General features: G+C 32.3%; 11 protein-coding genes and 1 long non-coding RNA gene across 19 annotated transcripts; 5 read left to right on the top strand and 7 right to left on the bottom strand.

The window, feature by feature from the left end:
* Nucleotides 1-20,070: 20,070 nt before the first annotated feature.
* LOC124531271 (probable NADH dehydrogenase [ubiquinone] iron-sulfur protein 6, mitochondrial) lies at nucleotides 20,071-21,196 on the top strand. The gene is made up of 3 exons (XM_047105782.1): nucleotides 20,071-20,347; nucleotides 20,610-20,786; nucleotides 21,050-21,196. Exons 1-3 carry the CDS (start codon nucleotides 20,231-20,233, stop codon nucleotides 21,113-21,115), a joined length of 360 nt encoding a protein of 119 aa, XP_046961738.1. The 5' UTR covers nucleotides 20,071-20,230; the 3' UTR covers nucleotides 21,116-21,196.
* Nucleotides 21,197-21,847: 651 nt separating this feature from the next.
* Nucleotides 21,848-22,322, bottom strand: LOC124531272. The gene is made up of 2 exons (XR_006966507.1): nucleotides 22,058-22,322; nucleotides 21,848-21,926 (listed from the first exon to the last, which is right to left on the bottom strand). It is a non-coding gene; the product is annotated as an uncharacterized LOC124531272 (long non-coding RNA).
* A 1,050-nt stretch (nucleotides 22,323-23,372) lies between these two features.
* Nucleotides 23,373-28,239, top strand: LOC124531068 (ras-related protein Rab-14). Of its 3 annotated transcripts, XM_047105518.1 has the most exons (6): nucleotides 23,374-23,391; nucleotides 23,511-23,650; nucleotides 24,081-24,190; nucleotides 24,501-24,681; nucleotides 25,368-25,550; nucleotides 26,642-28,239. In XM_047105518.1, the coding sequence occupies exons 3-6, from the start codon at nucleotides 24,085-24,087 to the stop codon at nucleotides 26,811-26,813; spliced, it is 642 nt and encodes a 213-aa protein (XP_046961474.1). In that variant the 5' UTR covers nucleotides 23,374-23,391; nucleotides 23,511-23,650; nucleotides 24,081-24,084; the 3' UTR covers nucleotides 26,814-28,239. The 3 variants fall into 3 exon arrangements, with proteins under 3 accessions (XP_046961475.1, XP_046961474.1, XP_046961473.1); XM_047105519.1 differs by lacking the exon at nucleotides 23,511-23,650 and having other exon boundaries at nucleotides 23,373-23,391; XM_047105517.1 differs by lacking the exon at nucleotides 23,374-23,391 and having other exon boundaries at nucleotides 23,493-23,650.
* Nucleotides 28,240-29,361: 1,122 nt separating this feature from the next.
* Nucleotides 29,362-36,571, bottom strand: LOC124531038 (carnitine O-acetyltransferase-like). Of its 2 annotated transcripts, none has more exons than XM_047105452.1 (13): nucleotides 36,309-36,571; nucleotides 35,919-35,948; nucleotides 35,589-35,828; nucleotides 34,969-35,180; nucleotides 34,691-34,841; nucleotides 34,255-34,429; nucleotides 33,874-34,058; nucleotides 33,377-33,477; nucleotides 32,105-32,224; nucleotides 31,406-31,528; nucleotides 31,010-31,208; nucleotides 30,293-30,430; nucleotides 29,362-30,214 (listed from the first exon to the last, which is right to left on the bottom strand). In XM_047105452.1, exons 2-13 carry the CDS (start codon nucleotides 35,937-35,939, stop codon nucleotides 29,999-30,001), a joined length of 1,881 nt encoding a protein of 626 aa, XP_046961408.1. In that variant the 5' UTR covers nucleotides 35,940-35,948; nucleotides 36,309-36,571; the 3' UTR covers nucleotides 29,362-29,998. The 2 variants fall into 2 exon arrangements, with proteins under 2 accessions (XP_046961408.1, XP_046961406.1); XM_047105450.1 differs by having other exon boundaries at nucleotides 36,139-36,555.
* A 1,292-nt stretch (nucleotides 36,572-37,863) lies between these two features.
* Nucleotides 37,864-44,926, bottom strand: LOC124530952 (kinesin-associated protein 3). The gene is made up of 12 exons (XM_047105326.1): nucleotides 44,703-44,926; nucleotides 44,379-44,562; nucleotides 43,723-43,961; nucleotides 43,043-43,607; nucleotides 42,865-42,965; nucleotides 42,102-42,344; nucleotides 41,629-41,803; nucleotides 41,222-41,449; nucleotides 40,694-40,812; nucleotides 40,392-40,536; nucleotides 39,143-39,215; nucleotides 37,864-38,396 (listed from the first exon to the last, which is right to left on the bottom strand). Exons 2-12 carry the CDS (start codon nucleotides 44,533-44,535, stop codon nucleotides 38,285-38,287), a joined length of 2,157 nt encoding a protein of 718 aa, XP_046961282.1. The 5' UTR covers nucleotides 44,536-44,562; nucleotides 44,703-44,926; the 3' UTR covers nucleotides 37,864-38,284.
* Nucleotides 44,927-45,364: 438 nt separating this feature from the next.
* On the top strand, nucleotides 45,365-54,042 carry LOC124530950 (E3 ubiquitin-protein ligase Su(dx)). Of its 3 annotated transcripts, none has more exons than XM_047105323.1 (14): nucleotides 45,365-45,517; nucleotides 45,682-45,763; nucleotides 46,159-46,285; nucleotides 46,583-46,870; nucleotides 46,962-47,203; nucleotides 47,376-47,593; nucleotides 48,099-48,406; nucleotides 48,999-49,210; nucleotides 49,592-49,885; nucleotides 50,121-50,621; nucleotides 51,993-52,088; nucleotides 52,414-52,566; nucleotides 53,357-53,488; nucleotides 53,636-54,042. In XM_047105323.1, exons 3-14 carry the CDS (start codon nucleotides 46,216-46,218, stop codon nucleotides 53,771-53,773), a joined length of 2,652 nt encoding a protein of 883 aa, XP_046961279.1. In that variant the 5' UTR covers nucleotides 45,365-45,517; nucleotides 45,682-45,763; nucleotides 46,159-46,215; the 3' UTR covers nucleotides 53,774-54,042. The 3 variants fall into 3 exon arrangements, with proteins under 3 accessions (XP_046961279.1, XP_046961280.1, XP_046961281.1); XM_047105324.1 differs by having other exon boundaries at nucleotides 45,372-45,488; XM_047105325.1 differs by lacking the exons at nucleotides 45,365-45,517; nucleotides 45,682-45,763 and adding an exon at nucleotides 46,030-46,052.
* A 271-nt stretch (nucleotides 54,043-54,313) lies between these two features.
* On the bottom strand, nucleotides 54,314-58,550 carry LOC124530949 (alanine--tRNA ligase, cytoplasmic). Its single transcript, XM_047105322.1, has 2 exons — nucleotides 58,404-58,550; nucleotides 54,314-57,344 (listed from the first exon to the last, which is right to left on the bottom strand). Exon 2 carries the CDS (start codon nucleotides 57,330-57,332, stop codon nucleotides 54,429-54,431), a length of 2,904 nt encoding a protein of 967 aa, XP_046961278.1. The 5' UTR covers nucleotides 57,333-57,344; nucleotides 58,404-58,550; the 3' UTR covers nucleotides 54,314-54,428.
* Nucleotides 58,551-59,085: 535 nt separating this feature from the next.
* LOC124530945 (transcription termination factor 3, mitochondrial) lies at nucleotides 59,086-60,663 on the top strand. 2 transcript variants are annotated; one of them, XM_047105317.1, is made up of 3 exons: nucleotides 59,086-59,742; nucleotides 59,848-60,071; nucleotides 60,177-60,663. In XM_047105317.1, exons 1-3 carry the CDS (start codon nucleotides 59,216-59,218, stop codon nucleotides 60,452-60,454), a joined length of 1,029 nt encoding a protein of 342 aa, XP_046961273.1. In that variant the 5' UTR covers nucleotides 59,086-59,215; the 3' UTR covers nucleotides 60,455-60,663. The 2 variants fall into 2 exon arrangements, with proteins under 2 accessions (XP_046961273.1, XP_046961274.1); XM_047105318.1 differs by having other exon boundaries at nucleotides 59,089-59,742; nucleotides 59,848-60,062.
* On the bottom strand, nucleotides 60,122-64,776 carry LOC124530944 (endoplasmic reticulum-Golgi intermediate compartment protein 3). The gene is made up of 8 exons (XM_047105315.1): nucleotides 64,430-64,776; nucleotides 64,197-64,355; nucleotides 63,973-64,109; nucleotides 63,830-63,903; nucleotides 63,590-63,755; nucleotides 62,794-62,983; nucleotides 60,682-60,883; nucleotides 60,122-60,605 (listed from the first exon to the last, which is right to left on the bottom strand). The coding sequence occupies exons 1-8, from the start codon at nucleotides 64,521-64,523 to the stop codon at nucleotides 60,470-60,472; spliced, it is 1,158 nt and encodes a 385-aa protein (XP_046961271.1). The 5' UTR covers nucleotides 64,524-64,776; the 3' UTR covers nucleotides 60,122-60,469.
* On the top strand, nucleotides 61,314-61,819 carry LOC124530946 (reactive oxygen species modulator 1). Its single transcript, XM_047105319.1, has 2 exons — nucleotides 61,314-61,539; nucleotides 61,624-61,819. The coding sequence occupies exons 1-2, from the start codon at nucleotides 61,409-61,411 to the stop codon at nucleotides 61,730-61,732; spliced, it is 240 nt and encodes a 79-aa protein (XP_046961275.1). The 5' UTR covers nucleotides 61,314-61,408; the 3' UTR covers nucleotides 61,733-61,819.
* A 10,499-nt stretch (nucleotides 64,777-75,275) lies between the features above and the next one.
* LOC124530862 (chitin deacetylase 1) lies at nucleotides 75,276-81,390 on the bottom strand. 2 transcript variants are annotated; one of them, XM_047105209.1, is made up of 5 exons: nucleotides 81,182-81,390; nucleotides 80,176-80,311; nucleotides 78,612-78,742; nucleotides 76,940-77,089; nucleotides 75,276-76,748 (listed from the first exon to the last, which is right to left on the bottom strand). In XM_047105209.1, the coding sequence occupies exons 1-5, from the start codon at nucleotides 81,231-81,233 to the stop codon at nucleotides 75,589-75,591; spliced, it is 1,629 nt and encodes a 542-aa protein (XP_046961165.1). In that variant the 5' UTR covers nucleotides 81,234-81,390; the 3' UTR covers nucleotides 75,276-75,588. The 2 variants fall into 2 exon arrangements, with proteins under 2 accessions (XP_046961165.1, XP_046961166.1); XM_047105210.1 differs by lacking the exon at nucleotides 78,612-78,742 and adding an exon at nucleotides 78,342-78,454.
* Nucleotides 81,391-88,759: 7,369 nt separating this feature from the next.
* Nucleotides 88,760-97,974, bottom strand: LOC124530954 (chitin deacetylase 1). Its single transcript, XM_047105328.1, has 5 exons — nucleotides 97,837-97,974; nucleotides 92,188-92,348; nucleotides 91,301-91,550; nucleotides 89,988-90,309; nucleotides 88,760-89,899 (listed from the first exon to the last, which is right to left on the bottom strand). The coding sequence occupies exons 1-5, from the start codon at nucleotides 97,889-97,891 to the stop codon at nucleotides 89,071-89,073; spliced, it is 1,617 nt and encodes a 538-aa protein (XP_046961284.1). The 5' UTR covers nucleotides 97,892-97,974; the 3' UTR covers nucleotides 88,760-89,070.
* Between the last annotated feature and the right edge of the window lie 18,867 nt (nucleotides 97,975-116,841).

Genomic DNA, 116,841 nt, shown 5'->3' with positions numbered 1-116,841 from the left:
GTGTGAAGGATCTGTTACTAAGTGAAAGAAGGATAATGGTTACTTCCAAATGTTGATGGGAGGATATTCCAAGATATTTGTAGGATATGGAGGGAGATGATAGGCATAAAACAACAGTGGAACGAGGATTCTGATTTGGGTAAACTCTATGAGTCAGTGAGCTATCGTTGAGAATGCTTAAATGTAGGGTAAGGTTGCTTAAGTCGTACCCCCTAAGGAAATTACACTGTAATATTCACTGCGATTAAAATAAAACAAAATATTTTATATATATTTATAATTTATTTAGTTGCCTTTTATTTAATAACCATCCAAACGTTAATATCTTTAATGTAAATAAGTAATTAACGTTTTTCAAAAACATACCTTCGGTACGATAAATCGCCCAGTTGTTTTAATCGTACCACCTATGGCCTTAGTCGTACTTAGAAAACAAATGTTAGTAAACATATTAAAAACTGTAAAGAAAAACACTCAGAAAACTACAAACAATTAAACAGATTGATATCAATTTTTTTTATTTGTTAGGTGTAAAGTTGAAGCTTAAAGAAAAAAAATATTAAAATCTGTTAAAAACATAGTAATGCTTAATAAGAACATTATTGAACACAGATATCACAAATAATTTTTTATTTTGCTTTCAACGTCAGCACATAGATCAATGTATCCAACCTCTATATTTTGTACATTATCTAGACACGCGGTAGCGTGTCAGCCAAGTTCACGTAACAGAACTGGCGAGTAGCACTGTGTGTAATTTTACACGAACCATTTGGAGCCACTTTTGACCCCTTCATATCTCAAAAACTGTTTGACATAAACGTGTCAAATATATTAAGACTTGTAAGATACATATGTGCTCCAAGTTTCATAAACACATCTCAAGCGGTTATTTAGATATTAATGTCCAAAAATCGCCATTTTTATCACTGACTGACCTATAGATCAAAACTATTTCCCACATCCAGGTCACCTAGAAAGTTCAAATTTGATATACAGGTAGATATTTAGGCGAATATAAAGGGAAAAATCTGAAACTGGTAATTTTTTATCATTTAGTTATAATTTTTCATTTTATTGGCATTCCGTTTTAGCATTTATTTATTCCTTTACTAACTGGGATTTTGTATTGATTTATTGTTTCCATTATTAGCAAACATCAATGGTGTAAAATCATTATACTTATAAAAATTATAATAATAAGCATTTCAGTACATGGCGTGTGACGCGAAGCCGGAGTACCGGGGTAGGAGCGTTGCGATAAAAGGTTGACAAACGTGTCCGAGCATGCAGAGAATTCCAATGCCTTCCAATGAAAGCCTGCCAAAATGTCGAAAACCACGCGTTATTTCGACTTCAAAGTTGACTAAGTTTCCATTCAATTGCATATTCTTAACAAATACGTTTCGTGAGACTGTAGGAGAATATGAATGTCGCAACTGGGATGATTTAAGTATGTACTCTAGCACTCTAAGCGGGATCCTTATTGCTTAGAAGAAGAGTATCGAGCCAGCAGGCTGATCTCAACAAAAGACTTGTGAATGGATTCATTTGAAAAATAGAGAAGGTACATTGGGACATCGACAAAAGCAATAGCGTACTTAAAATTACAAAACAATTTAAACATAAAATCAAAATCAAAAATCAAAATATACTTTATTCAAGTGGTAATTAAGTGAAGCTACCACCGGTTCGGAAAGTAGATTCTACCGAGAAGAACCGGCAAGAAACTCAGTAGTTACTCTTTTTCAACATTTAAAAAAATACAGTCATGTTAGTTAATACAATTATTTAAATTAATATATCCTGCCTGGAAGTCAACAGGTATTAATTCCACGCTTTTTTATCATCTACAAAATCTTCTATCGAATAATACGCCTTTTTCACCAATGTATTTTTTACAAACTATTTGAATTTAGGAAACGGTAAAGTTAAAAATGTTTGCGGAATTTTATTATAGAAATGGATACCTTGCCCCAAGAAAGATTTATTGACTTTGCGGAGTCGGAAACTTGGCGTTATAAGCTTATCCTTGCTTCTAGTGCATATACAATGATTATCACTGATTTTATCAAAGTGATCAATGTTACTGTGAATATACATGATATTGTTGTAAATATATTGCGACGCAACAATGAGTATTCCTACTCTGTTAAAAACATCCCGAAGAGAGTCTCTAGCCCAAATATTATAAAAAAAACCGGATTGCTCTCTTTTGTAAAATAAAGACAGATTCAATGTCTGTAGCGTTACACCAAAGTAATATGCCATATGACATAATTCTGTGAAAATAACCAAAATAAACTAAACGAGCGGTATCAATATCAGTTAGTTGTCTAACTTTTCTAACAGCGTATGCTGCGGAGCTGAGTCTCCCTGTTAGGGATGGCAAATGGGGACTCCACTGAAGTCTGGAATCCAATTCTATTCCCAAGAACACCGTAGTATCGGCTACATCAAGCGGGCCACCGCTTAAAGATATATTATAATTTTGCTTTCTAACATTGGGTAGGGTAAAAACTACACATTTTGTTTTTTGAGTATTCAAAACCAAATTATTTACTCTAAACCAATCTTGTATCTGTGATAAGGCACCGTTCACATCGTCATAGTCAGTTTTTTTTCCTGTCAACCTTAAAAATCAGTGAAATATCGTCAGTAAACAATACTATATCACAAATACCTTTAACAAAGAAAGGAAGGTCATTTATATATACTAGAAATAGAAAGGAACCCAAAATTGAACCTCGTGGAACACCCATTTTTAACGTAGATCCAGTAGATTTTATTCCATTAATGAAAAACTGGAATGTGTAAAAACTAAGTTTCAGGTGTTAAGTTGGGAACAAATCCCTATCCTGCTTGTCATATTTTCTACTATTCACGAATTACAAGCACGTTAGCCTCGACGGTGCTCTTCTCGATATAAGCTCCTCTATATTTAGTAAAGGGCAGGCTTACGTTGGCACTCCAGAGTTAAAACCGTAGATGAGGTACATCTTATCAATTTAGTTTCAATTCAAATTAAGACAAAAGAGAGCTCTATTGTAGAGTACAACAGTCTGCGCAAGTTACACCGCCCCGACTTGGCCAAATGAAATAAAAAACATAAAAAATCCGGATAATGAATGCGCGCATAAATATAGAACGTAAAATAAGAAAGAGAATTAAATAATAATTCAACAACAACCATTTGGTAATCATTTCGTTATTAATAAGTACCAACCAATAATTTATGTACAAAAAGTAATGATATCCCATCAAAAACATAAAATGTAAAAAGAGAGCCAAGTTTAGTATTATGAAATATACCTTGGTTGTTTACTTCAACGACAAAGGAAGTGAGATCTAAATGGGTGCCAAGTTCCATTATCCTTCCTGAAATTCATTTAATACTACATAAAATAACATTTCTCCTTATAACTTAGAATAATGTATTGTAGACTATGTTCTGACTCACTGGATAAAAATAAAGAATCTACCATATACTATAGAGGAAATTAGAAATATTATAAAATCTTGTCGTGTTTGTTCAGAAATAAAGTCTAATTACGTACGGAATCCTATTCCTAGCCCAAACATAATCAAAGCTACAACTCCATTTGAAAGATTAATTCTAGACTTTAAAGGACCAATTCCTAGTAATACAAAGAACAAATATATACTAACTATAATTGAAGAATTTTCACGTTTCCCATTCGCATTTCTATATGCTGATATCTTGTCAAAAACTGTAATTAAATATCTAAACGAAATATTTCTTACATTCGGTATGCCATCTTTTATACATTCTGATCGTGGTACAGCATTTATGTCTTCCGATTTGAAAGAATTTCTATATAATCGTGGAATTGCAACGAGTCGAACGACGCCGTACTATAATGGTCAAGTAGAACGCCTTAATGCTACTTTTTGGAAAGCTGTACAATTAGCATTACGTTGTAAAAACATACACACAACTGAGAATTGGGAATTGGCCCTGCCTCAAGCATTAAATTCTATCCGCTCTCTTCTTTGTACTGCTACAAATTGCTCGCCACACGAAATAATGTTTATGCACACAAAAAAAATTTGCAAATGGTGTTTCTGTACCTAGTTGGTTGATAAATTCGGAGCATGCTTTAATGCGAAAATTTAATCGCACAAATAAATATCAACCACTAGTTGTAAAGGTAGAAATGCTTCACGTTAATCCAAATTATTCTCACACACGTCTATCGGATGGTAGAGAAACTACTGTTTCAAACCGAAACTTGGCACTCTTAGGCCAAAGTCAAAGAGAATTTAATGAATTAATTGAAAATGAATTACCGAGTGATGTTGAACAAAATTCACCCAGGGATACATCAGATTACAATTACGATTCTACAGGAGAGCAAGAACCTGAAGAAAACCGCTCCACATCTGTGGAAGAGGAAGCAAGTTTGCGTAGGTCAAACAGAGAGCATAGATTTCCTACGCGATTACAAGGCTATATTTTAAATTAAAGTGTGGGTAAATATAGAAACATTGAACCTTTTTATTTTATATTATTTTATAACTAATGTCATTTGACGACCTCCATGGTCGAGTGGTGTGTACACCGGTTTTCATGGGTACGCCACTCTGAGGTCCCGGGTTCGATTCCCGGCCGAGTCGATACAGATTATCAATAGTTTTCTATGTTGACTTGGGTCTGGGTGTTTGTGGTACCGTCGTTACTTCTGATTTCCATAATACAAGTGCTTCAGCTACTTACATTGGGATCAGAGTAATGTATGTGATGTTGTCTCATATTTATTTATTATTATTATTATTTTCATTTTTTTATTTTTTCTCGTTTTTCACCGGTATACTGATATGCACGGGCCTAAGCCAAGTGCACAACAGGGTTAGAAGTTAAGGAGGTGGTTTGTGGAGTAGGTTGTGAAGCAGATTCTATGGGGTTCTCATTTTCAGTTTGTAGGAATTTTCTTACGATCCGGCAGGTGTTGAGAATTGCAGCTTTCTGTAGTAAAGTATGGATGTTGGGGGGTAAATTAAGTGTCTTGATAGATTTGTGTAACTGTTTTGGTATGACGCCGGTCGTGGAAATGACTATGGGGACTATTATTACTTTCTGCAGGTGCCAAAGTCGGGTTATTTCGTCTTTCAGTTCGGTATATTTTGTCAGTTTTTCAGCTATTGTAGTTTGTAAGTTATGGGTGTTTTATTATTATTATTTATTTTTTTTAATTTTTTCATGCTCTCGTTTTAACGAGGTTTTATTCTCCGTTTTTGCGGGATTCTATCCAAACAAAAACAGACTACCTAATCACTTGATAAAAATTTCCAAGCAATCCTACATGTATTCAGAATGACTGCTTTCTGTAATAAAATAAAAGTGAGTTTGTGTATGCCAAGTGCTTGTAAGCTGGAAAACAGTGAGTGAGGAATGACTCCGGTTGATGAAATAAAAATGGGTATAGTTTTTACGTTTTTTACTTTCCACTGAGATTTAATTTCGATGGACAAATCAGTATACTTGGCAATTTTTTCGGTGAAAGTTGAGGCTATGTTATGAGTATTTGGTACAGCGATATCTATAAGGTAAACGGTCTCCTTTTTCTTATCATGTAACATAATGTCCGGTCTATTAAAATGTACAGTTTTATCAGTTATTACAGTCCTATCCCAATAAAGCTTAAATTCACGTGACTCGAGGATGATGTCTGGTTTGTATTATATTTTTATAAGCAGTTTTGTCATTGACAAGTTTGTATTTGAATGCTAGGTATTGGTGAACAATTGCAGCTATTTGATCGTGTCTATGTTTATAGTCTGTCTGTGTTAATGTACTACATGCTCCTGTGATGTGCTGTATAGTTTCTGAGCTATTGTGGCAGTGTCGACAAAGGTCTGATTGTAGGGTGTGGTCTTTGATGATGTGCTTTCTATAGTTTCTGGTATGTATGATTTGATCCTGGATTGCCATCATGAAACCCTCTGTTTCAGGAAAAAGATCACCGCGTTTGAGCCACGTGTTAGACTCTATCTTGTCTACAATTGGGTTCATCAGATCGCGGCGGTGTCTTCCATGAAGTGATTTTTGTAGCCAGATATTAATGTTTTCTTGTGCGGAGAAAACTGCTTCATTTTTCTGTTTTGTGTGGTCTTTTAGATTGAGAGGAGTCAGTTTTACGTCTGCATGCACTACAGCACAATGGAGTGGGATCTTAGTGGCTTGGTGATGAAAGAATGCTCGAATAGAGGTAACTTGTGAGTTGTGGAGATTTTTAATATCAATTAGGCCTCTACCACCTTCTTGTGTTGGTAGCGTTAGCCGTTCAATACAGGATCGTGGGTGGTGCTTTCTGTACTTTGTCAGTATTGTTTTTATAAGACGTTGGAACTTAATAAGATTACTTTTAGACCAGTGTATTATGCCAAATGAATATGTTAATGTTGGAATGACGAAAGTATTCATTGCTTTTATTGTAAGTATTTTATGCAATCGTGATTTAAATTGTTTTTCTAATATTTTCCTTTATTTCACTTTATTTGTTTCTCATGGATTTGTTTAGTTTGATTAAAGCCTAAATATTTATAACCAGATACTTCATCTACGGGTTCTATTATTTCACCTGTTTGAAGGCGGTACGAGTTTTGTTCTATTTTTCCTTTGTTAATTGATTGTATACTACATTTATCTAAGCCAAATTCCATATGAATATCTATTGAGAAGTTTTATGTAAGATCAGCAAGATTATTTATTTCACTTAAACTATTTCCATATAATTTGATGTCGTCCATGTAGAGGAGGTGTGAAAGAGTGTAAGCCTCACTATTGTATGTAAGTCTATAGCCCATATTGGAATTGTTAAGAAGTGTAGATAGTGGGTTTAAAGCTAAGCAAAACCAGAGGGGGCTCAACGCATCGCCCTGGAATATTCCACGGCGGATTTCTATTATTTCTGTTTCTAAACTATGGTTGCCATTAAACATTTTAAGAGTGGTTCTCCAATGAAGCATTGTATTTTTTAGAAATTCTATAATATGCGGGTGAATTTTATAATGTTCAAGTATGTATATGAGCCAGCTATGAGGTACAGAATCAAACGCTTCCTTATAGTCAATGTACATAGTGTATATATTTCTTTTTTTGGTGATTGCTTGCTTAGAAACAACTGCATCAATAGTCAGCTGTTCCTTGCAACCTAAACTACCCTTCCTACAACCTTTTTGCTGTTCCGCTAAGATATTTTGTGAAATCACATGACTATAAATTAATTGGCTAAGACAAGATGTAATGATCTTATATATGCTCTGGAGACAAGTTATGGGCCTATATTTAACAGGATTTTTTAAATCAGTTCGGTCTTTGGATATCATATATGTTTACCCTAATGTGACGTAGTGAGGCATTATTTCAGGTTTTTTAATAAAGCATTTATATGGCAAAACAAAAACGGATGTAAATTTTTTGTACCAGTAATTGTGTATTTTATCAGATCCAGTAGCTTTCCAATTATGTGTTTTGTTTATAACTTGTTTCAGAATATCAATATCATTTTATCAAACTTAATTTCAGGTAAATCTACTAATAATTCCCTAACCCGTTTAATCCAATCGATTTCATGGTGTGTTTTAGGATTAGACCATATGTTAGACCAAAATTGATGTAATTTTTTTGCTTCTGGCATATCTGTTACAGTTACGATATTACTATCTTATATATTACTGTTAAGGTTTCTATAAAATAATTTCTCATTGTTATTAAATAAGCCATTTTGTTGTTTTCTAAGAGTGGTTTCTTTATATCTACGTAAGCGGTTGCAGAGAGCGGTTAGTTTTTGTTTCAGAGTATCGAGAAAGTGAGTCAGTTCTGTATTAGTATTTTCATGTCGTGAATGAATTTTGTAAGCTTCTTTAATTTTGTCTACTTCGAGTTTTATTTTCCTACTCGTATTACCGTTAATGTATTCTGTCAGTCTTCCAATTTTTATTCTAAGGGCCGCAACTTTATCCTCCAATCATTTTTGCCATTTAGGAGTAGGCCGTGACCTATGTATAGGTTGGTGATCACTAATTTTACATCCATTACATATAGAAGCTGTAACGCCGCCACAATATATAGCATTTTGAATTTCACTAAAATCGGATTCTGGTGATATATGAGCAGGGAGAACGGATAGGTTTATATATTGTACTATACTAGCAAATTTTTTGGAGGTCTTTTGTTTAGGAATACTGGGTCTAGCGGTGGGATTTATTTAAAAGTAGCAAGAACGTATCTTTAATTTGATTTTGCATATCACTAGTTAGATTAGGTAAATGTTGTAAATTGTTGCTATGTTCAGTATCTTGTACAGTGTTATGGCTAGCAACATGTAGTAGAGTGTTTTCAGATATAATTGGTAGACTTATAGGGTTAAGAGTAAGTAAATTGTTTGGAGTTGCTGCTGTTGCTGTCTGGGTATTATCTAAAGCAAAATTCTGTAATTGTGATATTTGCACAGGTGTGTTACGTTCAGAAAGATTTGTGCTATTATTGATATGACTCGCTAATTCTATTGCAATTTCATCTTTTAATTCTTGAAGTCTATCGGTGTTTATAAGTTTATTATTTATAATTCTGCAATTCCGATCCTTTGGGCAAAAAACGAACCAGCCCTCCTGTCACCAGTGAAGGCAATGAGGCGAGGTGTTATACTTTTGATGAAGCTTTTTGCACCACTACTCCAAGGGCCAAGCGTTTCGACAGCAAATGGAACAAAAAAGTAATTAGATATTTTATATATATAATTAGTAATTCTGTAATAGCTTCTCATAATAAACTCATTTAAATCGTTATCCCAGCGCATTCTTTGGCTACCGCTTACGTTATTTCTGATCTGGCCAGGATGCTTTTTTAAGTAGTCACCCGCCTCTTCACGTATTATTTGAATTTGTTCAGTAGTTAATAAGTTATTTCGTACTATAGCCCGGCGCTGGCCTCCTACATGTTGCCTGTTCCCGGATATGCAGGCCGCATATCCGGGAACTTTTCAGTGAATCTAGAATGAAGTTCGGGAAGGTACGATCTTGTATTAGTTTCCATGGATGTTAGAATGAAATATGTGCGTAGAATAAAGATATTCATAGCTTCTGTCCATTTCCTACGTGCACGTTTGCTAGCTTTGGTGGGTGCAGACGTTTCGGCGCTTGCCTTATGCACAACATCCGTAGCTAATAACGACGATATCGATTCAGTGGTTTCGGAGTCCGAGAGACTAGCGTCGGTCGTCTGATAGTTAAGTATTCCCACCCGGAGATTCATCTTGCCCCTGGCGCCACGGGTTAACAGCCTACTATCATCGGCATCCCCCATGGAGCTTCGCGGAACTAGGGGCTTATTTAAAGGATTATTATTCATACTTTTGTTCTTTTGGACGAAGATAACTCATCATACTAGTCCAAATTTGATGAGTGCACAGTAAGCTTCCTAACTGAGCCCATGGACGCCGTCGTTGGTATACTTTATACTCTTCCGCCACCGTCCTGTAACCGACATCCTGTGCTGATGCCAGTTATACTATCCAAACCTTAGTAAGACGTTCACGCCTAAAAGCTTTAGATAGTCCCCTGATAGATATACCGCCATCGATCGGTCGCCATTGCCTCGTTAGTTTATAGAAGGGTGCACCACGAGCAGGTGAGGTTGGCTTGGAGTCTATCCCCCCTAATTAGACTCCCTTACACCCCTTATTATTATTATTATTATGTCACACTAAGAAGTAAGAACTATGTACTTATTTTATGTAGAATAAAACCATCTATACGGTGTTATCTTATCAAACATAGTTAACATAACCACGATTTCTTTGTTGCTTTTTTATTCTTTTGTTTTTCTTACATATTTCTCCTGTACTCTTTTTTTCTCTTATTTTATTTATTCTATTTTCTGTTTTGGCCTTTTTTTTAAATCTAGTTTAGGTTTTTTCTTTTTTATGATTCACCATATTTGAAAAATGAGAACATAAGTTGTACAAAAATTTTCTTAATACCCAAGTCATACCGGTACGAAAAAGGAATTGTGTAAAGCTACGACTTAAGCATTGATGACTTTTAAGTTTAAGAACTAGGGCGCACTGGTAACTTTTGTCACGGTGACTGTTTCGACACTCTTGTCGAGACCATAAATATGTATGGAAGTGCGCGCACGTTACGATGCGAAAATTAGGAGACATTTGTGTCCGCTAGTGACAAATTTGTCACTCTCGTCAATTTTGCGCTATCTGCACTTTGACTGCCGACTTTGGCGCGCGCAAATGGCGTCAACATCTTTCATAACATAAACATTCTTGAAGACGATACTGATAATGATGTTCTAATAGAAGAAGTGGAAAAGACACCAAATATTTATGATAAAAAATTGAAAGAGTATTCAGATATTCACGTGAAAATTAAAGTTCTTTTCTGCCATGTCTCACGAGTTCATAGAGAACCACCGTCTCTCCGAAATCCATAGTGGCAAATGACACTTCGATTGCGAAAATTTTTGTCACTGTCTCTATTAATGAGCGCACTCCGCTTTGGAAACGTGACGTGACAGTGACAAACACTTTAAAGTCACCGTGACAAAAGTTACCAGTGCGCGCTAGTTCTAAAACTAAATCGCTGACATAACCTCAGAAAGTTCGACCGTTTGAATACGCCTTGTTTAGGCGTATTATTATTTCCAAATAAGTGTTATAAATTAATGTAAATAAAGAAAAAAGATCAATATCATAATTCTGTCACAAAAAGCTTACAAATTAATCAGAAAAATTAATGAAACTGTATAAAAAACTTATTTTTTTAAAAATTTTTGCTTTACGAAGGTAGCCGGCGATCTGTGTTACCTTTTACTACTCGACTGAAAAGTTGATATTGAGAGAACTAGGTGGCGATATTCATAATAATCAGAGTAGATATTGCCGGGGTACGACTTAGGCTGTGGTGCAACTTAAGCTTCCTCCACCTACATCAAAATGTGACAAGGTTTTTAAAAAATATTTCCATCAGTAAAAGCGGGATTTATATAAAATGTATGGATGGAAGGGTTTGCGGTGTTGAGATGAGTCTGTCTTTTTGTGGAGGAATCGGGTGCACCGGAGGACTTATCCCCAGAACGTTTCCGTGCGGAAGATTTAATCATGTCAACAGAATTTTCCAAACCCCCGAGGTCGGGTGATTCAGTACATCTCCTGGACATCCATTTTAACTACTTTAACTTACCAACTAATGCTTGTTAATTATAAAAGTAAATTAACAGTTATAATAATGTTAGTAAGACCCAGATACCATATAAATTAACTATTTGCTCTCAAATGATTGAAAGAATGTTACAAAATGATTATAATAACACAGATATCTTTGTGTGTTCAAGAAAAATAACAATAGACCGTAATACTCAATAAAAAACTACGGTACCCTCTCCATTTCTTCGACAAACGTGACGGAATCGTTTTCGCATACTACCGTCATAAGGTACATGGTATCCTCTTTATACAAAAATTTTTATAAATAAAAAAAAACCGCCTTCAAAAATGAACTAAAAAGAAAAAAATAATCAGTTACATCCATATCCAATTTACGATTTTTTAATCACCTCTCAAAGTCGGTGCCAAGTGCCAACATTGCTAATATATATACATAATACATACATACAAAAACTAAATCTATTTATTGTATAGATGACACCATTAGACAAACCTATCGATACAAATTAAATGATTTCAATGTAGGAATTTATTTACTTTGTTGGCACCGACTTCAAAAGGTGATTAAAAAATCGTAAATTGGATATGGATGTAACTGATTATTTTTTTCTTTTTAGTTCATTTTTGAAGGCGGTTTTTTTTTTATTTATAAAAATTTATTTAATGCTTTTCAGTGTTGTTTTGTTAATTATAATTGGTAGTGTTTGTCATTCACTTTATTATACTCAGTACATTTCGGCTTTCGACTCTAAACATAACTCAACGCCGTTTCAATATGATGTGGACTGCAAATCAAATTAAGCGTTACCTTAGTTATAATAGCCTAATGTTAACTGCATATCGCCAATTAGACAATACCATTTTTCCCGATGCAATGCCGTTAATCATTGAGGAATTCTCCTGGTAATCCACCATCAGCTAGACTTCATCATAGGCATGTTTACTAACATCAATTGCTTGACGACTATCTTAAAGAAATAGAACTAAACCCGTAAAATAGTTACTTACTAATAGGTTCTGATTACCAGTGGTGGTCTTCATCATCAGTTGCACTTCATCAAATGTCACTTTTCGTGAGCATATGACCAAGGCACTTTGAATAAAATCAAAATCACTATAGGTGTGCCTATAAAATTTGAGGAGTTCCCTTGATTTCTCCAAGATCCCATCATCAGATCCTGATCTCCTGACAATAGGACCATCTGTAAAACATGCCCTTTCAAACAAAAAAAGAATTGTCAAAATCGGCCCAGCCACCTTCGAGTAATTCGGTAACATACATAAAAAATAAAAAAATAAAAATAAAAAAAGGCCCCGACGAATTGAGAACCTCCTCCTTTTTTTGAAGTCGGTTAAAAATGTAGCTGTAAATTCGTATTGATGTCAGACAATTAAAAACTTTAGCACACCGATAAGTCACATAATTATGTAAACATAAATTAAGATCATAAATTAGATGATTCTATGACGGTCCCCGATTAGAATAGGACCTCCCCCAATCTACCCGTGAATTTCGTAGGAGGCGAGTAAGGCTATTTAAAAACTTAGTGCACACAACCTGCATTTTGGGCTAACTGTGCGGAGTCAGATAAACCACCACAACAGCATTGCCAAGGAGGTTTGGTGTCAGACAGGCGGCTGACTGTAAAACTTAAGTCAAACTCAACTCAAACTCAAACTCAAATAACTTTATTCAATATAGAAGCATTACACTTTCTTATTGATGGTCAATTGAAACACTACCACCGGTTCGGAAAAGAAAATACCCTGACCTGAGAAGAACCGGCGAAAGAAACTCAGCGGGTTTTTTTTTTGTTTACTCATATATTATATAAATTAACAATTTAATATGAGATGAAATAGCCAGGAGGCGATCGTTTCATTCCGAAGGTATGCTATCGATCATAAACTCATTAATTGTATAATAACCTTTTGCCCACAAGCGTTCCTTAATATATATTTTTTTAATTTGGCAACAGAGGCATTTTGAACGCTTTCTGGGATCCTGTTGTAAAACCGTATACATTGCCCCACAAAGGAGTTACTGACTATGCAGTCGAGTAATAGGAGTAACAAGTTTGTGTTTGTTCCTTGTACCAATGTTATGAGTATCACATGTTCTCATGAAATCATTAATATTTTTTGGTACATACATAACATTGCAGAATATATATTGAGAAGCAATAGTCAATATCTTGATTTCTTTAAATTTATTCCTTAACGATTCTTTAGTTCCTAGGTTATAGATTGCGCGAATATCTCTCTTCTGTAGCACAAATATGGTATGGATAGCGGCTGCGTTGCCCCACAGCACAATACCGTATGACATTATACTATGAAAGTAACTGAAATATACTAAGCGAGCCGTATCAACATCGGTACATAATCTAATTTTTTTGACCGCGAATGCTGCAGAACTCAGTCTACTCGCCAATCCGTTAACATGGGGGCCCCATTGCAACTTGGCATCAACATTAAGGCCAAGAAACTCAGCAGAATCAATTGGATCCATCGATTCCCCGTTGATGAGTACATCGGCTTTTACATTTTGTACATTTGGTGTACTAAATTTCACAATTTTAGTTTTATTATTATTTAGTCTAAGATTGTTTACGCTAAACCAATGTACTATATCAGCTATAGCATTGTTTACGTCGTCGTACTGTACCTGTTTACTATTAATTTCAAAAACTAAGGAGGTTTCATCAGCAAACAATAATATATCATGTTTATTCCCAACAAGAAAGGGCAAGTCATTTATATATGTGAGAAACAGAAGAGGTCCAAGAATTGATCCCTGAGGGACCCCCATACCAACTGAGACCCCAGGAGACATTTTTCCTTTAACGTCAACTCTCTGAATTCTATCGTTAAGATAAGAAGTCAGAAGGTCGAGCGCACATTCCCTAATTCCATAGTGGTAAAGTTTCCTGACCAGAGTCTCATGTTAAACACAATCAAAGGCTTTGGATAAGTCACAGAAAATCCCTAAGGCATCCCGTGACTCTTCCCAGGCTTCATAGATATTCTTAAAAAGCTCGATACCAGCGTCTGTAGTCGAGCGACCCCTCGTGAATCCAAATTGTTTACTATGAAGCAGATTATGTTTGTTAAAGTGTTCTTATAATTGATTTAGAATTATTTTCTCAAATATTTTGCTCAGGGTAGGTAAATCGAAATTGGCCTATAGTTTTTGGGGTCTGAAGAACTACCAGATTTAAATATTGGAATAACTTTACTATGTTTCATCAGGTCAGGAAATATACCACGTTGGACACAACTATTAAATATTAACGCAAGATAAGGTGCAAGCACATCAATAATCGAATTTATCACCTTTAGAGAAATACCCCATAAATCAGCCGTTTTCTTGATGTCTAGTGACTTAAAGGCGCGTATTATGTCATTAGGGTTTACAAGGGTAAAATTAAAGTTAGATTTGCAAGCTCTTACATTTTCTTTCATCAAAAAAAAAATCAAAATCAAAATAAACTTTATTCAAGTAGGCTTTTACAAGCACTTTTGAATCGTCATGTTACAATTAAGTGAAGCTACCAACGGTTAGTACCGGAAAGTAGATTCTACCGAGAAGAACCGGCAAGCAACTCAGTATTTACTATTTGTTAACATTTAAAAAAAAACAAAGTCATGTTAATTAAACACAATTATTTAAATTAATATATCCTGCTTGAAAGTCAACAGGTATTAACTCCACACTTTTTTATCATCTATAAAATCTTGTATCGAATAATATTGTAATTTCCGTAGTTCGGGATGGCCAATATAATATTATCGTTTTACAATGATGCTTCAATGTCTCTATCTTTTGTTAGAATGCCCCACGCTATAGTCCAATTGTTTTATAATGACAGCTCAAAAATATTTAAAATAAGAAATAGTGTTACATGCCAGTATTAAATGCTATGCCATATAAAATAATATTAATTACAGTTTTACAAATTATTGATCAATTAATTAGAATAATAATTGTATATAATAAAGTAAATTCAATAGCTCCTGCTATATTAATAATACGCAATAATAATGTGATATAAATTATGATATAGAATCAATCAATCAAATGTCATAACACCGTATTGAAGGCTAAGGTTACTCTCGTAACAATATGCTTTTTCTACCAATGTATTTTTTACAAACGATTTGATTTTACTAAAAGGCAAAGTTAAAAATGTCTGCGCAATTTTATTATAGAAACGAATACCTTGCCCCAAGAAGGATTTACTGACTTTGCGGAGTCGGAAACTTGGCGTTTTAAGCTTATCCTTACTTCTAGTGCATATACAATGATTATCACTGATTTTAACAAAGTGATCAATGTTACTGTGAATATACATGATATTGTTGTAAACATATTGCGACGCAACAGTGATTCCTACTCTGTTAAAAACATCCCGAAGAGAGTCTCTAGCTCCAAGATTATAAATAAACCGGATTGCTCTCTTTTGTAAAATAAAGACAGATTGAATATCTGCAGCGTTACCCCAAAGTAATATGCCATATGACATAATACTGTAAAAATAAACTAAACGAGCGGTATCAATATCAGTTAGTTGTCTAACTTTTCTAACCGCGTATGCTGCGGAGCTGAGTCTTCCTGTTAGGGATGACAAATGGGGACTCCACTGAAGTCTGGAATCCAATTCTATTCCCAAGAACATCGTAGTAACGGCTACATCAAACGGGCCACCGCTTAAAGATATATTATAATTTTGCTTTCTAACATTGGGTAGGGTAAAAACTACACATTTTGTTTTTTGAGTATTCAAAACCAAGTTATTTACTTTAAACCAATCTTGTATCTGTGATAAGGCACCGTTCACATCGTCATAGTCAGTTTTTTTCCGGTCAACCTTAAAAATCAGTGAAGTATCGTCAGCAAACAATACTATATCACAAATACCTTTAACAAAGAAAGAAAGGTTATTTATATATACTAGAAATAGAAAGGGACCCAAAATTGTACCTTGTGGAACACCCATTTTTAATGTAGATCCAGTAGACTTTATTCCATTAATGAAAACTTGCTGGATTCTTTGACTTAAGTATGAAGCAATGAGATCAAGAGCCCTACCTTTAACGCCGTAATATTTGAGCTTATAAAGAAGCGTCTCGTGTTCTACACAATCAAATACTTTGGATAAATCACAGAATTCTCCAATAGCATTCTGTGATTTCTCCCAAGCATCGTAAATATGCTTAAGCAGCACAATTCCCGCATCAGTTGTTGATCGACCTCTTGTAAAACCAAATTGCTCACTATGAAAAATGAGATTTGTACCAAAATGGATAAGAAGTTGATTTAAAATAATTTATTCGAAAATTTTACTTAAAGATGGGAGTATTGAAATGGGCCTGTAATTACTGGGATCGCTCCTATTTCCATTCTTAAAAAGTGGTAAGACTTTACTACATTTTAACAAGTCAGGAAATGAACCTGTGTCCAAGCTCTTGTTAAAAATTACTGCTATATATGGAGCAATATCGTGTATGATGTTATTTATGAATTTTACCGAAATGCCCCATATGTCGTTAGTCTTTTTTAATTTTGAGTGTTTTAAATACTTTTACAACATCTAATGCAGAAACTGTTTCAAAAGAGAAATCAATAACGCATTTAGAAACATTTTTATTTAATAATCTAGCTGCATCTAATGTAGATGATTTTAAATGAGATGTTATTTTATTAGGTATGTTATCAAAAAAACTTTCAAATAAATTTGCAACTTCCAAGTCACAATTCGTGCATTTAATGCCTGTGTTTGATTTGATTGGTATACTTTCCTTTTTAGGTTTTCGACTAACACTTCCAATAATGTCCCAAGTGGCCTTTTATTCTATTATCGGAAGGCAAAATTTTGTTCTTTATGTATAAAGACTTAGCATAAATACATACTGTTTTGATGAATACTTATTGACATATCCTAGAATGGCTTCGTTTTGATTCCACTGCTTTATACTATATAGGTCGTATAATTAATTTCTGCTTCTGTATATACCAATAGTAGCCCAGTCACTAAATTTCAATTTTGTATTATTATAAAATGATTTCATTTTGAATATTTTATTAAATTCTATTAATATTAATTCAAAAAATGAATTATAAAGTTCATTTGGATCTTGTGTCGTTAGATCTAAATAAGATAATTTACACGCCACAATATCTTTAAAACAGTTTACTTTATGAGCCGTTATTGGCCTGTACATTATTTTTTTTTGAATGAATAATTTCTTTGTGTTCTAAAGAAAACTTCTGACCACAATGATCAGAAGTTAAATTATTTATAATTGAAAATTCATATATTTCACAGTCACAAAACACATTGTCAATACACGTAGAGGTATCGTCGGTTATTCGTGTTGGTTCATCAACTCGGTGCGTTAAATTAAATGACCTAAACAATGTGATTAACCGAACACTCAGCGAAGTTACTTTTAATAAGTCGACGTTAAAGTCGCCACATACAATTATATATTTATTACTTTCGTTTATCTTTTTAAGAACATCCTCCATAGTGGTCTCAAATAAGCAAAAATCTCCCGATGGGGGATGGACACGCATACGTACATGTACTGCGGAAATTCCACGCAGGATAATTCGATAGTACGTTCGACAGAGAGAGCCACAATATCTTTTCGAGATTAACAAACGATCAAATTAAGTGTCTCGCAGAAAAACAGCAAAACACGGCCCCTCAAAGACAAAATGGTTTATGTTAGAGGGTGAAAAATTAAGAATGTTCTAGCAAATTGAGGAACCAAATAGGGGACAAAGTGATAGAAATGTATGGGATGGAAGAGAATCCAGTGAATGATCGAATGTTGTAATAAGATGGTCACAAACATAAAAAAGATCACAAAGGACTTATTTTGAGATTCGAAAGGAAAATGTTTGACTGATACGGACATGGTGGAAGAAGGAAACGGTTCAAAATGTACTGCAAAAGAAGAAAGGGGTATTTAAAGAATGGCAGGCTGTAAAAAAGGTTAATGCAAATTTTAAAGATGAAAAAAGGAAGTTTACAAATGATGGAAGAGGAGATCAAAAAAGACAGAGAACAACTTGTACTTTACTTATACTTTGTACAATTTACTGGACAGCCCTAGAGGCCGAAAAGAACAGCTTGTGTCATACCAAATTACTTCAAATACCTTTCAGTGGTTTGGTCATGAAAGCGTAATAAACGCAGTTACTTTCGCACTCAGTACTTTTTATAACATTAGTATGGGCGGTACACGTGAATGGATTAGATTACAGCTATGCTAATAGGTTGGGGAAAAAGTTTCTTCGTATTTTATATGAAAATTCAAAAAGTTTTTTTTATAGTTTATTTACATTTGACTAAAGTATGTAGGTGCCATTTTGTTCCATAACTTTTTGCCATCTTGTTGGTAGTGACATGATCCCATTACTGTAAAAATTTTGGGGCTTCTGATCGAAAAACTGCGACAAGTGGTTTTGGCAGTCCTCTCGTGATGTTAACCTGACACTGCCTAAGGAATTCTGCAGACACCGAAACAGATGAAAATCTGAAGGTGCAAGGCCAGGACTATACGGCGGATGCATTAATACCTCCCAGCCAAACTCTCGTAATTTTTGTTGAGTGGCTAAAGATGTGTGAGGTCTAGCGTTGTCATGGTGAAAAACCACACCCCTTCTGTTGATCAATTCTGGCCGCTTTCTCTCAATTTCTTGCTTCAATCTCATCAATTGTTCGCAATACAGTTCTGAATCGATGGTCCTGCCGGGCGGTAACAGCTCATGATGAATTATGCCTTTCCAATCCCACCATACACACAGCATTGCCTTGTTGCGAGTTAATCCGGGTTTGCCACAGTCTGTGAAGCTTGACCGGCCTTTGACCACGATCTTTTCTTGTCATATGTGATCCACTTTTCATCACCAGTTATCAGCTTCTTCAAAAATGGTTTGGTTTCATTACGTCGTAATAAAGAATCACAAATGAGTACACGGTTCATTAGGTATCTTTCACTGAGTTCATCAGGCACCCATATATCGAGCTTTTGTGTACCCAGCTTTATTCAAATGAGTCAAAACCGTTTGTGGTCAATTGCCAGTTCTTCAGCTACATCATAACTACTAATATGCCGATCTTGCTCCACTTTTTCAAAAATGATCATCATGAAATCAATTTTGTCCGTAACCCTGTTACGGACAAAATTGACCAGAGCGAGATGCATCTTTGATATCAAAATTTCCGGCTTGAAAACGCTTAAAGCAAACTTGCGCTACTCTCACAGATACTGCATTAGGTCCATAAACATCACAAATTTTTTTCGCTTACATTTACATTTACGAGTTGCATTTTTACCTTTTTTATAGTAAAATTTTAAAAATGTATCGAATTTTTTCTTTAGATTCACTCATTTTAACAACAACAAAAACAAATGAAAATCACACAAATTCCTAATTTGAATTTGGAAGTGCTTTCTTTAAAATTAAAACTTTTTAATTATACCAAAACCAGCCAGATACAAATGGTATAGCCAAAGAGATTTTATTACAAGTTCATACATACTATATGCGAAAAGACTTTTTCCCCAACCTAATATTTTTGAGTTATCTACTTAGGTAGATAACATCATGCCAAAGCCTAAAAATGTAACGTTATTTATGATTTGGACCTAAAATTAATCGTAACTTTAATATTTTTATTATTAAAGAAACTAAGTTACTTAATTTTTTTTTGTTTACCGTATTTAGCTGCTTTTAAGGGGAATATTTTATTTCGTAAATACGGAAAGAATGCTGAAAGAAGGAATGAATATAGCTACTCGTCTCGGAGGTAAGGTAAAATACTGGCAGCACTGTTTAGTGTTCAACTTTCAACAGTCTTATGTCAGTTATGACTTATGTCATTAATCATTATGTCTATTGTCTTATAACATTATAACCAATAGCACAGTATTGATGAACAATATTTTTCTATAAAGTATTGTTCAATTTCGTAGCATAATTAACACTCACGGATAAAATTTCTATCACAATAATGTATTCTGTTTCAAGGACTAGCCAAGTTATTAAATGTATTTCACCTACAATTAGACCTTTGGCAATTCGTTGCATAACGAACAAAATAGAAGATGTGGGTACGCACACAGGGCAGGTAGGCAGAATAAAGCGAAAAAGACTGTGTAGTAGTTTTTAAAATTGGCATGAATAATTACAATGCAGCAGCATCAGCAACTGATCTAGGTATTGCTTTAACCATAAGGTTATGGGCATTTAAAAAATATATAGACTAATGAAGTACCTTGGTGATAGGGCTCGAAACTCAATAATCGTTTAATGTGCACATAGAATTTATGATTATACATAGCAATTTATAATAATCCAATAAATATACAATAAACTTGTACTTTTAATAGAAATGGGATTCTGATGACTATCGACTTGCCAGATTTGCATTGGCTCCCAAACAAGTTAATAAAAATTGGGCTATTAACTTAATAGCTGAAGTTCCACCAAAAGAAGTAACGGAGCGAGTTGTATGGTGTGATGGAGGAAGTGGGCCAGAAGGTCATCCAAGAGTTTACATTAATCTGGTAATTTTTGTTGACTTTAATTTAGCTAATGTGAACCTAATTAAAGTATATAAGCTTTGTCTCAGTCAATATTAAATCCAATCATTGTTTAGCTTTAAAATGTTATTGTGTATTAATCTGATAAATTTGAAAAACAAACAGACAACACTTGCCAATAAATACTATATAGGAATAGCTTTTTCTGTTGATTTGATTTAATGCAAAAGAATACATGGTATAATGATTTATAGATTAAAATAAACTTTTATGTTTATATTTTTTAGGATAAACCTGGCGATCATTCCTGTGGATACTGTGGATTGAGATTTGTTAAGAAGGATCATCACTAAAAATGCTACTAACTCTTAAATAATTTTGTCTGAATAGAAATGTAGTATTCGACCTGATTCTAATAAAATTGTTGAAATATATATAATTTACTTATTTAATAAGTTAAAACAATATTTTTGATTATGTACTCAATAGGCACAACATAACAATCATAATACACCTTTTTGTTAGTTCTTATTAATATAATAATAAACTTTAGTTCTGAATAATATATATAATAGTTATGTTAGGGTATAATAATAGTACAAATATGTTTTGTATATATAAATTGGTATATTTGTACTGTTAAAAGTATTTGCATTATATTGTAGAGTGCACTGCTGCTAGGTAGAACAATGATACTCAATTTCGTAATAGCTCTGTGGGGCACCACATATCCTATATTTACACAGATCATAAATCATACTGTCTGGAATTACATATTAATACATTATGTTGGCTTACCTTTGCATATTATTTCTTAGGCAATTTATTTTTGCTGCATGATTCATTTTAACTTTATGATGAAATAAAACACATATTTAAAGATTATATTGTTAACAATTTTTATTATTAATAATTTTTATTTAAATATACACCAGCAAAAGAGTAACTTAGTTCATTTTTTTAATACAGTCCTATATTAATATGAAGTAAATATTTCATTTTAATATTATTTATCTTCTGTGTTTTCATTTTTTAGTTGTTGTCGTATATCTCTGTTAGATTGTAAGAGTTCTACCAATCTTTTATGAATATCATCATTCTTTTGTTCTAACAAATCTAAAGCTTGATTTAATTCATCCAGCTTTGTATCCAACATAACATACTCTGCAAGATAAAAAATCTTTTATTATTCTGTGAGCAATTTTGGTTCACATAAGCATTAGAAATGGATATTCTACCTTAAAAAAATGTACAATAAATAACCTACTTTAAAAAATTGTTATAGGATACAATACCTTCTCGGACATTTTCTACGTTTTCTTCATTACTTTCTATGTTATTAGATTCGGTATCATTATTGGGTTTATTATCATCAGAGCCTGCCATTTTAATTAATTTTGTAATATATATGCAAATTATTACTCTAGTCTATAGTGTTAATAATGCGAACTTTCTTAAAAAACAAAATTTAAGTAAAATAAGATAACTTTATGTTAGCAAATATTATAAATATTAAATACAAGAATAAGACAAATGTCACAATATGACATTAACATTGTGACCTACGTCATGGTTAGGGTGAACAGTTCTATAAAGAAAATTTGGTTTTCAAAACGAAATAGATTGCATTGTGTGTAAATAGTTTATAATAATAGTATATTTTCTTATCTTGACGTTGCTTCTACGTTACTTATTAGTAAAAAGATTTTTATTTTAAAATAAGCTATTAAGTAAAAGTGTTAATAAATATTTAAGGCAGTTTATATATTATTTGGTATTAAATATGGACTTTGCATTTCAAGTGCACAAAAACTACAATATATTGTATTAAAATAGGGAAAATATATTGTGATTGTCACCCTATTTTCATGAACTACATTATACTAGAAATAAGGAGCCATAAGCAATATGGAAGCTAGTCAAGTGACTTCCACTGACCACCAGTACCATAAATTGAAAATTTTTGCCTAAAATTTATTTAAAATATTTTGCACTCAACTTTAAATTATAACATGCTTAACATAGCTTGTCTTTTATAATACATCTAAATTTGCCTAAAATATTCTGTTTTACCATTTTTGAATAAACCTACGTTATATCAAACAAACATTGAAATACACAAATATAGAATAAATTATTCCTGTTCCGTCCGATATGTTCACTATGTTTGTTTTTTAGGGTGTTCGTATTGTCTTATTCGTTTTAGTTGTCTGTAATAAGACTTTGCTTTAATATTTTTTGCAATTTTCACCTGAATTTTTGATTAGCGTTTTTAATAATTTAATATCTTTTAGATATGTGTATTTACTCACAACCAGACTCTAGTAAACTTTAACTTTTATCAGAGCAGGCTAATGCTTATTGCTTAATACCCAGCATATTACCTGAGAGGTTTTATTTGAAAAAACTTGTAGTTATCAATAGCGAATGGCAAGATTTTCTAAAAATATTTTAGTACCGCTATAAACTCCATCATAAAGAATTGGTATTTTTAAAAAAGCTAAAAACATTATTTTATTTTGTAAAATATTATAATATTGTATTTGACATAATATCCATTATCCAAAATAATGCCAATTGTCGATGGCGATTGGCGTAGATTGTGTGTGAATTGAGAAAGAATATTTTGGTAAAATTTTAATAATTACAAACTTTAATTTAGTCACACCATTTGTAATGAACAATTAAATAAATTTATTTTGATATTAATCTTTAATTTTTTTTTCTACTTTATGTTTGATCTTTTAGGATTTACAATTACGACAGCTATCCACTATATTATCTACATTGTGTGTGACTAATTGAGTATAGAAATTGTAAAAGTGAAAAATAAACCTAAACAAAAAGGTCTAATTAAGTTTGTAAAATCTTTGATAAAATACATTCTAGTAAGTTTTTATTTGAGCAATAAGACACCTATCTGTAAATACAATTAATTTAAATATCCATAAAAAACTTAGAGTGAGAACGCCTTTATTTATATAAAAGTTAGAATATTCGTCAGCACCAGCACCTTGCTATAAGTTGTTGCGTATAACATCTGAAGATTTATTGTTACCTAGTTAAAAATAATGAACGTCATATTACACTTACTGTATCAGTAACTCAACTACAGTAAGGAGAGTAATAAACATATAATCTATTGTTTTCGGACTTCTTTAGTGAGTGAATTTAGAGTGGATCGTTTTGCTGGCAATTTTTCCATCAAATTTAATTATACCTTATCTATTGTCTAAAATATTTACTAACAACACGAACATATTTTATCACAAAATTAGAAATCTTAGCATTACTACTACTTTATTTCTAATATTTCAGCAAAATGACATCTGGACCTTACAATTACTCATATATTTTTAAATATATAATTATTGGTGACATGGGGGTGGGAAAGTCATGTCTTTTACATCAATTTACAGAGAAAAAATGTAAGTAAATATTTTTATAACTATTGTTTATGTCCATTTGCTTGCACAATGTATTTATGTCGTAATTTTTTTAATAATAACAATTGGATTAGATGTCATATAAATATATAGATTTGATCAATTTCCTGCAGAAAATACAGTGAAGAAGAAGATATCTTATATATGTTTTGCTATTGTATTTTGTTCATTTGATATCATTTATAATCATTATAGAAGTGACTGACTCTTTGAATTTAATTGCTAAATAATAAATTTCATATAAAAAATCATACAAACATGGTAAAAATGTAAAGCAACATCCATATTACAGTTATGGCTGATTGTCCTCACACAATTGGTGTAGAATTTGGAACTCGAATAATTGAAGTTGCTGGTCAAAAAATAAAGCTACAGATTTGGGATACAGCTGGACAGGAAAGATTCAGAGCAGTAACACGTTCTTATTACAGAGGAGCAGCGGGTGCTTTGATGGTATATGATATAACAAGAAGGTAAATGATATTTGTAAATAAGCTAAAGATACTCAAATTTTATAATGAAGGAAATAATATATTGATGGGTGTGTACAACTTGTGATTAAATCAATGCATTGTGTTCACTATTTTTGAATAAGAAAAAATGCTTACAACTACTTCTAATTTTAAGATATAACTCAGTAATAATAAAAACTTACTGAATTAATAAATAGATGCTAAAAATAAAAATATAAGTAATTAAATATTAGTCAAGCTGCACTACACTATTCTTTTTTTATTAAAACTTACATTCATGTTTTGCCCATACATGTCTTTGCTTTAAATTATTACATTTATTGTTATTCATATTGATAGCTGTAGACCCCACACCCCCACACTCTGAAGATACATGATCAAATATTATTCATAGTTAAGTTCAGTATAGACTATAGGTAAACTTTGTTACTTTATTGAATTAGTAATGATGAGATTCATAAAATAATAAATGCAACAATGTGACATGGTAACATTTATTAATTAATTTTTTACAGTAAACAAGCACTATCATGGTTAGTGCATCAAAATAAAACAATACTTTGTAGTATCATTTAAGCTGAGAATCAGTTGTTTGTTGTCTAAAATTATAAATCCAAAAAATAATTAATTATATCATTATAGGCATAAAATATTACAATGTATAAATTATTTTTAAATTATTCCAGATCAACCTACAATCATCTAAGTAGCTGGCTTACAGATACTCGCAACTTGACAAATCCTAGCACAGTGATATTTCTTATTGGAAATAAGTCTGATTTAGACGGCCAAAGAGATGTTACATACGAAGAAGCCAAACAGTTTGCCGATGAAAATGGATTAATGTTTGTCGAAGCTAGTGCTAAAACGTGAGTTAAATGTTTATATCATAATTTATATGTATTTGTCATTTTTTCAACTTAAAATTCATAACTGTTATCTACTACTATTAGATTTAATATATCTACCACAAAAGATAGCTGCTGTGTGTATTCAACATGTGTAATTATCTTCAATCATAACTGCAGTACCACAATAATTTGATTAAAACAGTACAGCGGTTCATTCCAATCGAAGAAGGAATAAAGTTAAACAAACCTTAGATTTACTTATGCCTCGGTATTTGCTAATAGTTTACTTATGTTGAGCACTGTTACTAGTTCTTAAATAACTTGTCTTTATTTACGCTCTTTTAAATTACTTTAATATTGCTTCTATAGTGGCGATAACAGTTTTGTTAACATTCAAAATACAATATTTTTGCATATTCATAGAGAATATTATAGATTAATTAAGCTCTCGACTGTGTCAAGTCAATTTTTTGTGTTGTTTATTTGGATTTTGTCCTCCTTTTGGTTGAAATAGGATATAGTGATTTGATTTACTTGGTGGTTTTGTGCAAACCAGTCACAGCAGTACATATAAGTATTATTGTGTTCCGGTTAGAATGGTGGATGAAATAGTATAATGTCACACACAAGAGACATAAATTGGTGGTAGATTATGAAAATTTATCTCATATATTAGTGATATGCATATTATAAATGTTTCTTTAGTTTATTCTTATATAATAATAATTAAAATATATTGTAAAAATTTTAGTTAATTTAGAAAGAAAGAGCATAAATATACTGATGCACGCAAGCTTCAATACAGATTTATGACAACTCAATATGCATATATGATTTTCAAGTAAAATCATACTTATGATAAAGCAATGAAAATGTTGTGACTACCACATAATATTTTTTTTTTTATGAAAAAGATGTAGCATATATTTTTATTTAATACATTAATTTAATACTTTGTATGAAGGATGTTTTAATTAGCTAATAATATTTAGTTTCTGTACCTTGTAAAAGAGGGTGATACAAATTAAAACATAGCTTATATGTTATATATTTAATACAGTAGTAGGTATATGAATATAACATTGTGAAAAAAAAATTACTTATTACAGGGGTCAGAACGTCGAGGAGGCGTTCCTAGAAACCGCGAAGAAAATATATCAGAGTATCCAAGACGGGCGGCTGGATCTCAACGCGGCGGAGTCGGGCGTGCAACACAAGCCGGCGTCGCCCGGCCGCCCGCTGGCCGCGCCGCCCGCCGCGCGCGACCACTGCGCCTGCTAACTCCCGCACGCCCCGTAGTCAATAAACGCTGTAATTATATTACCCTCGATGAAATTATTTTTGACAAATGCGGTAGCGATAGACGCCTGTGTCGCGACTATTTTTCGTGCCGGTAGGCGTGGCTAGGGAAGCGTCTGTTGCCAAGGTCCGTTCTAACGAGCATTTCAAATTTTCACATTTACTATAAGAGTATAACTATCTGACGTTTCACTGCTGTGTGATGGCCTTCCCTGTTTGAGATATTAAATATTCATTTCATCTGGGTAATAAACATAATTCAAACTTTAATTGAAATAGATCACTGCGTTCTCTCCATGAGGCCGTCCTGAAGGCAGTGCATTTGAAATTTAGATTGGCCTTTAATAAAAAGCAGTCGAACACACAGGCAGCTTTCATAAAAAAATAATAGTTGATGTTAAAACAGACTCGAAGTAAATATCCTAGCTTCGCCTATGTTTGTGCCGATTGTATATATAAATATATATATATCTGTATGCAAATTTCTTATTTATACTTTATTTATAATTATAACATTATTAATATTTATAGTCCGAAAAATATTGTTTGAAAAGAGCACCAAAATCTCATTTACATTCCACACAATTGGGTTCATGGAATTTATAATTATACATATAGGATAAGTGACATGTTAGGATTGTAGTGAATTGCGTTAAAGATTGCACGTGTAAGGATCATATTGGTTGGAATGTGTTTAAATAAACAATGCAGATAGTTAATGTAACAGTGTAATAAATATAAAGTAAATAAATAAAAACATTTTAGCAGTTACGGATTAATTATTTTAACTAAAACTTTTAATTACTTATATAAAAATTCATAATCCAATGATGTATTAATAAATATTTAATCTTGTTCCGATTTTATCATTTAAGCTCTTTAACATTATATGTTATTGGTTAAATAATATTCTTCCGAACAATTATTAATTTAATGTTATTTCTCTTTTTTTTTGTAATCGGTAGGTTATTAAAGATCACTTGACACCTAGATATTATTGGTAGAGTTTTAGAATTACGAATAACGCTTACTATAAGCAGAATGTGTAGAAAAAAATAATTTAATTGAGTTTGATTTGATTAATTGATTAGTATTACTCACTTCATATGAAAAAATAAAGTTAGTAAAAATTTTAAATCGTTCAGAAGTCTTTGAAATTAATATGAAATCAATTGATTTGTTTTTAAAATAATAATGTTGTTCTAAGACTATATGTGAACCAAGTAAACTTTTAAAATATTCCCATACATCCATTCATTCAAGAAAAGACGCAGTTCCTTCGTCGTTTATAGAAATAATGTGAAAATTAACAAGAAAAGCATAACATTAAATTTCAACATGTATTGGTTATAATTGCATGAACTGTACTCTACCAAGTTATCTAGGTCTTCACTGATTGGTTTATTTATAAAGAAAATCATGAACACAATTAACCTTAGCAGTTTTTTAGCTGCGAAATCTAAGGCTAGATCGTCATGTCGAGGTTAACAATACTTTCAAAGGTTGAATTGGGTACACAGTTTTTGTCACTAATATTAAAGGCTGTTTTTTAATTCACCGCCAAGCAAAGATGTTAATGCAAATGCCTAAAAGTTTTTTGGCACTGATTATAATAATATTCATATATGTTGCTTACTAGAGCACTTTCAATTATTCCCGAAATAGTGATTGTTATTTCAGTTCTAAAACGAATTTATTTTATGGAAGCGAAAAACCCCAATTGCATGTGAGGGTTAATGTTGTGCTATTGATGCAAACAATACTTTTTTTAAACAAAATAGCAGTTACCTCGTACTCTATTCTAAATTTAAAAAATATCATATCGAAGGGTATGCTTTAATATTTTGTTAATTGTTCGAATAAGCGTATCAAGTATTGTCACTATATAGTTTGTGAGGTAAATCTGAGAATACTATTGTTAGTAAATTAATGTTGTTTACTGAAGTTTCCATTGCTTTTGTATCTTAAGTAATTAAATAAATGTTAAATATGTTATTTTTAATCAAATGAATTATAATTTATTGCAATTTTAATTTTATTTTATTACATCATATTATAGACTATGAAGTATTAATCCGTTTTATTTCTTACGACAAGCAAAGGCATCTTATCAAAAGAAGGAATTTAATGATCTTTTTTTTAATAAAGAATCTGTGAATTATTATTTCATTCAAAAGATGCGATAAGTATTTTTTTAAAACAATCAAGGTTTTAATTTATTCGTTTAAAAATGTTATGTAGTTTATATAGAATGCTATATATGGCTATATAGAAGGCTTAATAATTTATAAAGAATAATAGTCCAATGAGATCCGTTGATAACACGATTAATGTAGTTTAAACGAATTATGCCTTTGGTAAAGTTTTATTATTAAAATAAGTAGATTTTTCATTTATATATTCATGAAATAGATATATGTTTATATATTTTCGAATCGATTAATAGCTCGTAAAAAAAAAAATAGGCGCTCCACTAAAAATATGTTTTTACAAATTGATCTTGCTAACTTGCAGAAATAAATATACAAAGTTATAATTAAAATATTTTATTTTGGTGTTTGAGGTTAAAAAAGGAGACCAAGCATGCTCATATACCACTAAGTCACATTTTTTCCATCAAACACATAATATAACAAGTGTTTATATTTTTTCGCGTCCAGTCATCATAAAAATATCACATTTTTTAATAACGTATAATATAGTTATTAAATAAATTATTTCACATACAAAAAATGGAAAATGAATAACGTATATAGTTAAAGAATATATTTTCTATAAAATCGTAAATATTTTGAATGCATATTAACAATGTAACACTTAGTCTTAGATGCATTATCGACAACAATTTATTATATATCATTAAAGTAGATCTTTTTTTTCAAAAAAAGAACACAAAATAATTCATGTTTCCCGCCACCACGGCGCCACGGTGACTGCGCGCTCAAACAATTTATTAATATCTTATATCATTAAAGTAGATCTTTTTTTAAAAAAAAGAACACAAAATAATGCAAGCTTCCCGCCACCACGGCGCCACGGTGACTGCGCGCTCAAACAATTTATTAATATCTTATATCATTAAAGTAGATATTTTTTTTCAAAAAAAGAACACAAAATAATGCAAGTTTCCCGCCAAAACGGCGCCACGGTGACTGCGCGCTCAGAGCTCAGAGCTTGGACTGCGTGGCGCGTAGAAGCACGTCGTGCATGTCGGTGAGCGCGTGCTCGAGCGCGGCGCGGTACGTCGCGCTGGCGGTGTCGGGGTGCGCCGCGAACGCCGCCGTGGCGAAGTTGACGTCATCGTCGCGCGGATTGTAGCACGTCGCGTACCCGTCCGCCACCAGCGGCCCGTAGCACATGAAGCCGTCGCACCGGCACGCCACCTGCGACACGCGCCCCTCAGATTAATATTATTGTCGGTGTGACAATCGCGAGTAACTGAAATCAGATTATGGAATCACCTGACTCGTGGAAATTCTCATGTGAGCGCTTCGCACGTATCCGGTGTCGGAGTATAGTTTCGGTAATTCGATACCATTCTCGATCGCTATCAACTTTAATCCCAGTAAATGTCTATCGACGCCTAAGCCTTGTAATGCCTGTGAAAACAAATAAATTAAATCTATCACAAAACGACTAATCCAACAACTCGATTAAAATGTATAATCACAAGTCAGTCCTCGGCACATAACCGCCAAAGAAGTTTTAAGAGTGATAGTCGATCTGATAGGTATTAAACAGTAAAGTTACATATTCTATGACTAAAATATTTCACATCTGTGTATCGCATATTCTTTGGCATATATCATGTATAAAAGTCGAAGCATTGCATATGTAAAACAGAGTGTCTATCAAGTGCGTCACAGTCCGTATAATTGTACCGTCTCGTTAATAAATCGTGAACCAGTTAGTGATTTTCATTATCCTCAACATCAGCCCAGCAACAATTGGTGACCCCGACGTGATCGGGGCACAACTAAAAGAAATATTTTTTCTCGATTTTAAACATAAAGGCGTCCCCAGAACCAAACGTAGTTCTGAGGCGGTTATAAAATCTACCAAAAAAGATGATTCATGTAATTTAAAGCGAATGTATGTCAAAAAAACAAATGAATACGGGACTATTCGTGGACCTGGAGTGCGAGTGTGTGCGCGTGCGTGCGCGTGCGTGCGCGTACCTGCACGGTGTAGTCCTTGTGCGCCTTGACGGCGCCGTGCATGGCGGCGAGCTTGTCGCGCGGCGCGGCGCGCTCGTCCAGCATGGCGCGCGCGAACTGCACGGACTGCACGGAGCACGAGCGGATGGTCTCCGTGCGCCCGCCCGCGTACATGCGCGTCGCCGCCGACTCGTAGTGGGCGCCCGGCGTGCCGTGTAGCCTGCGAAGCGTTCGCATTACACGTTTTATTTGTTACACTACTTCATCATAATAATATAGGAATAGCTAGTTTAGTTTCGTACAACGTATAAATTAATCTCAATGTACAAAATAATGTTAAATAATGTTCGTTGATAATGTTTGTGTTTTGTTCACATAAGCATACTATTATCTGCGAGGTATTAAATGCTATCTCACTTGTAAAAAGCATATTGCATTGCCATCTGGAGATAGCTGTCAGGGCTCATTTTGTGCGACTTGATAAAGTTCTTGCCGTATCTGTCGAACTTGAAGCAATTTAAGTCTAGATCTGCAACTAATCTGTAACAAATATACATAAAATATTTTTTGTATTGCTATAATAAGATGAAAAATATATTCGATACTACTGTAAAAAAAATCTATTTATATATTGAAATAGCCCAACAACAACGTATATACAACAACGTAAATAAGAAAGTTTTTTTTCAATTATCTAATCATCACAAACACTGTGATGATGTAATGATCCGTATTCATCTTCGTTGATAATTGCTAATACCGGAATGTGCCACAACAATTATTATTAAATATTTTCGATTTCATTTCACAAACTACATTCAATTCGAGGATCGTTAATCAGAAACATCTTTAAACTTGAGAAACTACTCTTTGCCTTATATTTAAAAAGTTATTTAAATATAAACACGAAACAGTTACATAATTAAAGTTATTAATTTCGGGATATTTACCATGTTTCTTATTTTTGTTCTGTGGAGCTCGATATTTCGACATTGTCTACGAATGTCTTGTTCACGGGACCAAGACATTCGTAAAAAACATGGTAAATATCCCGAAATTAATAACTTTAATAATAAAAATAACCATGTTAATTTAAAATCCTATATAGTTACATACTTGTCCAAGTTAGTTTTTGCTGTTGATATCATCTGTGCGACTTCTTTGCTAACGTTGAATGTGAGTCGGACGGGATCCTTCGGATTCGAAGATGACGATTCGACAGGTTTATTTTGCTCTCTATAAAAATACAAAACTTATATTTATAGGAACATATTTTAGTATAACTTGGTTGTATGAAGATTTTATATTGTACGTGTAAGATGTGTTAATAACCAAGTGGATGCCATGAAATACAGTCTGTTGTTCTTTCACGAGCAAACCACCAACAATTTGATGAAATTTGGTACTTTTTATGCCTAACACCTGACGACCAACCCCTTAAAACAACAACAACAACAGCCTGTAAATTCCTACTGCTGGGCTAAAGGCCTCCTCTCCGTTTGAGGAGAGGGTTTGGAACATAATCCACCGCGCTGTTCCAATGCGGGTTGGTGGAATACACATGTGGCAGAATGTCTATGAAATTTGTCACATGCAGGTTTCCTCACGATGTTTTCCTTCACCGCTGAGCACATGAATCAGCGGTGTTTGCCTGGGTTTGAACCCGCAATCATCGGTTAAGATGCACGCGTTCTAACTAGTGATGTGCATGATTTTTTACAAATTTAAAATATTTTAAAGATCTAAGTTTTTTTTATTGTTAATTAAAAGTGATCTAATAACTTTTTATACTACTGATCTCATTAAAAAGCTAGTTTATTTAGAACCTTGAAGTTATATACTATTGGTATGATAACTAATGATAAATGATAAATATGATAACTACGCCAAAGATTGCAACATAAAGGAGCCAAATATTTGATTTTAAGAAATAAAAAAATATACGTATTGAATTTAATAGTTTTTTATTTCTACCTAATGGCCTATTAAAGGCGAAGGGTAAGGCGCACTAGCGACGCCACTTGCTGGAAATTATTAGCTACTAAACCGAATCTATTTTAAGTAATTGTGGACCGTCACAATCTCGGCAACTGGCGTCGCTAGTACGCCTTACCCTTCGCCTCAAAGAGTATATTATCTATAAATTTAAAATTAATAAGGTAAATAGATCCGCCAGATAGATCCGCCAAAAAGTAACGGATTCGGAAACGGATACGGATCTTTCTTCTGCCTCGAATATCCGCGGATACGGATACGGATACAGATATCCGGCACATCACTAGTTCTAACTACTGGGCCATCTCGACTCGACCAACCCCTTAAACGTAAGCAAAGCCGTTGGCAACATAATATAGTAACTTACAAAACATGTCAACAAAATAGACTCACATGTAATTAATAATGAAATCAGTCAGTACAGCTATCGGTTGTCCTTCAGCGGGGGAATGTTCGTATGTGAGGCCTGTGATGCCGTCTGCTCCGACGATGAACTAAGGATTCGTAACGTTTTTGGACTCTTAAAATACATTTAAGGATTGTATACAAATTAAAACTTATACATATATATTATTAAGAAACAATGTAGTTATACATTGTTTCTTTTCATTATTAATTGAAAAAAGATTATGTCTATTCGACAGTGGGAGTTCTAAAATTGTATTTTAAGAATCCAAGCATTCATACTTTTGTCAATGACCAGGCAGAACGCGGATATATTTTGATTTTTGTCAAGAATCAAAACTAATATCGTTGATCATATATTTAGTTAACTTTACTACTACCATTAGTATAGGAATGGGCTATAGTGATATATAAAAAGTTACTACCATCAACTGCATATGTTTGTATATACGTTTGTAATGATCCTGCATTACACGGCAACCTACCTGTATAGTCTTGTCGAACCATCGATTGGCGCCGTTGCTGCGCGAACCACCGCCGTGTATGGTCTGGGCGGCGGCGAGCGTGCGTCGCGGGTCGCCCTCCAATCGCCACACGCCTGTCGCGGCGTCCAAACACAACACCGCCAGGCTCGTCTCAACGTCCAAAAGAGATTCCCTGTTCACTTTGTCTGAAAAGTATTGGAAGCTGGAATATCTTTCGTTCTGCAATTTTTATTTTATTATCCACCCAGTTAATTCTAGATGTTTGTTATTAGTTTCGTAATCTGTTATCTGTGCAAAAATATTGTAATACATTTTGGGATATAATCATTTAAATTTGTTATTGCTTATATGATGAATTTGATTAGATAAAATTAATCTCACCTTTACTGAGTAGCTGATAAGCCTTTGCCCAGTTATCTCTGTTTTCGGAGGTAAGAATACCAATTGCATCACTAGCCGGAGTCGATGATAAATCAACTACTTTCTTCAAAATTTGAGAAATTTGATCTTCATTTAACCTTTTTCCATCATTGCCCCAAAGATCGACTCGGAAAATCTGCACATATTTTTGAACATTAGAGTCTTTTCTATGAATATAAATTGTATTTCTTTATTTATAGTTTATTTACATGCAACAATGCACTGCAAAGCATAGATACCGAAATGAGAGCTTACTCGAAAGTAAAATTAAAAGTAAGCATAATAGCAATAGTAATCATTTCCCAACACAGATAATATTATATAACACTATTTTTTTAAATAAATTTGAAGAAGCAAAGTGAATTGAATATACTTAACGGTATTAAAAACATCTTACATGGTTATTATGTATTACAGTTACATGTTTAGAATCATTGAAAGATAATTTGTCTCTTTTTTCATTTGGTATGCGGCAAGTCCCAAATATCTTTTTATATTGTGACATATCCAGAGGACTTTTTCCCATCATTTCAACTGGAATTTTATCACTAAAAAAAGAAGATTAAAAATATATTTGGTAGAAGATATGGTTTAATAAATACATATTTATTAATTTGAAGGGCTGGATTGATTTGTAAAAAAAATTGATAATATAAATAGAAAAATTTAACTTACTTATCTATTAAATCCTTGTAATCTAAGGCAGCTAATAAGGTTTTAGCTGCATAGTTTAATTGGTCTTGCTGGTTGTTAAATTTACGAAAAGGAAAAACTAAGCCAGGGCTAGAAAATACAACAACAGGGTCACGATACTCTAAGTATGCTGTATTAAGCCACCAATCTTCAAGCCAGTTTAGATGTTGTTCAGCTCTCTTTTCTAAAAGACTCTGAAAAACATATTATTAATAAATTAAAAAAAGTCAACTTATTATTACAGAATAAGGAAGTTAATTATATTAATTGAGAAGGGCAGTTAGACTTATGCTATATAATAACAATAAAGGGTTTTCCCTATGATGAGACTACAAAATAATCATTTAATTAAAAGTAATAACTCATTTTAAAAAATTAGCAAAATTTTATAGAACCTTTAATTTTATCTAAAAGTGAAAATGTTGTTTTTAAATTATTTAAATATTCAACCAACATTTTTTAATTTAAATTTAGAATGTATAATTTCAATGTCACAAACTCTTATCTTAGTTACTTTGGCAGTAGTTATATATTAAGTAACATGAAGTTAACTTTATTTCCTTAAAGATGATCATAATCGGGAAAAGTTTATTTTGATTTACCTGTAATTTTTGCCCCATACCACTTTCAAATTCCTTGACAAGATTACAAGTTGTATTAAATTCTGCATCATTTAAAAAGGGTTGGACTGTTTTCAAATACTTATTGAGGGTGTCTCCGAGTTTAGGCACTGGTAGCCTTGGCAAATTTTGCACCTTACTTGATGGTTTTGTTGATGTGTAATTGCATTTTACGTGAAAAGAACTGGCATATGGTTCTAAAAGACAACTCTTCAAAGATGTCTACAATAAAAATATGAAAAAAAATATTGATTTTAATATTTTTACTTTTAAAACAAGTTTAGAATTTTTTCATATACTATAAATACTTACTAATCTCAACCCACGAAGCATGTTAAAGTCCTGCGAGATAAGGAATTAATTTAAATAAAATGAAAAAGTAATTTAAACTACAATGCTCAGTAATATATATAATAATGTCATGATTATTACATTATTCATACTCTTTACTTATCTAAGATATTTTTGATCAATATGGTTCAAAAGTATGACATTTTGAATGCAGGTAGCATAAAAATTTATGAAAACTTACTTCGTACTCGAGATTGGACTTTTGAACTTGGCTATTGATAGACATGAAAGTAACTTCACTAAAAAAGATATGTTATCAAATCAACGGTCTCATGCGATATAGGAAAGTGAAAGGAATCTGTTAGCTGGGGAAGTAATTCACACGTAAAATATCGCCAGCCATTCACTTACTAGTTCCTCAAAACCGGTTCTTTTATCAACTTTAAAACATGTAAACTGTATAAAATGCTCGTTCGTTTATGCTAAATATCTACAACCAATAACTTTTTAGCTAGGCTCGATTCATATATTTATTTTATAATACATAAATGAAGGAAAACACAGCTACTAAGTCGACACAAGCTGTAGTTGTGTGAAATGATAAGTATTACTAATTTATATCGCTCATATCATCATTGAACAGTTCTCTGTACTGAACACTTGTCATATGTCAACTGTCAGGTGACAGGGGACTATATTGTTATGATGAGTGTACGTCAACCGTCATCTTCATGTCATCGTCATATGATATTTATTTATATTTAATTATATATGAACAAAAAAAAACAAACCAGTCCCCCTGTCACCAGTGGAGGCAATGAGGCGAAGTGTTATTATTCCATACAATAAAATGTCTCAATCAAGATGACTTGCAACTGGTTAAGATGCCAAAAAAGAAAAAAAATATATTTTCACCCCAAACTTAAGATAAAAGGGAACATGCAAATATAATATTTATGAAAATATAAAGGAAGGCCCTCTGCAAGGTTTATATTTGATCTTGATGTAATTCTGTAAAGTAACGTGAAACGGAACGTATATACAAAACTTATATTAAGCGTTCAGTGACGTCACAGATTTTTTTGAAAACTTTGTTTAAAATAGATGATCACATTAGCACAAAACATACATCAACACGGTGTTTTTCGGAGTATCTATACTAAAATTTTTGCAAAAAAGTATCTCAAAGGTCGAAAAAAAATGCTTAAGTATAAAACCTCAGTGGAGGACAAGTACGATCAGTGGGCCAGTAACAAACAGCAGTGACGTCAGACGAGATATAGATCCTTATTAGCGTGAAATTTTAAATTGACATTTTGAAATCTCATTTTTGTAGTAAATTAGAGAGTTTTGGATTTTTAATATACTTGTGGTTTATCATATATGGAGTTTTTTTAAAATGGATATAAAAATTAAAATATCGCATCTTCCCTATTCGTATAATGGTGTCAATCTTTAGATGGCACAAAACAAATGTTTATATATGTGTCATAAGAGACTCTTTTGAAATTTTAGCAATAAATCTCTTTCAAGAGCATTAATTCTGAAGAGAAACACGGAAAATATAATACATCTATTTATCCTATCTATCTATATATCTATCTATCCCAGTTTTTCCCACAGTGAAGGCCTATCCTTCCTCCTTGTTATTTTCAAATTTCTTAAAACTCACGGTATTCCAATTGATAATAGAGTAACGATATTAAAGAGTTATTAAAGTGTTAGAATATTAACATAAGTTGTGTAGCATACGTTAATATATTCCGATAATAACAGACCTATAATCAATCTCTCATTATAAGTCTGCTATATTATGCAAACAGTGCTTTTGTTTAACAATTATTTATTTGAGATATCACCTTAGAGATTAAATTATATCAATAATATCGAAGGTGTGTATTTCTCTTTACTCTTCCTGCTTTTGAAATAGACTGAGATAGATAGAGTAGAAGTAATAAAATAAAAATCAGTTTGGTATAAATACATATTTATTTGCACTTGAACATAATGCATAGTATCAGATATTTATATAATCGTGTAGATTATAACAAAATTCGAATAGTTCTTTATAGAGCATATGATTATACGTTTTATCTCATAAAAAGGAACTTTTATTGCTCTAATAGCTCATTAATTAAAGGGCAATGAATCAATGGTAGTTTTTTTAAAAGCTGGACGTGAAATAAATTAGTATCTGATAGGAAAAACTATAAAAATATGTGTAAAAGTGATATTTTAAAATGTTAAAATATATGCAAGTAGTTCTATAATTTAAAAACTTAACATGGGAATAAATTATTTAAGTGAGATCGAGTTAAATATCCAAATGAATCAAGCAAATATAATTATGTCATTAGGAAGTGTTATTTTGTATAACGATAATTATGTTAGGCGAATACATTAAGCTTCTTCGTGAATTGCGTGTCGTCTTCTGACGTTTTTCCTGATAACGAATCTGAGAATCCTAATAATTCGTCACTTTGTCCATCTTGGGTATTTCTGAAAATTACAATAAACAAATAACTTAAAACAAATTAGGCGTGTTCATATGGAATTATTTATCATATACTAAATACATTAAAAATAAAGTTTAATTATTCACCAATGATAATAAACAGATATGTTATATCCATACTAAACAACAGAATAAAGTGTGCCGCGCCGGGGACCGATATTTTAGTTTATTTTTACATTTCGTTAAAAGTAAAAAGGATAGCTTGACAAAAACAATAAGTAAAAGGGATAACTAGATGTTTTAATTACGCAAAACGTATTACTACATAATTATGATGTATTATAACGTGTTACTACGTAAAACGACTAAAGGCAAATGTCCCAATTAGGACGTTTTCTAGTCTTCACTTTTTGCGCGTTAATAACATATCTGTTTACTACAACATCATTGGTATTCACTAATTAAATATTCCTGATGTCGTGTATGTTTTACAGAATTTCGAAATAGAATATTGATGCTTTATTTCCATAAATGAAGCATTAATATTTCCATATATTTCTTATTTGACTAAAGGTCATATTTAATCTAATCTTAAGTATTAGTTTCAGTTGTTATTATGGAAGAACAATAATATGTAAATAGTATGTACTAAATTATTTTTAATTATACCAGAACCTATCCAATTCTCAACTTTCTTACTTATTTACTTGGTTTTTTCGTATTTAATAATCAAATTTCTAAAATGAAGTTCATTATTTACTTTAAGGATTTTATATATATAATGTAATACCTGCTGTTAGCTCGATTAAAGTCTGCCTCTCCAGAAAAACTGTCTGAATCGTCGTTAAGTGATATTTGAGAATCTGTAAAGATGTATCAATCTATAAATCATAACATACCTTAGGCGATATGTTTCAATATTAAAAATAAATCTAATTTAAAATTATCAATTTTTTACGTAATATTAGGGCTTAACTGGTTAGATGTCTGTGAAGTAGCAATGCTTCAGCAGAAAAAACTTCGGGTGAAATGCAGTCGGGCGCGAAGGACAAGCCGTCACACGGCAAGAAACTTTTAGAGGGGCTCGAATGAGACCTTTGACTCTGTTGCCGGATCTCTTGCACCTGATTGCAGAGTTATTCCCTTATCCAGATGAGCATTTCCCTCCGACGATGGCCCCTCCGTAATAGAAGATCGCGTACCTCACCACATCATCATCATCATCATCATCAACAGCCTATTTTTGTCCACTGCTGGACATAGGCCTCTCCCAGTGCACGCCACTGTGGTCTTTCTCCGGCTACTCGCATCCAGCTCCTGCCTGCCGCCTTGCGTATATCGTCACTCCACCGTGCCTGAGGACGTCCTACACTACGTTTGCCGAGACGCGGTCTCCACTCTAGAACACGTTTTCCCCAACGGTTGTCGGTTCTACGACAAAATATGACCAGCCCACTGCCACTTCAGCTTACTAATCCGGTGGGCTATATCGATGACTTTGGTTCTTTGACGGATCACCTCATTTCTGATGCGATCTCTCAAAGAAACGCCGAGCATAGCCCTTTCCATAGCACGGTGAGCGACTTTATGTCACATCACATCACCACATCACGGAGCGAGAAATAGAGGTGGCTGTCGACCACTTGAAGGCCAAGCATACAATGCCGGGTCCAGTCAGTGTTTCAGGGATTGCTCTGAGTAGTGCCCTTAAATACCTTGGTACAAGTTGTATAACGATCGACGCCTTGGACACTCTGACGCCTCAGACTATGGAAGCGAAGTCGACATTCGACGTGGTGAACGCTATTGACGATCTCTCCTTCAATATGATCAGAAAGACACTACGATTTCACATAGTCAACCTAGAGTCTGAATAGGTTGTTGGAGGGAATCCTCCAGGTGTGAGAGATTCTGTGTAGGGGGCGATGGAAAGTCCGGTGTCTAGTAGCATAACCTACTTCCATAGGGGGTCGGATCTCGGCCCAATACTGTGGAAATACTTCTAAATTCACTTCTGGCTAAAATTCTAAGGTACGTACCCGAGGTGGTGAGGCGGTGTGTGGTCAGGTACTCAGCCGAGAGGTAAGGCGGCAGGTCGTCACTCGCGTCGCCTGCCCCACCCTCCGCACCAAGAGTCTCCACCACGGACAACCACTGCCCATTGTGGCAACGGAACCGCTCCAACTGTAGAGGATCATTCAGGATTAACCGATATAATTTTTGCATTTTATATAAATGCTTTGTAAAGCTTAACGTCATCGCAATTAATTTGCGTTTATAATGAGTAACGTTCCTTCAATTTGGTTTTATAATTATTTAAGTAAACACAAGTCAATCTCACTTTAATCCTCGCGGCCCATTCGTTTTGCATTTGCGAGATGATATCCAAACACGAATCGCACATTTTTCTTATTTCCACATTTTTGTCTTGCATGAGATCGATGAGGTACGCCGGAGCTTCTGCAGAACATGAGAAACAATAAACGTTTGTTTGGGGCGAGCAAACTCAAACTCAAATAACTTTATTCAATATAGAAGCATTACACTTTCTTATTGATGGTCAATTGAAACACTACCACCGGTTCGGAAAAGGAAATACCCTGCCCCACAAAGGAGTTACTGACTCTATGTAGTCGAGTAACAGGAGTAACAAGTTTGTGTTTGTTCCTTGTACCAATGCTATGAGTATCACATTTTCTCATGAAATCAATAATATTTTTTCGTACATACATAACATTGCAGAATATATATTGAGAAGCAACAGTCAATATCTTGATTTCTCTAAATTTATTCCTTAACGATTATTTAGCTCCTAGGTTATAGATTGCGCGAATAGCCCTCTTCTGTAGCACAAGCGGAGGCTACGAACCGGTGCTCGAGACGAGGTACTGCGCGGCGCGCGGATGCGACAGCAGTTGACGGAAGGCGAACACGGTCTGCAGCACGTGGTCGTCGTCGGCCTGGCGCTGCCGCAGCGCCGCCACCAGCGCTTCGCCCCCCCCGGCCGTCACCAGCGCGGCGGCGGCGCGTTCCTCCGCCCCCATCGCTCCAGCCGCCACCACCGCTTCCAGCACCAGCTCCGGGTCGCGCTGGTTAGCTGCGGATACAATAAATAACTATTTAACAGAGTAACTTTCGATTGAATAATAGTGTTTGAAGAAGACTGGCCTGCTCTATAGAACACTAACAAATCAAAGCTAAATAAACTGAATAAAAAGTATGTCTTTTTTTATCTATGCTTAAGAAAAAATTGTATTTCTTTTTTTAGAAACCTACCTGGGTCTAATATCTTTAGGATGCATGGAATTAAATTGTATCTTTCAACGACGGCATAAATATCGATATTATTATTCAGATTCAGTATGTTGCTCAGTGTTCCCATACATTCGATAACAAATTCTTCAGACGCCTCATCACTCGTTACCGCGCCGGCTATGTCTCCCACGAATTCCTGAAACACAACTTCTCCATCAGCGATCGAAAGTTTACAAATGCAACGATGCAAAGTCAGGGGACTGACCACGTCAGGGCGTCACGGTAGCATGCGTAAGCGATCCCGTGGTGTCCGCCGAAAGACGGAGAGGGTACCGCTGGTTTTTTAGTGGGTAAACCCGGTGTGCTTGGGCGCACTCGGCGTTCAGGGCTCCGGGGAGTCCCACACACCCCCCCACTTTCCATCACGTGGGGGAAGCGCGTAAAGCGTTTTTCCAGCGTAATAAAAAAAAAAAAAAAAAAAAAAAGGGACTGACCACGAAGAGCGCCTTGTTCGGGGCGTGATGCGACAGGTTGCGGACGAGCTTCATGAGCACGGCGTTGCGGTGTCGGTAGGCGCGCGCCAGCAGCTCGCGCAGGCGGCCCTCGGCCGACATCTGCTGCGCGGCGCGCTCGCTCCACGACAGGTTCACGCACAGCGCCAGCAGCACGTCCGTCGTGCCCGGCCCGCCCTCGCAGCGAGCCTCGCTGTTCACGTTCAGGAGCAGCATGTCCGTCAGCTGAACGGGACAAAAATATTATATGTAAAGAGTATTTATTGAATGTCGAGTCGAGATGGCCCAGTGGTTAGAACGCATGCATCTTAACCGATGATTGCGGGTTCAAGCCCAGGCAAGCACCGCTGATTCATGTGCTTAATTTGTCTTTATAATTCATCTCGTGCTCAGCGGTGAAGGAAAACATCGTGAGGAAAACTGCATGTGACAAATTTCATAGAAATTCTGCCACGTGTGTATTCCACCAACCTGCATTGGAACAGCGTGGTGGAATGTGTTCCAAACCTTCTCCTCAAAGAAAGAGGAGGCCTTTAGCCCAGCAGTGGGCTATTTACAGGCTGTTGTTGTTGTTATTGAATGTTTACAAAAAGAAATGTTTTGTTCATCTAATTTGTATTAAAAATAGCAAAACTGCATAAGTTGGTTGAAGTTTAGTTTAAATGTTTTTTTTAGAATGTAAACGATATTTTATTATTGTAGTTGCTGGTTGAAATATTTTAAAATGTACATTTTAATTACTCACCAGTTTGACACAGTCGGACTGTGTAAACATTTGTTTGACGCGGTCGTCCATACTGAGGTGGTAAAGTATTTTCATTGCTAAGTTTATATGTTTATCATCACCTTAAAAATTAAATAAAATTCATGTATTTTCAAATTAAATCTTCTACCGATATATTGCAATAAATTGAATAACTTACTAGTAAATTGAATGAATTTCGGTAGCAAATTTAGTTTGATCATTTTGTTTCGCAATTTAGTGTCGAAGGTCAAATTAAAAAGTAGTTTTAAAGTTACATTCACCAAATCCGCATTAGGAGAATCTAACAAGGGCGCAAGTTTTTCAATGATTCCTTTGGCGGCCATGGCATTTTTGTTTTCAACAAAAATTGATAACTTTTGTAAAAATGAAACAATTAATATCAGCAGATCAATATTTGAATGTCTTTCCATAGCTCCAATGAGCAAGCCAACAATATCCTTTTTATGCATTTTTTCTTCTACTTTAACATTATCTGCAATGTTTAAAAGCATGTAAAAAGCAACTCTAAGCAACTGTTCTTGTCTTTTGGATAAAGTCTTGAGTTTTCTCTTCATTTGTTCCTCATCACTCTTAGAAAGGAATTCATCTGATGCATGGCACAGGTCTTCATGATAACTAGATACAATAGATCTAGTTTTTTGAATATTGACATCCGTGACTGCCCAAGTTCCAGATTTGGGACGTCTTTTCGGTTCTGGAATACGACTCTTTGGCAATTCATTCTGCAAATTATAAAATTGATAATTGAAAAAATGTTTACATTTTGAGACAAAAAAAGGCCACAAATATTTTATTTTCGATAGAACATATAAAAATTAACATTTAAGAGTTACTTGCTTTGTCTGGTGTAAGAACTTGTTTTTTTCCTTCAACTTTTTCTTTCCATTGATCATATCGTTTGAGTTCATAATCAATAACATCCATACATAGAGAGCCAATTTTGTACTGAATTATAACAGAATGAAACTCTATATAAGTAGAGAAACAGAAAAATGTATAAACAATGTTTGTACTTAATTCAATACTACGTTTCCATTCTTCTCTTAATACTCTAGAAAGAGCACTCAGCAGGGCTTCTGAAAGGTATGATTTAAGATTAATTTTACAAAACATCCATCTATGAATTTCATATTGAAAAGCGATTTGAACAAGTTCATCTCGGCACTACTTAGATTGGTTTTTGTTTGAAGAATGAATGAGCAGTGTAATTATAAGCACAAGGGGCATACTTTATTAACTAAGTTTTTTTATCATAAAAATATCATCAGTATGTTTTACTTTATTACATTACTTCAAAGTGTTAAAAATACATATTGACTCAAAACATTCCCCATCCTGCAAAGCTTTAAAGATCATTTAGCCCAACTGCGACAAGTTCATACAAAAAGAGTATACATCTTTCCTTCAAAAACATTATTAAAAAAAATAATTAAAATTCATAAAATCAAAAACCTTGAATTTAACACTGCTATTAAACATGAAAATTAAATTACCATTTCTAGCCAATTCAATTAAATTGTCTGGGTTCCTTGCAAGTTGTAATATTAGAGCAGATCCTTTAATTTTTTCTGGAATGTCATCATAAAGCAGTTCAACATAATCATCAATACGATTTAAGACAGCAACTGGAACACTTTCTATGGGACTCATAGCAGATGTTTCTTAACAAATTCAATCCTGGAATGAAATATTATTATAAACGGTGTAAAGGCAAACAAGAAACATTAAAAATGTTAGAGACCCTTAGACTTAATCCATAACAATTATTTAATCTAAGAATTCATGAAAATAATTTATATAATATTGATTATACTAACAATCTTAAATAAAGCTCTTCTATGTGGTCGTACATAAATTAATCGATTCCCTTCTATTGAATCAAATAAGGTTTTTAATAAAACTGTTATTGATCAATGGCAAAATTTAATTTTATTCCCTTTTGTATTGGTAATTCAATGGCCTTGTAGACTTGTATTGCTATGCACTAATCACTATTGACTAATATCATAGACTAAGAATTTTAAATGACAATTGACTAATTGACATTTGACTCCTGGGAAAAACCAAAGAGGATATCTATATCGAACGTATTTTTCTTAACTAAAATAAACGGGTAAAGACCATACTATTATAAAAAATCCTGCATAAAGTATACTGGTTTAAAGAAATTTGGTGATATTATTTAACTAATATTAAGTAATGCATGACAATATAATATTACCATTTTTTTAATTGATTACTATTTTCTTATGTCTTTACAAGTAATATTTTATTATTAATATTAATTATACTCTTATTTGTCTCGTGCAGCTTTTTTTGTAAGGTAAAATTAAAAGTTTAATTATATAAATATTTTGAGATGGAATTTTATAATTGATACGATTTTACATAATAAATAATATTGCCTTTATATTTACTTTAAACAAATATGTAAAATAAAATGGAATCTTTTCCAAATCCGGATGAATATGTTGTTTGTTTTATCTGTAAGCTCATAGCACTTTTGAGGTTTTGAGTCGAAATTAACACAATAAAGTGAATATGTATAGCATACAAAGTTAATCTGTGAAATAAGAAATTAGTAATCTGTTTTGTTGGTGCTAGTAAGTTGCTTAAAAAGTATCTCTAGTAGGTAATTACTAACTTGTGACTAATAAATTTCCGTATTATTTTGTTTATAATTACAGCTTAGTTGTTTGGCGAAACATCATATTTACAAAATAAAACAGTTCATTGTTTTTGACAAACTTGACCATTGTGTAGTGACAACTGATTCTAAAGTCTATTTCCTTTCAGTCTTAACTTCTTCAGAAAGATAAGGAAAAACGATAATGACCTAATCGCAAAAAATTGCATACATCGGCTGTACTCAAAATTGGTAAATATTTATTAATTTAATTATGAAGATGACTCTTACGACCAAGTAGTACCGTAATATTAGTTTGTTAAAAATCCAAGCAATTGATTGTTTGTGAATGTTTATTACGTATAGTTGAGTGCTTAATAAAATTATTCAACAGATTATTCACAATCAATATTACTGATTGTGACGTATTTTTAAATACTATATAGTTTGTATAGTGAAATTAAAATCAGTTTGTCTTTATTATCAATTAAAACAACAACTTATCACTATATGATCTTATACTTTATATAATGTAATATAAGTGAGTTTTTACTTTAACAAATAAGTTTGTTGATGTAACAACTTTCAGTACTATACCAGTAAAATATGTTAGTAAATTATAATAATGAGTGTTTGATTAATTACAGATTTATAATGTGGAAAAGCTAATTGTCCAGAAAACATTATGAAATAATCATATCACTATGACAGAAAGCATTACAACACTTACTGCTCCAATTTCTCTATCAACATATCATCAGCTGAGTTTAACTGGTAAGTTTTTGAATTATTATTGATTCTTCTTTTTGACTATGCTGAGTATTAAATTCTGTGTCTTTAGTATTTTGAATACTGTGGTATATTATGGTTTTTATTTATATATTAGTCTATTGTTTTTATCTATAGAAGAACTAATTGATATACAGGATTGGATCCAAATATATGCAATGATAAAATTCTTAATTCAGTAAATTGTTGAGTCATGTTTGATAAGAATTAATTAATTATTCATACAATGAACTAAATGTGCAGAAAACATATCATTCTAATTATATATATTTTATATTACAGTTGAATCAGCAAGTATCCGTAATTCTGGACTTTTTAAACCAAACCCCTATTTACAACTTATAATAGATGATAATATTTCAAGAAGAACTGAGGTCATAAAAAATACATTGCATCCAAAATGGAAGGAAGAATTTACAGTTTTGGTTACACCCTTGTCTCAACTAGTATTGCGCTTGGCAGACCACCACAGTTTTCGAAAAGATCACATAATTGGCGAGAAAAAAATAAACTTCTTAAAAATTCTCCTTTATATCAATGGAAAATGTGAAAATGTGGAATTAAGTATTGGTAAACATGAAATTAAAATATCATTTTGTTGTTATATAGTTTTAATATTGTCATAAACATGTGTAGAACTAATTTTGCTGGTTTGTTTTAGACTTGATGAAGAGTGTTTCTCAGGATAATGCGTCCAATGGAAACACAGAAGTCAAGGCAGCTGAGTTAGTGTTGCTCTTAGATGGCTTAAGAATTGAACCATCCATTTTAAGTCAGTCACATGAAGCATTAGGAGAAACTAGTAATTCCCAAAGCCCCCTTAGTGAAGGTGTTCGATGCAGGTTTAGAATAAGAAATAATTTAGAAAACCAGCGGTCTGTGGTGCATCTTCGAGCATTGCGTGTATGTATAAAAACCTTATATAAAATAATAATGAAAACCTTTGTAGTATGATAAAATTTGTATTAAATTTATTTTTGTTCAACAATGATTTTGCAGCAATTTATTATTCAGAAAAACTAAATATGATAGTTTTATTTTCAATTAGTGTAATGCTAAAAGTTCTTAACATTAGCCCCCGCCCGGGCCGCCTCCACTGAGCAATGGCGCCGTGTCCGTGAGCGCGTTGGAGAGCGGCGCCGGCCCCTCGCGGCAGGACGAGCCACCAGCGGCGCCCGTCCCCGCGCACCTCGCGCCCGCCCCCGCCGCCGCCCCCTCTGCGACCGCCGCCCCCGCGGCCGAGGAACCTCTGCCGCCTGGATGGGAAATGCGATACGATGTTTATGGGAGACGGTAAGATACTTACCACATATTTTGCATTTTACATAAAAATCTAATCTATTTATACTAAGTTCTCACCTTAATCGTCAATATGTTTTAATAGCATTCAAATAGTTTGTTTTTCATTTAAATCATTCACTGGCAACCCCTTTACTACTGATATGCTGTAATCTAAGCTTTATAACTCATTATCGCGTATTCATATGATGGGCATACTTTGGGTTCCAAATGACTGATTATACGGTTATTATACTGGGTAAGTTCCAAAATCAACATTCTTTGTCTGGTCCAATTTCATATTTTGCCTAATGGGGCGTTTACTACGAAATGAACTCGAAAGCGAAAAAACATAGGAGCTTCGACCCAAAGAGGGCACGAGCGGCGAAGCGAAATTTTTAAATATTCGTACCTCGACTTGTCTGTCATCATTCACTAATGTTTAATGCAGCTTAAGCCGTCAAATAAGCGCTTATGTTAACGTTTGCTCAATTATCGATAAATTTGCCAATACTCATAGGTACTATGTGGACCACAACACTCGGTCGACGTCCTGGGAGCGGCCGCAGCCGCTGCCGCCGGGCTGGGAGGTGCGGCGCGACGCGCGCGGCCGCGTGTACTACGTGGACCACAACACGCGCACCACCACCTGGCAGCGCCCCGACACGGAGCGCCTGGCGCGCTTCCAGCACTGGCGCGGCGAGCGCCGCCACGTGGTGGCGCAGGGCAACCAGCGCTTCCTGTTCCCGCCGCCGCGCCCGCACGCGCCGCACTCGCAGCCGCTGCTGCTGCCCGAGCCGCTCGACGCGGATCACGACCCGCCCCCAAGTAGGTTCCCGTTTATACACTGTAATACGTCTAAGTCGACACGTTAATGTCCCCGAATTACTCATGGATGTTATAAGGTTCAGGTTAAAATTTCGCGAATACCCCTTTTGTAGGATCAATAAATATTGAATGGTTACTCAAAAAGAACCACGTTTCTTATAAAGAAGGAAGAATATCAACAAAAATAATGGACGTAAATGGCTATTAAACTAATAGTAAAGTAAAGTAAAGTAAAGTAACAGCCTGTAAATTTCCCACTGCTGGGCTAATGGCCTCCTCTCCCATTAAGGAGAGGGTTTGAAACATATTCCACCACGCTGTTCCAATGCGGGTTGGTGGAATGCACATGTGGCAGAATTTCAATGAAATTAGACACATGCAGGTTTCCTCACGATGTTTTCCTTCACCGCAGAGCACGAGATGAATTATAAAGACAAATTAAGCACATGAATCAGCGGTGCTTGCCTGGGTTTGAACCCGCAATCATCGGTTAAGATGCACGCGTTCTAACCACTGGGCCATCTCGACTCTCGCCCGGCTAGCTCAGTCGGTAGAGCATGAGACTCTTAAACTAATATTACGAAAAAAACAGGCGGAAGTGGCGCGAGCGGGCCGCCCGCAGCGCCTAGCGCGGCTCCGGGCGCTGCGGTCGCGGGCGCGGCGGCGGCGGCGGGCGCGGGCGCGGCGGACGAGGCGCTGGGCGCGCTGCCGGCCGGCTGGGAGCGCCGCGTGCAGCCCGACGGCCGCGTGTACTTCGTGAACCACAAGAATCGCACCACGCAGTGGGAAGACCCGCGCACCCAGGTACGTGCGAGGCCGCGTACTGCTACGTGTGATGATCACGTGTCTCTTTTTTTTTTTTTTATTACGCTGGAAAAACGCTTTACGCGCTTCCCCCACGTGATGGAAAGTGGGGGGGGGGTGTGGGACTCCCCGGAGCCCTGAACGCCGAGTGCGCCCAAGCACACCGGGTTTACCCACTAAAAAACCAGCGGTACCCTCTCCGTCTTTCGGCGGACGCCACGGGATCGCTTACGCATGCTACCGTGACGATGATCACGTGTCTCTACAGTGAAGTGTGGTAGAAAAAAAATCCTTTCCGTAGCGGAAATGAAGACTGATCAGCAGTCAGCGGGATATGATTAAATATGAATTCTATTTAAATTATTTAAATAACAATTTTAGGGTCAAGAAATCAGCGCGCTAGAAGAGGCTCTCCCCCCCGGTTGGGAGATCAGATTCACGGAGGAGGGCACGCGATACTTCGTCGACCACAACACGCGCACCACCACATTCCAGGACCCCAGGCCGGGCGCGCCGAAGGGTCCACAAGGCGCCTACGGCGTCCCCAGAGCCTACGAGCGCTCCTTCAGATGGAAACTTAGTCAATTTAGATATCTATGTCAGAGCAACGCTTTACCCAGTCACATAAAAATTACATTATCGCGGCAGACACTATTCGAAGATTCGTATCATCAGGTAAATTTAACGTTTAATCATCTAACGTAAACATGACATTCAATGCTCTAGATTTTATCAGTTGTTAATCAACAGTCGGCTTATCAGTTGGACTCATTTAAATGTGTGTTATTGTATATCATCTAGCAAGCTGTTCAAACTGATAATTTACTTTGTTACTTTTACCCCACTATCAATGTAACCTTCAATTGCCGATTTACATATTATATAATTTGTTTATTTCTTTACTCTTCAGATTATGAGGCTACCTGCATATGAACTTCGGAGACGATTGTATATAATATTCCGCGGCGAAGAAGGCTTAGATTATGGAGGAGTTAGTCGTGAATGGTTTTTCTTACTATCTCACGAAGTTCTCAATCCAATGTACTGCCTTTTTGAATATGCAAACAAAAATAATTATAGTCTTCAAATAAATCCAGCCAGTTATGTTAACCCAGACCACTTACTTTATTTTAAATTCATAGGAAGATTTATTGCAATGGCTCTGTACCATGGGAGATTTATATATTCCGGTTTCACTATGCCTTTCTATAAGAGAATGTTAAACAAGAAACTGACAATGAAAGACATAGAATCGATTGATCCAGAATTTTATAACTCGTTAGTTTGGATAAAAGACAACAATATCGACGAGTGTGGCCTTGAAATGTGGTTTAGTGTAGACTTTGAAGTTTTAGGACAAGTGATACATCATGAATTAAAACCGTCGGGGGATAAAGAACGTGTTACAGAGGTATGTTTCTTACGTAATAGATAAACCCGTCAAATTAAATTAACCCATTTGCTTGGAAAAAATTTGGAAGTAGCTTAAACAATTTCAATTATGTCTGTAAATATTTACAATATAAATATTTATATATTACTCCGGTTTTACAAATAATCATAGCTGATGTCTGAATCACGCTCGTGATCACGGTAAACATCCGGTAATAGCGATTAAAATTAATTTAATACAAATATTTATATCAAATTTAGTAATTATAATTTAACCTTGTAATTTAATTAATTTGTTCCAAATCAAAATAGTCGTTTTTCCAAATATAATTTAGTTATATTTTGGCTGTGATATATAAATTCGTCCTTATATATAAAAAAGAAATTGAAATGACGTATATATCGTAATTTTTGTAGCATACATTAATTATATATCTTTAAATTGAGTTTAGTGTTATTGTATTAGAAATATCAACTTTAAGAAGACTTTTCCGTAACAAATAGTTAATTATTTTTTTCAATAAAATAGCTATTTGTTAATAAATTTTCAAATGTATTATTCTAAATTAACATAACGTTATGATAAAATAACATTCCTTATTGTGAACCGGTTGAAAAAACTAACGAAGTGAAAAATATGTCGATATGAAATCCACAAACGATGTTAATACATCACTTAGCATTGTAAATACCGTTACATTATGAAATTAATTCTTGAGATATCTTTTGCTTTCGAAAGTTTGTGAACCGAACCGAAAGATCATAAACTATCACAACTGTATATATCACGCTCACAATCTTTTGACAATTTAGAAATTAGAACTAGCGCGCACTGGTACTTTTGTTACGGTGACTGTTTCGTCACTCTTGTCGAGTCCATGAATATGTATGGAGATGCGCGCACATTACGACGTGACATTTGTGTTTGCATCTGTACATATTCACGGACTTGACAAGAATGACGAAACAGTCACCGTGACAAAAGTGACCAGTGTGCGCTAGTTCTTACTCGCGAACCATATTATAATCCAACGGTATGACAATTTTACGATGATATTTATACATTTAATTTTCCATGTAAGATTAATGACATAATTTCGTTTGAAAAGAATATAGTTCTTCTCATAGAATATACACTTTGAGTCGTTTTTTTTTATTTCATTGAATTCAGTAACGCATCGATTCCAATGTTCTTGTAATATTTTTACGCAACGGCACAAAAACAGAGTGACCTTACCTTGAAAGTATTGTGGTTTCAAGGTCAGGTGTTCCCCTATCACGTTAATATGTATGGTGTATTTATTAGATTCTTATGATCATATTTGTAGGGTTGTAAATTATTCGTGTTTTTTTTTTTTTAAATATTAAGGTAAATATTTTTTTCTTTCAGGCTAATAAGGAGCAATATTTACAATTAGTTACACAATGGCGTATGACTCGAGGAATCGAAGAACAAACTATCGCTTTTCTTGATGGTTTTAACGAGGTATTCTAGGTTTTTTGTATATATAACTTTTAAATATAATCTTAGTTTAGATGCGCCGCACTTGATACAGCAATTGATCTGTGTAACGAAAGTCACATTATTATGATGCCTAGTGTTTTTCAAGAGTAAAATTATGGAGTTTTAAACCATAATCCTTGCCTATGATAAGAGCCTTTTCATCCGTCAATATAATCGGTACTTAAAACCATAATGACCCGTAACATCAAAACATTGTTTACGGCGTCGCGCAAACTTGTGCCAAATGTTTACCTCTCGCATCATAGCCGACCCCATGTGAATGTGATGATGTCAATCCAATTTGCAGGTGGTACCGTTGGAGTGGTTGAAGTACTTCGACGAGCGTGAGCTGGAGCTGATGCTGTGCGGCATGCAGGAGGTGGACGTGGACGACTGGCAGCGGAACACAATATACCGCCATTACACGCGCACCAGCAAGCAGGTCGCATGGTTCTGGCAGGTTGGCATTACTCTATATAAAATGTTCCATAGTTATGATTTTATATAATAACTTCATAATTTATAATAGATATTTTTTAAATTCTTATTACCAACAAATATGTTGATAATTTCGTCCTCAACGACTTCGGTCACGGCAGCCAATCTCAAGGGAAGCGAGCTAAATACGCAGGATATACAATAGTGCCCAAGTGTGTGCGCACAGGTGCACTCTGTTTCGTCACTCGTAATCCGAGGGGACGGTAAATCTGACATGATCACTGAGATCCGAGAGTATACACTTCTGACTCTGGAAGTCAGAACACTTAACTACTTATACACACTTTAGTTCCCGTTTAGTGTCGCTGTCGAAGTCATTATTAGTAGTACTTAGCTTCGTCGCAGTCAAAATTGTTACATACTTTTATAAGAATACCAAAGATTATTTGCCCTTTTTTGTTATTATTTAACTTAAAATGTGTTATTGGTAATTATTTGGTAATCATATAAGGTTTAAAATCTTTAAAAGGGTTTAGTTTTTGGCATAATTGACATTCCTTGCCTCAGAAAGCATGTAAATATTAGTCCTATAACTTGCAAAGTTAACAATATTTATTTAACCATTTAAATTGAGTTTACCCCTGTCCAACTACTAAGTATCTACTAAATATATTTATATTATATGATTTAACACTTCACAGTGAATTTACAAGACTTTCTTGTGCTAGAGCCATTTTTAATTTTGACGGCTTCATAAAATTGATTTCTTACTAAACGGTGAATTGTCACTGATACTCTGTTAATAATTTCAGTTTGTACGACAAATGGACAACGAAAAACGGGCAAGATTGCTGCAATTCGTTACTGGAACTTGTCGAGTGCCAGTTGGTGGATTTGCTGAGCTTATGGGTTCTAATGGACCTCAACGCTTCTGTATAGAAAAGGTATGAAAAACTGGCAGAAGATGATAAACTTTACACATAAAACCTACCTATCCATTATAGGTATCTGGTTTAGACTAGCCTTCGTTGAAATTGTCTATTTATTATTAATACTAACTACGAATTCTTTCTATTCTTTAATCAATATAGGTCGGAAAGGACACATGGCTACCGAGGTCACACACATGCTTCAATCGCCTTGACCTACCACCTTATAAAAGTTACGAACAGTTGTGTGAGAAATTGAACTATGCGATCGAAGAAACGGAAGGTTTTGGTCAAGAGTAATAGATTTTGCTAGTAGCACTAGTAGAATATTGTAAATTATTAATATTTTAATTTAAATGCACCAACCTCCATGAGAGGTTTTGTTCAATTGGAATTGGTGCCGTCGTAAAAAGACCAACCAAATACTTGTATGAATATTTGTTTATTAAACAATAATTTTATTGTGTAGATATCTTTAGTGTATTATGTCAGTTATATAAGATATATTTTGTTTGAACTATATTTATAAAGTTCGTCTATAAAGTTCAATAAAAATCTTTGAAATGCAATTTGTTTTATTATTTTCTATTATTATTTATCCCAGTGTGCTGCAAGAGGTACATTTAACAAACAAATCACACAACTTTTACAAGCATACAAAAACATACATTGTTGTTTGAAATAACCATGATAATCCGGATGAAGTCTTTTTGAAAAAGCATGTGGGTAAGTCACGAAGAATAGAAGTTATTGAACAAGCAATATTACAATTTGCACCTCAAAAATGAAGCTTACTTCTAATTAATAAATTTTATATCTGCTTATACAAATAAAAGGCGATTATTTTACAAAAGTATATTTTTAAAATCACTGCCAATCATAAGTGTAGCAATAAAGATAATTTTTTTTTTTACTATGCAAAGAAATAAATAACAGAATTAAACCGCATTTTTAGTTAATACAATTTAGAAGTAGCAAATTCTCGTGCCTTTTTAATCGCTTCATCTAAAGCCCTGATATTATTTCCAGAGGCTTGGGCAGATTCTGCCTTTCCACCACCTTTACCACCAATAATGGGTACAATAGATTGAATCCATTCAGATGCTAGTAAGCCTTTTTCAATAAGATTTTTAGGTACAGCTACCAAACAGAAAATTTTATTTGAGTCCTCATCAACAGAGAAAAACATTGCAGCAGAATTAGGCTGCAACTGCTTTACTTGTTTTAAGGCAGCATCTAATGCTTTTGTATTACTATACGCTTTCAACTCTTCTATGATTATTTCTGAAGATTTATCTCCCAAACATAATTCCTTCGCTTTTTCAATTACTAAATTGATAGTCATTGCTTTAGCAGCTCTTTCTTTGTCATCTAATTGTTTCTTTAAATTTTTAAGCATAGTTCGTAGCTCTTCTTTCTTCCAATATGATATCTGGGCCTGAGAGACATCATTTGTAAGGTCAACAATTTTTTTTACAACTTCCTTTTGATTAATATTTTCACCTTGTTCTTTTATGAAATTAGCAATGTTGTTTACCTCATTTTCCAGAATGCTCATTTTATTGATAGCTTTCAAGGCTTCAGGCCCTGTTAATGCTACAATTCTGCGAATACCTTTTGCAATGCCTTCTTCACTTACGATAACATATTCACCAATATGTCCAGTTTGGTGTAAGTGAGAACCACCACAAAATTCGACAGAAGTTTCAAAACCAGTTGACGCATCTGGATTTTTTTCTAACTCTTCAACTGAAATGCCAACTGAAACCACTCGAACTGGATCTGGGTACTGTTCATCAAACATGGCACGAAGTCCTTTTATTTTTTTTGCCTCACTCAAACTGGTGTGTTTTGCATAAACACGCTTGTTATCACTTATAATTGATTTTATTTCGTCTTCTGTGTCTTTTATTTGTTTAACAGTCATGGGCCCTTTATTAGTAAAATCAAATCGAAGGCGATCTGGCATTACTAGAGACCCTCTTTGATCAGAATCATTACCAAGCACTTTCCTTAAAACATTATTAAGTATATGTGTTCCTGTGTGATTGTTCATAACTAATCTCCGTCTTTCTGTGTCTATATGCAGTGTAACTGTGTCTCCAACTTTGAGTGTGCCTTCAATTTTACCTATATGAAGAACATAACCACCCTTTACCTGAACATTAGTAACTGTAAATTCTACACTGTCATCGTCAGATTTTACCATATAGCCTTCATCAAATATTTGCCCACCCTGTTCAGCATAGAAATTTGTGACGTCCAAAATAACACCACATTCTTGGCCACTACTGACCTCATTGACGAATTGTTTGTTACTGCGTAATGACAAAACTTTTGCAGAGCAAGGGGCAAACTTATATTCAGCATCTTTGTCAGTGGAAGATGGAACATAATTATATTTAGGGGAATCATCTGTAACTGGCACTCCACTTTCCTGTAAATGACTAATAGCATGTATATCTAATGCCAATAAATCTTCCTGGCCTGCAGTTTTTCCTTGTGATGATAATTGAGATTCTTTTTTTGCTTTTTCATAACCCTCCATGTCAATGACCAAATTATTTTCTTCACACATCAATTGTGTTAAATCAATGGGAAAGCCATAAGTATCATACATGCGCCAAGCAACATCACCAGGTACAGATTTAGAATCACCTAGTTTCTCTATTGTTCTGTTAAGCAAATTACGACCACGAGTTAATGTTTTCAGAAATTGAATTTCTTCTTCATTAATAATTTGAACTATTGATTCTGGATCTTTTTTAATTTCAGGAAACACATCACCAAGTAATTCGACAACAGTATACACCAATGATGCGAAAAATCCTGGTTTGGCATTTAGTTTTTCCGAGGCAAATCTTACTGCTCTTCTTAAAATTCTACGGAGCACGTAACCTCTGCCGGTATTATCTGGGTGACCACCATCAGATAATGCTATTGTTAATGTTCTTGCATGGTCAGCTAGTACACGGTAAGCCATATCAATACCATCTGTGTCATCAGAACCTACTTTACCAGTATAAGGTCTTACTTTAGTACCATTTTCAATGGCTTTAAAAATGGGCATGAAGAAATCAGTATCATAATTTGCCCTTTTATTTTGAATAACAGAAACCAATCTTTCTAATCCCAATCCACAATCAATATGTCTTTTGGGCAATAACTTCAATGATCCATCAGTTTCTCTATTAAATTGAATGAAAACCAAGTTCCAAATTTCAAGTACATCAGGATCATCCATATTCACAAGATGTGCTGCATCTCTTCCACCAATTCGGTCATAATGTAATTCAGAACATGGTCCACAAGGTCCGGTTTCACCCATTTCCCAAAAGTTGTCTTTCATATTCCCAGGTAAAATGTGGGATTCTGGAACTCCTAAATTTAACCAAATATTCTTGCATTCTAAATCTGGTTCCAGGCCAGATGATTTATCTCCTCCAAAATATGTTACATACAATCTATCCCCTGATAGCTTATATACTTGTGTTAAAAGTTCCCAAGCCCATGCACAAATTTCATTTTTAAAGTAGTCACCAAAAGACCAATTTCCCATCATTTCAAAAAATGTGTGATGATATACATCTTTTCCTACATCATCCAAATCATTGTGTTTTCCACCAGCTCTTATACATTTTTGAGTATTTACAACTCTTACATATTGAGCCATATCAGAGTTGGGATCTACTGATCCTAAAAATATGGGTTTAAATTGATTCATGCCAGCATTTGTAAAAAGTAAGGTAGGATCATCCAAAGGAATTGTAGATGATGAGTGAACATACTTATGGCCTTTATTGATGAAAAAATCTATAAAAGCTTTTCTTATTTCACTTCCAGTCATTGAAGTATCCATTATGACGTTGACCTAAAAATATAAATTTTTGTCATTAATATTTTTTATTCTTCTTTTAGCTCAAAACAAAAATTGTATATTAAATTGAATAATATATGGTAGCATAATAAGTCTTTTTTAATTTTGCTATTATTAGATGTCTTGTTTACTTGCGAATGACAAAAAAAGTAATTTATATAATTAATCTTTTAAAAATAATTTATTTTTGTTTTCTAAAATACTTTGAAATTGTGAATTTCATATTCAGATTGCTTAATTGAAATAATTTATAAAACCCCATAAGAAACTTTCGCTAATAACTTCTTAAACACTGTAACATATTAATGACATAAACTTCAAAAAAATTATTAAACAGTAAATATAATTTTAAAAATGACTTTAATTTTTTTTAAGAGTAACAAAAGCACAGCACTAAATAATTATTTTAATTCAAATAATGTTCAACCCTGGCTATTGCATCATAAAAACCTATCTTACATTTATACCATATGGTCAATATTAATAAGTGAATGTCACATAATTTTGGAGAAATGAAAATTTGGTTTATAATTATACTGTCACTTATTTTTCATCTAATAACATATATTGTTAAAAAAATATATGATGATTTTTAGTAAAATTACCAATAAACAAGGAAATATTTCGAGAATAGCACTAGCATATATATTCACTTAAGTAATAGAAAATTGTAACTGAATGATGATAACATTAAATATACCTGACTTATCAAATAAATTTTAAATATATATTTAAGGGAATATATACATACTATATATTAAGTATATTAATTGATAAAAGGTTATCTAAACATATATTATATTAATCTATACACAATTAGAAACAGGAACTTAAGGCTAGTGCCAATTTAGTCACAAATGCTTCAAAAGATGTTAAAATATTAGAAAATTTATTATTTTATTATCCATATGGATCAGGGCAGTCAAATACAGTGAAAGTAAGTAACCTTTTGGTCGAATAAAATTAATTGTGTATGCAAAATTTAATTACTTGAACTTAATAAAAACACGCGAATAAATTTCATTATAAAATATATATTAAAATACCAATTACCTTGTACTCGCACAACGAAAAAAAAGATATAGTTTAGTTACTTCAGTGATAGAGCAATCAGAAACATGCTCCACAATGCACCACAGACTAACTACTTCAGTTTTCAAGTCTAAATTTTAGATTGAAGGTGCAACGTTGACATTTAACAAGTATGCAATAAAATGACAACTCATTGTTTTAGGTTTGTTTTTTTATTTTTTAATTAATAAAAATAATAACTCATGGTAACCAAATAAACTACATATTTTGCCTTGTTATATTTTATATTAATTATTTATTGTACAGTTAACATTTAGTATTTAATAGAATGGATATATCGATGAATAACATTTATAGACCACTAAGGGTACTTAATGGGCCATAAATATTATTCCTTGATCTTCAAGGTTCTTCTGGAATATTACAAAGATTTAAATTTATTTTTTACCTAATTTATTTAATTGTACCCAATTTTTTAATTTCTTTAATAGTAATAATAATTAGTAAAAACATCATTATAATTCATTAAATTTAGTTTAACGCAATTTAATCTGAATGATGTCCTAGATTAGGTTAAAGGTAATGGTTTTTGCAATAATAAATATGTATCAATAGCATTGCTAATGCAGAGGTATCGATACTTTTGGTCATTTTAGCCCATTGCAATACTATCGATAGACTAACGATACTATATTGACATTTGACTGTCTATCGATAAGCAACACTAGTCTCGACTATTCTACATTATTTATAAGTTTGACACCTTTTATTTCTCTAATAATACAGGTACATTATGAGTGTACATAAAATAAGTTTAAAATTTGAATAAAAATATGTTTAGTTTAAAAATGGATTTGTGTCATTTGGTTAGGTTAACAATTGCTTACAATGCTAACATTACAATGAGGAGAAATTTAAGTAGCGTAGTTTTGGCCAATTCTTTAGCAGAGGTTAAACATGATCAAAATAACACTGTGCTCGAGTCCGTGAGTGAAGATTTATCAGAAGTAACTCCATACTTTCCTGAATCATTTAATATAGCTGCTTATGTCAACAAATCTGAAACACTCCAAAACCTTGTTAAACTAAATGTAAATCTTAGTAAGATTGAGAAGAAACCTCATATTGTAAACAAATTATTAAAAATGGATTTTGAAAAAGATATGAAAGAAAATATATTTTTTATAAAAGATTTTGTAGATTCAGAAAATATTGGTAATTATATTACTAAAAATCCTCTTATCTTATGTGAAAGTATAGAAAATTTTCAAGTAAGAATTAATTACCTACAATCAAAAAGCTTTAGCAATTTACAAATACACAACATTATAGCAAGAAATCCTTTTTGGTTAATGTTTAGGTAAGGATATTCCTTAATTTTAAACAAAAATATTGAATAAACTTTCATCTTAAATACAAATTATTAAAAAATGGTGATAAAAAAAAATTAAAATATTATTTTCAGCACTGAAAGAATAGACAAAAGGCTCGGATATTTTCAAAATAAGTTTAGTTTAAATGGTAATGAAGTAAGATTACTTGCAACAAAGCAGCCAAAAATAATAACATATAGTATTCATCACATCAATACAAACTCCTTTGTTGTCAAAGAAGAAATGGGTTTTAATGACGAAGAGGTGAAAACTTTACTACTAAATAAACCCAAAATATGGATGACAAGTAAGCCATGTAATCTTTCAAAATACTTATAAAAAAGATAGAGAAATGAAAAAAAGATATGTATAAACCGAAACTTTATTAAAAATTTTAATAAGTCCAAAATATTTGTTTCAGATCAGAAATCCTTGTTGGAAAGATTCAATTACCTCCATAATGTCATAAAGATACCCCATAGCTCAATATTGCATTATCCGAATGTTCTTCTTTGTAGAAATTTTAAGGTGAAACAGCGTCATATGTTTTTAGAGACTCTTGGTAGAGCTCAGTACGATGCAAATAAAGAAAATTATATTCCACTCAAGGCTCTGATTGAAAACACAGATTCTGAATTTTGTAAAAATTATGCTAAATGTAATGTTGATGATTTCAATTTGTTTTTAAAAACTTTGTAGTTTCATATCTATCATTTAGCCTGCTTTGCCTAACACAATTTTGTTATGAAATGCATTAAGAGAGTGATACAATAGTGTGTCAAATATACCAGCAACAGTGAAAACACCTCCAACGATTGCACAAATGTTTGTAGCAAAGTGACCAATTGACCTGAAAATAAAATATTATTAAAGTTAATTTATTAATAAAACTTTGTGTTTATTGTTTATTTTTGTTACTTTCATACCTTCCTTTTTCAGTATATTTCACCATTAGAGGGGACAGTTCATAACTAAAGAATGCCCCTGGCATTCCCGATTCTGTGTTAACATTGGAAACAGATTTTTGATGTCTTGTTACAGAAAACTGGTTTGTGTGTAATACAGTGTTATCTAATTTAACATACACAGTTGGAACTATTTTTAAGTAATACTGAAACATAACTGCACCTGCAACAAGGATATAGGTTACTAAATATTTAAAGTTTAAGAATTCATTTGTGTATGGATTGCAGATGCTCAAATCCAAAATTCTAAGATATATGGAAAAAGTTCAAAAGTCTTGTTATTAAAAATCTATTTATTATTCCTATGATTTCATTTTCTTCACATTTATAATGTAACTAAGACTAAAATATTTTTTTTAAAGTTAACTATTTTAATGTACGCATATTTGCAGCAATCAAAAATACAGAAAAGACGAGGCATTTTTTTTATGAAAACAAATATTAAGTACTATTTCTTGTATTTAGAGTTTATTGTTTATGTCTGTAATAATATCCAAATAGTGGAAAGGATTTAGTGCAATTATTATTTTACCGAGGAAAAATAAAACTAAAAGTAATAGGAACGTATCTTTGCAAAAATTCGAAGTTGTAACTTGACGTTTTTGACATTGACATAAGAATTAGTGTAAGATCAAATCTAATCCTGTGAATTCCTTTAAGATATTTTGTATTTTTAAAAGCATTTATCATGCCAGTCCCCGGAGGCCTCTATCAAAATCAAGGACCTACTTGTTTTGATAAAATGAAAATGGGTTTTATGATAGGATTTTGCGTAGGCATGGCAAGTGGCGGTTTATTCGGAGGATTTACCGCTTTAAGGTTAATACACAAATTAGTATTGAATAGAGTAAAATGTTATTTAAAACGTTAATAACATACTTATAAAGTATTTTTGAATTACAGATATGGCGCTAGAGGCCGTGAACTAGTTCATTCCGTGGGCAAAGTAATGCTTCAGGGCGGTGGAACTTTTGGTACATTTATGGCAATCGGAACCGGAATTCGCTGTTGATATATTATAAACTCAAATTGTAAATACTATTACTTTAAAATGTAGTGACATATTGGTTTAATTATAAATAAAGGTTCTTTTTAGGATTATGGTTATATAAATTCTTTTCATATGAAGTAAATCAACTAAAACTTTCAATACACAGTAGAACCCGGTTATCCGGATCAAATAAAACCAGGGGTATTATAACCGTATAATCGAAAATTTGGTTATCCAATTTCAAAGCAAATAAAACAATATTTAAAATTTCATATTTTTTAACTGTGTAGTTGATTTTACTAAGATAATATTAAAAGAAGGAGCTATAACGGTAGATAATGAATTATACAATACCTATGTAATTTAAAATTTTGGTTACAAATAACTTATTATTGATTTTTGATGCAATAAATTAAATCTTTTCAGTGCAGACAAGTCCCTGACTATCTCAAACTAATGAGAGTGGGAGTACTTTGTCGATGGCAGGAATATAGGTACTTGTCGCAACATGTCTCATTGCACTGTCAAAATATTTTAAAAATATTTTTTACTAATTACAACCGAGACTAATGAGTAAGGATAATCAGTCTTCGGATAATCGGGATTCTACTGTACATACAATAAATGTAGTTGGAGTATGTAAAATATCTTTAAATAGTTTATACATAAAACAAAACAATAACAAGTATTTTTTTGTGAGTTTAAAAATATGGAATATTAGAAATATTTATGAGTAAAGGCCAAATTGTTGTAATAATTTTAATGAATTCAGATAGATATAATAAAATAAAATAAGACCACAATTTAACATGTAAAAGTAAAACAATACCAAAACATTTTTTAATACTCCTATTTTATAATTTACCACATTTATTACTGTGTCAATTTGCATAGTCTTGGCAACAGTTAGTAAAGCGTCTATCTGCTTTATGTATATTCATTTAGTTTCTAATTCCTTTGGAACTTGTGAGACTATAGATAGCCACTTAAAAAGCAACTTTCAAGTAATGTTTTTTCAAGTCTGAGTGGCATAATATATCCATTAAAAATGTTCAGTAAATTTGATCTCTTAAAAATCTTACCTTCAGTGGCATGTCCAATTACACCATCAAGAGGAGCAGTATTACCACTCTCTATATCAGTTCCAAATGATAGATGCTTTATTATATGTGTAGTGTTAAAAACTGAGGAGGAAAATGGTTGGACATCATGAACATGCACATGATTTATTGTAAAACTTTTGCCTGGAGCTATGTGGAAGCTTCCACCAACCTGAAATATAATTGTAATTATGTGCGTGCCTGATTGTTATTTCAATGCAGAAAACTATTTTCAATTAACTTGAAGCAGCAACCTTCTTTTGTTTTAGTTTTTTTTTAGCAACAATTTTTTTAGAAATAAATTACATTATGTTGGTTATCCTATCATATATATAGACAAAGTTACAATATTAACTGGACTAGTAACTTGTAAAAATGTGTTCTATTTCTCTTTAAATTAGAATGAGTAAGAGAAACTAGAGTATAAGCAATGCTAGTTTCCCTCCTTGCATGTGCACCTATTCATGTCAGCACTGCTGGTGACTCGCCTATCAGCCACAGAAAATATAGGCGGCATGCTAAAGTTACAATTATAATTTACGACAGTAGTGGAGTGGTAATAAATGTTATTAATATAATACAAAATAACTTGAAATGTAAATATCTTACTTATGTGAGTTTACTATCAAACTTCATATAAATTGTTTCTTCTGATATATTTCATTATCATATAAAGAACTCTTTATTATCATGTGTATCAAGTACCTACTTGATATACATGATATAAATAATATTATAATACAATAAAGCAGATCTAATGTAGGTTATATACAAATACCCTATTAACTTCCATGTATCCATAAATCTGACAGCCTTCCTTTAGGGCCAGGTTAGTTCTATCCAATGATTCATCATCTTTGCATTGTTCTATAGTTGACAAATCAGGTAATGCCCATCGTCTTAATCTATAGGCTTCTTTGACATCATCACAAGTATTACAGCACCTTTAAAACAATGTTTGTATTTAATACTAAATAGTATACAAAGTTGAAATTGATGCAATAAAAAAACAACTTACTGGGTTTCATTGAAAGCTGCACCATAGCAACTTCCACATGTGATTGTGACAATCTTTGTAGTATTTTGCTTAACCTAGAAATAGTCAATTGTATGATACCTAAAATTTGAATATAAAATTCATTGTTAAGAAATTTAACATACAGGTGATAAGACAGGAAATTCTTCTTTCTTAGGTTCTTCTATAGGTGTGCCATTCAGATCTAATCTTCTCTTATGTATATTGTGATCCATTTGAAGATGCTGTTCACCAGAAGAATCCATTGCATCTAATACCAAATCTATGAGATTGAAAATTTACTTTCAATTCAATTTGATGAAAAAAATGTATGGTATATAGTATAAAATGAATATTGCTTTTTACTTACAATCACAGGAAATCCTTGGTACTATTATGTCAAAATTTATTCTTAATTTATGTCCACGCGATGTATCAACAAATAATTCTTCTGATATATTAGGTGATAAATATGTATGCATTTCAGATAGAATTAATAGAACCATAATAATTGCACCTGTTATAGTAACTGAAACAAAAAATATATATTAAAACGATCCCTCAATACTATTAATTAAATAAACAATAATACTCTGTACTTACTAAATGCTCCAGTTGCTGTTTTCACTCTAAAGTCTTCTAAAGTTTTAGCGTAAGCATCAAATTGCTTGAATTTATGTATAAATTGAGAGTCCATGATGATACCATAAAATGTTGGTAAATTTGTAGTAAAAATTATAATAATCTATACAAATTATTGTACGTTGTTTTCGCTGATTTGTATTCTATATACATAAAGATTGCAGTTTTGTTTAATGCAGTTTATTACTTAGCTTAACAATACCAATAAAGAGCACTTTAATTTAATTTTACTGCAATATTGCAATAACATATGAATTTCGGCTATTTCATGTTGTTTTTCGGTTTGTCGCTAGCGGATTCAGAGTTAAGAAATGATGATGTCTATATATCAATTGTCAAGTGTGTCAACTGTCAAGTGAAGTATGAAGTCTTAGAAATTGTCATCGTCAAATGTCATACTCCAAAAAAAATGTGTTCAAGAGTCCAAATCTAAAGTTTACAACATTACATTTACATGGGCTCTAGATTTGATGGTAAATAAAATTATATTTTAAAACTCCAGATAACTATATGAGATCATGATATTTGAATATCGCACTAAAATAACCCTGCATGAATTGTATAATTTAATGAAATAATTTTAGAGTGTAGGTGATAAATTTATGAATATATAAGCAGGATATACTCCTGACAGTTTGTTTTGGGCTATGGAAGCTATTTTTACCAGTATTATTTTGGAAGGGGAAGAAATATTTTTTATATTTATTCTACTAGCTTTTGCTCGCGGCTTCGTTAGCATTTTAAAGGGTTAGTTGGGATGAATTAGGTAATAAAGCAGCCTACGTCCTTTCTCGGAGTTCAAGATTATTTAAAGCCAAATTTCATCAAATTCGGTTTAATGTGAGAATGTTTGCTTGAAAATCAGCAGACTGAAAACATAGTCTGTCGGTCTTGACACCAAAGAGCTTGATGACGCGGCCCTTCCAGTTTGGTTCGTTTTTCGGTATCTCGGCCCACTCATTCAAGGCGACGGCGAATTCGTTCGAACAGTGAAGCGCAGTTTTAACATAGGGTGGATGAAATTACGGCAGGTTACTGGAACAATTTATGCCCCCGTTTTCCCCTTAAACTTAAGGGGAAGATTTATAGAACCATGGTCAGACTTGCTGTCCTATATAGATCAGTGATGGACCATGAAAGGGATGAATGAAAGACAACTGCATGTAGCGGATATGAGAATGTTGAGAGGAATGCGTGGTGAATGGATAGAGCAAAGCATGAGTACACAAGAGAAAGTTTGAAAGTGGCACCGATGACTGAAGTTATATCGATTATGGAAGGCAGCTATCATGCTATGGAAATGTTATACAGAGGAATGAAGAACATATTGTGGGGAAGGTCTTGAGCATGAGTGTGGATAGATGTGTGATAACGTCAGTAAGGGAAGAATAGAAGAAGAAGATATGCTGCGATGACCCCAAGTAAATTGGGATAAGGGCAGGACTTGAGAAATACTAAATAAACCTACTATTTACATATCTTCCTACGTTCCTATTTTTTCAGTCATCAGATAATACAAACCGCTATGGCCCTGAGTTTTAAATCTGTAATATCTTCGAAAATATTCATTTAATTTAAATGCTATAAAGTGCTATATTTATCTACATTAAATTCACAATATTTAAGATACGTACGTACTTGGATAAGGATTAATGTTGTATTGCTTAAAATTGCTTCGTAAATAACACTTTATTTCTTGTAAAAAGTAAAGGGTAAAAAATTTATGTGGGTTATCCCTAAGAGATAGACATATACGATCAAGGACTTCTTTAAAAACCTTTGTAAGGAAGTATAATATCTTTATTGACATAAGAATTAATAACATTAAATGCTTAAATATACCTGACGAAGCTTTTTGCACCACTAGTCCAAGGCCCAAGAAATTTGGAAGCAAATGGAACAAATGGGGCAGATGTGACAACGCATGTAACGTTCTACACAAGGGCCCATCCTTGTTCCCACGTAACCAATGTTAATCCATCAGTAAGGTACATTATCTGTCTCGTATGGTACTGGCAGCATTTGCAATGTAATCGCAAAAAATGTAATTATTTATACGACATCACATTAAAAAACCTCTATAACTATTAGAGTTTCCATACTTTCGTATCAATCTGTCTATTGAAAAAATGCTGCATCAAAATCCATTGCGTAATTTTAAAAACTTAAACATACATAGGGATAGACTGCGGCAAGTCCTTGTTTTATATACTATGTAATGATCATGATCATTATAACGACACTCTGCTAAAGTGGCTATAGGTGCGAAAAAGGCTTTACTTGCATTGGGTCTCCTACCGCTTGTGCACTTGAACTTATATAAGAACCAGTAATTTAATGCTATGATATTCCAGGATTTAACCTTTGACTACAGATTTCCTCAGCAGTGATTGATTGACTGTTTATGAGACTTTTATTTTTATTATTTTTGTTTTAGTGTAGTTTATTTTATAAATACCGGAGTAACGAATGTGATATCCACTTAAGCACGGTCTAGTTTATTACAAATTGATAAGTCTAATTGTTAATTTAAATACAACAGTTATTACTATGCTATTTAGTGAGTACAGTCTACTTTATTGTTAGCCTTTATAAGCCTCAGATACGGTTGTGATACCTACTGAACTTTAGTTCGAATTCATATATTCTTTAAATAAGCGTAATCACACTTTTATTGTTTGTTTCTTGCTCGTACCCCTACCATTGTTGGAAACAAAAGTTGATGGCGGGAGTAGGGCCAAGTCAATCTCTTGTTCCTTTTATATTTTCAAAATCAGTTAAAGATGGGAAGGAGCTAACTAACTGGTTAAATAAAGTCAAAAAGCCTATATTAAAATATAAGCGTATACTTTTATTATACGAATTTTATCATTAGATGGGCAGTGAATAGTTACAGTATGGAGAGAGCGCCTAACAAAAAATATTGGCAAAAAGGCGGAAATAGATTCAGCATTTCGAAAACAAACAATTTAATTATTAATCCAAGCGGAAGCTGAATCGGTCCATCCCACAATTCTGAATATATTGACCCTTAATTTTATTTTTACCACAAAGTACTATCAGCATTTGTCGTTAAGTAAGTAAGTTCACCGAGAGCTTTTAATAATCATCAGTTTGCCAAAGTTATTATTGTTAATTCATTATTGATACCGATTTCACTAATAATACAAATTGCAGTAGATTACATTTATTTGAGTTCCAATTATGTTGTAGGTAGATTAGAAAACGATAACAATGGGGATACCAAGACATATTGATATCTATATTTTTTACTAAGAATCACTCTTTGTTATAATATTGTGATCATAAAGTATTATTAAAAGCCAGATCTAGGATAGGACAATAAATAAACATAACACTACTAATTTATCTTTTATAATTCAGAATAACAAACAAAATCCAACACAACCCTTTAATTAATTAGAACAATTATTAAAAATAGCGAAAGTAGTATCATTTAATTATAAAATAAAAAGACCAATGAATATTATAAAAGTAACTATCTTACGACCACTCCTCGCAAAGACCCGCACAAAAGTGAGTATGAGGATATTGTGATCCCTTTGATTTCACTTATTTCGTGTGACCGACACTTGTCAAGCCTTGACAAATAGTTTTTGCTGATCTTTATGTTATTGATTATCAGTAAAAGAGTCTTTTAATTAAGTAGGAACTATAATAAAATGTATATTAAGAAAAATGTAACTAATCATAAAAACCATGCTATTCATATAGTACGGACAAAATGACATACTAATTATTAAGAACACAGTTAACAAATAAATCGATTGTGGTCTTCTTTAGGACATCAGTACATGACGCATGAGCCCAAAGAAAACAAGAAATACAGCGTAACCAACTTTCTATTTCTTCCCAGAGAGTTTTTAAGTCATTCTTACCCCACACGCTTCTTGTCCTTGTTGAATGAGTAATCGAAAGCATCTTTTCGGCATCACTATAAGAACTTGCTTTTGAACTAAAAGCAAGTTCTTATAGTGATGTACGCGTCAAACCAAAAAGTCGTGTTTCTAAAAACTTTATGTGTTCTACTAACTCATGCTCAATTTTGGAATGAAATTGAAGTTGTTGACATGGTCATGACATGGACATGGTATGTCATTTTGTCCAAAGGTATACAAAAACGCATAAAACATCATACATCCATGAAACAAATAATGATTGTAATAAAGATAATCGAAATCACAGAGTACTGAAATAGTTCATCGTAATATATATTTATATAAATAATTTACTAGGAAATAGGCCAAAACCAATGAGTAAAATAAACTTTTAAAGGCGCGAAACACGTTTGAACTGGTTACCGCGATGCGACTGTGACAATGGCGCTCAAAATCTCACAGGATATAAAATATTTCCTTTACATGATACAGTCCCAGAGATATACCCAAAATTAGCCAGTTATAGCTATCTATGTCATTTTATTAGTATTTCCCTTAAGTTTTTTTGAATAGTACCTATTGTATCTATTGTTTTGCCTAAATAAGGTGATGGAAATGAATCCATGAAACTTGTGCACCGAGGATGTATACCTACTTTACGGCTTTGGGCTATGGTATACGCAATTATAATAACGGGAAATAATATACTTACTATTTACAAAATTTGAAAAGGTTACTAAGACTTTTGTACGCCTCCAAACCGCTTCCATTTTTTTTTTCAGTCCTATGCCCAAAGGTTGTCTGGAAGAAATTGCTACCGTAGCGATAAGACCGCCTTTGTACATCTACTCAACATGTTACCCATTTGCCTTGTCTTTTATTATTGGTGTACAATAGAGTATTTATTTTTATTATTATAAATTAATAAATATGTGAATCTTATTATTCATTAAAAGTAGGGGAGGCCGGGGCTGAAAGGTCCGATTTTCAAATAACATGAAATTTTGTGATGAAAATGATAATATTTCAATTTTTATATTTGATTTTATTAAAAAGTCTTAATCGGTCTATGTAATGGTAAAGACATTTCTGCTAATTTCTCAATATATTTTTTTGTACAGGCACATTTTTTTCCAAATTTAGGAAGGGAACATTCAACCCCACTTTTTGGGGTAAGTTGTTCCTTGCGTGGGGCAAATTGTGCCACTTGGATAACACAAATAAAGTATAAGGACATTGTACGATTTCTTTTAATAAAAGGAATAATTCCTACAGTTACATTTATACAGTTGTTATGGAATACTATAAACTTTAAAAAACAACAAAAAAAAGACTAGCTACATTTAATTAACATTTTGTATTAGTTAACAAAAATTGAGATCTGTTAGCTTAAAAATCTTACTGGAAAGTATATTCGAGATAAACATATTTTTATATCTACAAAATATTGGCACTTCCGTAACAGAGCTTAAAAAATCTCAACAAAATATAACTCTAAAAAACCTATCAAAAGTTTCAAAACTGAAAACTTAAATAACTTTATTCAATATAGAAGCATTACACTTTCTTATTGATGGTCAATTGAAACACTACCACCGGTTCGGAAAAGAAAATACCCTGACCTGAGAAGAACCGGCGAAAGAAACTCAGCGGGTTCAATTATAATTAAATAACAAAACAAAACTGCTAATGTAATTTATCTATCTTCTTCTGCATATGTATTATTTATCTTCTTGAAATGTTTCTTATTAAGTGAAAACAAATTACAATGAAGACAAATAATCAGTCTTGTTTTAATCAGTCGTAATCAACTTTGGCAACTTTTCTTCTTATTATTCGTCTGACTCACAATTGGGGCACACTTAAGATACATATATTATCAGTTTCATTTATACATTAACCATGTGCCCAATTTTTACACATGCTACGTTCTATCCATTGTCATCTTGGTAGAGAATTTGAATTTGAACCACAACAAATTATGGAATACCATTTCAGATCCTCATCTTCGCTATCACTCCAGCTTTCTTGTAACACTCTTCGTTGACCCTTTTTTGAACTTTTCCCTTTCATGAGGCAAATTTCCTGTTCTCTGGCTACCGTTTTTACTTTTCTTCCATCTTGTATCACAGATATGCAGCATTGCGTAAGTTTCGGATGTTTTCCCTCTTTCAGTTTTCCGTTTGTAGTTACTTACCATTCTAAAAAAATTAAAAATATACCGTAAGAAAATTTAAAGATCAATTGGGGTAAGTTGTTCCGTGGAACAACTAGCCCCTTCCGAAGGGAACTTGTAAACCCAAATTATATTGTTGTCTTAAAACTATCATGCTAGCAAATTATCAAATTCAATTGAAAAAACATTCAAGCTATAAAATACCTGATTAATGCCACTTTAAAATAGGAAAGATGCACATTAATCAGTCAATAATAAAGAAAAATAGACCAAAAAGTTTAAATACGAAAAAATTTACTAACGTGGTGTTCGAAGAGCGCGGTACAATCAGCCACTCGTCCACCGCCGTCGGAGCAACTAAGATGGTCGCTAAAGTGGCGCGTCACCTGACTCTTAAACAACGCACTTCACTTGTATTGCAAAACGCCTTTTTTTAGCTTAGTTTTCATCACAGGACAGTAAATATTGTAAAGAGGGGGGGGGGGGGCATTGTAAATCTGTTTAATTAAAAAGAGCAACGCAAACTCAAAGTCCTTTATTCAATATAGAAGCATTACACTAACTTATTGATGGTCAAATTAAACGCTACCACCGATTCGGAAAAATGAACAGACTGACCTGAGAAAAACCGGCGCAAGAAACTCAGTGGGTCTTTTTTTTTGTTAAATTAAAAAGATAGATAACTGTATATGAATAGAAATAGCAGGAGGGGATCCTTTCATTCCCAAGGTGTGCTATCAAACATAAACGCATTAATAATAAATATAGTAACCTTTCGCACATAAGCGTTTCTTAACTTTTTTTTTAAATTTGTCATCAGAAGCATTTTGAACGCTTTCTGGGATCCTGTTGTAGAAGCGTATACATTGTCCCACAAAGCAGTTAATATTAACGCTAAACCAATGTTCTATATCAAACATAGCATTGTTTACATCGTCATACGTAACGTACCTCTTTCCTATTAATTTTAAAAACCAAATAGATATCATTAGCAAAAAAATAAAATACTATATCATGTTTTTTCCCAACAACAAAGGACAAGTCATTTATGTATATGAGGTATTCCTCATAAAAAGTCATGAAAAGGTCCAAGAATTGGTCCTTGTGGGATCCCCATACCAACTGAGACCCCAGGAGACCTTGTCCCTTTAACGTCAACCTCTGAATTCTATTGTTAAGAAGTCAGAAGGTCGAGTGCACATTCTCTAATTCCATAGTGACATACTTTCCTGACCAGAGTTTCATGTTGAACACAATCAAAGGCTTTGGATAAGTCGCAGAAAATCTCTAAGGCATCCTGCGACCTCTCCCAGGCTTCATAGATATTTCTTATAAGTTCGATACCTGCGTCGATAGTTGAGCGACCCCTCGTAAAACAGCATAATCAAGGTATGTCAGCAAAAATTGTTCAAAAACTGCAGCAACTTTCCTTTCACTATTTATGACTTCATAATTATAATTTAAGTTTAATTCGGAGCTGCGACTGACACCTCTACCAGTTTCACAATTAATAATTTTCAAAGTCATTTTGATTTGTTATGTGCTTGTGTGTGTGTTCTTAATTCTATTTTTTAAAGTTGAAGACTGCGAAGCAGCTCTCTTTTCTAAATAATTTTGAATAGTTACTTACATAGTTGGCAAAAGTGGCACTGTGATTGTACGTCCTTTCATTATAAAGCTCGTATATTCGTTGCCTACTTTTATGAATTCCAGTAGTAGCCCAATCATTGAATTTCAAAAAGATTTTTGTATTAACTGTTTTAGAAGTGAATATTGCACTAAACTTGTTTCTAATTAATTTAAATAGATTATTATATAATACATTGGGACTATCACTAAAAGATAGGTGTGAGAGATTTGAAATAATATTACTCCTAAACTTATCAATACGACTTGTGGTCAAAGGAACAAACATTATTTTTTCGCAATTGCTTTAACACGAAAATTAAATAAAGCTTGTTGTCCACAGTAATCTGAATTTAGTTTATTAATAATATTTTTATTTTGTGGAATATTTGTTGCAAATATGTTATCTATGCAAGTTGCTGAGGAATCTGTTATTCTAGTTAGTTCTAAGAACAGATTAACCAGATGTATGATCTTAACAATGACCTGAATCTAATAATCGTGGTTGTATTACGCAGTAAATTTATATTAAAGTCTCCACAAACAATAATTTCTCCAGATAATTTTGATAAAACATTTTCCAATTCTCAAACAATTCATTTAATCCACTAGGGGGCCTGTATATGCTTACAACAATAAAACGCCCAAGCTCTGCACAGGCTATTTCGTACGTTCCTTAAATTTAAAATTTTTACTCATTACCAATAAAGAGCCACCGCGTATAGCTTTATTCCTACTGAACGATCTAGCCATCTGGTGCCCACTAATGTTAAACATGTTCTGATAATTCAGAAGCCAATGTTCAGTTAAACACATAATATCAATATCATTACAGGTCAAAAATAATTCGATTTCTAGGTCCTTCCCTAACATTCCTTGAATATTTTGGTGCACCAGGTTTACAATTTTATTACTAGCTATTTTCTTTTTCTTTTTATTGGCTTCTGTGATAACTATACTATTGGTGCCAGAGAATACCTCTATTGTTTTAGAATTTAATTTAATTTACTTGGAACATGTTCCCAAATATATGGTCTTGTAATATTTTACTGCTCAATAGAAGCAGTCGTCTGGTCAACCAAACATTTGGTTGATTTTGTAACAATAAAATATGATATGATACCAATATGAACCATGCGAGTTTCTTGCCGTTTCTTCCTTTATTATTATTTTATTTATCAGCACTTCTACAAATTTATTACTTTTGATTTGATAGAAAAATGGGAATCGAATGTACAGTATAGGAGGATATAATTTAAACTAGCTCAATATGGTAAGTCTACCCAATAATAATTACCTAATAGATTTCAGGATGTCTATTAGTATTGGCTGGATACAAGTGATAACGGCTAATTTGTTTTTGTGTTTTATTAGTTGCTTTAGCAGACTTAATTTATTTTATAACGTTTAGCAAACATTGAACAAATGTCGCAAATATTCCCTAGAACGAGTTATACAAGTCTTATCGCATCTTCGCATGCAACATTTACACACGGAAGATTGTGTGGATTATGAATTATGTTTTCGCTATAAAACTGCTTTAATTTTTACCAAAATTATATTTTCTAAAAGCCCTTCTTTTGGGTGAAGCCTAGCGTATTACGACAGACGACCCTAAATTTACAAAATTAATTCTCATCTCAAACATATTCCCATCTGCATCATTGCCCTGAGAATTGATTTCAAACATTACATGAAGTATACTGTTAATGCTTCGAAATAATGTTTCCGCGTTGCAGTGCTCTTCCTTAGACAATGTTGTCAATGTTGTATATACATACCTATATTTTTGATATTTCACGATGAATTGCGAGTCTCTCACATAATGTTCTCAATGAAATAAGGACTTCAAACAACCGTACGCCCAAAATAAGTCACAAAGTTTAAAGCATCATACGATATATATAACATAACCATGTTTTTAGTAAGTTCATCACTGGTTCTTGTAAATCCAAAATGTGAAGCGTTTTGTGTTTATCGAAATGAAATATAATTTGAAGAAGAACTATATAGGTATACCTACTGTAGTTATTGGAGTCTAAATTGGAATTACGTTACTTTCATTAGATCAGGAAATAAGCCACTAATAATACCATTATTAAACATAGTTATATGATGAGCTGCAATCATATAAATTATTAAATTGATTACCTTTACTGAGATACCCACAGATTGTGCGTTTTCTTAATACCCAATAAATGCTTGAAAATTACTTATTATATCGTTAAAACCGACCGTTTTTAACTCATAGTAGACCTAACATGATTTGGTAGTCGATATGGATAAATGGTAGGTAATTGAAATGACTGTAATTTTTTTTCAAAAGCGTTCGCATTATACCTTGTGATTGATTTGTACGGAAAAATTGTAATAGCCAAATGATATCATGATTACTGTCTGTGACACTTTCAGTTTCACAAAGAATGATTTTCCACGAAATTTTACTCTTAATTGTTGTATGTAAATATCATTTCGTAGTAATTAATCGACATATTATGATTATACATTTTTTGCGAGATATTGTAGTAATATTTTCAAGCGCTTAAAAGGTTGATTTTGAGGCTATCTTGTAAACACTTTTAAGTAATAAATCTTTCCTGGGCTGCAGGCTTCCATGCAAGTCTTTCTGGGTTGGTTAGGGTACAATCCATACATCAAATATTTTACCGATAAACTGGAGGGTTTAAATGTAAACAGAATTGAAGGATTCGTAGTAATATCTTACTCAAAGAGGATACTTTAAAGTTTTCAAATATTAAAGAATTCCCTTGGCATCTTATCCAATCCTTCAAAACGCTCTAACGCAAGCAAAACTACTTGAAGGTCTTATTGTTAATAAACGTCCGATCTGGGTTTATTAATTTAATAAGAGACTAAAATAAGGCCGTTAATATTGTCACAACATCATAATCTGTTCTCTTATTGTTTAATAATTATTAAATAAAATTAATTTAGTTAATACTTTGTAGATACTCGTCAATCATATTAGTCTTAGTAGATATTTTCAATCCCAGATAAGGGATAAAAGAGAAAGTATTTTAATAAAGAAGCGCAAGTTCTATAATAGTGGTAGAGTATTCAAGGTAAGGAAGAAATAAAAAATGTGTTCCAATTTTTTATTTTTTATTTTTGTTCAAAAGATTTTAACAATCTAAACATAATGAAATATTAAGTTTATCTATATTTGCAGGTAAACGTGGAGCGGCATTTATTATGTATTGCTTAAATGTTTAAAACAAATGTCAACTTTTATGATTAAATATATTTGCAGTTAATTACGAAAAACTTGTTTTATTTTTGTATTATTTGAACAATTACATAAGCTGCCTTCCTGCGACACAGTCACAATAAATTGTATTTATTAATATTATTGAGTATTATTTACATGTGTACAGTCTTTTAAATTTTACTTAAAGAGATCACTTCCTAACGTTGAAGCCCTCTCCCGTCGGATCTAAAATCCATGGATAATTGTTAGGGCATTCCATACAAGTGAATAGACGTAACGTCTCTCCTGGGAGCTCACGAGTTGTTAGTGGACATGCATTCGGCAGGGAGCAGAAAGGCTGGCCTTTGACGTCACACTTTTCTTGTTTCCATTCCGCGAAATCTCTAAGTTGTGATAATTCTGTTGGGTTTTGCATCCATTGGATAACTTGAATGAGAGAAGTGAAATAAACATCGTTCTTTTCAAGCATCTCTTCAATGAATTTGATAAGTTCGTCTCTGAATTCTTTCTTTGATTTAAGCCATGAGGCGTGGAAATGAAGACCTAGAGGAGCACGGTTGGTAGAGTAGTGACGGTTGAAGTTGTGACGTAAAAGACGCGCGAACTGGTCACCAGTTTGAATGTTGGAACAAGAGTCAACTACGTGACAACCAGGTAACGATTCATCGAAGGTTGGGTCATCTCTTCTGTCCAGTTCATTCATTACCATTTCCCACACTGGATGACTCCTTGAAGGGCAGTTATGAGCATTACCGTTACATTTGTGTGGCATGCGGAAGTATAGCGTGTAAGGCCAAATAGGAACACGACCTAAAGGAGCTGTAATAGAAGCGTCATATACGAAGTACTGATCAGCCATCATTTCGAATTGTTTGTTTCCTCCGACACGCAGATACGGTGCGCGAACACCAATAATAGAAGCATCAGTAATATTTGCGTAACGTTCAATAATAAGACGTGCACCGGCCATTTCAGCTAACCAGTCATCGTAGCTGCCACTGGTCCAGTATTGTGGATCATCTTTGTGAGTTATTGAGAAGACTGAAATTTCATGTCCTTTGCGGTGTAGTTCTTGAATTCCAGCGTAGTTTGAATATTTGTGTGAAACGAAGAAAGTTCCACGAATTTGACAACCATTGGGATTGTGACGGTTGCCATTGAATATTTGGTCATATAAATCCATGTTATCAACGTTAACGGCACCGTTAAAAGTAATAGTAATCATCTGGGGCACTTGGTTGGGCTCGATTCCACCAGGAATACGAGTACCGTCAGCAGAACAGAAACAGTCTGGTAGTCTACATTGGTTTGTGTCACAGTCTGGAGCTCTGTTAGGGTCTACATCGACAGCTGCAAAAATAAGCAGTCAAATTATAGTATTAGTTGAATCATGACATTTATAAGTGGTATTTTTTATTTTAATTTATATTTTAATATTTATAAAATTCATATACTTCAATATTAAATATACTTCATATTACTGTTACGAATAACCTTAATTGTTAACCACGATTAATAATTCATTAGAAATAAAATCTTACTGCAAGCATTTTCATCCGACTCATCTTTGCAGTCAGGTTTTCCATTACAGAATAATTCTTTCTCGATGCAGTCACCACTACCACATGCGAGTTTGCCTTCGGGACAGATGGGTTCATCGGTCTTCAGGATTGGTAAAATTTTTCTTGGTTCTGAAAAATCAACAAAATTATCTTCCGAATTTACTATAGAGGCTTTTGGGATTTCGACTGATGGAAGTACATATGAAGATACACTTTATCATTAGACAATAATTAAAGTGACCAACATGGTACTCTTGCTTCGTCTGTGTATAAAATATTGTTGTAATAGTGTTCCTACGAGAAGAGAAACAAGTGAAAAAGAATTTCAAAAAGCATGACAAGATGACGAAGTTAACGTAAGAAAGAATTAATGAGGGAAAAGAGGGACTTAGCACAAAGTTTATTAGAATATGGCTAAGTTCCTTGAAGTAGATTAGTTATTGGAAAGATACAGAGACGACGTTAATGAATTTATTACTTGATATTTGATAAGAAATTATGACTCATAAAGAAAATGGAGGGAAAAAGAAGTTGCAATGTGAACGAAATATTATCAATACTACCGTTGAAACGAAAAATGTACTTTAGAGTATACTCCTTGGGAAATATTTAGGACTATGCAGTATTGAAAATAATAGGTAGTCGATGCTTGCAAGAAACCCAAAATATTATTTAAAAAAACGTGGCTACGAATAAAAATGTAATACAATCTGTATATATAATTATTATGTCAAAAGTTTTATATCCTATGTCTTACCAAGTGTTTCAATAGATTTAAACATTTTTAAAGTAGCCACGTTATGTTATTTTACCAAAACATCTCTTGTTAGTTTCATTTAAGCAGTGGTGTATGGTACAGCGATGTGTTATGCGGAGTTCACAAGTTATTATCGAACATAGAAACCATTAGAAAGCTATTACGAAAATAATGTTAGTCAGAAATTGTCAAAGGTAGATGTTAGTTTTATTTTTTTATGAATACAAGCTCTAGCGTTAAAGTAGGTTATAAAAGATTGTGAATAAATTTGTCATGTATGATGGATAGTAGAAAAATTCTATTAAGATGCAGGCATTCTATTATGTATTACTTTTTAAATATTCCTACACCTTTAGTGTCAAGAGATTCATGTAAATGTAATTTATGAAATACTGTGTTGTTTTTATTTACATCAGTGTAAATAATTATATTTAGAACTGCAAAGTGTACGTAAGTATTATTTATCATGTATTGTTCATTAATGCGTAACTAGTGCATTCGTCCTGCTGTGGACATTTTCCTTAGTCCGGGGCCTCATGCATAATACCAAATCTACAGTGCGACGCGGCCCCTTCACCCAAGCTCGTTTGCTCGCTATTCGCGAATAACTTTTATCGCACTTACTCTCGAGTTTGTCACAGTTGGTCACTTTACCCTTCCAGTCGCAGGTTTGTTTATCGAGATCGAAAGCCAGTCCCGATGGGCATGTGATCTGTTTAAGACCTGACCTAGTGCACCTGCGTCGATAAGAATAACATATTTAATAAATGTCTAAAAACAGGAAGCGGACGCGGAAGAGGCTAACGCGTAGTTTAATTAATGTGGGTGCCACTATCGAGTCGGATGCTTAGTTAGCCCTTCACACGGCCACTCCCTCTTTGCGGCGGAACTTACTTTCTATTTTATCGCAATTCTTAACATGGGTTTTCCAGTCACATGTTTGACGGTCGATATCAAACGCCAGTCCGCCGGGACAACGCACTGAAGCGAGCCTGGTCACTCCATTTTCACCTCCTTTGTCACACCTGTACACAGCCATATTTTCAGCAAGAAAGCTCATTTCATTAATATATGTATATATATATGAAATATTTAATATATGATTTCAATAGGCTTTAAAAATAAAGTATATTCTATAATTAAAAAAATATATTCCTGTTGAACCCGAACCTTGGAGCGTCACATCCTGTTTAACCTGTAGGTTTTGTCATAGACAATTGTAAGATATATATACTTACATGACCCGCATAAAATATTATTTTATCAATATTACATATGTATATTTTTATTACAATTAGTAAAAGAAAAACTATTGGTATAAATAAAAAAATAAAATATCGATAAATACTTGTAACAACTACAACTATAAATCAATAAATCAATAGTAGTATTTTTGATCAAAGTTATTGCTAAAAATCTACTAATTGCTTATATAATAGTTACCACTAAACAAAAATTTTTATGCGGAAGCTTAAAATTTTTTTTTCAAAAATTCATAATGATTGTATGAAATGTAACCTCGAGTACTTGGAAGTACTAAAAAACTAAGTGCGAGTCGCACTCGGAGATACGCACAATGAAAAGGCTTTCGTACAATAAGATATGATTGAACAAGTTTTTTCAATCATAGAAAAAAGAGATATAATCAAACAAGTTCTTTAACTGTGTCAAATTTCTAATGAATACACAAGAAAAGTAAGTACTATTAATGGCTATCATTGAATAAATCAATCGAACAAAAGAATTGAGACCTAAGCTTTACGATAAGAACTCTTATTAATCATAAATTAAGAGAACCTAAAATGACAATAATTTATAAATACGATTCTAGCTGTATTTCCTTTATCAATAAAATGTCAGTAGTAACTCATAAATAAGCATACATTTATAGGTAGTTGTTGTTTATTTTAATATAAAATCTAGAGCCTTCTATTATCTGGTATCGTGTTAATATGATAAATCCAGTTATACATATATGTATACATAATAAAATTAAAATCTAATATTTATTTTTAAAAAACTAGTGAAATGTTTTATAAATTATCTCATATTTAGAGTGAAATTTGTAGTAAGTAGTTCTATTCTAAGTTCTTTTCCATTAACAAACAGTTTTCAGTGACTGAAGTAAATTTATTTGTCATTGCTTTGTCTCATAGATTTAAGTAGCAGTACATAACTATGACTAATATTCAAGGCACGATGGCGACCGTTCCATTCACTGGCTGGAATATCAAGTTCTTGAATACCAAACGAGTGTATTTATTATCATCCACTCTGAACAGCCTTCAGTTATATGTTAAAGTCTTATTTTTTGAACTTAGATGAGTTTTTATGTAACATTTATTTATAGAAATCATTACAAAGAACCTTATACTTTTAGTAATGAGAACTTTTGAACTTTAATTGAAAAATTTTGACTTCCTGTTCTTATTTATGGTATTAGATTTAAAATACTGACCTCACGACATCACGGCAATCGCCTTCTGTGGTCAGTCGGAAGTACTCATCAGCGGGACGGCCATCGCAAAGCTGTTCCGGGTTCACCTCTTCTCCACCATCGTCTTCTTGACGTTTTACTCGTGTTTCGCTGATTACTAAGAAAGTACGAAAATGTTTTCAACCGTAATTATCGTAAGGAAATTTTCTAATAATGCTATATTTTTCGCATCAATAAATTTTTAAAGTGTGTTAAAATAAATACGTTGTTACGTGTAATACTATTGCGTTAAGACTTTTTAGCATTCGAAGTAAATACCGTAAAACAGGCATAACATTTATACTGACTTAACATGTTTATTGAGTAACGAAGCTTAGCGTAAACCACGATTACCACACGCGGGTGAAAGAATGTAGTACCGTTTCGTTTCGGCATAGAATGTTGCTGTACATTAACTCATTTGTACAATGAAATGAATTTTAGAAATATCATTTGTGAAAGAATTATAGATAGCTACTACATAAACTTAAAGCCTGTTTAAGTTGCGAAGTCAGTAAGCAAGTCGATGACGGCATTGAAAGGCAAAACGTTAAAAAGAAATCGAGGTCAACGCCGGCCACGTAAGTAACCGGTGTTCTTTCAATTATAATTTTAAAATATTTTTACGTAAGTTTATTTTAATATTAAGCAAATTAGATATTTAAATAGCAGACGTGGTCCTTAATAATGTAAGCCACTGTAATCCATTACTCAATATTTTTTTAAATGGATTGCGTAATAAAGTTTTAATTTTCTATTTATTAATCACTACTGCTAAATATATTGATTGATTTAAACATTGTCACAAAAAAAATTCAACATAAATAAAATGAATTTTAAAGCAACTTTTACTTTAGTTAATTGTCTATAATTTTTACAATTTTTTTTTTTTATCATTATTGATTTATTATTTGTAAGGATATTTTAAAATATTTTAAAGATATAAAATATTTTTAATAGTAAACAAATTATTATTTTTGGTACTCACCAGAATAGGCGAGCAGTAATACCCCCAAACACAGGTACGCGTGTCGAGCCATGGCGCTCGGCGAAGACTGGCCGGTGCGTCGCGCTCTACAAGAAAGTGCAAGAGGTGCTTGCTGCCCCTCTTCACCTATTTATATAACCAGGCTGTTCGAGTTCAACACCAGCTGAGAGACTCCACCCGTCCTGTACACACTATACCTTCCGTCGATATAAGGTATCATTCCGTTGCCGCAGCTTTTAATAAGCACACGGTGACGTTAACCGAGACAATGTGCGAAGAAGATAATTGAATATATTTTGGCTAATCTTATTATAAATAAATAAATCTTTTAACACAAAAACACATCATGATTACTATAACTTAGTTTACGTTTTATTTATTTTATTATTGTTATATTTTACTGATGTTCATTCATAGAGCTTTCTTAATTTACTTCGATATTCTTTTAATTTAGACATTATGTCATACAAACATTATTCATCCAAACAAAAAAGGAAATTGTCGCTATCTAACTATTTGCAAATGTAAGGAAGTGTAATAATAATTTCGTAAAGCAATTCTGTACTGTCCTCTTAAACTATTTGCCAAGGCAAGCAGGCGGAATATTTTAAATAATATATAACAAAGTACTTGATATTTTAACAAATTTAGAATTAATTTGGTTAATAAATTCAAATCTGATTTAGAATGTAGAACATTTTTTAGATTCGCTTGCTCTTTACGCGAGCCGTAAATAAGGACGATGTACGTCATATACTGTATGCTTTTTTAAATTATATAAAGTAACTTTTATGTACTACGCATAGTATTTTATTAGAGATACGTAAATTTTAGGTATTTTATATCGTATTTCGCTTCTAAATGTTGTTTTTATATTTCTTATTTTTTGAATAAGTAAATATTTTATTAAAATGTTTAAGTCAGTGCCTTTGCCGCTTAATTTTCTTAAAATTAGTGACATATTATTAAGATGTGTTATTCTTAACACGATTGATTTGAGTCATTATTATCTCTATTTGAGATCTCAATTAAAATAACTGTTTAATTTTGTTACAATAACATTTCATAACATTTCACAACATATTCCGTTATTTTCCCACTGCTGGGTGAAGCTTATTATACACCACTGCAAGATACATCAATGTTAATCGATTTAAATATAAGGTTAAAATTGCTTTCGATAATGTTGAATTGGCAACGTTCCAAGTTGATTTATTTTTTTACTAAAAGCGAAACTATTCTTTTAACTTGATTATCAAATTAATCGTATTCATATGCATATGAATTTTATTGAATAATATTCCTGTTTACGGTAACTAAGTCGCTTGGTATTTTATAGTTATTTGGTGAATAAATTTTCGATGAATAATCGCTAAATTGTTTACAAATGAGTATCCTATATTTGATAAATTTAGAGTCACTTTCGATTATTATACAAACCTGTATTTTTTAATTTATGTCAATGCCACGCAAATTTGGAGAGAAGATCCGAAACTATAAACTTCATTAACATAATTAATTTATAAAAAAAAGAGATTGAAGGACACATTCAGATGAAAGAAAAAGTGTACCTGCGAGTTTTAGTAAGAAATGTTTTCTTTTAATGAATTATAGTGTGTATGGAAAATCTAGTAATAATTTTAATTTGATTTGAATATTTTTCACAGAAAGAAATAGGATAATTATATATTGAATGATTTTTATAGCAGAAATATATAACTTATGAATATACATATGAATACACGATACATAATATGCAATACTCGTATTTCATATAGAAATTATAATTTATAATAAAATAAAAATAATGAGTCTATTGTTAATGTACAAAGGCATAATAATTATTATTTCAATATCGCAGATAGGTTAATGACACTACAAAAAAAAAACTTTCTTAAAATAATAACGAAACTTTTTCCTTCATTTCTTAAAGTCTAATAATAATCGATCCAAATCATGATAAGTGCAGCTAAATATTTGCGAGAAGATGTGTGGCCTTGTGGCAATATCCGGGTGTATCAGATTATGTAACATACAAGTACTGAGGCCCAGAGAAGACAAGGCGGTGGGGCAGGCGGTGGACATGATGGAGCAGCGCGATCGCACTGCGTGGCACGGGCCGCGGACGGGCCGGAGCCGACGCGACGTGATGTCGCTTCATAATGTAAGCAACTCGCGCCTCATGACCTGACCTTCCAACATGTATAATATATCTCATTTAATGATTGATATTCAAAGATATTTAAGCTTCGTGTACCAGATTATTTAAGGAAGAAAATTTAATATAAACGTACGTTCCTTAGACATATTGCAAATGTAACGTTATATAAGTTTATACGTACAAATTATTGCACACCTATAAAAACAATTTAAAATAAATGTTGCAAATCAACGAACGCTTTAGCATGATTTGCATTAAATGTTATCCTCAAATTAGCGTATATACATTTGATTATCGTATTGAATATACATATATACGTCTACTGAAAGTTGCAAATTTCGTGAAATTGTAAGCTGCATTCATGTCAGGCATACCTTTCAAATAGAAATCTGTCTGTTACTGGTAGATACTTTATTGATTTGGTTGTAGTAGCGAAACTATCTATAATTGTTTGCTGATTACACATGTAAAAAAATTAAACGTCAACATATATTTGGTGAATGAGTATTTAATATTTTATTATTTGTATGTGCGTAAAATAACAAAATTACTTAATACAATCTAAAAACTATATTTTGTGTTAAATTTTGAATGAAATATAAAGCTAAATTCCGTTTATCTAAATCTTTATCGTCCCGTATATATTGACAATGATGATGATGATGCCCTCCTGAACGATTTCAGTCATAGCAGATGGTGAATCTTTCTGACATTTATGCTGACTGACAAAAATGCAAAGAGTTCAGGCGTCCAGAAAATCTTGAAATAAAAAGCCCAGGAACACGGAATGCTTAATACAGCTTTGTGAAATAGTTACTGTTATCTTAATAGTATTTATTTTTGAAGGAATACTGAAATACTGCTAATGAAATAGTTAACTATACGTAGTTCTAAGCAAATAAATCAATTTCAATCAATAAAAACTTATTTATATTGTTTATATTTTTGTAACATTAATAAATACTATAAATAAGTTAAAAGTCGACAGGCAGGTTATCTAATAAAATTAATTTATATAAATATTAATGAAAAATCTTTGAACTATTCTTTGCATAATTACAACTAGCCGTCGTTATAATACTTAATGTTAATATAAAAATTATAATGATGCCGAAACTAGTGGCATATAATAAAATTAATAATTAGGTGCCTACTGATACAAAAGGTCAAGTGAACATCGAATATGGCACGAAAAAAATGTAATGCCAGACTTGGTTAAACTAGCTTTTACGTCTTATTAGAGGGTATTTATAAAAATATTTATACCTACGAGACAAATGTATGCCAAGTATCCGGGTCATATATGCACGTAACAACTGCATATTGGTAAGAAACAAGCAATCGATAGTTTAAACGGTGAATCTTTGAAAATATTATGCAACAAATTGCACGTTATGAGAAAGTATTGATGATCGGAATAGAGTTATTTTCACCAGTTAAGAACAGATATATTTTCACAATTTGAGAAGACTCTACTTCTATTTCTAGTAAGATCGCATTTAATCGTCGGATAAAAGGAAGTAGAAAGACATGAGTTTTTTTTTCTAAAGTCATTGATAAAGGTTATAATTAACAAGCTTGATTGTATACATTTAAATCAATTAAAATAAAAAGAGGTTTTTTGCTGTGTACATTTTGAGTTAACAGTTTCCTGTTTAAATGTGCAAAAATATACCAGATGGTTGGTGTACGTATAGCCTACCATCGCTTTTGCTGCGTATCTAAATACTCTGCATTCTGTACAAAACTTATGTTCTTTTTAATATTCGAAGTATCAGTAAAATAGCAAATATTACAAAAATACATAATTATATATTTTACAATTACATTAACAATAATTTTATATTTTTATTTGGCAATTGATCAAAAACGTTCTATCACGACTACCTTTTTTAATTATTCTACGTTATAGAAATTTGGAAGTTTAAACGTTAAAACTCGACGTGTACAGCGTCTGTGTTCCTCTTTTTTATTCTTTATTTTATTGGAACATTATTTATAAATTCATCTGTAGTATTTTCAAAACAAAAATGGATATAAAAGTATACATGACTTGAATAGCTATAAAAAGATTGTTGGAACTTATATTTATAATAATACCTCGTTACATATAACGTCAATAAAATAAAAGCAAAAATGTTTTTATTTAGATTGGTTTTTATAAGAACTTTTGATACGACATAACACAAAATTAGATTACATGAAAATCTACCAAAATTTTGGAATAGAGATTGTATTGGGAAGGATCAACAAGAAACTGAATAGTTAATCATTTTCCTAAATTAAATTATAGTCAATTAAAATTACACATTTCTATTAGCTAAAATTTTAGAATGAGATGCGCAGAATACTAGCACGTCAAAGTTAAGGTACAGGCGACGCGCTGCGCAGCGGCAAGTAGGCGCGCAAGAGTCAAGGATCCTTCAAGATATTTCCTTTCACTTGCGACAATGCATGCACACCTATGTATATCTATTAACAGAGAATAAATGTGGTTTGTATCAACATACATCTAAGCAATTCTAACTATATTAATAAGGTCACCAACTATGTTCACTATAGAAAAAATAGATAACGTACTCTTTTATGTAAGGATATGATGAGCTATCTTAGTTTGTAAATCAATTCAGATGTTAAATTAATTAACCTTTTCATCTGTATGTGTGAGTATCGAATATAGCTGTAGCCTATAATATGTTGAATTCACAGAAGCTATTGCAAGAGGTTTAAGTCATTTTTCCGTCTGATTTTGTCTTGACAGATTTAACCAATGAGGAAAAACATAAGAACAAATATCAAAAAGTTGACCTTGTAAAGTTACCGAGTTGATTTGAGTTCTGAATTGAGATGTTATTTTAGTCAATATTCATTTATGCAAATAACTGCTCAGCTAATGTAATTATGAAATTAAGGTACATTTCCACCTTTTATTTCATTAATTATAACATATTTTATTTATAATTTCTTAATAATCCTCTTCCAGCGCTTAGTGTATTTATTACGCAAGAGCGTTATTTTAAGAAATACAGGAATACAAATAAAGAATGCTACGACGGCGCACTTCACCTGATGACTTTCACTGCTTTCACTATCGCAGGCTGTTTTGCGCTTCTCTTCATGACTATGCTTACTTATATCAATTATATACGAAGTGTCGACTCTCTATTTATTTTGATGGCGCTAACAATAGTAGTATTGATTTTCATTGTCCTTATTTTGGTCCATTTACACCGTGCATTGCAAAATCAAATGGAAAGTTTGTTGTGATGACGATATACAATATGCAGACGGCCGCTTTGAAGGTGATGATGTGCAACGAACCACCCACCGAGGCCAATGTGTCAGCTCAGGGAAGGCGGTGTGTTGGTGGCACACCTCATCTATTGTCTTGCTTTAAGATTGCGTACATCTACTTTGATGCATTAAACAATTGAAATATTATCGTCTATACAATTATGTATATGAATGTAAAATATAACCCTTTTATTTTTTTATTAGATTTTTTGTTTCAGCAGATTGTAATGTGCATATAATTGCTGTGTTGATTAAATAAAAAATAAAATATTTATAGTCCGGATGAAAATATCAACTTATACGGAAGTGTAAAATATTTATTACATACATGGACATACATAGATACCGGAACATATTTCCGCTACCAACAGATCATTCTTTTGTATAAGTAAGACATAACAAGCTATTAATATGTATATAATGCTGTAAATAGAAAATAACCATGGCAAATTAATAGTTTCATTATTGTAATATGTTATTACTAAATAAAGAAATTATATAGATAAGGATTATTAACCTGAAAATCGTTACGTAGTTAAAAATCACAACCGCGTGAAATTGGGGCAAGAATGCTAGTAATATTTCCCCATTGAATTGCAAATTCCGTTGTTCTAGGCAAAAAAAAATTCCAGACTAGTCGAGGCTGTAAGATGTTTTACCTTTAATAAAGGCTTATCGCTACTACTTTAAGATTCAAGACTCTCAAAAGCAAAGTAAACTAATAAATAACTTTAAATAACACACCAAAATTTGGATAGGTAGTTTGCTTCAGGTTTCTCTGCAGCGGCCGTCTCTTAACACTATTTCCCTGGTATGAGATGAGCCAAAATTTCAATGCATGGAGCGTCCAAGATTAAGGCCCGTCCTCTTTTCCAGGGAACCAGTGTCAGTACCCCAAGTTTTCATTTCCACGAGGTTCCATGAGAACAAGAACCTCGTTTACTGTATCATTTAGAAACCGTGGCTTAAACGTACACCTCAACTCGATGAATAAGAAGGACCATTTAATCCAGAGATCGGAGAACTATTGACATATACATATTGATATTTAAACCTGTAATATATACGTATATCATACATGAATATATTTTTATTGGTCTCATCAAGTTCACAAACTAACAAAGCATCGATCAGCTTGGTATTAAGTCGATGCATACATTTTTTGTCTTGCTTGAGAGGTTGATACCGCTGACATACAAAAAGGTGAAGGACGGTTTCTTTTATGTTAAAGTATTTTTAAAATCGTTTATAGCTTTATAGTTTTAAATAAATAATTATTATAAAAAAGACATTTAATTTTTTATTGTTTAATCGTGTTGATTTGTTTGAATTGAACTGTGTATTCTATATTTCCATGAATAGTCACAATATGTAGATATTTTACTTTCACTAAATTTAGTACTATTTTCGTAAGAACTTAATTGATATAATTGATAAGATTTTTTAAATGTTTAAATTTTTTTATCAAAAAATCAAGACGAGAGATACAAAACGTTTGTCAATATAAAATTATTAATCAATCTAATTCCGTAAACTTACACAATATTTGTATTAAGCAACATATTTCTATCTCATTGTTTTATTGACAAAAATGGATAATATAATATACCTACGTATATATGAAATATTTCATTATAATTTTATTTTTTGCATCACAAACTTGGCATTTCGTAGGCATTTCAATCAGGTTACGTGTACGAAGAATGAATAATAATGATTAAGGCTTGTATACAATTATTCTTATTTGTTTGTGATGTCGACGAGTTTTAAATTTCAAACACTCTTATTCATTTAACCATTACGACTATTGCAATTTCCATCGGTTTCTTCTCAGATGAATGTACGTGTATTTAATTTATACTGAATCAAAGTTACAATGAGTAAGTCTCGTTATTAAATAAAGTGAATGGACAGTTCTAATACACAATTTCCGAGAAAATGATTGTTTTACATGTGGTCGTTATTTTATTTATTTTTTAATAACGGCTTATATATCGACTTCGATTGCATTGGAATGTTTGGTTTTTGTAATATGATAAGTTATTATTAATTTGTTTCTATATTTAATAATTGATTATTAAGTGAACCAGGGATCTTTATTTAAGTAAATAAAAAAAACGGGATGAATTTTTTATATTTTGTATTTATAATTTTATCCAACAGACTTACAGTAGAAAAATCACATAAAGTATTAAAACAGACCTATTAAATATCATGTGAATCTATATTACATACAGTTAGGTAGGTACTTAGACTACTGACGGGATTATGACCCAGTACATTTTATTACACGGACACATATTCATCGAATAAGTCAACACTGTTAAGTTGTCATTTATTTTATTTAAACCCGAATATAATGTCCTTGCAATTAATAATTGCAATTTATTTTATTTTACAACTAATTTGCACCACGCGAGGCGCGAGATCTCATTTAATAATGACCGTCGCCTGTTGGGTCATTGAGCCAGGGGTAATTGACTGGGCACCTGACGCAAGTCTGTAAATTGATGGTTTCTCCGGGAACTTCCTTGGATATGAGCTTACATGAGTGAGGTACCCAACAGGCCTGAACACCTTCTACGGCACACTTTTCTCTCCATGGCTCAAAGTTCTTGGCCTCCGTGACGGTACGAGGATTTTGAATCCATTGGATTACTTGAGTCATTGTAACGAAATATACATCGTTGTGCGTTTGAAGAATTTCATCAATCCAGTACAAGAAGGCTTCTAAGAACTCAGGATTATTTTTCAACCAGGCGGCGTGGAAGTAAAGACCAAGTGGGGCTCTGTTTTGATCATAATGACGGTCAAAGTTATGGTTTAAGAAATTGTAAAACTGGTCACCAGTAAGAATATTTGAACAAGAGTCAACCATAGCACATCCTGGCAAGTATTCGTCATTAGTGGGGTCTTCACGACGATCAAGTTCGTTCATTACCATTTCCCAAACTGCGTGACTCCTTGTTGGACAACTTTGCAAATTACCATGGCAGCGGTGAGGCATACGGAAATACATGGTGTAAGGCCATAGCGGGGGGTTTGAGAGAGGTGCGGTGATCGTACTGTCATACAGGAAAGCTTGTTCTTCCATCATTGTGAATTGATTATTACCACCGACGCGTAGATAAGGTGCGCGAACGCCTACAACGCTGTTATCAGTGACATTTGCGAATTTTTCTATAATGACTCTCATTCCAGCCATTTCCTTGCCCCAGTCGTCAACAGTAGCATTGCTCCAAAACCGTTCATCATCATTATGCCTGTATAGAAACATGAAACGGAATAGTTTTAAAACAAACATTTCGTTATATAAAGCAAATGAATTCCTTAAATGTTTAATGTACTTACGTGATCGAATGTACGGCAATTTCATGTCCCTTTCTGTGAGTTTCTTGCACGGCTGAGTAGTTCGTGTATTTGTGTGAAATAAAGAATGTGGCCTTGATGTCACAACCGTTCGGGTTTTTACGTTTTCCATTGAATATTTCTTTGTATAATTCGATGTTGTTATTGTTGATAGCGTCATCGAAAGTTATGGTGATCATTTGAGGAACGTCTCTTGCAGGTAAATCACCTGGGATGACTGTTCCATCTTCAGAGCAGAAGCAATCGGGTAAGACACATTGTGACGTGTCACATGGTGGAGCCCTGTTGGGGTCGTTGTCAATATCTAAAACAAACGAGAATGTTCCTAATTAAAAACTTCTATACTCTCGCGATATTCTATATGTGACAAATTGTCGATATCATTTTAGTTTTCTTGTATGATTTGAAATAATATAAACTTAAAAATGAAGTTCAACTTTAGATTATCGGCACGCAATCTGCTTTTGAAAATAAAAAGTAAAAATGTGTGCGTATCTGAAGTTATTAGAGACACGTGGCTTTCGGAACCTGTATGGGTACTTTCGCTTCGTTATACCGCTCGGGACAGTCAAGATCCATTTTGATTTCACTTTTTGATACAAAACATGGTGGTCGTGATATATAGCAATAAATTCACATAACAGAAACTAGTTTAACGTGTAAATTGTGTAACTAAATTAATTCATATCGAAATATGCAACAAAAATAAGCGATTACCAATCTTTACCTTGCTTGGTTGGATCGCTTGTGATATTTGCAAGTTTTTACAAAATGTTAATCTATATATTAATAACAATGACTAAGTTTAATATTGTATTCTGCATGCGTCGTAACTAAATATGTTCACAGTGAAGTTCATTTTGTTGCTCACAAACAAGCCATTTCAATTGCACTGAATCAAACTATGGTTCTTAGAATGCATACCGATTACCGACTAGTATAATCTGAGGTCATAAAACTGTTTCATTAAATAGCATTGAACTTTCCAATTTGACATAAAACTAGGCTATTTCATTTATTTTCGTAGAAAACGTTGCATAATAAGAAACTAAATGTTAACATATTCAACAAAATGTAAATAAAATAAACACCCCATTTGGTTAAGGCACGTTGCGACATAGCATTGAGATGTTTTTTTAGGCCAAGTGATTGGCATTTCAGGCAAGTCGTTCGTCACGTCTCACAATCCAGTTTTTATTTATAGTTGTCAAGTTCAGCGATGTGTTTTACTCTTGGATTAGATCCTTAATCACCTAGCAAAAATATAAGGCGCACTTGTGAGTTGTTTTACTTACCACACGAGTTCTCGTCTGACCCATCGGGGCAGTCTTTTTCTCCGTTACAGAATAGTCCTCGTTCAATGCAGGTGGCATCTCCACAAGCCAAGAAGCCATCCTGGCAGAGAGGCTCTTCGGTGTAAAGAAGAGGCTTTACTTTACGTTCTTTGTTCTTTAGTTTGCAGTTCTTCACAGCGTCTTTCCAGTCGCATGTTTGTTTCTCAATATCAAAAAATAGACCGGCCGGGCATCGGATAGCTTGAATACCCTATTAGTATAAAGAAAAAATATTAATTAAATTAATATTTTTTGTTTTAAGCATATATACAAATATGTTAAAGTGTTATGTTTCTTTATGGAATATGTGTTTATATATAACCAACGAAAAATATTGACATTTACAAATCTCCATTTCATTTAAAAGGAATAAAGAATATTTATGTAAATACAAAATAAAAAATAAAAAATATAGCTTATCTATGATTTGCCGTTAAAATGTACTTCAAAGTTTATAGTTTTATAGACATAATACTTAGCTTAAAATATTCATTCGGTTTTAATTAACTTGATACTGATAATTAAGTAATTATAGTTTTGGCGAATCATATATATGACAGTTTGTGGAATTCCATCTGATAGGTATTTAAGTTTATCGATGACCAGAGCAGACTAATTTAAATATAAACAAGGCCGGTAAGTTACGATATACATATTTATATCGTATTAATTCCAAGTTGTAGACTATAGCCTACGTACATAGACAGAGACAGATTACGAGTATTTAATGAGAATTTTAAAATGGTGTTTGTATCACAGACGAACATTGCATTTGGCATTGATACATATACCGCTGTTGGGACAAGAAAGGTATGCGTGTAAAAGTAGTAATCGCCTATTGCACTGACCGAGGCGGTACACTGAATGACGTCGCGACAGTTGTCGCCCTCGCCGGCTACCAGCCGGAACCATTCGCCAGCGTCCTTGTCCTTGCATAGCTCTTGTTCCAGGCTGTCGTCTTTCTTAGAGTCATCCGCTTGCCGCCGATAGCGTTGCCCATTAGCAACTCCTGCAAAAGAATGTCATTAATACCAAATACCTAAGTGACATAAATTCGTAATATAAATGATTGTTTTCCCTTTAAAAAACGAATACTCTTCAAGTAAATTCACAACGAGCTGTTACTTTTTACTATCAATAGTTGTATTATAATATTCAATTAATTATAATTTTTTCGTGTTTTTTGTTAATCATGAGAGGTAAAATGTCACTTGAAGATGTACACAAATGTCAAAGGTGAGGTGAGCGCACGAGACATTTGACTTGCTCAAAATGTCAGCGCTTAAGCAAGCGACAAGGACGACTCTTTCTAAGTTCTTCTGAATATATCAAATTGTTATATTATGCATGGTATTTGATGCTTTGTGCGGGAGTTCTGATGAAATTATTATAATTCGAAAAGGTCACGGAATAGTTGATTTACTTGACCGCTAACTATGAATCAGGAAATCGGGGATATTTGCCTATTTGAAATATTACAAACTAGTTTTACAAAATTAAAGTCTACGATATCTAATATGGAATATACGAAAATCGAATAATGATTTACCCAATTTCATTGAACACTTTTGCGACTGTAAATAAAAATAATATATTGCTTAAGTAGGTGTCAATTGTTTGCTAAGAAGGATCACGATGCACTTAGCTAATACTTTACAAAAAAAATAACGATTTAATGGAGATAGTTTTATGCTTATTAAGAGCGTATGTGTGCGTGTGCGTAATATGGCAACGTAACTCAAGGAAACTAAACTCTCGCAATATTATCTAATAGAATGCTTACGAGAAGTAATAAAGTGGGTGCGAGCCGTGCGACCGTCGAGCGTGTAACTACGCCCCACGATCGTATTAACGCTGTGCCATTGTTCGTTTATCTCCGTCTTACTCTTATTTGTTGATGTTGCAAAATTTAACCGAGTGATACAAATAACTTTTATTTATTTCCTTTTCTAAAATCAGTATCTTGGAAATAAATAAGGTTGATAAGTAAATAACGATTTATTGAACAAAATGTCGGAACGCTAGTTGCTGATAGTAATCAATAATTCATGTGCAACATTTAAGACAGTAAAGACACCAACCTTGTGAATGTAAACAGGAAATAATAAAACCCTGTTATTATTGCTGACTGTTGCTCTACGCTATTTTATAAGTTTCATTAATAGATTTCTTAATTATTACATTTACCCGGGTGTCAAGTCGTATACAGCTAAATTAGGTTATAATATTTTATTATAATTATACGATTGATTTAAAATTGAAAAATATATTTAGTAATCTTTTCTGTATTTCATTGCTCACACATAGTCATTTCGCATAGTAAGATATGAATAAAACATGACGCAATAAAAAAATAGTTGTCACCGGAACGATAAATGAGAACTTGTCCTCTTTGACCCGGATCTACCACGTGTTTGGGCAGTTATAGACTACGTGGAGTAGATCTTATGACTTATATACCCTTAGCAAGGCTCCTGTAATAATAAGCCATGTTTATAAAACTATGTATAATGAGTAGCATGAACACCTAGAGCGCGTTGAAGTCTTTTATACGGGACAGTTGATGGGACTTTTAAATTAGTTTATTATTATTTGTGTCTAGACGAATTTGTGAAATTAAGTATTGAAGTCATTTTAAAACTATTTAAGAGGTTTGAAATAATATAATGTAGTATTTATCAAAATTATTTTTAAAATAAAGCTTTTGTTTGAGTGAATTGGAATATGTTGGTGTATTGATTTTGGCTTTATATTAATAAATAGATCTATTATTGAATGTTTATTAACATATTCCAGTGTCTAGGTTGATGTATAAATTCACAGTTATGTGGCGGCAAAGGCGACGGCGCGGGCGTCGGCCCAACGCGCCGCTTGCATACCGATCACTAATAAATATGGAATGTAACCTTAAGGCTTTTCTTCTATTGGTTCCCTTCTGTCCAATTATGACACTAATAACGGGATAGGAATGAATCAGTATGTATATGATGACTTTACGGTTACGACTTTGAATATAATGTATGTAGTTAATTACGACTATTAACCTTTATTTTATATTAAAAATTACGAATATTCTTCGTTTTAAAATTTGCATTAGTATTTGTTAATGATTAAAAGATTAGCATTTTGAAACGCCTGAAATATGTTGCATTTTTACAATACTTTCACTATTTATTTATGATCAACTTGTTATTTCATAAGTGTTTCGACCAGCCGTGTTGTAAGAGTTTGTGTTACATATTTAGAGGTAAACTAAAAATATGTATGTAGCTCATGATTTTATTTTTATTTTGGAATAGACGTTTAAAGTATGTATATTTAGTTACAATAAACTGTTACAATTATATTGTGTACGTATCATTTATTTTTATTTTCAAGTTTTATCTAATAAAAAACCTCTTTTTTTACGCTCAGGAATAAAATCGTGGGAAACGTAATAACTCGAATATTCGATGATACGTGACACCATGCTGAATCTAGACGTGAGCGCAATACCTTCTCACGATGTTTTCAAATCGACAATGTTTTTTTTTAATTTAAGTTGCTCCCACGACTTGTTTGCGTTACAGTTTGGTAACTGCTTTATTATGAGATAAAGATGTATGGCATCGCATATACAAAATTTTCGATACGTTTTTTTTTTTACTATAGCACACTACGAAAGATTATTGCTTAGCTGTTTCATTTTGTTTATAAATAAATAAGTGGCAGTCAAAAAATATGTTAATTGAATATAATAACGCGAGTCAGTAACAACACTTATAGTTCGTAAGATCTAATGAGGTATAAAACAAATAAACTGTTATATGATATTAATTTGAGTGTGGATTTCCTACAGCTCAGTAAAAAATGTATGAAATTCTTAAATAGCTGAATGTTTATGCTTGCGTGTAGGCAATATTTACAACGTAATTGATTTGAACTCCTTTATTCGAAATTTAGCAGTCTATAATTTGTTAAATATTCAGTGAACGTAATAAACTCTTGTAGGTATTTGCTATACCTAAGACTGATATAAATAATAAGCAATAGAATATTAACAAAAAGTCAAATGTTTGATCAAAATAAAAGTGTTATATAATTAAATACTACATTAATAAATAACTACGTAAAACTTTCCTGATGTCCTAATTACTATTAAATTTGATCGTAGCACTCGGTTAATTCACACTTATATTAATATATCACACCAATAACGTACAAATACAAAATCGGATATATTCAAGTATACTACTTCTATTTCACTATTGGAGTTTCTTTGAAAATGTCATAATACCTGTTTGCTAACAACATATACATATATCTTGCGATAAATGAAGGACCGAGTTTCAATGCGCAATGAACTTTTATGTCCCTGTCTACTTTAGGATTGACATTTATTATCTCTGAATAACATCACGTAATGGATGAGCAGCGTGGAATAAAATATGACGAGTTTAACCTTTCGACATCAACCAACTTAATGGTTCCGTTCGTAATTACACATCATCTGTTGTACATTAAAGTGGCTCAAGAATCGACGCAGACAAGTATGGCAAATTGAAATTATTTTTATTAAAATCTATAAACTCGAGGAAATCCATCTGTCTAATAATAATTGACAGTTAGCAAAGTAAATAAAATTAATTATATTATAACTTAATTTCATAGATGATTTATGGTATTAATTGGATTTCAATTTGATTTGATTACCATAACTATAGATTGATTGTTATCTCAGTAATTAACTTCTTTATTGATATCCTAATATTGTTAGATTAGTAATAAAGAAATTAACGATCTCACCAATAAAGAACCGTGTCGCATAATAAGGATTTACAAGCAATTTAAATGCAAATAGTACGACTTGATTTGTGCCAAATATTTGACCTTAACTACGCAACTAGTTATAAAATCGTTTTGTAAGTTTTAGATAATCTGTTACAAGTATAAATCGATAACTTATTAAAATGAATATTCAATAAGTAGTCTATCGGTATATTCTGTCATAAAATTATTTTTAAATGAGGAACTGGTATAAAAGCAATAGAATGAAAGGGTTGTGAAAAGTTGGTCATAACTCTTGATTGTACATAAAAAATATATTATAAAACGTTTGTTATGCAACTAGATTTGATTGTAATGTACTCAATAATATATGGGACTTTCTGGTCGATTCATATTATTTTGTTATTCGCATTTGTAAGTATACATATAATATAGAATTTACAAAATCATTTTTTATATCCTTAGTAGAATCATAACTAGTAATTCCCCTTCGTTATTTTATACTTTGCTCATACGTGTTGTACTCAAACAGCTCAGTGATAATTTAGTGCATAAATAAGTTAATTAAAAAAAATTGAAAGGTAATTTTAAGGCAGCCTAACAAAATGAGGTATTAATGACCTTGACCAAAAACAACAATATTACAGCTTTTTAGAATGTTAAGTAAGTACAATATATAGCGGTTTTTTTTTCGTTAAAAATATGTATTTTAAAGCAAGTAAAACGTATGAACAATTAATAAGTTAGTATATGTCAAGACTGCTTAAAACACCTCTTTCGTTTGTTTATATTGAAACTAATAAGCTGAAATAAGTAGTAAGGTTATTATATTATTATTCTATCCGTCTTTACTTTCGTCTGTCGTTCCGTCTATTTGAAAGATAAACAATATTTATAGGTCCTTTTTTATCTCGTATGTTTATAATAGTTTTGTAACGAAGAAATACAATGAATACGACTATATCTGATGTTTGCGTAAACAAATTTGTTATTGCTTATTTAAGCATTTTCTAGTATTATCACGAAAGCAGTTTGAGCGCCTCGCGCTGCTACGCGATTACGACGCGGCTCTGGAGTGACGTCAGCGGCGCAGCCGCAACGCAACACGGACCAAATGTGAAAGTTCTCCGCAACCACAATGCGCAGTCGCAGTAAGTCCTAATAATATGTATTTAACGAAATGTATTTTTGTACTAAGAATTAAATGTTAAACTAATTTTATTATTAATATATATCAAACTAATTTTATTATAATATTATTGAAGACACTCCACTAAAGGTTCGAGTGTGAACTAGCTTTTCTTACTGGCAGCTGTAGAGAAATACAATTTCCCAACGGTTAGCTAACTACAAAAGTTTGGTCAATTATTTTTTGCAGAGACACTTATTTGATTATTTTTAATTGGGTTCACTATACCGGCATACATATTACGAGCTCGATAGTTGTATATTTTAAAATTGTCCTTGAAAGGCTTGCAGCCTGCTTATTACATTCTTAAGTCATTTGATGCAAGGAGATCACGTTCTGACTGCATTCATTCGGAAACTTTGTAGAGACACGGTCTATCTCGCGACGGTCAGTTCGTGCAACTTCACTATTCACTTTTAAGTAGCACTGGAAATTGACGCATCCACTATTTACTCTCAGATGTGCGGATGTGACGTCGCGTAACCTATGACGTCGCGAAATAGACGGCATCTGGAGACGTAAGATAAAGGTTAGGACTCACCGCAGGCGAACAAGAGACACGCGACCAGAGGAGCGACACGGGCGTAGCGCGCCATGACGGGATCACAACAGGTCGTTGCGCGGCCGCGGTGCGATTAAATAGTGGCCTCAATCTGCGCCCCGCCCGCCCCTCTCGCCTACAGCGCTTTACACTTCTGCCAACACCCTTTGCACTCATCAGCTGTGAATCACCTGCATCTCCAGGTGCATTCTTCAATCTACTATACTACTTCTCCTTGTGTTGATACTAAGATGTACTATTTGTACTCAATCAATAATAACATTGATAAAATAGTGGTATTATTGTCTCTCCAAATACGCAATGGTTATTATTTAACCTTTAAAATATTATAGTATTCATTTGATTTTGCTTACATAATGCGATAATCAAGCATTCTTAAAGCACACTTCTTATGAGACAAACTATAAAGGAATATATATTTTTTGTCCCATTTTCGTGTAAATTTATTTTAATTATTGATTAATTTATAATTGTTATATGTTAATTAAAAAAGGGCTGTATGGCAAAATATATTGACATCTTAGACGTACATAAAGCACTCATTAAACATTAATCGTCTCGTATGTATTGGTAGAGTAGTAATGTGCTTAAATATAAGCATTTTATTAATCGTAAGTTCCTATTTATATTCTTACTTCTAGGCTCTGCGTACTCGTTTAATAATGCGGAAGTATGAATCGAACTAATTTAATGATTTACTTTAAGAATGTTCTTAAACATTTAATTCCAATAATAATATCCATAAGGTTATATAGTTTCATAGATCAATCAGGGTACATACAGCCTTTCGTAGACTGTCGAAACTTTATATTTTTTGTTTTTATTGACATTGTTTTATAATTGTTTTATGCGTTGTACTTTAAAATATTTTCAAGAATTGCTTCCTGTGTGTGTGTGTAATATTAATTCTAATTGGTCCACATATATACAAAGAATAAATCCTGCCAGGCTACGCGTCATTAAAAGCTTAAAAATATTCTCATTTTGATATTTTCCAGATAATGATATTAATTAATTCATAAATAAATAAATAACATCACAGATATATATATTCTTAACGATTGTAACATCCACACTTAGACGTCGATAGTAAGACTTTTTTCAAATAATATAATAAATTACTAAATCGCTAGATATGCAGTTCATATTTACATTCGTTAGATGGGAAAATGTAATATAAATAATAAAAGGAATAAGTTTTTAAAATGGACCTTAGATTCTATATATCTAATATTAAGATACAAATAATTAGAATACCAAAAAATCAAGATTTCTTAGTGCGTGTATTACTAAAATTATAATTATATAATTAATAAAATTAATATCCATGGTAAATAAACATAATTCAGCAAACGGACTTTTGTTAAAAAATCTACAGTCTGTACGCACGATATTTGTCTTGTTTGGTATCTTAAAAATTACGATATTTGTTTTTACAAAATAAATGTTGGTAACACAGCCATTTATAAATGAAAAACAACGACCTGAATGCTTGCATTCATTACTGAGTGTTGTATTACAGGAACTATAAGTTTTATGTCCTTAATATCTATTTATTTATCATACGTAAAGGAATATGTCATGTATATATTCGTCAATTCGCAGTGAAATGGATCTGTTTAGATTGGAATGGTTTCGTATTTCTAAACCATCTCCATAAAACTAGAATTTAAAACGACGTTATTTTTAAAGAGATCGCAATAATTTGTTTTAACTTTTAACGTTCTTATTTGTTCGCGAAAGTTTGTCAACTAACTCTAACAATATGCTATTAGCTATTTTACACTGGAAAAGCATTTGTATGTATGTGTACATTTGTATGCACAAACGTATCAGTGATATATGATAAAATGTGATAGCCATTTCAATGAAATACTTAAAATTATAGTCTTGTATTATTTATAATCAATATCGTAACGCGAGCAAAAAAAGTAACAGTTATTTTTAAATTGATATATTTTTAAATATATGGTCAATGCTAAAATTAATATAAAATTATAGTGTTTTCTCTGAAAATTCAATGTTTTGGTAAAGAATCCCAAGTGGTTTCATTAATATTGAAATTTACATAATTGTAAAACTTAATTGAAACTTACATAATTGTAAAACTTAGTTGTCCATATAATTTTATGCTTTAAATAGTTCAATAAAATTAAAACATATAAAAACCTTCAAAATATTAATTATATATATATATTACCGGACGACCTTATGTTTAAAAAAATAAGTTAAATTATTAGTATAGCATAAAAAGTATGCTCAAATAATACTTGATTTGGTTCATATGTATTTTATTAATAGTAAAATTATTTGGCTGTACAGAAAACCAATATATGCATTTAATACTAACTTAATAAAAAGGATTCATTTAAATAAAAAAAAAATACAAAAAACATATAAACTATAAATGAATGAATGAAATAGGGTATATAATATAATATATATAATGTTGGATATAATTTAATAAATGAAGAAATTATGGATAGAATCGCATTAATTATGCTCGAACTTTGCTTTTTAATATTACCAAAAAACTAAATTATATTATTGAGTTTTTAAAAACATTAATTGTAATATTAAGAGTAATAAGCAAGTTTAATGAATGTAGGCATATATACATTTTCGAAGATAAAATAAGTTAAGGATCGGAAATGAGGAAACCGAAATAATTGAAGAAACAAGACGATTGTAAGTGATAGAATTAAGACGATGAAAATGTCAAGGTTACGATAGCAACTAAGTCTTGTTGAAAGGAGATTATGCAGCACACACATTTTAATCTTAATTTTTAATAATATAAGGATAACATATATGTAAGCGATTATCTGACTAACACTTTAAAACATTATACTTATATATTTCATGAATATTATCATTTTCATATTTTTTTATTATTTATTAATTGAGTTTTTTAAAATTGATGTAGGAAGTAAATGTAAATACCTCTTTGTATTGAAGAACAAATTTTCTGTTTTAATCTTGAATAAAATATAAATATGATAATAAAACTACAACGGATAAATTATTTGACCTATTTAGTCATATACGAACTTTTAATCTTTATATATCTGGAATTCTTGCTGCGGAAATCGAATAATTTCTCCACATTATTTCTAACATGTGAATGTTAGAAAGAGAAGGGATATTAAGTTTGATAAAGACACTTAACGCTTAATAAAAAACGACAACACTAGTGCTGTATGACGAGACCAACATAGAAAGGCGATAGTGATATTTAAATTATTAAACTGGCAACTCTTCCTAAGATACTATACAAGCTATTATAAGAGATCTAATGATATTTTGCCTTGAAAATGTACGTACAGATTTATTTTCGGGATTATCCGAAATTTAAATAAACTGTATTTGGGGATATTAGCCATGCCACAAACGCAGACACATACAAACAGAAATCAATTGTTCAAAGGAATTGATTTTCGTCTATATTACAGTAACGCCAAAATTTTTGACTTACAATTTTAATGATTACGATAAACGAAATTTACGATGACTTTTTTTTTGTTTATTTATAAATATTTTAGTAATAAAAATGTATAAATAGAAATAAACTAATCTTTTCTCTATTCTGTAAGTTCAACATTTTAAAGTTATCGGTCACTAGTATTCAAATATAACATTCGATTAATTGAATCGTGTCGTTTTACCGGTTTTCTAGAAAGTCACTTCCGGCATACATTGTACCGAGATAAATCAATAGTGCGTTGAATCTTCTTCGTGTGATAGGGTTAAAATGTCAAAGTTTTTTTTTAGTTTTATTACGAAACAGTGTTACATTATTTTAATAAGAATTACACAATTTAAATTATATTTCCTTTCATAAAAAGTGTTTCTTGATTTATTATAAAAAAAGTAGTAATTGTTTAAAAGTTCATAACTGGATGTATTTTATTTCTTAAGTGAATAATCAAGTAATAAAATATTTTTTAAGCAAATGCAGCAAAAGTGCAATGATTTATAAATAAGACTTGTGCGTAATTAATGAGTACGATGTTGATTTACTAGAACTTATTGTTTTTGAAATGTGGGATATGAGAATATTTTTTTTTAAATTATATTGCCTTGTATATTATAATACAAAATATGGGTTCAACAATAATCTTTATCAATGAATGTTTCTTCATTTATATAATAGTAAATACTGTCATTAATTTTAGGCTATCAAAAAGTTTGTTAAAACTTGAGTGTACATTAATATACATAAAACGTATAATATATCTACCATAAAATAAGCACATTATTATTATTATTAATATCCTGTGATACAAATACATTTTCTAAAAGTGTGACTTTTTACCTTTGAATTTCTGAATTGTTTTATTCAATTTTAAATTTTTATACATAAAATATAACGAATACATATTTTAGGCTGGCTTCAACAGACGTAGGAATTATGTAATGCAGTCATATTTATGATTATGATACTTATGGAGAAATTGCAAAATGCAGTTAGTGTATTCATTGCTAAATAATATTTCTAAATTTTTTCGCTTCAACAAAATAACAAATATAGATTTATTTCAACAGGATAAAGTAAATTTTAATATCCAATACACGGGAACAGCGATTTTGGTTTATTAAACTTATATTTTCTATTTACATAATACCAAGTAAAAGTACAGCATAAGTTTAACTTCCCTTGATTTTGGTTCGCCTCACAAAGTGACGTCTGCCGTATAGTATAATTTATTTTCTTTCCGATTAGTGTTACATTTGCTTAACTTATTGTTTAAAACTTACTTCATCAATCATATCTTAAATCATATTTAATTACTACTTAATTGTTACATGCTTAACATAATATAAATTTTCCTTAACAAAATATATATTAAGTTCGAATTTAATATTCCTTTTTTAAATAATATATTATAATATTAAATATTAAGTACTTTCCTCCAATATACCTATAAAAATATTTTTTTTAAATACTGTTTGTATTAATTATAACTGTTAAAAGTTTTTACAGTTAATAATATTTTATTATTGTTAAAAATGACTTCCTAACAAATTCCTATCAAAACATTGTCTAAACTGTAATACTGTGACCCTGACGATGATTTCGTTCATGGCGCTTATTTTCAAGGGGATCTCACTGGTACCCTCTCTATTTCCTCTCTCTCATCTAAGGGCAAGACAAACATGCTGACATGATAAAAAAAATATTAGATGTTTATTGTGTTCAAATCTACTTATTTGATACTTGTAATTTAAAGTTAATCTTCGTTTCATTAGGTAATTATGATAATTATTTTTACATGATCGACATCGATACATAGAAACATATTTTAGTGCACAATGGGTGGCTCAATGGACTATAGGACGATAAATCCGGCTCGCATAGACACGAGACGCAAGTCCAACGGATCGAAATTCTCTCCTATGTATAAGAGACTCATTCACTTAATTAAATCAAGTAATATTTCACATTTCATTAACATATAAATAAATAGTCCCAAAAATTTGAACTAGTCCTAATTTTGTCTTCAAAACTGCACCTATAATTATAAATTCAAATAATTCTCAACTTCTAAGAGTTAAGATTTTTTAGTTGCTAATTTGAAGGCTGATACTTATGAATTACGTTCCTTTGTGTGTTTAAAACTGTTTAATGCTATCTTAAATATTAAAACAAAGATCTGTTTCAGTTCCGAGATAAACTCGGTCAACCAGCTAGTTCACGTTATCTAAGTCACTGACTTGAAATTTGGAACAATTATTAAAATAAGAAATGTTAGAGAAATGAAACAGTTCTTTCTATATGGATAAATATTTATTATTATATTATTTAACTATCTCGATAAACATGTCAGAGAAGAAATATGAATATTCTTATAATTTTACTTGGTTTGCTATTGTAGTTACGTGAATCACGCATTCCATTTAAATGAGTTTGATCAAAGATTGAACTAATCTGAATCTTGCACAGAGCAAGAATTTGACTGTTAAGAAATATTTATTTTGATTAGAGTCACATTTTATTGTTAAAATCAAATATATCTTTTTGTTTTCTTTTTTTTAAATAATGAATATAAATATATAATTTATAAATATTGAAAATGTTGTAATATCTATAGTAATGTTATATAGGAATACAAACCCTGGAACGAAAAACATATTTTAATTACGGTATGATATGTATTTGATTTAGAACTATATGATTGTTCTTTACCCTGTATAACTTAGGTGGTCAGAAAAACAATGCCGGATACGGTTAGCAGGGTGGGCTAAGTTAAGTGGAATGGAGGGCGATGTTAATAAATTTATGGTATTGTTTTTCATAATAATTTTTCGTCAGGTTTGTCATGTCGTAAAAACGTAAAACCTCGATAGTTTTTTTACGTAACATAACCCACGCTTTAATTTCCAAAGAATAATTGCACATAGATATAGATTATACATACTATAAACGTCTTTGGATTTGACTCTCAATGGACGAGGGGAGTTACTTTCATGGGTATTCTCTTTTGCAGTTTTTAGTTCGGCCTATGAGGATTAAATACCTATTTGTTGCTGTACATATTAAATATACTATAAAAAGTCACCTCGCCGCCTATGGTGCTTACTCTCTTAGTTTGAGTCGCCTGTATATATGTATTATTGATATTGATATAGATTGTTAAAATTGCATCTAACAACTGTAAATACCCACTGCTGGGCTAAAGGCCTCCTCTCCCTTTGAGGAGAAGGTTTGGAACATATTCCACCAGGCTGTTCCAATGCGGGTTGCTGGAATACACATGTGGCAGAATTTCTATGAAATTTGTCACATGCAGGTTTCCTCACGATGTTTTCCTTCACCGCTGAGCACGAGATGAATTATATAGACAAATTAAGCACATGAATCAGCGGTGCTTGCCTGGGTTTGAACCCGCAATCATCGGTTAAGATTCACGCGTTCTAACCACTAGGCCATTTCGACTCGCCTCTAAATGATACCCCAATTGTTTAATATTTGCTGTTGTTCATAATAAGCATCTACTACACTCACGCGTCATTTCGTATTCATTTTCACCAAATGTTAAAATTATTAGTGTTATTAAATTGTAAGACATTTGAAAGTAACCCTAATTGTTAAATATTTATTTTTGCACATATTACATATATAAAAAAAATAATATATGTCCGTATCAACTTTTGTTGCGCCTTCCTTCAAAATTTACAAATTCTATTGATAGAATTATATTTATAGTGTAGTAGTTATAATCATTCATATTTATAGTGATAGATGGACATAGGCATAAAGAATTAACTAACGCAACTAATATGCGCCACATTAAACTTGATATTTTGCACATACATTTTTTAATCTGAAAATCGATCCTGATCTTTTGGGTATTAAAATAAGCTTAAAATAAATTACCCAAATTAATAAAGGTAAATTACCTGAATTGATTTGGGTTATTGCTACTAATCTGTGTACCAAAATAGATGAGTACATAAATAAATATTAAATCGACGATAATAGGCTATTTGACAATGCGAAAAATAAATTGTGAATTATTGTAATCAGTGTATATTATGAGTTAATAAATGGTTACTTACTATTGAAACTTGAAAATAATACTTAATTTATTCAAAAATTAATAAATAAAAATGCATTTTTTTCAAAAGTTTGTCACGTGACACAAAACGCTCCTGATTGACCGGGCTTATGATGAAGTTACTTTCTTGTAAACCTTGCTTTTCTACTATAAGTACGACAGATTAAAATACAGCAAAGTGACGTCACCGGCCCCATTGCAGCGCCATATTGTCCAAGTATCGTTTTCGCGCGTTATTTAAATATGGTATTTTTAATATGATATTTTTCGGCAAATATGTACTAAAATAAAAATAACAACTTTTACTGGGTTCCTTAACCTCTACTAAATAATATAAAATGGATTTTAAAAACCAGTCAAATAGCCTATTTTTATTTTTCCCCAATTAAAAATGTCACAAAATCAAATCTTTATATTACTAGTATATATAATACATATAATATAAATACTAGTAAGTAGAATGTAAATAATATTGTAGGTCTAATGGTTATCTCAGACCGCAGAGCCCATCCATGGGGAATCTCAGTACCACGGGAAATCCCCCTAGGTGTTGAAGGCCTGCATAGACAGGCCGACCGACAGGGCATCACGGTAGCATGCAAAAGCGATCCCGTGGCGCCCACTGAAAAGGAAGAGAAGGTACCGCTGTTTTTTTAGTATGCATTGGTATTCCGGTGTACCAGCTCTCGGCGCCCAGGGCAACGGGGAGTCCCACATAACCCCCCGCCCCCCCCCCCCCCTCCATTCCATCCACGTGGGGGAAACGCATAACGCGTTTATCCAGCGAGATCAAAATAATGGTCCGCGGAGCCAATATTCTAAAGTTTAAGTCTTAGGTATAAGAATAATAAATGTTTGGGTTTTCCATTGAGAATTTTCAGTAGCAACCCAGATTCTGAAAGTTGGCAGTACCTCCTTTTTCCCATACTAAAATAAACATCTCCGTCATAGTAAATTTTACAAAATATTACTGTAACAGGAATTTAATCTTTATTATTATTAAAGATATATTTATTACAATTATGGTATATCTTCTTCGCCCATAAAAATGTACTACAAGAAATTATACCGCCAACATCCCGCCAACATGGTGGCTAAGTGGCTCGTTCATTACAGTAAACAGGATCAGAATAATACCTACCGACTACAGAGTCGTAAACTGTTATATATTATTGAAAAATCATGTTCTAATGTATGTATATCAACTTTGTTCTTACTGGGAAATAACGATATTCTGATACAATAGACTAATGATAAATAACACATCACAATATATTATCTATAGTTTAAAAATCTTAAAGTATACGACACTATTTTCCGAAAAAAGAAAGTCTTTTGTTTTCTATTACAACTACTTATATTAAGTAGTAGTAGAAAACAACCGTAGACGTTCTGTCCGTGATTTTATTGTATCCTATTTACAATTTAATTTATGTATTTTTAATATGCTTGCATTATTTATGCCAGGCTGCATCACAATCTAAATTGGTGGATTCCATTTGTATTTTTTACTGAACTACATCTAATTTAATTTGTCTTAATTATATATAATTTACAGAAACCGGTTCGTTAATATTGATATATACCGACGATATGTATGTAATTGTAATTTAAGTTTACAATTAACTTGAATTACTTGCGTTAGAAGAACTGTTATTTGGTAGGTTTTCTTTAGATTACTGATAACCGACTCCAGTTTTAATGGAACCAAACGAGAATTATATTTTTTTACAAATAATTGTTTACAATTTAAAATTTTAAAATTATATATTAGTTTGTGTTCATAGCTGACGAAGTTTTGAAGTTAAAAACACAAAGAAAAAGAACAAGCCCAGCCAAAATCAAAGCTATGCCATGAAAAACTGTCATTCCAACACTGAGACTGACTGAGACTATTAGTGAGTTAAGTTAATTATTATTTACTAACTAACTTTATTTCCAGGCTGTAACATTTTACGGCCTGGAAATTTCCCATTGCTGGGCTAAGACCTCCTCCGCCATTAAGGAGAAGGCTTGGAACATATTCCACCACGCTATTCCAATGCGGGTTGGTGGAATGCATATGTGGCAGAATTTCGATGAAATTAGACACATGCAGGTTTCCTCACGATGTTTTCCTTCACCGCCGAGCACGAGATGAATTATAAACACAAATTAAGCACATATTTATAGTGGTGCTTGCCTGGATTCGAACCCGAAATCATCGGTTAAGATGCACGTGTTCTAACCACTGGGCCATCTATTAGTGACGTCACATCTGATATACAGGGAATTGAATACCCGAACCATTATTTTCTTAATCAGTGATTGTAGGTACAAATCCAGACAAACATCAATTAATTTTCATGCGCTTAATTTGTGTTTATAAACTCAGCGGTGAAGATATTGTGACGAAACCTACATGGGTCTACGTTCGTTGAAACACAGCCACATATGTATCCAACCATAGGTGCAGCATGGTTTAATTAGATCTGAAACCAGGGGCCGTAGTTCCTGGTAAGTGGTACATTTATAGGCTATTACTGGAAGTCAATGGATATGTTCTATTGACGGTAGATATGTAAAAGTATATTACTATTAATAATTAATCGATACAATAAATATATTTAATTATAAAATTACAAAGCCACAATTGAAACAAAATTAGCAGCTGATCGATTTATTCTATTTATTACTATCTTTTTCTATAATTATTATCTATAATTTACATTTGTTACCTTTTGTTTAAACGCTGCTTAAGATGGAGCACGAGCGGAAAGATTTACTTCAGCATTCAACAGCAAAGTAAAACTGTTTTCAAGCGACATTTTTGAGATGAGTTTAACATTTTTGGTAAGGCATGTTTCTTCTATATCTGTATTTTTTCAATCATGAATCTGTTTTACTCTGGCAAACTATAACGCCCTACCCTCATTACTTTAAGCCGTAAACTATTCTGTTATTATCATAAGTTATATCATACACTCATAATAAAAAAATATCAAGTTTAATTTCACCGCTATTTTCTAATTATAATAATTTGCTTACTAAATAAACTTTGAAATAGATGGTGTAAGAAGTCATTATTCCGTTGTGCCAATAGAAAATGCGTGCCCGTATTAGGTAAACACACAAATAACTTTATTCCATTAAAACATGACTACGTAGCCTAACACGAACGCTAGACAATTCTATTAGATTGTCAAAAAATGCTCGTTATTTCGATTAGAATGTCAAAAAAAAAATATTAGAATAACATTTAATGTAATACAAAAACTAATACCTATGATTGTATAATCGTGTCGCATCATCTTAATCTTACTTTCTCAATGAAGTGGTTTATAATATAATAACTTGATTATTGCGGTTACAAGCAAACATAATTTTCTTTCCCTCGCAACAGCTTACCTTGACCAAATCGAGGATAACTCAACTAACATTGTTCCAAGTTTGATTTACGATATTAGATGTTGATATTTGTTATTAAAAAGTTTTTGGTATATATATAACCATAAATTGAATAAAATTAAAAAGTAGTAATTATCTAAGGAATCTTCTTAACGGTATTATGTCTAGCACGCCAAAAGGCCACGTACGTAGGTATAGGGTATTTTTTCCAGAGCAGAAACTAGGTGTACAGAGTATTAAGGGAGATCCAAGATTATAGACTGGTGTGATAATAATACATGTTAATTATTTGACTAGCACTGTAATATTTTTGATTCAGTAAAAAGTATGATGTTTATCAAAACTCTTTGAAGTCCCTATAGTTATGTCTTATTTGGTTTCTGCATTTTGCTACTAATTTAAGGAGACCTATTGAGGCTGCTCTCTCGTTCAAGAATATGCCATCATCGGCGAGACTCGGTACACCCGGGTTTTTACCACCTTCTGCACTTCTGCCGCATGTGTATTCCAGCAAACCGCATTGGCATAGCGTGGCGGAATATGTCCCAAACCTTCTGCTCAAAGGAAGAGGAGGCCTTAGCCGAGCAGTGGGAAATTTACAGGTTGTCGTTGTTGTTGTTGTGTATTTTGTACGGAAAGTCATATTTGAGACTTGACCAACGTATACCAATTTACAAGCTCCAAAATTTTGTTTGATAGTAAGTTTAGGTTTTTGCAAAATAAATTAAAGCCAAGAATCAGACAAAGGTACTCCTTAAAAGCCATCACCATAGACACAAAATTTGTGTACTACAAAAGCTTTGTTTTAAAAATGTTTTTAAATTAAATTTATTTAATGCTTTTATGAAATTCCGACATATGTTATAACTTTAAAAGGATTAAAGAGTCAATTTGTTTTTTTTTATTTACTCGTAAGACTTATTTTTAAAAGTAAATGCAAATATTATCGCTAAAACAGCAAGGACCTTGATGTTACTAGAATTGTCAGAAATCTTAAGAAACGTCTTTGTGTGATATCGTACGTATGTGTCATACATTTCTCAGAAAATTAATTTTAAACGTATTTTTGAGCCTTTGAAAAAAAGAATAGCTTGTTATGACGCGGTGCCTTACATAAGAGAGTTCTTGTTTTTGTTCCTTTAATAAAATTTAATAGCGCTTTACGACGAAGTCCAAATCCATACAGCAAAGCTTTTGTGACACTTTAAACTGTTGATGGGATATTATGAAGTCATAAGTTTTATGGTTTGAACAGCCCGAAGACCGTGTTTGTATCGGTGGTATAAAATTAAATATATATTAGTAAGTCGGCTTTATGTTGTATTGAAATGCATTTCTTTATACATATCGGTACCAGGTGGGCCAACTGATGGTAATAGCATTAGTGCTACAAGAAGAAGAAGCCCGTCTGGGTAGGTACCACCCACTCATCAGTTATTCTACCGCCAAATAACAATACTCAGTATTGTTGTGTTCTGGTTTGAAGGGTGAGTGAGCCAGTGTAACTACAGGCACAAGGGACATAACATCTTAGTTCCCAAGGTTGGTGGCACATTGACGATGTAAGGTAATCGTATCGTACAGCGTCATTGTCTATGGGTGATGGTGACCACTTTCCATCAGGTGGCTCATATGCTCGTCTGCAAACCTATACAATAATAAAAAAAAAGTATTTGTCATAATCGACATTCATAACTCGCTTACCCTTCAAATTGGAACAACAAAGATTTGAATATGTGATGAGTGACTGGTACCTACCCAGACAGGCCAGCACGAAGGCGTACCACCTATTTAATGAACCGATAATTTATTAAATCATGTATTCAATTTTAAAATCTTCCCACATATTTTAAAATTTTAAGTGTAATAATTTATACACTGATCACACTTGAAATTTGATAATACACAGACACAGAATTAAAAAAAAAATATATGCACTCACAAAAATACACGTTACTTTGAATATGTACCTATGTATGATAGCCATGTATTCGTTAGTATAAAAATATATTGTATTTTTTTTCCAAGTCACAGAACAATTATGCTTATATCGTTTGAAAGAAATTCTTTTATAGAGTGCACAGAAATGAGCATTCAAATTTCATTTGAAAAAAAAAGAGTGAAATTCGAACACACATGATTGTTGTTAAATTTAAAATTGACGTAGCGTAACTTATCTCAAGAAACCATAGACGTAAAAGGTCAAACAAAAAAGGTGCCTTCCGGAAACAGTGAATAAAAAAAAGACCTGCATTTAAACATTTAGTTAGAAAGTTGAGTAGTATAATTGTTATTATGATGAGATACGAGTACAGCTTACACGCATGACTCCACTCGTGTCTATTTGTGGATGGTTAACGTGTTTTAGTGTTTTAACGACATTGTATGATAAACAAATTTTACATACACATAAATAGTGTAAAATTTTGCATAAAGATATTTCAATAAGTCTGTATATTTTTTTATTATTTATATATTTATTAAAATAATATAATGATAATATAATTCAATAACAATACAATTAATTTAATTGAAATTAAGTTAATAATAATACAATAATATAATATAATAATATAATTCGTTATTTATATATTTATTAAAATAATAAATAGGGAATCAAATGTAGATCAATATAACTTTGTCCCCAAAATCATGGTCTAACGTCGCTACGTATTTGCCTTACCTTAGTCTCAGTTTTGGCAGTTTAATTAAGTAAATTTTCTTTATTTAACATCTTATTTTAATTTAAACTTATCGAGTTCATAGAAGAAAATAAATTAGGACGACATTACTTGTACGATAAGTACAAAAATCCGCACCTGGAAATCCTTCTGAATGCTAAAAAAAATTACACATTTATATTTAGATATTTAGCTTATTGAATTAATCCAATACAATTTAAAAAAAATGACGCTTATGTTTTTCAATCGATTATTTTCATATAAAAATATCAATTATATTATTGTATACTTTGTCAACATAAAATTAAAACTCTTTATATGGTACATAGAATAGAAAGTCATGAGATCTGCTCTTCATAGTTGTCCGTTTTTATAGAAAAAAATAACTCTATCGGAATACGCGAAATGCCGTATGCAAATATAATTTACAAAATAGAAGCAATATGCAGTTAGACCCTTTTTCTAGTGTTTAATAGAATAATCCAAATCTGTTAACTTATCAAAATTGTAAAATAGAATGTTGTTTAGGTTATTCTTTTATTTACGCTTTCGTTTCTTTTTACTATACATCCGCACATCGCACAGATAAATCTTTGGCAGCCAACTGATTCTGTCGCAGCCAACTGGTTGTATCCCATTCAATAAATGAATTAATGAATGCTCCAAATTTTGCAGCAGCAGTGAATAAGCAGACGTGTGATATTTTATTTACTTTATTAACATATCATGGTAACACTGCTTTAGCAATAATATTTAAATGCAATTTGACTCTGCTCGATGTACCAGGCTCATTCTGCAATGTTTTATGTGGGACATATAAGCAATTGGAGTCGAGATGGCCCGGTGGTTAGAACGCACCTGCATGTGACACATTTCATAGAAATTCTGCCACATGTGTACTCCACCAACCCGCATTGGAACAGCGTGGTGGAATATGTTCCAAAACCTTCTCCTCAAACGGAGAGGAGGCCTTTAGCCCAGCAGTTGGAATTTACAGGCTGTTGTTGTTGTTATATAAGCATCTTTTCGAATTAAGCCTTTTTTGCTGTAATTATATATTAAAATATAAATAATAAAAAAGAATGAAACCTTATTATTATACCTTAATTTTTAAAGATTAGGTGCTTAATTGATATGAAATCAAAATGGAAAGGCAAGAAAGTTTCTAAATTAAAATATTCGTTGAACTTAGATGAACTCATTAAATATAGATTTATTATAATATTATTGTATTACAGTCTATTTACTTTTTTGTTTTTTTACTTGTTAAACTAAAAAAAAAATGTTTAATGTTATCAACCGACTTCCAAAAGGAGGAGGTTATCAATTCGTCTGTATTTTTTTTTTTTTTTTTTTTTTTTATGTTTGTTACCTCATAACTTTTCACTGGGTGGACCGATTTTGATAATTTTTTTTTTGTTTGAAAGGTAGTGGGGTCCCATTTTTTTTATTTTTTTTTTCGATGATGGTATCCATGTGAAAACGACATAAGTCTTAAATTTGCGTTATGTATATGCGCGACAAATAGGTGAATAACTGAAAATCACGTTAACCAATTTTGATAATTCTTTTTTTATTATAAAATATATACTTCAAGGGTAATTTGGTGAAAGTTTGGTAAGGTTCTGAGCACAGGATCCATGACAAAGTGACGGAACGGAAGGGAACGGAACAATTCTGAGGAGCACGTTAGCGATACTCGGTCGAATCTTTTATTTATAGGTTATTTGGATATTTGAGTCACCTTCCGTAATGTGGTTATGTTTATGTAATTATCATAGTCGAATATTATAATCAACTAGCTACCCACCCCGGCTTCGCACGGGTGCAATACTGATACTAAATATACTACAGAATTTGTTTATATACGACATCACATCGCAAACTTCTAAAATTATCAGTGTTTTTTTACTATATTGTTCATGTATTATATACACAAACCTTCCCCTTGAATCACACTATCTTTTAAAAAAAACCACATCAAAATCCGTTGCGTAGATTTAAAGATATAGGGACAGAGAAAGCGACTTTGTTTTATACTATGTAGTGATGGAACTCCTATACGGCTCGCAGTTAGGGTGCGATATGGGGCAGAATTTCTTACTATCTTTAATCAAATTTTGTGTATGTGATGTGATGTCATATGATGTACGAAATATAGTTGGTCTTTTTCAAAGTTTTTTTGCTGAGTTCGATTACAGCTCTTTCGAGGGATCCTTGTAGTTCACGCCGCGTGACGTATTAAATCCGCATTTTCGAAAGTCTATTTTTGCTTTATTCGCAAGTTTCCTTTGAAATTGTCCTCGAAGTAGTTTCTGACTCATATAAACGGAACGCTTAATCTATCCATATTAAAAAAAAATAGTTAGTCAACATCAGCTTCACTTAAAATCAAAAAATAAATAAAATTTTAACAAAAAGAAAAACCGACTTCAAACAAAACACTATTTTAAAACAAATGAATATGCACGAAAAAGTAATAAAAATAATTGCGTATTCAACATATTTTTTAGAGTCTTCCTAAGTTAAATGAAATGAAAAATATTAGACTACTTAAAAGTCGATTAACGATTATATCATGTAGTTATAATTATTGTTATATTTGGAGTCGGTGTCAGCCATTAAAACCCAACAGTATATCTATCAAAAAACAATACGAGAATACTTTAACAAATATTTTTTTACAAATTACCTTTTACACAATAATATACTGGATCAATCAAGGGGCTCGTATCGCTTCTTTCTTTTGATTGTTGGTTCAAGGGCACCGTGGCTGACACCGGCTCCTAATATACCAATAACTATAACTACATGATATAATCGTTAATCGACTTTTAAGTAGTCTAATATTTTTCATTTCATTTAACTTAGGAAGACTCTAAAAAATATGTTGAATACGCAATTATTTTTATTACTTTTTCGTGCATATTCATTTGTTTTAAAATAGTGTTTTGTTTGAAGTCGGTTTTTCTTTTTGTTAAAATTTTATTTATTTTAATAATAAAGCTTGTGTTGTTCCCTAGTTTGTAAATCTTTTTTGATAAATTGATAAATATTTAAATTTTAATTTTATTATAATGCTTTGCTAACATTTAATAATAAAGTAAAGTAAAGTAACAGCCTGTAGATTTCCCACTGCTGAGATAAGGCCTCCTCTCATATTCCACCACGCTGTTCCAATGCGTGTTGGTGGAATGCACATGTGGCAGAATTTCGATGAAATTAGACACATGCAGGTTTCCTCACGATGTTTTCCATCACCGCCGAGCACGAGATGAATTATAAACACAAATTAAGCACATATACTTGCCTAAATTTGAACCCCCAATCATCGGTTAAGATGCACGCGTTCTAACCGCTGGGCCATCTCAGCTCTTTACATTTAATAATATTTATATTTTATATGAATTTCAATTTACTTGACCGCAACAGCACGTAACAATAATAATCAATAATCATGTCGTATTTCCTTTAAGAAAATTGTGCATTGCAGAACCAATCATTACGATTATAATATATATATATATATATATATATATATATATATATATATATATATATATATATATATATATATATATATATATATATATATATATATATATATATATACATATATATATACATATATATATATATATATATATATATATATATCTACTGACTGTTTAATATCGAAAATTATTAAACAGTCAAAGTAAACTTCACATTTTAAGAAGTATCGTTATAATTAAAACAAAACAAATAAATAACACAACTTTCTAACAAATATACACATTAGTCTTCTACATCTTATCATTATTTCCGGAAGTCGTTTTTTGATTTGACCTTTCATGTCCAATGTTTTCTTGGAATTATTCGAGGTGCGTCAAATTTATTTCCGTTTTATGCAACGTAAAATATAGGGAGTGGCTTAGTATATAAATACTCTGTAATTAAAATGTTGGGAAAAAGTTACTACTATTTTACTCCATTTTCTTCTCTTTAGAGCCCACTTGAAACTTTCACATATATATACTCATTGCCAAAAATATAAATATTAAACAATAAATGAAAATTTTAACTAAAAGAAAATCCGATTTCAAACAAAACACTATTTTAAAACAAATAAATATGCACTAAAAAGTAATGAAAATAATTGCGTATTCAACATATTTTTAGAGTCCTCCAAAAGTAAAATAAAATGAAAAATATTAGACTACTTAAACGTCGATTTACGATTATATAACGTAGTTATAGTTATTGCTATATTTGGAGCCGGTGTCAGCCACGGGTACGCGCCTCAACAATCAAACGAAAGAAGCGATACGAGCCCCTTGATTAGTAAGGTAAAATTTTTTGATAGATATACTATAGGGTTTTCTTGGCTGACACCGAATCCAAATATAGCAATAATTATAACTATATTATAATCGTAAATCTAAGTGTGAGCCGTTTAGGACTTCCATCACTACATAGTATAAAACAAAGTCGCTTTCTCGGCCCCTATATCCCTACATCTTTAAAACTACGCAACGGATTTTGATGCGGTGTTTTTATAGATAGTGTGATTCAAGGGGAATTTTTTTGTGTATATAATACTTGAACAATATAGTAAAGAAACACTGATAATTTTAGAAGTTTGCAATGTGACGTCGTAAATTAACAAATTCTGTAGTATATAGTGGGACCACACGGGAAGCACTACCTTTCGAATAAAAAAAAAAATAATCATCATCGGTCCACCCATTTAAAAGTTATGAGGTAACAAAAGAAAATACAGACGAATTGATAACCTCCTCCTTTATTAAGTCGGTTGAAAATTATGCTACACATTATTAAAAACGTAAAATCAACTACGCTTACCGTACTTTTAAAGATATGGTTATATTATTGGTATGTGACTTAATGTGAAAGATACGAACCAAGTTATATATACTTACATCTCAAATTGGTATGCTTAATAAAAATAAATAATATGGTTGCGATTTTAAAATATATTTTTAAATAAACTAATAAGTCCATTGTACACTGATACAGATCTTTATCAATTGGTTAATTGTCATCAATTAAAAATGACTGTTGTACTATGTTCTATATTCGTCACACACTGATCTGATCATTTCATCGGGTCAGTTTTGAAATATAACTTTATTTTACAAACTACACACATTCACTTGAATAAAGTGTATATTGATAAAAGATTTTTTTAAAGAAGTATTGAATGAACTTTACGATAATCTATTGGTTTTATTTATAGCGTAAATTTTTTCACATCAAATTTTTGTAATCATATACATATATTTGTCTATTAATTTATTATTATTTTTTTTATGTTATAGGTAGGCCGACGAGCATATGGGCCACCTGATGGGAAG

Source organism: Vanessa cardui, chromosome 7 (genome assembly GCF_905220365.1).
Source record: "Vanessa cardui chromosome 7, ilVanCard2.1, whole genome shotgun sequence".
NCBI lineage: Eukaryota > Metazoa > Arthropoda > Insecta > Lepidoptera > Nymphalidae > Vanessa > Vanessa cardui.
This window is presented reverse-complemented; position numbering and strand designations above follow the sequence as displayed.

Coding starts and splice junctions, on each gene's coding strand:
- LOC124531271 (XM_047105782.1), top strand. CDS start 20,231: ATGTATTCTGTTTCAAGGACTAGCCAAGTTATTAAATGTATTTCACCT. Junction 20,348..20,609: donor TGGGTACGCACACAGGGCAG/GTAGGCAGAATA, acceptor TACTTTTAATAG/AAATGGGATTCTGATGACTA. Junction 20,787..21,049: donor CAAGAGTTTACATTAATCTG/GTAATTTTTGTT, acceptor TATATTTTTTAG/GATAAACCTGGCGATCATTC.
- LOC124531068 (XM_047105519.1), top strand. CDS start 24,085: ATGACATCTGGACCTTACAATTACTCATATATTTTTAAATATATAATT. Junction 24,191..24,500: donor TCAATTTACAGAGAAAAAAT/GTAAGTAAATAT, acceptor TCCATATTACAG/TTATGGCTGATTGTCCTCAC. Junction 24,682..25,367: donor GTATATGATATAACAAGAAG/GTAAATGATATT, acceptor AAATTATTCCAG/ATCAACCTACAATCATCTAA.
- LOC124531038 (XM_047105450.1), bottom strand. CDS start 36,183: ATGTCTATCAATAGCCAAGTTCAAAAGTCCAATCTCGAGTACGAA. Junction 35,181..35,588: donor GTATGGGGCAAAAATTACAG/GTAAATCAAAAT, acceptor TATGTTTTTCAG/AGTCTTTTAGAAAAGAGAGC. Junction 30,215..30,292: donor TGAGAATTTCCACGAGTCAG/GTGATTCCATAA, acceptor CGCGTGTCGCAG/GTGGCGTGCCGGTGCGACGG.
- LOC124530952 (XM_047105326.1), bottom strand. CDS start 44,535: ATGAGTCCCATAGAAAGTGTTCCAGTTGCTGTCTTAAATCGTATTGAT. Junction 43,608..43,722: donor AAGTTCTTACACCAGACAAA/GCAAGTAACTCT, acceptor TATAATTTGCAG/AATGAATTGCCAAAGAGTCG. Junction 42,966..43,042: donor GAAATTCATTCAATTTACTA/GTAAGTTATTCA, acceptor TTAATTTTTAAG/GTGATGATAAACATATAAAC.
- LOC124530950 (XM_047105323.1), top strand. CDS start 46,216: ATGACAGAAAGCATTACAACACTTACTGCTCCAATTTCTCTATCAACA. Junction 46,286..46,582: donor TCATCAGCTGAGTTTAACTG/GTAAGTTTTTGA, acceptor TTTATATTACAG/TTGAATCAGCAAGTATCCGT. Junction 48,407..48,998: donor GGATCACGACCCGCCCCCAA/GTAGGTTCCCGT, acceptor CGAAAAAAACAG/GCGGAAGTGGCGCGAGCGGG.
- LOC124530949 (XM_047105322.1), bottom strand. CDS start 57,332: ATGGATACTTCAATGACTGGAAGTGAAATAAGAAAAGCTTTTATAGAT.
- LOC124530945 (XM_047105317.1), top strand. CDS start 59,216: ATGTTTAGTTTAAAAATGGATTTGTGTCATTTGGTTAGGTTAACAATT. Junction 59,743..59,847: donor CCTTTTTGGTTAATGTTTAG/GTAAGGATATTC, acceptor TATTATTTTCAG/CACTGAAAGAATAGACAAAA. Junction 60,072..60,176: donor ATGGATGACAAGTAAGCCAT/GTAATCTTTCAA, acceptor TATTTGTTTCAG/ATCAGAAATCCTTGTTGGAA.
- LOC124530946 (XM_047105319.1), top strand. CDS start 61,409: ATGCCAGTCCCCGGAGGCCTCTATCAAAATCAAGGACCTACTTGTTTT. Junction 61,540..61,623: donor GGAGGATTTACCGCTTTAAG/GTTAATACACAA, acceptor TTTGAATTACAG/ATATGGCGCTAGAGGCCGTG.
- LOC124530944 (XM_047105315.1), bottom strand. CDS start 64,523: ATGGACTCTCAATTTATACATAAATTCAAGCAATTTGATGCTTACGCT. Junction 63,756..63,829: donor GCAGCTTTCAATGAAACCCA/GTAAGTTGTTTT, acceptor ATTGTTTTAAAG/GTGCTGTAATACTTGTGATG. Junction 60,606..60,681: donor AAATATACTGAAAAAGGAAG/GTATGAAAGTAA, acceptor TTTTATTTTCAG/GTCAATTGGTCACTTTGCTA.
- LOC124530862 (XM_047105209.1), bottom strand. CDS start 81,233: ATGGCTCGACACGCGTACCTGTGTTTGGGGGTATTACTGCTCGCCTAT. Junction 78,743..80,175: donor GATTGCCGTGATGTCGTGAG/GTCAGTATTTTA, acceptor GGCTGTGTACAG/GTGTGACAAAGGAGGTGAAA. Junction 76,749..76,939: donor GTCGGATGAAAATGCTTGCA/GTAAGATTTTAT, acceptor TTATTTTTGCAG/CTGTCGATGTAGACCCTAAC.
- LOC124530954 (XM_047105328.1), bottom strand. CDS start 97,891: ATGGCGCGCTACGCCCGTGTCGCTCCTCTGGTCGCGTGTCTCTTGTTC. Junction 92,349..97,836: donor GTGTCTCTTGTTCGCCTGCG/GTGAGTCCTAAC, acceptor ATTCTTTTGCAG/GAGTTGCTAATGGGCAACGC. Junction 90,310..91,300: donor GTCAGACGAGAACTCGTGTG/GTAAGTAAAACA, acceptor CGTTTGTTTTAG/ATATTGACAACGACCCCAAC.